We start from the raw sequence: 144,179 nt of genomic DNA on the forward strand, positions 1-144,179 counted from the left end.
TCACACAGCGCAGCCAGGTGGGCAGTCCCAGCAGGTAGATGACTGTACTAGGGAGGATCACACCACCACCCAGCAGTCAAAGGGGGCTGCTCCCCTACTACTGTTACTCTGGTTGCTAACAAGAAATGCTCCTTCCACATCCCCAAATCAAGGCAACCCCAAGTTGGACTATTTTACCCTTGTGGGCAGGGGCCCTGGGACGTGCCCCCCCCCCCCCCGTCCTTCCTTTCCAGATTCCCACCTGATCTAATGACCAAAAGCTCTATTCTGCCTTGCCTTCACCCACCATGTCCCTAGGGACCATTCAACACCCCAAAAGCCACAAAGGGAGGAGAGTGAGGACAGGAGACACAGGTTTTTCAGTATGCAAGTGTTTTTGACTCCACAGCCAGTTGCTTAAAACGAAACATAAAGGGCAGCCAGAGTACACACCAAAATGCAAAACAAAGTAAAGGCAAACAAAAAACAAAATAAACCACACAGTATCATAAATCTCAACAAAACAAAGAAAATTGAAATCCAAGCCCCCTCAACATATATATATATATATATATATATATATATATATATATATATATATATATATATATAGTTAAAAAGGGAAAACAATTGTTCAAAACCAATTGGGCAGGATGTGGCAGGGTTGTCCTACAGAAGGGGGCCCAGAAAATCCCCATGGGAACAAAAATCACACACAGTTAAAAGAAACAATGCTCCTAAATGGGTCAGGAGCCTCCAGAGAACAGATTGTCCCATCCCCAAACTGGCTTTTTTTTTTCCTTTTTTGTGTCTTTTTTTTTCATTTTCTTCTTTTGTTGTTGTTTAGCACCTGTACAATAAACTGTACCATCTCCATCCAGAGCCAACCAGAGCAAGGCCCTCCTGCCTTTTCATGGTACATACTCAAAATAACAATCTATAGAAAAATAAGAAGACTGGGAAAGACAATGCCATGGAGGGCGGGGCCATGGAAACAACCCAAGCACCCAAGCTCCTCCTTCCTCCCTCCCTCCCTCTGCCCTGTATCAGGTCTAACACTAGGCTTCTCAAGGCCCACAAGCCACAGCTACAAGTCCCCAAGTGGGCATAGAGCCAGACTAGAGACTTGTCCCTGCCCTTGCCTAGTCAGCCTCAGGGTCCTTTACAGATTCCAGAGGAGAATCAGAGACTGGTGGAGGAGACAGGGGAAAGGGTGCTGGAAGTCTGTGGTAGAAGTGGCAAGGCAAAGGCTGGGAGATGAAAGGCTCAGTATCTCAAGATGGGGAGCCCAGGGAGGTAGGGTGAGGCAAGGAGGGGTACAGGGCAAAAGATGCCAGAGTAACTTCATACTGTGCACTCTGAGCAGAGCAGTATGAGGGAGGCCCCCTCACCCCTCAGGCCCATTCTCAATCTGCCTTTATTAGAGGAACTCAGGAACCCCTCTCCCTAGTAAACACTAAGATGGCAGAGCTGCTACAAAGGGCAGGGGTGGGGCAAAACTGGCAGGGGGTGGGGGAGCACCAAAGGCCAGGGATTTGACCCCAGTTCCCCAGCTCTGGGCCAGCAGCAGCCAGGATGTTTAGTTGTGTGATGATGTCCCCTATCCTTCCTCACCTTGCTCCCTCCCCAGCTGGGGGAAGGACAACCTGGGAATCAGTTTCATAGAGGGAACGAGCATCCCCAAAGCTTATCCAGGAAGAAAAAGGAAAGGAGGTAAAGAAAGTCCCTCAAAACAACAAGTTGTCTCAAATTGTCACAGTGATACAGACTTATCAGAAATCAATGAAACAATACAAATTAAATACTAATAAAATAAATACTATGGAAGACAGAAGAGTACAGGGAAATGGGGAGGGGCACTCAGAGGTTTGGGCTTTTCTCATTTCTCCTTAGGACAGGCCACAGTTACCCAGGCCCATTTGGTCTTGGTCATAAGCATAGAAGCCAGTCCCAGGGACCCTGGTGCCACTTCCCAACATCTCCACACCTCTTGTCTTCAGAAGTGGAGTTCAACTTTCCACCTCATCACCAACCACAACGACATGGAGATGAGAACTAACTGTAACCCAAAGGAAAAGCTCCAGTCGCTAATGCTGGCATTGATAAGGTGGCTTCTTGTTGGTCCATATTATTGCCTCATTCTGCAGTCTGGTGCTCGGTGGGGGAGATATGGGCGGTGGGGAAAGGATGAACTCGGAGGAGAAAAGAACGCGGAGGGCTGTTTCGGTCAACTGCTCCAAGACTGGTATTCCACCTCAGACCCTAGGAGCCGCAGCAGCTCTGGCTCGTACTGCACCAACTCCACAGTCTCAGAAGAGCCTGGGGGAGATCTGTCCTCCAAGCTTCCAGGCCTCTCAGCTGGGGTCAGCAGCTGACTTGAGGCCACCTGCCGGTAGAACTCGGCCTTGGGCAGGGTGGTGACTTCAAGGTGTGGAAACCGGGCCTGAAAGATTCTTGAGGAAAGCTTCAGCCTCTTCAGGACATCGGAGAAGAGGAACCAGTTGCAGGGTCTGGAAAGATAAAGATGGAGTTAGGGAAGCAGGCTCAGGAGGAAGGGTGGGGGCCCCAGAAGCATTATAGATGGCTAGGAGACCAAGTGACCCCCCTAACAGTGAGCCCCCACTCCCATACTTCTGAGACTCTCGCCGCTACCTCCCAGGAAACCACAAGTTTCTGGGATGAGGCTGGGACAACATAATACCTGCTCCAGCTTCTAACTGAGGTCAGTGAGCACACCTATGGGCTAGCTCTCCCACATAGGGCAAGCCAGGGAAAATAGGCCTCTTAGGGCTTTCCCTGGTTCTTAGCCTGCTAGCCCATGGCCTGACAACTACTGTCTGCTGAGACCACTTGTTCCTGACCCCCACTCCAGCAACCCTGCCTGGCTTCTCTCCCCTGATCTCTCTCCTGCTCACTTGTCCTTCTAGATCTTCTCTAGTGGAGGTGGAGCTGTGGAGAAAGGCCTAAACTGTGGGTAATCCAAAAGGCATTTCTCTTTGGCTCCGAAATGCATTAGACAACTTTTTTTTTCTCCTCCAGCAGCGGCAGCACCAATGTTTCTGCAGGCCCAGGGCTCACATTACAGCCAGTCTGCCCTTGTGGAGCACTTCCGACTGGGCGGCAGCCTAAGGACAGCTGGGAGGGGTGCTGCAAAGGCCGGTCACCCACCAAGGGCTTCCATCGGCTCTCTCCAGAAAGAAATACTGCATTCTCCCCTCGTTAGTGATCCCATTTCTAGCCTTTGCAGGGTAGTGGAGACCAGAAGTGGCATAGGCCTTACACTTGCCATCTGTCTTTGTTGAATCCTTTCTCTTGATGGGGGAGGGGACTAAGAAAGCTATTTTAGCACAGGCTTAAGCACATAGGTTTTAAAAAAAAAAGAGGTGCTGAGCAGAAAGTAAGACATACCCAAGAACATAGGTATGGGTTTCTCAAAGAGTCCCTTGGATCCTCTTTTCTAAAATGAGAATATGATCCTCCATTCCCTCACTGAATAGCCTCCAATGGCTTCTAGCATAAATATATGCTAAGAGTACATGCTCATCTTCTAGAGGACTCAAATTCCATTTCCAGCACCCACACTGGGTGCCTCATAACTGCAACTCCAACTCCAGGAGACCTGACCCCTCTGGCCTCCTTTGTGCTCATGTGTACATATCCACACGCAAATGCACACATATACACACAATTAAAAATAACATAATAGCCAGATATGGTAGCACAGGCCTTTAATCTCTGCCCTTGCGAAGCAGGGACAGGAAAATCTGTGTGAACCTGAGTCCAGCCTGGTCTACATAGTAAGTTCTGGGTCATCAGCAAGTTCTAATTCTTTATCATGATAATAAGACAGACCGCCCAAAGATGACCCCAATTCAGCCTCTTCAATTCAGTCTCCAGCTCGCCCACATGCACTTACCACAGTGCACCCCTGTCCTACCAGAACAGATAATTTTTTTTTAAAGATTTATTCATTTATTATGTACACAACATTCTGCCTCGATGTACGCCCGCACACCAGAGGAGGACGCCAGATCTCAGTACAGATGGTTGTGAGCCACCATGTGGTTGCTGGGAATTGAACTCAGGACCTCTGGAAGAGCAGTCAGTGCTCTTATCCTCTGAGCCATCTCTCCAGCCCCAGAACAGATAATTTTTAAAGACTTTATGTGTATAGATGTTTTGCCTGATGGATGTCTGTGCTTTATGTACACCTGGTGCCTGCAGAAGAGACTTTTGGATCTCCTGTAACTAGAGTTACAGGCAGTTGTAAACTACCATGTAGGTGATAATGCCAGGAACTGAACACAGGTCCTAGAGGCCAGTGTGCTTAACCTCTGAGCCATCTCTCCAGCCCCCCCTCTTTTGAGAGATAGAGATAGATAGAGAGAGAGAGAGAGAGAGAGAGAGACAGACAGACAGACAGACAGACAGACAGACAGAGACTCTCGTTATACAACCTCAGCTAGCCTGTGACTCATTCTGTAGACCAGGCTGGCCTCAAACTCAGAGATCTGCCTGCCTCTGTCTCCTGAGTGCTGGGATTAAAGGCATACACTATCATGTCTGGCTTTTGTTTTCTGTTGCAATGCTTTTGCTCATGCCATCCCTATGCCTCTTCTTTTAGCCCAGCTCAGATGCCATTTCAAACCTACAAAACCTCAAAGAAACTAAGTGTTAAGTCCATCTTCTATGGGCTCATGACACTTGGTTCTCAGTCTTATTATGATATTTCCAACAGCTCATTTCCAAAAGGCTACAAAATCAAAATAAACTGTGCTCTTCTTTAGGGACTAGGAATAGAGCTCAAGACAGACTTAACTTTTTATTTTTCACTTGACATTCTTTTTACAATAATAAACCTGCTTAGAACATTTAGTCTTTTATTAAAGCTAATTGCACACTTATCTGTCTACTACTCTTGGCTGAGTTTTTTGAAGGCTAGAATTGTCTATGCTGTGGATCTTAAAAAGTTTGATCCAGTGCATAAAACATGGTTGTGAAATCAATCACTCTACACAGTAACTGAAACACCTAGCTAGCTGGACACGGTGGCTCAAGTCTTTAATTCAGCACTTGGGAGACAGAGACAGATAGACTGAGGTCAGCCTGGTCTACCTAGTGAATTCTAGGCCAGCAGGGCTACATAGAGACCCGGTATCAACAAAACACCCTCACATATTTAGACTCAATCCTTTTTCCTAAAATTCAACATTTCTTCCACATGATGGCAAAGTCTGTCACATTATAAAATTAGGGAATGGAATGTTCTAGGCTAAGAAAAAGTGACAATCAATGCCATATACTTGAACAATCTCTTTCAAAGAATGAGGATTAAAGGGCTGGAGAGATGGTTCGTTCAGTGGTTAAGAACACTATTTGCCCTTACAGAGGACATGGTACAATTCCCAGCACGCATGTACTCAACTCACAACTGTAACTCCAGTTCTGGGAAACCCAATGCCCTCTTTCTAGCCTCTGCAGGCAACAGGCTCACACATATCTGCAGGCAAATAACCCATATCCCTTGGCTTATAGGGTGGCATGTGGCCTTTGGTTGTCCATATTCTGTCTGTACCTAAAGCAAACTATTCTGGTCCTTTTACTGCCTATGGCCCAAGATCCTGTTTCAGAGAAGGAGATGGTGAATACTTTGGAGGAATTTGTACAACACTATGTCCCAGAGGCCTGGCCCATCCTCTGGGATCAGCTTCAGCCCAGAACAAGGAGACTAGGAACAAAAGGGGAACTGATCCTGCATTAAACAATACATTTATTTTATATTATGAGGGTTTTCCTGTATGAATATATATACACCGCATATATGATTGGTGTCTGCAGAGCCCAGAAGAGGGCATCGGGTCCCTTGGAAGTGGAGTCATTGATGGTTGTGTGTGTGGGTGCGGTATTTAAACCTGGGCCCTCCCTAAGTGCTCCAAACTGCTGAGCCATCTCTCTAGTGTCCTGACCCAGCATTTTTATCCACCCACCCAGCACCTCCATATTCTGATGCACTGGAAAACCCATCAAAATCCATGGTCCTGAAGGCTGACAAACTTCCTTCAAGTTAGAATTCTGTCAGTTCTGAATTAACCAAGAGTCAGTTGGGCTCAGTCTAATATAGGTGTACTCTGGTCTCCAAAGAGTGGGGCTCCCCTGTAGTAGGACAGTCACCTGAACCAACAGTGCTGATCACCTTGCTGGTTTTAAGGCTATGAGAGGCTGTGCTGTGGATTGCTTAAGGATCCTAGTAGATCCAAAGCTACGGCAACCAGAGGCCTTGGCTTTTCCAAGAATCCCAATTGCAAATATTCTGTCTAGATGTCCCCAGAAAAAAATTTCCAGAGATTCTAATAGCTCATCATCCCAAATACTTCCCTACAGATTACCACCTACACACAGTAAGAGTGCAAAAGTTCTTCAGATTTGGGGGCCTGGAAATATACCAAGTTGATAGCCAAGGTGTAGTCCTTGAGATCTGTGCACCTTGAGTTTGGATGTGAACTACATTCCTTCCAGAGTGGGGAGCAGAGCATCTTTCCTCTGTCCCAGCACTCATTCCCCAGGCTGCATCTGCCTCCTTCTGGAGAGCTCCTCCTTTTCTGGGAGGCAGGTCAGTGGTTGCCAGGACACTCTCACACAGTCCCTGTAGACTTCCCAGACACTTACCCACGGGACACTGACACTTGGAGGTTGTAACAAGGGAGAAGAGGCTTGTCTGAGAGTTCGAACATGAAGTCATCCTGTTCTGAATCGTCTCCTTGCTCGGCACTCCCAGGAGGGTTATGGAGGAGGTCGCAGGCAAACCCGTCTTTTTTCTCTGTAAATTGAGTACCCAGGAGATCAGCTACTAGCATAAAACGGAAGCAAGGAAAACCTTTCAGCCAGATAAAGGGATACAAAGGGGCGGCTCAGGAGATAAATACAAGGCTACAAGTCGCTGGCTGGATCCTTGAAAGGGCACATGAAAACTCTAGTCTTGGAAGGAAGTATGTTGTGGTCAGAAGTCCATTATCCTTCTCCACTCTCTGACTGGAAAAGGCAAAACACTCTGAGAGGATGGCAGCTCAGCTCTTCCAGACGGAAGGCAGAAGATAACTAGCAGCCGGCAAGGGTCCAGTGAGGTAAAACACCTGTCCTCTGCCTAGAGCGTCGCCAATCTACCTCACTGCCTGACCCTGACTGAAGTCTAGGGACTTAAAAGGTTTCCTTCCCCAACCAATCATGTGGCTGTGTCCCACTGCCTTTAAGACCAATCTGCTCTTCATTCTCAGCCCCTGGTTCACACAGGACAAATGATGAATGAGCACAGACAAAGGTGTGCTCATCTTCCTGCTGCCTGCTGTTTAGGCCAGAGGGTTAAGGGCTCAGGACAGCAGCAAACTCAACAATAAGGGCTGAGCCCCAGGTGGTGGACCACGCTTTTAATCCCTGCCCTTGCCTTACCGCTCTTGGGAGGCAGAGGCAAAAGGATCTCTGTGTCCCAGGCCAGCCTGAGTTACTTAGTAAAACCTCATCTCAAAAACAAAGCAAAAGGGGGCTGGAGAGATGGCTCAGTGGTTAAGAGCACTGACTGCTCTTTCAGAGGACCCTGGTTCGATTCCCAGCACCCACATGGCAGCTCACAACTGTCTGAAGATCCAGTTCCACGAGATCTGACACCTTCACACCAATTAACATAATAAAGTTAAATAAATCATAAAAAATTATAAAAAAAAACAAAGCAAAAGAAAACAAAATCAAACCCAGAGAAGAAAATAAAACAAAAACCAAGGACTGCCATCATAGGGGAAGAGTGACAGAGAATGAGAGTCGCCAGATGAGGGGTTGACACCCCTACAGTGTGAGCAGTACCAAAAAGAGGTTAACACTAGGATTTACAAAGCTCCCAAGGTGGTAGAGAGGCAGAAGGCAGGGGAGGAAGATTTTATGCAAATCCTTGTGGCATTTCAGACTTCATACTACTGACTGGAGCCTGAGGGGGGAAGGGCTGAAAGGGTTTATAAGCTACTACCAGGTAAGGAACGGATGCCTCCACAGAGGGGGCTCCTACCTCCAAGAAGTACTGGTGATATAGATACATACATATAGCCAGTCTCCCCATTCAGAACTTACCCAACACAGAACTGCTGTAAAAATCCCAGGATGCACGAGGATCACCCTCTGCTCTGCCCTGAAGATCCGAGAGGTGATCTGATGAGAGGGGAAGATGTGAGACAAGGAAGAAATCGTGAGGATTATCCCTGTGGGATTGGGGGGAGGGGAAGAGGGGCCAGGGTGACAGGAAAGAGGTTCACTTCCTGCTCACAACAGACTGCAAGCAAGGAGGCAGAAGTCCCATGCAGCTCACTGATATATGGCCTAGTTTTTAAAAGATTTTAAAAAAACAGCCTCTAGTATTTTAAAACAGGGAAATTTCACTTAAAAATTAGATTTCCAACTTTTTATTTAAAAAAAAAAACAGATAAAAATCCAAAGATCTGGCAGCATCACCTCTGCATTCCTGTATGTCAACAGTTGGCTGGAGGAAGCTGTGACATGTACAGTCTCCAGTCCTTACTGGGCCTCTTCTCTTTTTTACACATCAGCCAGGAGACTTGTAGCTTGGGGACCTCAGCTTCAAAGAGCACAGGCCATTCCTCTATAAGCAGAATCCTTTGCCTATCACAAGTATTAATGCACCCAGTTCACGATCTGATTCTTTAAAGGAAATAACTATGGGTGTAGCTCCGTGACAGAATGCATGCTTAGCGTGTGAAAGATTCTAGTTTAATTTACAGTGTCCTCTCTCTCTCTCTCTCTCTCTCTCTCTCTCTCTCTCTCTCTCTCTCTCTCTCACACACACACACACACACACACACACACACAAAGTAAAGCCAGAAATGGCAGCACACACATATAAATCTCTACTACTCAGAAGGCTCAGGCAAGAGAATCAAGTTCGAATTCAGCCTAGGACACAAAACAAAACAAAAACCTTTGCTTCTACCCAAAAGAGCTCAATACAAGGTGCTTAGAGAACAGCTCAGCATGTAACAATGCCTGCCATACAAGCTTGACGACGAGGTTGATCACTGGAAGGCACGGAAAAATGGGTGTGGTGGTAAGCATTTATCGTCTCAGAATTCCAGTGACAAGGCTCCCAGTGGAGACAGGAGAATCAACTGAAAGCTCACAGACCAGCTAGGCTGGAGTACACAGCAACAAAACCAGACTCTGCTTTACAAGGTGCAATGAGAGGACCAACAGCCCATAATTTGTCCACTGGCTTCTATACATATGATGCGGCCTGCATGGGGTGACACATATGCACATAGACACTAAATTAATTTTTGAAAAGAACTGAGGACCAAGTGTTCAAAGTTTTGTCCTCATGAATGAACTATATTCATGAGGGTCAAAAGCTGGCAACAGCCCAAATGTCCAATGAGTGGATACATAAAACCAGGTAAAGTTCATACAGAAAAATATTACTAAACCATAAAAAGGAACATGGAAGGTAACTAAAAGAAGCCAGATACAAAAGGCCATATAAAAGAACAGAGTACCACTATATCACATAGATGAACCTTGAAAAAATGATGCTAAGTGTAAGAATTAGATACGAGAACCACATATTATATAATTCCGTCTCAAGGCCAGTAAGACAGAAAGCAGAAAAAAAAATTTTTAAATAAATTAAAACAAACAAAAAACCATGGTAAACCTTCCCCTTTTTTGGTTTTTCGAAACAGGGTTTCTCTGTAGCTTTGGAGCCTATCCTGGAACTAGGTCTTGTAGATCAGACTGGCCTCAAACTCACAGAGATCCGCCTGCCTCTTCCTCCTGAGTGCTGGGATTATAGGTACGTGCCACCACCGCCCAGCTTAAACCTTCCCATTTTAAGGCCAGGCAGTGGTGGTTCAGACCTCTCTGAGTTCAAGGCTAGTCTGGTCGGAAGAGTGAATTCCAGGACAGCCAAGGCTACACTGAAAAACACAAAGCAAAAGGACAGTAAGCAAATTGATTATGTTAGTGTTGGAGGAGTGGGAGGGGTAGGGCAGTGACTGAGAGTGGAGCTGGGTTTTCCCTAAGTTCTGGAAGCACACGGTGACAGCAGTACACACTGTGAGAGCCAACAACACTCCATGACTCAACTGTCTAAAGTCAAAGATCTTCCATGTGTGCACCACCACAATCCAAACACCTGCCTTTTGTTTCCTCACTCTCAAGATGGAGGCCAGGTTACCCCCAGCCTCCTTGTTTCCTAGCTAGGCATCCGTTTACGGGTTCACCTCTTATTCCCACACAGATACAAAGTAGTCTTACTGGCTCTCCTGAAAGATTAAGTATGCAGTCTGTGAGTGCCGTTTGGAAGTTGCCAGTGTGCCAAACAGTACAATTAGCAGGCTGACTGAGCTGTGGGTGATTGCCACCAGCTCTCAGGTAGCACCTAGGCAACAGGAAAGAAGAGAGTCCAAAGAACACAAGGAGGTGAGGGTGACTACCTGCAAAGCCAATCCCAGGAGGAAGTTGGCAATTGTTCCCCAAGGGGCGCAGCTTGCTTCCTTCACGGCAAAGTATCAGTGCTGCAGAAGGCCTCCCTTCTGGGCCAATCCCGCAGCAAGGACTGCCTGTTAATGCAAGTTACCAAAGCCACTCCTTTCTTAGCCATCTTCTGGGACACAAAGAGCTTTTCCATTGGAAAGGCACCAGGGAACAGCTTTCAATGTAATAGCAGAAGCGGGGGGCGGGGGACCTTAAGTTGTGTAGATCAGACCTCTGCACACCACACAGATGGCCCGAGGCCCTCTTCTATACACCGTACCACCCCAGACAGGACTTCCTTCTAGAAGCACCTGCTGGGCAAGAGTCAATCTACTCCTAGTCCTGTGCTGGGTCATAGGAAATAGAGGAAAGGGGACCTTTATTTAGAAAAATGGAGGAGCCAGGTCTATCTTCTTTACCATTGTCTCTCCTGTGCTGGAAGTCCAGGACCTGGGACCTAAGAGAGCTTAACAGACAGACTAGAGAAGGAGGGACAGTAGGAAAAAGGGGAAAGGAGAGAATGACATCATGCCAAAGCACAGGCACCACCCCCCAAGGATTCCATGGGTCACCACATTCCTGGGCTCCTCACTAGGGAGTGCCTTCAGATCCCATGGCACATTCCTCTAATTCTCTCCACAGCCTGCAAAGCTTTGTCTCGGACAGGTGAACTTGCTTTTTTGAGACAGCCCAGTTAACTGGCATGAGCAAAGACGCTAAAGTTGGAACAGGCCTGTCAGTGACAGACACATGGGAGGGAGGAGTCACTTGATCGTGTAGCTTTAATGCACTCTTTTCAGATGTGACTACCAGCAAAATGAGTGGCCTTCCTTTATTTTTAAAATTCTCCTTCCACCCACACCAAACTTTCAAGATTTTATCCTCTGTGTGAGAAAGTGCCCTGGGCCTACCTATTCCCTTTCTAGGTATACACGCAACTGAGCTGACAACGAGTAATCAAAACAGGTTATGTGGGCAATGTATGATCAAAGCTGCGCTACTGACAAGCTAAAAGATGGACATGGTGCAAATGACTATGAATGAATGAACAGATAATATAAATGGCATATATACACACACAATGACATGTTATTAGTCAGGCAAAAAAGAATGTAGGGGGGGTTAGATGGCTCAGTGGGTAAAGGTGCCTCAAGTCGATGATCTGTATTCAATCCCAGGGCCCCGCATAGTGGAAGGACAGATTCAATTCCCACAACTTCTTCTCTGACCCCCCCACACACACACACACAGAGGGGGAATTAATTTTAGATACTAGTATATGAATACTGAAATATGCCAGTGTATGGATGGAGCACGAAACCATTATACTACATGATTATGCCTACACAGAAGCCCCAAGTTGTAGGCTCCATTTATATGAAGTCTGGAAGAGGTAGATCCACAAAGACAAGATTACAGGGTGGCAACTGTTTGGAACAGAGTTAATGGGAAGCAAATACTTCACTGGTTCAAAGCTCTATGCAGGATGATGATGATGATATTGTTTCAGACCGAGACAGAAGTTGTGGCTGGCTGGAGAAATAGACAGAAGTCGTGGCTGGCTGGAGAATGCTATAAATGAACTAGAAGGCATGAACTGATCACTTTGTGATTATGAATTTTATGTTACACCACCTTTTGATTGAAAGCACCCTCAGAGCCGGGCGATGGTGGTGCACGCCTTTAATCCCAGCACTCGGGAGGCAGAGGCAGGTGGATCTCTGTGAGTTCGAGACCAGCCTGGTCTACAGAGCTAGTTCCAGGACAGGCTCCAAAGCCACAGAGAAACCCTGTCTCGAAAAACCAAAAAAAAAAAAAAAAAAAAGAAAGCACCCTCAGAATCTCATGGTTAAGTACAGAATTCCTTGTTGCCATGGAGTGGGGGCCAGTAGTTTCTCAAGATCCTAGCATCCCATCACACCCTCCCAACCACTAAGTCACCAGCTGAGGGACATGAAAGGAGAAAACCTAAGAAATAAGATGTCTTTGACACGGGGTCATACCATAGAGGTCTCTGGCAGGAGAAACAAAAATCTGTGCTTCCATGACCTTGAATGGTCAAAGGCTCACCCCTTTATCAGTAAAAGGAAAAGAAGTCCACACAGCTGTTCCAATGCCTCAATCCAAACTGCACAGTTCCCTTCAACCCGTGTTCTTCCCCACAGAGGAGGGGAAATGGGGTCTCTTTTCCTTCTCTGCTAGATTGTCTGTTGCTCTTTTTTTTCTAAGGGGTCAAAGGTAAATGAGTAACAGGCCTGTAATTTGGCCTTTCAAAGATCTCCTGGGGTTTGGACAGCTCCATGCTCCAATCTCCACAAGAAGGTAGAAAGGGTTTACTATCTGGCCTTTAGCATCCAGAACCTAACAGAAGCTCAGTAATTGGATAGGCAGAAGAACAAACGAGCTCAGGAGAAATGGGCCTTGGCTGGAGTCAACCCATTTTAAGGAAGTCCACATTTGTAACAAGTCAGTCATCCTCTGCTTTACATTAACTCACTACAGGAACACTACAAAATAGTGATGTTTCTTTGGGGACTTAGAAGAGTTCAGTCCCAGGCAACCATTGCAGAACAGAAGTCTTGCATAGTGAGAAAAGCTATGACGAGCACAAGCCGAACAACCACAGAAAATGGAGCCCTTAGCAACCTGCATGGGTTTGCTTCATTTTCTGCTGCGACACTCTGCTAGGGGAGGATGAAGACAATTCATCTCTGGAGCCCCCGCCGAGCAAGTGCTTCAAGATGAAAGGCAGAACACTTTCAAATGGCGCAGCCAGAATGGTGAGCTGAAACTGAAAACAAAAAACAAAAAAAAAAAACAAAAAAAACCCAAAACAACCTCCATCTCAAAAGGCCCAAATAAATAAATCAATCCATCCGAATTCCATGTATATGTATACTTAGATATATATGGCCTGGCATTGGAAGAGTACTTCCCTACCCTCCACCCTTAAGAACACCCCTCTACCTTCCAGCTCCTGGGGACCAGGGAGGTGTCATCCAGGGATGAAAGAGAAGAGAGGGAATGCTCAGTGTGATGCATCGAGTGCGGCCAATGGTGACTACTTATCGTGAATGCTCTCGATGTCACTGAATTAGTCACTTGAACTTTGTTATATTGCATAGATCCCATTTCTTTTTCAAAACAGGGTCTTTCTGTTCACCTTAGTGCAGGCTGGCCTGGAACTCACTATGTAACCCAGGACAGCTTTACGATACCAGCCATCTTCCTACCTTACTCTCCTGCCTCTGGCCAGGGCTAAACTTCAGGTGTGTGCCACCACATACAGCTAGCTCACCTTCATTTTTAAAGAAGTTCTCTTTATCACCTTCTCAGTCACCCCTCATCAAAAGACTTTTCGAGTCTAAGTCTTCCCTGCATGGGGGACCTGCTGACGCCTACAAATGCCTGCCTCCACTGGAGGATCATGCCAAGGTCTGGGCAAGGATTGCTAGAACTTTCCCTAGTAACAAGAGCCCTGCCCTTACATGGAGAAGTGTTGCCCTAGTCTATGAACATTCCCTTGGAGCACGACCTCTCTATCCATGAATTGAGAAACACACGCCAAGACCCGAATGAAGATGCTCTGCCCAGATCGGCAAGAGCACTAGAGTTTAGAAAAGTCTCCTTTGGGATCTGCAACACCAAGAAGCACTTTAGTTAGGAAAGGGGGTGTCCAAAGGCTAGCTATATGTCAGTGAGATGTCTCGGTGGAGACACATGCATGCTGCACAAGCGTGATGACCTAAGTCTGAACTCCTGAAAGTTGTCTGTCCACTGACCTGCACATGCAGGCTATGATATTCATTCACGCACACACACGCACACATGCACGTCTTAAAAATCTTTTTAACTGAGTGTGGCGGCACCTTTAATCCCAGCATTCAGGAGGCAAAGGCAGATGGATGTTATTTAAGAGAAAGCTTCAGACCTCAGTTTGAGGCCTGCCTGTTGTACATAGCAAGTTCCAGGTCAGTCGGAGCCAAATAGTGAGAACTTGTCTCAGAAAGCCTTTTAAAACTACCTAGGAGATTGGGATGAGTTTATAAAAATAAAATGGAAGAAGTGCTTATCTCTCATTTTTTAGCCAATAAAAATAGTGTCAATCAGGTGTGGAGGTGCATGCCTTTAATCCTAGCACTCAGGAGGCGGAGGCAGGCAGATCTCTACCAGTCTAGTCTACATAGCCACAATTAAGACACAGCCACAACTGCATAGACACTGTCTCAAAACAAAAAGTCAACGTTTAAACTCCTTTGGAGTTTTAGAGAAGGGAGCTCGTTGCCCCACTAAAGTAACCAGAGGGATTACTTTACTTGCCCTTGACTTTGGAGAGGGCAGTTTCTAGCCAGAGTTTCTCTCCCATTAGACAAGTTATGAAAGACAAGTTTCATGAAATGTCTTCGTTATACAGGCATATTCTAGGTGTTAGTCCATACATGGTCCTGGGAACCCAGAGTGCAAAAGGGCCATGCCAATATCTAAGACAGAGTGTACATGTGAGAGGATGCCACAGATGCTGTACCCTTGGGGTGGCTCTGCTAAAGTGAGTACCAGTCACCACTGGTCCAAGTCAAGTGAAAAAGAAAAGAAATTCCTAAGTGGCTGGCTGTGTCTCATGATGATCAGATGCCCAAGGACCTAGAGCCAGGGGGAAAGAAATGGAAAAGGAAGCCTCTAGTCCCCCAGCCTGAGGTAAGTCAGGCTGGAGGGCCGGAGGCCTACACATCAAGGGTTAGTTAAACTCACTGGGACCTGTCTGGAGGTTGGCTGAGCTCAAGTAAAAACCTCAGTAGGTGACCTGTCATCTGCTTGCCCCCTGCAGCCTCTTCCATGGGAACCTTTAGTACAGGTTCTCCCACTTCCTCCATTAACAGCTACTCAGTGAACCTTTGTTTAGTAACCGCAACTCCCTACCTGGGAACCAAATAGTGTATCCTTAGCAGGGATGGTTGGTGACTAATGGGACCAAAGCTTAGGTGAGAGCAGGGAACAGACTACTCTACTGCAGTTGAAGCCTGTGAGAAGGGTCATGGCTCCAACTCAGAACTGCAACATCCATCACTCAGGCAACCCGAAGAACTAAGGCATGCTGCCACAAGAAGCTGAAGGTTCCGATGCCCTGAGATAAAGTCCGAAGGGACTGACACTGAGCTTACTCAAACTAGATTCCCCTCTTTCATTCCTCCATCCCACCTGCCCAGCTCAGTCAGAGCAACCTGCCCACCTGCAGACATACAGTGCTACCTACTAGAAAGGAAAATCAATGCAGTGGCTTCCAGCCCTGGCCATGGGCCTGACCATGACACTGCACTAGGAGATGGCGGGTGGGGAAGAGAGGAATGGAGAGAAGTGGAATATTGGAATGCACAGGGAATAGCAAAGCTACCACGGGACAAGGGCCATGAAGAATAAAGCTTCAGAAATGGTCTCAGCGGCACTTTAATTACAATCAAGGGGAGATTGCAGAAACAGCAAAATGGAGGACTATCTGTTCTCTAACACTGACATTCCATTCATAGCACAGGTCGACATATCTTGCTCCCAGCTAAGAGTATAGCCAATCTCCCACCAGGAGGCCTGCTCCGGACACCTAGTGATGAAATGAGTCCCTCTAGGAGGTTAGGTTAGGGCCTAACAGAGGTAGTGGTGTGGACACTCACAGCAAGGGGCTTTATAAAGTAGCTAGAGAGTCCCAAGACACTGAAGGAATATGTGAAGAGGGTGGACCCTCCTTGTGGGGGCTGTCTAGGACAGTTACTGAAGAGCCCCACCATCACCAGCAGCAACACAGGCCAGCCCTGAGGATTCTGGCTGCAATTCTGGTCCATGCTTACCACTGAGGAAGCGCTTCATGTTATCACTGCTGGCCAGCTTCATGGCTGTCTGACCCGAGTAGGTAGCCAGTGTGGGATCAGCTCCATAGGATAGCAGAAGCCAGATGGTCTCTAGGTTGTCATTGACCACAGCATCATGAACTGGCCTGTGGAGGTCATATAGGGTCAGTGAGACAGGACTTAAGGGGCAAGTTTTTAGGCTTCAGGCTACCATACTAGGGGGAGGGGGTGAGATGCTACGGTGATGACCTCAGGGTATCCCCAATGCAACATGGGTAAGATTTAGAGCAGAGAAGCCACTTCTGGCCTGAAACTCTTATCCTATGCGGCCATATCTTTGTCTTCTCTGCACTCCTTTTCTTTTCTCTCATATCCATCTCTCCTTTACATTCCCCTCCATCTGTGGACAGTATCTGGAGCACAATGTAGATCTACTACTAGCTCAGCAGAGAACAGGTCCCTTGGTGGAAGTCAAATTAAAGCAGCTACAGGTGGTTGTTGAAGAGGAAGGACCCAGGCAACTGCTCAAGGGCAAGGATGTGTAGGGAGGCTCCATACCAAGCGGCAGCCAAGCACAGCCTGCATATCTTGATCTGGGTCCTTCTACTTGGTATATGGCATCCCCTAGAACTTCCTGAAGTAGGTCCTCTGAGAAGAGTGGGCGTGACTTCTCCAAAACACAGCGAGTGTTTATGTTTGTGTATGTGTGTGCATTAATATGCTATTGCATTTACTTATTCGTTCATTGTGTGTGTGCGTATGCATGAATATTTGTGTGTGGAAGTCAGAAGACAACTTGCAGGAATCAGCTATCTCCTTACATCATAGGGAACCCAAGGTTTTCATGTTTGATGGCAAGTACCTTTATATAGCAAGCTAATCTTACAGACTCAGGCAGCTCATTTTTTAAATGCACAGCGACCGAATTACAAAAAAAACAAATCTGGAATGTTAGCCCAAGATTAGCTTCCAGCTTTGATCCGAAGGCATCAATTCCACACGAGACAAGTTGCCCATCAGGAAGAGTGAGTGGACCTGACAAGGGACAGAATGAACCCTGGACAAGTTCAGCCTTTCCTTAGTTCAGTACGGACTGAACACTGAGGAACTCATCAGCTCCTGCCCTAAGCTGGCTCCCTTCAGCCCACAGAAATCCTTTCAAAGGCTTCCTGGGAAGGCTTTTTTAACGCCAGCAGCTGGATGTGCTGCAAGTCTCTAGGCTGGAGTGAGACCTCCGCAGCCAAAGACTGAACCACGGTTTGAGACTTGGCAGAGGAGCAGCTTTCTTGCCTTGTGCCATCCTGCGAGCTGCAGTTCACATTAGCCCCATGTTGCAACAGGATGTTCAGGATATCAGTCCAGCCCCGGGAACAGGCCTCGTGCAGGGCTGTGTAGCCCGCATTGTCACGGTGATTCACGTCCTCACTGTGCTTCTGGAGGCAGTAGAGAACAACGTCCTGTGGGGATGGGGACAGCTCTGTGAGCAGAGAAAAGTCTCATTTTTGGAATCATTCCTGTTAGACTCACCACTCCACAAGTGTCTGACAAATCTCAAAGCCTGTCCTTTATATGTGGGAACAAAAGACACATTTCAAAATCTTGTGTGGACAAAGTCAGTGCTCAGCCTCCACTGCCAGAGCCCCAGCTCTGAGCTGTTCCCTTGGCAGGAGAAAGACATTTCTTATGACTAACAGTACTCATCTAGGTGATGATCTCTGGGATGAAGACTTGGAGCTGGCCCCCTGCTGCCCAGAGCTCACCTCTTTGAGCTTTACAGGACACAGATGGGGAGGTCTGTTCTTGACAGGGTCATGGCACCAAGTACAACTCTTTTTGTTTCCTTGTTTTGAGACAGGGTCTCACTGTATCCCAGGCCAGCCTTAAACTCCCTATGTCGCCAAAGATGACCTTGAATTTCAGATCTTCCTGTCTCTGCCTCGTGAATACTTGGGTTACAGGCATGGATCACTCCACCCAATGTGTGCAGTGCTGTGAATTGAGCCCAGGATTTGTGCTTGCTAGGCAAAGCATCTGAGCTACACCTCTAGCCCTACAACATACTTCTGTCACTCAGCCTCAGGTCATGCCTACCTTCCTGGGGCTAAGGTGACAAGGTGACAGGACCCAGAGGTGGAACTCAAATGACTTGAAGCACTTCTGCTAGCCTAGGACAAGACTATGAATAAGCTGGGATGGGGGTTGGCAGTGCCATAGGGTGACTGGCTTCCAGAACATGGTACCTACTATTATTCTGAGGTCAACGCTTTCAGGCAGAGAAAGCTACTGTGAGCCTGCACTATGGCTGCTGTTTCCTGCACATGGAAAGCACCATGCTACCTTTACGTGTGCCTCCTACACTGTCACTGATACAGATGCCCACTGTTTCCCAGACCAAGTTCCAGCGCTGGTCTCTGCTTCCCCAATGTTTGCCTGTTTGTTGGTTCTGCAGAGATTGGCTTTCAGGACATATTCAGGTCTCCCTGATAGCCATGCAGACACTTACACTAAATCTTCCAGAAAGGTAAACTGGCTGCTTGATGTGGACACAAATGAAGTTTCACAGAACAGTCTGTACGCTTATATGTACAGAAAGTCTAATAAAGAAGGCACACTCTGAACTGCAGTTAAGCCCACATCCACAAGTAAATCCTGAGGAAATCATTATGGAGAGTGAAGATACATAGTCAGGGGCGTTTGTGTCAACAGAAAGTGGAAAAAGATGAAAATGTACGCCAACGTTCAGCCTCAGGTAAATGTCATCAAGATAAATGAGGGAGTTCTGCCATTCCTCAGCACTTGGGAATCAAAAGACCTGTTTGAACTAGGACAAAAATACTGTCATAAATGATATTGGATGCAACTTATCTTGTTTTATTTTTGAGACAGTCAGAGGTAGCCCAGGCTAGATCTGAATTCACTAAGTAGCTGAGATTTGCCTTCAACTGCTGATTTGCCTACTTCTACCTCCTAAGGGTTGGGATTTCCATCTGGGTAATCCACCACACACATCTTGTCATATCATTTAATACTGCTAACTCCCTAGAGTTGTTTGCAATAATATCTACCTCGATAGGCTTACATCAGAGTCCTTAATATGACAAAATAAGTGCTCCAGGAATACTGCTTTGCTTGCCTTCCTTCCCAGTATAAGGAAGTGAGGTTAGCTCTGGCTTGGTTTATTGAACATGCTCTTGCCCCTTCTACATGAAAGCCAAAATGAGGAGAAACTACAGGAGTTAAAGTGTAAACAATAATCACCCTGTGTTCCTCTTGGTTGGAAGAGCCACTACTCAGGAAATTAAGACAACATAAAAATGCCAAATCTCCTTTTTAGCCTAGGGATGTAGCAGATGATATTGCACTACTATTTTAATTACATTTATCCTGAGTTGACTTTTCATTGAGCTTACCTTCCCATATACTGAGATAAGATAAGGGGCAGAGCAGCCTCAGAGGCATGTGGACAGTAGAGGGGGATCAGGCAGATTTAGGCCCCAGAGGAGCCAATGGCATAGCTGTTCCCTGAGGTTCAGGCTAACGGCATCCTGTCACTGCCTGCCTGCTCAGGGAGACCTTACTCACCTTATAGCCCAGGCGAGCTGCTCGCTGTAGGAGGGTCTCACCAGCATTTTTGTTTACTATGAGTCTCCGAGCCTCTGGGGGAATCTGTCGGCCAGTGGGTGACTCTGAGGCCTCTTCTGGGCCAGCACTTCGGTACTTGGAGGGTGTACATGGTTCTGTGGGCTTCACTGGAGTGGGAGATTTAGAAGATCGCATCTTCTGCTGGCTCCAACGACCTTTGCTCTGGAAAGAAGAAATGAAGCTCTAGGTCAGGCCAGGCAGCATACCCAGTTCATCATGGCCGCGCCATTTGGCTGCCAAAGCCACCTCACGACATCTGTTTTCATGCTGTGCTTTACTGACAGCAAGCCAAGCGGCCCAGTGTCGAGATGGAGACTGGGGCTAGGCTAGTCACTAGCTATGTGAGGTTATTTTCAAAGTGAGGAAAGCTTCTACATTTCCATGAGTGGATATTAAAGATATAAGATCCTTGGCCCCATAAACCATGGCATGACAGGAGGACTGAAAATTGGGCAGAGACGTGATGGAGGAAGGTCATTGGCTAATAAAGGCACTGCCCTGGCCCATTTTATTGGTTAGAGGATAGGTGGGAGGAGAAAACAGGACAGAACACTGGGAGGAAGAGGAAGTGAGGTCAGAGTCTCGACAGCTTTCCTCTCAGGAGCAGACGCCTGAGAGAGACGCCATGCCCCGCTCCCGGCATGAAGCTCCGACCCAGGATGGACTAGGCTAGAATCTTCCCAGTAAGACCGGTTCTCACAGATTATTAGAGATGGGTTGATCGGGATGTGAGAATTAGCCTGTAAGTGCTAGAGCTAAAGGGCCAAGCAGTGCTTAAAAGAATACAGTGTCTGTGTAATTATTTTGGGGCATAAGCTAGCCGGGCAGGCGGCTGGGGTGTTGGGGACGCAGCCTCGCCGCCGCTCCTATTACTTCAGAGACGGGCCATCTTCTCTAAAGCACTTGACAAGCCTCTTCTACCTGCTGTTGAGGTTTTGGATAAGCAATGTCCGTAAGTAATGAGAAGAACAAAGAAACACAAGAGACTGAAGTATGACTAGTCACAATTTTCAATACCTTCACTCTTATCATATAAACCTGCCCCATATCCAGTCTCGCAGGCTTCTCCCATCTTTCATCATACCACAGCCTAAGATTATATTCAGGCCCACCCAGGGCAGTGGACTGTGGGCTCTGGAACCAGACAGGGCTGGGTTTGAAGTCTGCTCCTGCCATCCACTAGTTATAACACCTGAAGCACAGCCTAACTCCTCTGAGCCTTACTTTCTCCCGTGGAAGGCCTTTGAGATGACCATTACAAAGGCTATGTATGGGCTACAAATGTTCTAAGAGTTCTGTCCTCTGAAGTGACCCATGGGTGCTTCCATTTGCCCCCACCATTGAAGGTACACAGAAGGTTCCTATTGCTTGTTATCCTGTGCTTTCCTTGGTCACTTGCACCTCAAACTCAGGTTCTAGATGAGGAATAACTGTGTTGAAGTAACTGTATTCAAAGAACCATTGTATTCAAAAGTGGGAGCATCCTCAGCTCCACGCAGCTGCAAGCCTAAGATATGAACAACCCCTGAGGGCTGTTAGCAGGGCTTAAGTATACCCCACATACAAGAGAGACATAATCCATTAGAAGCCAGAAAGAAGACAAAGGGGTGGCCACCATGACGGACTGAGAACCCTACCCCAACAGTCAAGCTCCTTTCCCACATGGGATAAGGCTCACCTAGGTAATAGGAGACTGCAAAGGGTGGGACGTGACTTTCATATTCTGTGGGGAAAGTGAGCAGCCCTTTGAGGAGATCCATGAGGAAAGGAAAAGAGGCCTCCTGTCAACAGCCAGCATCATCACCCCTGCCGCATGTATGCACTACAGTGGGAGCACATCTACCCAGTCTAGAGGTAGCTCTAACACCTGACCGCAACCTTATGTAAAACTCCACACTGGTGTCAGCTAAGCTGCGCCTCAATTTCTGGGCTCCAGAAACTATGAGACAATATATGCTTATTGCTGTGCAGAATCACTAGATTTTTGAGTGATCTGTTACACCATAATGGAGCTAACACGTGTGTTTACTCAAAACCCTCAGAGCATTGAGATTTCACTTAACCAATGTCTGCTACATTATTCTACAATGCTCTAGCCCCCTGCCCTCTTTCTGTATATCCAGAGCCTACTTAGAATCACATAGTCTGACACCTTACTTCCTTATTTTCTTGCTGTTTTCTATGGGTAAGTTGTGAATCCCCTAATAAGGTTATTTTTTTTTCCTTTTTAAATGTCCTTTAGGACTGTGTCTCACTACATTGCTTAAGCTGACCTCCAACTCAGGGATCAAGCAACTTTTCTTTACCCTCTACACCTGGCTCTCTATCTAGTTCTTAAGCTCCTTAGGGGGACAGTTCACACCGTCACCTTCTCTTTTGTTGCTTCCAGCACTGACATCTGAGCTGGGTACCTTATCAATCACAATTATGTGTTACTTGATTCAAGCTTTCCATGTAGAAAGCCCTGAGCAGTCAGAAGAATTACCTAGGAAGTTACATAAAGTGTAGAAAGGAACACTAACAGACAAAACATGCAGGTCCAGGGAATCTGTGCCATCTGGTGAATCTGAAGATCATGAGAAGTCATAACCAGTTTCCATAGCAAAAGGGTACAATCCCTAGCAAGAAAGCACCAACCATGAGGATATGATACTGTTTTACCACCAGGAAGATGGAGAATACAATGGCAGGATTGGAAGATACAGGGCAATGTACATAGGTTTTTGCTAAGCTAAGCCAGGCTCTAAAGGGTAAGTTTCTTTCTGGAGGCCAGGCTGCTAGAGCAGGCAAGAAAGCTGCCTGGGAAGGGGAGGAATGAGAACAAGTAGGGGGACCTGTTCCCCCTCCTCTTCCCCCTGGCTCTGAGCCTCTGTGGGAAGAAGCCCTTGGCCAATGCCCTGCTTTAGTGATGCAGGAGCGTCCCCCAACCCTCCCCCTGCCTTGCTTCCTACTACAAAGCCCCATGCCATGGGGGCAACTGGAGCAGGTGGTGATGACTGGGAGAGAAAGAAAAGCAGGAGGGAGGAAGGGAGGCCCTGGGGAGAGACAAAACCCTCTCCAGGAGAACGTTTTAGCAGACACTCGCCAGACAGAACAACCAGACAGAGGTATAAGAGTGCGCTGCTGAGCGTCAAGCGGCTGGCTACCTTTGTGTGGGATGGGGCCATCTGAGTGTCCAGAAAAGAAGGGGAGGAGAGGGCAGGATCCTGGGACCTCTTCCTCTCTCAGAACTGCTTAAAGGTGGCAGTGTTTTCTGCCTACTTACCCACTTGCCAGGGATGTCCCAGAAATAGGCAGAAAGCACCTATTGAAGATGGCAAGGCACACTGACAACCAGGGCTCCTCCTGAGGCAGACAAATTTGTTTCACATCCTGATACTGGCAAGCAAGACCATTGAGTCACCTCACACAAGTCCTTTACATGACTACAATCCACGTGCCTACCTCTAAGAAGCACTCAGGGATTGAGAATGACAACAGGGAGCCTGGGGAGATGGCTCAGTGGGTAAAAGCAATTGCCATATAAGCATGAGGACCCGAGTTTGAATCCCCAGAACCCATACAAAGCTGGAGTTGTGGTACAAGTGCCTATAAACCCAGAACTCTGGGGTAAGGTGGGAGGTGGATACAGAGGAATCGACAGAAAATTTTATGCTACTTCATCCTGTATATGTAGCAGGAAAACAACAAAGAGAATTTCTCAAATAAGGTAGAAGGTAAAGACCTACAATCAAGGTTGCCCTCTGACCTGCACACTTGTGCTGTGGCATGAACCTGCATTTATACACCTGAATGTGTGTACATACATGATACAAGAACATACATGAAATAAAGACTGACAACAGGAAAGAAGCTCTTCATGCAGAGCAGGTTTCTGTACTCTTCAGTGGGCTCCTATCTTTCTCATAATCTACGGGTTACAGGGAATGGACATCCTGCCACACCAGGCCAGCTAATCATGCTGTACTTCTTGTTCTCTCATTTCTGTCTCTGCCTGAAGTGCAAGGAGGCATACCAACCCTGAGAGAACACTTTACCGCTATGAAAGCCTGTCAGAGCCATTGCCTCCTTTGTTCCCCACAAGCACCCTTGTGAGACAGAAAGGACTAGGAGCATCAGCTCCATTTGTAAAGATGAGCAAATAGACTTGAGTGCCTTGTGTAAGCTGCAACAAGGATTAATGAGGGAGGAAGGAGGAAGGGGTGGGGGAAGACAAGCATCCACCCTTTCTTTGCTAGTACCATTCAGGAATTCCTACTTGAAAGCTAGACAGAAGGGTAGGAATTGCAACTAACCAACACAGCCTTTTGATTTTGGGTTGTCAGTGACAGATGCCTACCTATCATAGGTACACACTGGACATTCACCTCCTTCAAATGTAAAAGGCACCCATCATGAGGACTGTCTTATTTTTTCTTTACTGGTACCCTGAAGAATCTGATACCAACACCAGTTGTCATGAACATCAGAACCAAATGAACTGGTGATTTTGAAAAAAGATTCAAAGAATGCTTGCCTGCCTAACTGGTGAGTACCCAATCTAGGCTTCCTCATGAGGCAAAGGAACAGGGTTCGGGGTAGGGAAAACAGCTAACCTGGACCCTCAAGAAACCTTGGTCTAGGGGCTGGAGAGATGGCTCAGTGGTTAAGAGCACTGGCTGCTCTTCCAGAGGTCCCGAGTTGAATTCCCAGTAACCACATGGTGGCTCACAACCATCTGTAGTGAGATCTGTTGCCCTCTTCTGGCGTGCAGTCATACATGGAGGCAGAGTGTTATATACATAATAAATGAATAAATCCTTTTAAAAAAAGGAAAAAAAGAAAAAAAAAAGAAACCTTGGTCTGTTCAACAATATCCTGGTTTCTACAAGGTGTAGTCTACCTTGATTGTCTCAGAAAGCTCCATGACTGGTGTCTGGGGAGTTAAGCTCAGACAAAAGCTTCTCGATTAGATGCTAACAATCTATGCAGGCTAGCACCCTGCCATATGCTTTAACCACACCTTAACTCAAACGAGACACAAAGGTGGCTGGGGAAAAGACATCAGGGGTGAAACCATATAGTTACCTATAACTTTAGTCTCCACTTCTCGAATCTGTCCCAAGCCTTCTAGAACTAGTTTAGAATACTTTCTTTTTTTTGGCGGCGGGGGGGGGGGGGGGGGGGGTCGAGACAGGGTCTCTCTGTGGCTTTGGAGCCTGTCCTGGAACTAGCTCTGTAGACCAGGCTGGTCTCGAACTCACAGAGATCCGCCTGCCTCTGCCTTCGTCTGTGTTGGGATTAAGGCGTGCGCCACCATCGCCTGGCTAGAATACTTTCATACACAGTAGCTGACCTTCCTTATCTACGTGTTCCCTTCACCCTCACTGAGGAAATTACTGCCAGAGGGACCTGGTAGAAAGTCTGCCTTTCTAGCCCATATCCCCCCATGTTGATCTCTTTGGTGGCCACGCACCCTTGCCTCTTCTGAGACGTTTGCCATGTGCTTGGTCTTGCACTTTCGTTTTCCTGATGGCTTTTCTGAATTTTCAAGGCAGGCTGGTTCCTCCAGGTTATTTGGGAGGAAACCGTTTGGTGAGTCCGAGATCCCCTGGGCTTTGCTGGACAAGAGAAGGTTCCTGTTCCTGAGGCAGTGCTCTGAACTTTGGGAGGAAGTCTTCTGCTTACGGGCCTTTGAATCTGAACAAGAAACAGGAAAGAATGACTGTAAGAGAAATGGAACACCATCCTTTAGTGCTTCACCATACAAATCCCTCCTCTACCCGTAGGAGAGTTTCCAGCACTGCCAGCAGGGGGCAGCCCATCTGGCTAGCCCTCAAAATGTGGGTCATTTAAAAAAACGCTCTCCCCATAGCCCAGAGCAAACCAGAATCTCTTTTCAGCCTTTTCTCGATCCTCTTTCTTTCTCCAAAATGAAAATCAATTTAGCAGCTTTGCTGAATAGTCAAGTACAGTGGGGATGTAAAATCAAAGTAGAAGCTGACTTTATGGTCTCGGTTCTCCTCATCCAACTGTTTGTCACTCTCTGAAGACACCAACATCAACGCAACAGAAACTCCCCAGCCCAGAAGGTGCTATGGGCCTACTTAACTTATATGTAATGGCAGAAAGCTACTACCTTCCTTGATTGGAAATCAAGTCATTGGTATCACTGGTACAAGGCAACATGTGTCTAGAATTGTAATTTCAAAAAGGCCTGCTACAAACTCCACTACCAAGAGCCTCACACCATAGGACCTGCCCTAAACCTCTTGTGTAGGTGACATAAAACATTCGCTTGTACTCACAATAGAGTTGTGTGGCTTGTATGTATGAATATATATGTATGCAGTTGTGTGAGTATGGACACTTGTGTGCTACAGTGAGCACATGGAGGTCAGAGGCCAACATCAGGTTTCAGTTCTCTGCTTCCACCTTGTATTTTGGCAAGGAGGTCTCTCTTGTTTGTTGCTGCACTTTGTAACGGGTCAACCTTGAACTCAACATGTAGCCAATGGCTCTGCCTTTCTCATTCTCCTGCCTCCACCTCCTTCCTGGAATTACAGGCATATTCCACCCCAGCCAGATTATGTAGTACTGGCAATTAAACTCAATCCTTTGTGCTTTATAAGCAAGCATCCTAACCAATTAAAAACTAGTACATTCGTATCCCTGGCTTATCATTAACTATGCAACGGAATAGAGGCAATTCATAATCTCTTTGAACCTCATTTTTCGTATCTATAAATGGGGAGAATATATTTCAAGTCCCAGAAATGGTAGCAGAATTGAGGTGATACAAGCAAAATTTTCCATAAAGCGTTATAAAGATTAAGGCATTAATATTATGACTTTGGTGCAAGATTGAACACTGAGCCTAGCACACAAAAGATCAACAAGGCTATGAACTAACTGTAACCTCAGTTTGTACCACCTGTGAAATGAAGGGATTGAAACCCCAGAGTTCTCAACTTACCCCCACCCCAAACTTGACATGGACTCTCATATGTGAAATTGTCAAGGGCAGATGCAGATGTAGGAGTCCTTATTCAAAACTGGAAAACTGGGTGGTATGGTGGCGTACGCCTTTAATCCCAGCACACGGGAGGCAGAGGTAGATGGAGCTCTGTGAGTTTGAGGCCAGCCTGGTCTACAAAGCGAGTTTCAAAACAGCAAGGGCTATATGTAGAGAGAGACCCTGTCTCAAAAACAACAATAACGACAAAAAGGAATGAAGAATTGGCTATAGCTTATGCATATAAGAAAGAAGCCCTAGCTGTTCTTTTATCCCCTTTTCCACCTAGTATATTAGTGGGTCCTCATAGTATATCCAAAAAACACTGTGCTACATGTTCTCTAATGACACTTCCAGCAAGAGCACTCAAACTCAGGACTTTTTTCTTGATTTTTTTTACTTAAAAATTTTCCAGACAATATATTTTGAAAATGTTTCCCCTTCCCCAGATCTTCCCCACCTACCCAACTTCATCATGTTATTTTTCTATTTCTCTTCCTTTCAAAAAATAAAAATAAAAAAAAATCCCAGAGAGACAAAAAAAAAACCATGAAATTCATTTGTGTTGCCCAACTATTCATGGGTGCCCTGGAGTGTAGATGATATATCCAGTGTTTCTCCATTGAAGAAACTGATTTTCACTTTCCCAGCAGGTATCTTTTAGGTTGTGTCTTTGTTTTGCTTTCTGAGACAGTGTTTCTCTGTGTAGCTCTGGATGACCTAGAACTCACTCTGTAGACCAGGATGGCCTTAAACTCAGAGATCCACCTGCCCCTGCCTCCTGAGTGCTGGGATTAAAGGCATGCACCACCACCATCCGGCTTCTTGTTTTTAAGACAGGGTCTCAGTATATAGTCCTGGATGGCCTGAAGTTCACTATGTAGACCAGGTTAGTCTAGAACTCATGAAGATTCACCTACCTCTGCTTCTTGAGTGCTGCAAATAAAGGCATATACCACCATACCCAGCCTTAATCCTGGGCTTCTGACCCAACAAGTTTGGGTTAAAGCAAGAGGAAGGAACAGAACTATGCCTTGTGAAAACTGCAGGAAACATGGGGAAACCACATTACAGAGTTCAATAAAGAAGAAAATAGCCATCTATTCCATGTACCAAGGCCAGGGCAAACTGTAGTATATTCAGTTGCAGAAGAAACAGAGCTTTATGCTAGCCTACAAAAGCACAGAGTGAAGGTAATGGGTAGGTGCATGGAAATGGGTCTTTCTACCTCTTTCACAGAATAAAAAGACAGAGAGCCATGCACAGGATGAAAGGAGGTTACAAGAGTTAGATAGGAGTAGGGTGGTCTGTCTAGTTTGTCCATTTCTTACTTCTCTGACACTGACCTCAAAGCCAGATTGAAAATAGGTAAGGGAAACTGGAGCTTTCTGAGGAGAAATGTTGTTAAGAAATTCTCACATGAGCTGAAGAGATGGCTCAGCGGTTAAGAGCACTAGATGATATTCCCAGAGGACACAGGTTTGATTACCAGCACCCACATGGGTCCACAACTATCTGTAACTCCAGTTAAAGAGGATCCAGAAGATCTAATGCCTTATTCTCATAAACAAAAAGAAATCTCAAACAATTAATAAAAATATAGTTTAAAAAGAAATTTCTGAGCTGGGCGGTGGTGGCGCACGCCTTTAATCCCAGCACTCGGGAGGCAGAGGCAGGCGGATCTCTGTGAGTTGAGGCCGGCCTGGACTACAAGAGCTAGTTCCAGGACAGGCTCCAAAGTTACAGAGAAACCCTGTCTCAAAAACAAAAAAAAAAAAAAAAAAAAAGAAAGAAAAAAAATTCTGCATGAAGAGATGTGCCAACACAAAGTTCCCAGGCATACCCAAGAAGAAGAATGATATATTTTTCAACAATCTGGGCTGCCTCCAAAGATACCTTAATCACTGGTGTCCTCTATGTTTACTGGTAGATGTTTTAGCAAAGGCTAGTAAATCCCTATCATGATGCTATGGAAACTTATCTCTCTGTGTATGTATTGAGTAGCAAATAAGACTAGGCAACTCCAAAGAGGTTCTTCTGATTGAAACTGCTGAGAACTCAAGCTGGGAGTGGTGGCACATGCTGTTAATCCCAGCAGAGGCAGAGGCAGATAGATCTCTGTGAGTTCAAGGCTAGCCTGGTCTAGAGATTTTCAGGATTGCCAGGGCTACATAACAGAGACACCCCCTAAAAAATAAAAAAATAAAAAATAAAAAAGAGCTGATAACTCTATGATAAGTTCCCAAGCTAGGGAAGCAGCCTTCATTAGAGAGGATTGAGTGATACAAAAGCTTCTCGTCATCCCAACAAGAGGTGGAGGCCAATGGTTTGACAGCTCGTTCATGACTAATCCATTTGGGTTCTGGCAGAAGAAGGGGAAAATTGCCCTTGTTCAGATAGTTGATGAAAATGAGCTCAATTACCCTCGAGTCTTAGGGATAGGTATCCTATACATATCTCCACTTAAACAGAGTCAGAAATGAGGTTAAGCCTTCTTTGCATTATAGTATACCCAGGATCTACTGACTACTCAATGTGAGCTGCTTTTACTTTAGATAATAAGGGAACTATACATATTTATCAGCAGCTCAGAGTGAATACACCATAAGAAACAACTGATTGCTGCTTCAAGGGAAATGGTCAGTGAATAAGGAAAGATGAACATGTTCCTATGGAATCCAGAGATGGGCTTTTTGTTCAGTTAGAAACCTACTATGGGAACAAACCTGAACTGTATTAACGAAGGATACTGGTATAAGCCTCTTGTCTATCCCTCCATGATCCTATTTAAAGCATTTGACATGGTCACAGAAAGTTTTCTTTCTGAACTGCCTGCTTTCACAGCTCAGGACCAGCAAATACTCTGTCACCTATGTCACTTCAGAACTTTACTCTGACTCTGAGAAACTACTTGTGGCTTTAACTGAGAAACTAGATTTTACATATTTCAAGTTTTTCTGTTGCCTTTAGAAAACTATTACTTTTCATTTTAGTTTATGAGCAAAGGCATCCCAGGTATGGCAGCCAATGTCCTCCTTATTTGTTTTAAGACAAGATCTCACTATGTAACCCAGGGTGGCTTCAAACTCACTGTCCTCTTACCCCAACCTCCTGAGTGCTTGATAATGGGCTTATACCACCACACCTGGTTGTTCTTTCTTTTTTTTTAATTTATTTATTATGTATACAGTGCATGGATACATAATATACATATATGTATACCTGCAGGTCAGTAGAGGGCACCAGATCTCATTATATATGGTTGTGAGCCACCACGTGGTTGCTGGGAATTGAACTCAGGACCTCTGGAAGAGCAGCCAGTGTGCTTAACCTCTGAACCATCCCTCCAGCCCCACCCCCTTTTAAAACCCAAGATTACAAAAGAAAGAACCTATATTCTCCAAAGACTTGACTCTTTCAAGCCAACCAAAACTCCCTAGTACAACAGTGACCCATGCCAAGAAAGTTACCATGGCATAAACCACAGTTTCAGATGTCTATAAGAAGGTGGAAGGCAGGGGTTTCCAAGTCCTCAGTTTACTGGTAGGCTAGTCTGAATTCATTCCTTCTAGATTTGAAGCCACATACTGGTGAAGAGGTGGTATGAATGCCACTGTGCCTGCAGCTTCCCAGCTGAATTCACAACAGGGATAGCAGGGCCATGGCCAACCTTACCTGCTCTCCCTTTCCGACGTTGCTCTTCTTCTTGTTCTGTCAAGTACTCTCCAGTCTGGTATTTTCGGCTCTTCTGTCGTCTCCGTTTCCTTCTCTTCACCAGGCCCTCTTCCTCATCTTCGTCCTCCTCTTCATTGGTGTCCCACATTTGCCGGGCAGCCTCTGTCCTCCAGGGCATCTCTCGGGCTCGCCACAGATGTCTGCGGCCTTGGCTCAGCAGGGTCTTGTCCTGGGCATGATGGCTGCGGTACTGGGTATCCCTTTGGGTCTTTCTCACCTTTCTTCTCTTAGCTGGGGTAGGAGCCACCTCCTCCTCTTCCTCTGTAGGGAAGACCTCCTGGTTTCCCATGTCACCGTCTGCCATACCAGCAAAGGAGCTACAGATGCTTCCTATGAATGAAATATACAGAAGGCTTTCAGGTGTTTCTTCAAGGGATTAAGTACGGTATTGATACAACTGTCCTGGAGTAGGATTTCACAGAGTTCAAGTTCAGGCTTTGTCAGTTTTTAGTGGTATATTTACAGGACAGTCTTTTATGCTTAAGTACTTACTTTATAGAGTACAAAATACCATACAATTCTGAAGTAGTAAAAACCATCCTTACTCATCCATGGCACAGTGTTTCCTGAATTCATTTCACAAACTCTTGCCTAGTGTTTACCAGGAGCTAAACATAGCATAAAGGGCAGGAGAGAACTACAGTTCTCTGTTGTTTGGTAAAGACCATCTGAGCTGAAGGCAAGGGTTAGGTAAGGAAGCCTGGTGTAACAACTTAGGAACCAACAACTCTGTGATTCACCATTATGGCCAATAGAGCTACCCTGGCCAAGCAGAATCATCACAAAAGAAGAGTATCTCTAAGAGGGAAGCAAGGAGTCCCGTTCCTAGGGACATAGCCTGACTCAGGCATGTCCCAGTAGAACACAGCAGGCCAGCTTCCATTAAACTGATCCCACCCCCTACAGCATAGCCAGAAGTTCAAGGGTGGAGTTTTCTTTCTCGTCCATCTGCCCATCCACTGCAGCTGTTCCTTGCAGCTGGGAGAGCACACCCCCTCCACTCCTGATCACCCGGGGACAAACAGCATCTTTCCTACTCTGCTGGGCCACCTTGCCAAGAGGCTATTTTCTCTCTTCTCACTTACCCTTAACTCTGCTAACAATAAAAGCACAATTCTAAAAATTGGTCTAGTTTTACACTACAGGAGATCTAGCAGCTTCCTTAGAAACAACACCACCATGTTTCTCCCAAAGCCCAGCTGTTAACGCAACAATCCCAAGAGCCCAGTGAGGTCAGCGGAAGACAGCAACGGTTGGAGGGAAAAAGGCATCCTTGACCAAAGCTTCAAGTTGGTCAGAGTGTTTAAAGATAGCAAGTATCCCACTAAACTTTGCATTATATGGACCAGGCAGGGAACAGTGTGTTCCAGTTAATCTAATATTATGGTTAATACAGAATCACCATAGAGATCACACAGAAATCACCAATTTCCAAAGAATCAAATACAGCTCAATGTGTTTAACACAAAAATGGGACTGGCCATAATGTAATCACTCTTTGATGATTCAGAGGACACTTCAGGACTTTGTGAGGCCTCTGGGTCATCATTATAAGCCCCAATTACTACAGAGCTCGCCATGTGCTGGGGTGCCAGTTAAGGAGATGTCAGATCATTGACTATATTGGGTCATGTTTCTCCATTCCTTCCAATTTGCATGGAAATCTGGGTGAATGCAGGCAACCATCTCTGTCCTATGTGCCAACAGAGAGCCAGCAGAGAGTCAGCAGAAAAGAGCACAAACTGGAAATGACTATCTTCTTTAGACCCTAGACAAGTTCAGTGGATCAAAAGTGATAGTGGCTGCCCAGAACACTCAATGCCTTTCTACCTTTCTCCTCTTAGTTGCAGTGGGAAGCACCTCCTCCTCTTGCTCAAGGGAAGACCTCCTGGCTTCCCACATCACAGTCTGCCATACCAGCAAAGGAGCTACAGATCTATCTCATGATCACTGAGAATCTCATCACCCTATGTGATAGATATTATCAAAACTTTCTGAGTGGCAGGGGCCTTTCTTCTTTCCATCACTGGCTTTTTTTTTTTTTTTGGTTTTTCGAGACAGGGTTTCCCTGTAGCTTTTGGAGTCTGCCCTGGACTAGCTCTAGCTCTTGTAGACCAGGCTGGCCTCAAACTCACAGAGATCTGCCTGCCTCTGCCTCCCGAGTGCTGGGATTAAAGGCGTGTGCCACCACTGCCCAGCTCCCATCACTGGCTCTTAACAAGAGATAATGCCAAATCTCTAATCTAACAAAGCTAAGAAAACCACCTAAAATTGTTGGTGATCCCTCTGCCCACATCCAGGACTCTCTTGTCCCTGCAAGGAGCCTGTCATTTTAGCACAGAGAAGCAAAATTCCAACCGTCTACTTGCACCAATGGCAAAACCATCCAACCCACCTTTCCAAGGACGCCAAGGCAAGATTTTACTCTTAGTCTTACTCACCAGACTGACTACGTGTCCGAGTGCTCAGAACCACAGGGATGAAGTCACGGAAACTGTTCTTTGCTTTCTTTTCCAAGGAACCTAGAGTGATGTGTGGTTTAGGGACAGAAGGCAGAAATATCATAATTAGAAATCTATAAACCAGAAAGCCCACATGGGATGTTCAAATGAGAAAACCAAAAGGTTAGTATTGGCCCTGCAGTTACACTGGCTTAACCCAACTAACTCTCCTTATGCCACCATCACTACCCATTTCTTTGGGAATGGTAGTTTTAAAAATTGGGAGCTAGGTCATTTTTACTGGCACCAATAAAGGCAATGTATCCAATCAACTCAACAGCATACCCCAAAGTAGCATATCTGTTTACATAACTCAAAGGTTAACTTAACTTTGTTCGTTACATTCTAACTGAGCTGTAGCAAGTTAAGGCAGGAAGAGGTAGACAAATGGAAACAAGTATACAAGAACAAAGTAAAAGAGGTAGGTCATGTCCAATGAGAAAGATCCTGAACGTGGACTATTGTAGCCAGGATTGCCTGGGTCATCTCCCATGAAAGCACTGAGGGACCATTTACAACAGAGTATACAGGTCAAGCATATCCCACACCCAACCCAAACATTCTGGGTATCCTTAAATGATTAAAAAAGGGCTTGAGACATCTGTAAACCTTTCTAGTAAGCGAGCTAGTCAGCTATTGGTTTTTAACCTTTTTAGAATGGGAGTTTTCCAACATAACAAAAGGTAGAGAAAACAGTGTTATGAATCCCAATTCTGCTGTTTTTGTCTAAGTATTCTTACAGCTGCTTTTTCTTTGAGTCTTAATCCCACCTCATGGAAATGGGTTAGTGACTCTATTGTAGAACTCCTATCTGTTTACAAGTCACCTTATTCAATGTTAAGACTTCAGAATGTGTGGTACTCTAATGCATTAGGCCAGAATACATCCATCCTCCTTGGCTGTTGAACTTCAGAGGTTCCAATTCTATCTCTACTCCACAGCAGAGAAGGATTCATTTTCTACTCAATCTTTCAACTATTCTCTCCCCACCAAAATTCCACTGGCTCCCTGGGGAGCTTAGGCTACAAGGTCATGCATAGCCTTTGGGGTACCTTCCTCATGACCGTCAGCTCGTTTTCCTGGAGGCTGGGACTCTGGTTTTGTTGGCTTCAGGTGCTTGTGCTTTCCCCTGACTCCATTGTGCTCTTTTCCTGAATCTGAAGCCCCTCTGGGACTTTGCTTGGTGGGTTCCTGGGGGTCTCCAGGCAGCTTCCGGCACTATGAAAAAGTAGAAAGAGTCAGATCTGGGGTCAGGTTTGCTTCTTAAGAATGTTCTCCCACAGTTATGTGCCTGCTGCTCATGCATGGATATGAACTTCCTAGAGTTAAGACTGGGGGTGTTTGTGTCACAGCAATATAGGACACAGTGGGCTATAAGGGTTCCCTTGGACTGAGTCAAATGACCTTGCTGTTCCCTTCAGGCATCCATATAATTTTAAAGATGTCTACAAAATCTGTATTTATGGCCCCTGAACACACATCCAAAGTTGTTTTAAAAGGTCCAAAGTCAGGACCCATACTGTGTATACCTGTAGACAAGAGATAGGGATTAAAGAAAAATGCCTCTTCCGCAAGTTGGATAGCTACATAGTTTAAGCAACATCACTGTGAATAGTATTACTATCAATTGAAAATAATTCTGAGAACTGTCAAGAAAAATTTTTCTCATGTACCAGTTAAGGCCAGAAAATGGATTTAACTACAGCAAGAAGAGGAACATTACATAGGAGATGTGATTCCCATCTCCCTGTGAAGATAATGGACAGGGCCTAGTTTGGTATACCATTCATAGTGAAGCTGAGTATACATTAAAGGCTGCTTTACACTCTGTATCACCTTGAACTCTAGCATTTGCTTTATCATAACAACTATCTCAATGAACAGATGAAGAAACTGAGCCTCTAAGATAATAGGTCAACTGACTTTTTCTGGGCCACACACAGTCTAGCGTCCATACTAACACAAGGGATGCCACTACCAGGCCACCCTGCAAAATAGCTTATTTATACCTGCAGTAAGAAAGATAGAGCTGGGACTGCTGGCCTTCAGATCTGGGCCTTTTCTCATCAGTCTTCAAAAATCTCCTCCCCTATTTGCTGTCTCTTCATCAACTATTGCTGCTCAGTCCCATTCCCATCTACTGCTGGTTTATCAGATTACACACTACAAGAACTTTACCCCAAAGCCACAGATTTTCACAAGCTTTCAGGTCCCTCTATGACACTAAACAAAAACGGGATAAGTCGGGTGGTGGTGGCACACACCTTTAATCCCAGCACTTGGGAGGCAGAGGAAGGTAGATCTCTGTGAGTTCAAAGCCAGCCTGGTCTACAGAGTGAGTTCCAGTATAGCCAGGGCTACCGAAAAAAAAAAAATCATCTCAAAAAACAGAAACAAACAAAAAAAGAATGGGATAAGATAGTTGATGTAGGGAATGTGAGAAGCATTAAACACACTCAAAGTCAGCTGGGTATGGTGGGGCACGCCTTTAATCCCAGCACTCAAGAAGCAGAGGCAGGTGGATCTCTGAGTTCGAGGCCAGCCTGGTCTACAGAGCGTGTTCCAGGACAGCCAGGACTACGCAGAGAAATCCTGTCTCAAAAACTAAAAAAAAAAACAAAGAGCAACAACAAAACCAAAAATAACCAAAACAAAACAACAAAAAACTTTGAAGTTATGTGGTGGTCAATCTTGATTTGCCAACTTGGCTAAATTGACAAACTGCTATGTAACTCTGGGTGTATCTGTGTTTTTTTCCCCAGAGAGAATTAACTAAGAAAGGAAGAGACCTGCCATAAAGGTAGGGAACATCATACCAACCACAAGCCAAGGACTCAGATGGAAAATGAAAAGGTGATGGGCTGAGAAGGTAGTTCAGTAGGTCAAGTACTTGCCACAAGAGCATGAGGACCTGAGTTTCATCACCAGAAAAATACTAAGTGAGGTAGTTCATGCTTTTAACCCCAGCACTAGGGAAGCAGAGCTAGGTGCATCCCTCAACAACTGTATTATAATTGGTGAGCTTCTGGTTCCAGAGAAAGACCCTGTCTCAGAGCACAAAATAGACAGCTAACGAAGAATCACATCCAAGACTGACCTTGGGCCTACACAGGTACCTGGGGACATGTACACCCACACACAAGAGCACACCTAAACACAAAATAGGAAAATGGGAGCCCAGTACTGCAGACATTCAATTGTATTTGCAGTCTCTCTTTCTCTCCCTCTCTCCTTCCTGCCTTCCCTTTTGGCTGCCACGGGCTGCTGTTCTATTCCACTACACTCTTCCCACTATGAGGGACTGAAATCTCCAAATCCGTGAGCCAAAACAAACTATTCTTCTCTCATTGTTTTCTCAGCTACTTAGTCACTAGGATGAAGACTGACACTTTTCCCCCTAATCACATCTGTATCACCTTCCAGTACAGTTATCAAACCTCAGTTCCAGCAAAGAGGATGACAGCTCTCTCACTAATATTTGAGGTGAAAGAAACCTCAATTCTCCAGGTACAGGCATTACCCATTACTCAGCGGAGGACTAAGCTGAATGAAACTCAAGTTACTGCTAGTTCCTATGAACCAAAGTGTCAAGAAACAAAGACCTAGAGAGAAAGGAGGAAAATGAAGATGACTGCTTAAAATCTGGCCTTCAGGTCCATCCAAAGAACAACTATTTTAAGTCAGGAGAAATAAAATTCAATACACTACAACTTGAACATGTCCTATTTATTTCTAAATATTGTTTTTTAGTTGCCCCTTTTGAGTATAGAGCATTAACTTTTTTTTTAATTTATTTATTATGTATACAATATTCTGTCTGCGTGTTTTGCCTGAAGAAGAGAGCACCAGGCCTCATTACAGATGGTTGTGAGCCACCATGTGGTTGCTGGGAATTGAACTCAGGACCTTTGGAAGAGCAGGCAATGCTCTTAACCACTGAGCCATCTCTCCAGCCCTAGATCATTAACTTTTACATCCTAAAATAGACATAACAGAACATCTAGAAGAGATTTCTGTTTGTACCTTCTGCCAGGGAAGCAGTGAAAGTAAAAATATATGATGCATTCCAACTACACAAGAAGTTGGGAGGATGTAGAATCAAGATCAGTGTTCAGGTTAACAGTTAACAAGAATAAAGGATAAGCAGCATCAAATGAAACATAATTCTTTGGCAGGCAAGATGCATTAGCAGGTAAAGCTGCTTGCTGCTACACGTAATGATCTGAGTTCAATCCTTGGTGCCCACTCAGTAGAAAGAGAACTGCTGAAATTGTTCACTGACCTCCATAGAGATGCTGCAGCACGCATGTACCACACATATACACACACACAAATAAATATAAATGCAATAATAATTTTGAAAGAAACACAATTCAAGAAAGCAACAGAAACCTAGTCTGCCTCTTGGCCACTCCTAGCAATGGGCTGTTTTGAATTAATGCCTCATCTTAGCTTAGTTATCAGTCACGTGTTTCTCAACAAAATGTGACCTAACAAAACACCTGGATTATTTGGTTTCCAAAGGGGGGGGGGGACTGGAAGTGCTGGTTGCCTTCTCCTTATCCTGTAACTTTATTCTCTGCTCCACTCATTTTTCAATTGGCCTACTGAACTAATCATCTCCTACAGTTATCTATGCCTACCTATCATTAAGTCAACATGGCAAGACATAAGCTCCACGAGGGCAGGAGTCCTTCTATTTGTGATACTAAAAACAAAAGGAGCCACTGACACCAACTGAGTGCTTAATTATGTGCCAAGTACTATTTTAAGCACTTGTACACCATCTCATCAATTTTAACAACTTTACTGAGCTATGCTGTACAATTTGCTTACTTACATGTACAATGTAATTGTTTTTAGTGTAAACACAGAATTGTGTAACTATCACCACTGGTATCCTATAGGAACTATCTCATCACCCTGAACAGAAACCCATTAATTGGTTATTCAACAAATCTCCTAGCCCTAGACAATTATCAGGCTACTTTTTCTCTTATCAATTTGCCCATTCTAGATATTTCATATCAACATCTCATTTAACCTTTCCACCAACCCTCAGAATAAATGCAATTTGTCTCATTGCAGAGATGAAGGAACTGAGGGTAAGAGGGATTAACTAGCAAGCTTTATCTTAATCAATGTCACAGAGCTAGGAAGAAATAGAGCCAAAAAGACTCTATCAAAAAGTTCCTTCCTTCCCTGGGCCCCAAACTGCCAAGGCCAGTGGTCCATCATCTTTAAAGGACCAGGAAGAACTGGTCCTTGGAGAAAAGCCTGTGATTAAGTGATTTCCTTCGCCAGTATGTTCTTCTGCTTTCCAGCTTTATCTAGGACAATGGCTTCCCTGGCCCCAAGGATGAAATCATTTCCTACATCCTATGGAATGAGCTTTGCCCTTTCCAGGTAAAAAATATAGAGACCACGAATTAAAAGCTCTGTCCATTCATCAGCTCTGTTCACACAGTTAAGCTATTCAAGAACACTATCTAGGAATTGGGAGGGAGGGCACCAAATTCAGCAGAGACCCACAAGCGAAGCAGACCATCAGAAGTTCTCAGCCATATACTGGTACCTACCTTGGATCCCAGGAAACTCTGGACCACGGGCTTATCCTGTGGCTGAGGTGGCGGTGGTGGCTGCTGCTGCTGCTGCTGCTGTGGCTCTTCCTCGGTTTCCTTTTCTTTGTTACACTTCACCTTTTTGGGTGGCAGAGATTCTGTCTCTTCATCTGGTTGCCAACTGTTCTTGCAAGTAAAGACCCCAACGCTTTCCCGCTTGACTCGAGTTTGCCCAGCTTTAGCCCGAGCTTCAGCCAGGCCCCTCTGGGGAACTGCTGGGAGACCATCAGCCCGGAAGCAGTTGGCTAAATTGAAGACCACATCACCATCCACTTTCTCCATTTTCACCCGCCCCAGATCCACCTGACTTCCAAGCTGTGAAAGGTCTGTGCTGGGGCCCCTCTTGCTGCTTGGAACCACATCTAAAATGAGTTCCTTAGAGTGGCTGTCATGAGGTAGCAAAGGCAGCTCAGGCATCTTGCACAAGTTCTGGGGTGTGGCCAGGACCAGCTCATGGGACATATAGGTAGCAAGCACTTGGTTTTTAGGCTTTGTGTCTCCTGCCAGCTTCAGGCCACAGGCTGCCTGGGGGCCTTCCATCTTAGGAGTACTATCAGGGCAGAGGTGGCTCTCAGATTCTTCAGGTCCCTGATTCACTCCAATGTCCCCACTGCTAGGCTGAACAGACAGTGCCAGGGTCCCTGTCTGAGGGCTGAGAGTCAAGAGGACAGGATTGACTTGTTCTTCATAAGGCTTGGCAGCAATTCGGCAAGTTTTGTTCTTTGTGACAGCATCCTGTTCTGAAGCAAAGGGGCCCCCAGGCCGTGGCTGCCCCTCAGGAAGTCCATGAACAGCTTCATTGGAGCCAAGAGATGACACACCAGAAAACTCAGAAACAATGCTGGTGGGCCTGATAGGCACCCCCTGATTGGGGGTTAGTTGCCCGGCACTGGAAATGCCAATAGAAAGCAGAGATGCTTGGTGGTATGGTGACCAGCCAACAGGCAGGACCTGGGTGCTAGTGGGTTTCCCATTGACAGAACATCGTGGGTACATATTTGCCAGCCCTGTAGGTTTCCATAAAGATAGCTCCTTGGTTTGGCACCCTGGCAGCCCAGGGGCAATGCGGGCTGGGGTATAACGGGATTTGACTGTGCTTTGCTGTCCCTCAGCACCAGCCTGGCTGCCTTTCTTGCCACAAGTGGCACCAGTGCTCTTAGGCTCTCCTTGATCAATGATGGAGATAGGCTCCTGCTTGGGGAGATGGCGAGGATCTCGATTAAGGCCCAGGTTAGGGTCCTTGTTCAACAGCAGGGATGCAGGCACTGGGTTGGCCACTCCCACATATGTGCCAGGAATGGTGCTGATCAGAGCAGTTGAGTTTTTTACCCAGGTGCTTGGGTCTCCATTCCTCACCATCTCAGGAAAGATAACAAAAGGTGAAGAAGTGGAGCCCAGGCAGGAAGTGACATTGCTGCCAGCAGCTTGAGTTGTGCGCTGAGACCTAGACAGGACTGTGGAAAGGAGGGCCTTGCTGCTGGTGTGCACAGGGGTCAAAACAGGCATGGGAGGTGTTTTACGCTGGTTCGGCAATGGAAGCTTCTGACGGTTGGACTTGGAAGAGAGGTCAAGAGGCATCTCACTGCACTCGGGTGGAGAGGCCATCTCTCTCTCCAGTTGTGGAGGTGACTTAAGAGGAGAGAAGGTAACAGAAGTTCCTTCTGTTTGTTGCTCGGTGACCCCTGGCATCTTGGAGGGGTGTGGTGGGACTGAGTTCCCGCTGGGGGCTGGCAGCAAAGGTTGTGAAGTTGGAAGCACCTTGGCAGAAGCAGTGGTGAGGGAGGTATCTGCCAAAGGTCCAGGGACCCCATCAGGAGCAGGCTGGGTGTTAGTGCTGCTGGATGGGGACGTACAGGAGAGCCTGTTCACCTCTAAAGAGACCAACTTCGAATCTGAAGCCAAAGGCCGGGCCACAGAAAATGCATAAGGATAAGAGCGGAGCTCTGGGGAGGCCAACACACCCGGAAGACACCTATCCTGTAGGTAAGATGGCAGAACTGGGAGCGTGAGTGTGGAAGAGACTCCCAGAGTAGTTGGCAGTGTAGCCACACTGAGTGGCTGCCCACAACTCGGAGGTGGGATGTATACCAGCGGCTGGTTAGGGGTCAACACTGTCCCTGGCTGAAAAGACAGGGGAACTTTTTGCATAGCTGGTGCCTGAGCTGCAGGAAAACACACTCGACTCAAACTGAAGGAGGCTGGAATGGGTGCTGAGGTGGGGATGGCAGCTGGTGTGGCAGCCGGCATGGGCGTGGGGGCTGGAGTAAAGATTGGGGCCGGGGTGGGTGCAGGCACCGGTGTAGGAGCAAAAGCAGGGATAAGCGTGGGGGTAGAAGGCGGGCCAGAAGATGGGGTTGGAGTGGGCATTGGCACAGATGGAGGGGCAGGAGCTGCTGGAGGCGTGGATGCTGGCATGGGAGCTAGAACCGGAGTTGGGACAGAAGCAAGGACCAAAGTGGGAGCTGAAGGAGGCACAGGAGCCTGGATCAGGGCCAAGGGAGGTGCAGAAACAGAGACAGTGAGAGGAGTAGGAGCAGGAGCCGACAGTGGCACTGGGACTGAGTGGGGAGCAGAGGCTGGCACAGGCACCAAGACAGAGGCTGACACGGAAAGAGGGTTTGAATCAGAGATGAGAGTAGGCACCGAGGGCGGTGCTGGAGCTAGAGTGGGCACTGGTGCTAGGGGAGGAGAAGAAGCTGAAGCCGATGTGGCAACTTGGACTGGAACTAGTCCTGAGTGGGGCACCGGGGCTGGGACAGAAAGGGGAACTTGGAATGGATCGGGAACTGATGGGGACACAGAGGCCGACCCAGGGGCAGGAGGGCAGATAGGTGCCGGAAGCTGACTGAAGTTAGTGGTAACTAGAGGCAGGGTTCCCTCCACAGGGACTCCAGTTCCCAGAGTTGCCAAAATGAAAGTGTTCTTCTCCCCAACACTGTGCCGAGAGTCCAAAGCCTTTACCCCGGCTGGCGAGCAGTCAACCTGTTTGCTCATTTGGGTGCTTAGGGGAGTCCAGGAGCAATTGGCCCTGCTATGGCTGGCCTCAGTGCTATCAGGAGTGGGCAGCTTAAGCCCGTCTCCTGGGCTGCTCAGTGGCATCAGGAGGCCCTCGGCCTCTCCTGCATTCCCAACATAGTCCATTTTTGGCTGGGAATCATCAGGCTGATCTTCTGACCTGTGCCCAAGTTTTTCTGTTGTACTGCCATCTGGGTTTGCCCCCCGGGCATTGCTGCCACTTCCAACTGCTGTGAGCTCCACCTGCAATGAAAGAACAGCATGCCCATCTTAGCAAGCTCCCAGCAGCTGATCCAAGTATCCTGAGGCCTAAGAGGTAACTGCTGGTCCTTTCTGCAACTCAACCAACTGCAAAGTACCAATGTACCAATTTCTATCTCATCTAGAGCAACATCTGTCTTCTTGCTACCATTCTCAGCCATATACCCCCGGAAAGCTCACTCTTTGATGGGCAGCATATAACAAAACATAGATCCTTACCTTGGAAAAACTGCTGCTGACACAAAACTCCTGAGATCCAAAGTGCTGGCAGTCACCTGTCGTGGATTCCTCATCAGAAAGAGGTGCTCTTCTGGCAGGGAAGACACAACCAGAAAAGGGACATATGGCTCAGACTTAGGCCACTGACACTTTCTCTAGACGGCCCTGCTTCTCTGCCTTCCCACAAAACCCTCCTATCTCACTTTTCACGGCGGCTTCAGGGATAGCAGAGTACTAAGGGGATCAAGGAGGCAAAGCAGTCTCTGCATACGGCTTTGCAGGTTCTTCAATAGGAGCCTCGTCTGACCAGAATTTGGGGCTACTTATCCTGCTTTCTAGTGTTCTCACAAAAAGTGTGGGAGAACTCCATCTTAGCACCTTCTCCTTTGCCCTGGAGCTTACCCATCAAGGTGACCATTTCAATCTAGGAATTCAGGGCATCATCAAAACAGAGATAGATGTGAACTCAACAGCCTCAACAGCATGCAAATTCATTTCATTTTAAATCTCAGCTTGTTTCAAGTCTATATGGAAAGTGCCATATTAGGGTAAATCTCTTCCAAAACAAATCACCATTCCCATTGTGTTTAAGTCTAATCCAAATCTGAATCCCCTATTCATCCAGTGGTCCGGGCATGCCTGGAGACTGTACACATTCACATTTACCAGCACATACAACGACGCTGATTTGAGGCTATCTGGTCACTGACACTAAGAGGCTCTTTAAAAGTACTACATTTTAGCCAAGCATGTGTCATGTGTTTGTAATTTGAACACTTAGGAAGTGGAGACCGGAAGGTAAGGAACTCAAAATTAATTGGGCTACAGGAGACCCTGTCTCAAACAACAGCTAAATGGAGTAAATGTGGCAGTGATTCACATCTTTTTAAATCCTGGCACTCAGGAGGCAGAGGCAGAGTTCAAGGCCAGCCTAGACCCTGGTCTAGGTAAGGAATTTCAAGTCCTTAGCAAGACTACATCATAAGACCCTATCTTAATTTAAACCCTGCAAAACGATACAACAAACAAACGAACAAATATTTCTTTTTCTACAAAGGAATGGTTCTAGAACTCTATCTGGCTCCAGCCAGCATCTTCCCATCTCATACATAATACACAAGGAGCACCTTCCCTTCAGCCTCTCTGTACCACCACATTTCCTCCCTTCCCAAAGGGAGCCCCTCAAAGCCACGGACTTCACGTTCACATTGGTATGTGCCATAAGTAAAGGCTTAAGGCCAGAAAGCTGCGGCTCAACGGAGAAAAACCCAACTGTATCCCCCACCTTTTCGTAAAGAACTCTCTAAATTAAGGTAAGAATCTTCAAAAATGTTACATTTGACAAAACAAATAAACAAAAGGATAAAACTGCTAAAGTTGAAGGACAAACACCCAGTCAAAGTTTGGTACTCTAAGTGCAGCAGGAACACACTGCCCCTGCACTAGGGAGCATATCAATAGGGCAGCCGCCAGGGTGGGAGTGGCTGCAGAGGAGGTGGGGGTCAAAGAACAAAGCTGCAGCAAGTTTTCTTGGTGGGCAAAGCATAAGACTGTTCTGCCTGCTCTTTGTTTGATTTTGCCTGCCATCTTTGGAGCCCTGCCAGAGATCCAATACAGCCTGTGAAGAAAAGTCAGCCCCTGCCTTACCAACCACTCTAGTCTAAAGGTATTTGGGGTGCCTGCAGCCAACTCCAACAAGGAGGAGTACCCTGCAAATAACTCTCTCCCTCTGACTAAACAGGGACTCCCAAATAGTACCTGGGGCAAAAGAACCAAAAATGGCAATGGGGATCAGAACAGTCCTCTCCCCATCTTTTCAGTGCTCCAGAAGGGGCTAACCAAGGGGGAAAGGCTTGTCCCCTTTAAAAAACAGCTAGGGTGGCAGAAGTGGGAGAGTTCCAAGGCTGGAACAAACAGAATGACTGTGAGGCAAGGGCTTTGGAGGCAGTTGGGGGTCTTGAGGAAGGGGAGGGCCCCAAGGAAAGGGAAAACACACTTTTCACATCAACTCCAGAGAGACCAGAAAAGCAGGACCTATATGCACCAAGCCTTGGGCTGAAGAAGCATGTTCCAACTAGAATCACCAGGGATGGTTTAGCGGGAGGGCTGCGGGGGTGAGGGGGAAACAGCAGTCCCTGCCTCCAAAACTCCACATGGGAAGGCACTATTTGTTTACATTCTTTCCCCTCCTGACCATGCACCCTCCCCACTTGGTCGGCTGCTCCTTGGGCAGAAATCCTGCTTCGAAGCAGAAGCTATGTTCTTGCAAGCCAGCAGTTACCAGGGAAGCCTAGAGTCAGGCAGAGAAGCGGGTGGTGGCAGCAGAAGCAGCACTTCTGGCTACTCCAGCCATGCCTAAGCCTCACCACCAGCCCCCAAGCTCTGGGAAAATGCGTGCGATGATGTTTCAAATCCTCTGAGGGGGATGCAAAGCTGAGCAAATATTTAAAAAACACTCCACTGAGAGAGAAGCCTGGGATCAGAAAGGCAGAGGTGGGGAGGGGGCTGGGTCAACTGAGCAAGGTTATGGGGATAAAGGTGAGGAGAAAATATAAGGAGCTTCCCATCAGGACTAGAAATAAATTCTGTTTCTTCCCAGTAGAAGCCAGCTGGTATGCTCAAGGATTTGTTGAACTCAACCAAAATGAGCCACCACCTCTCAGCTGTTTTCCTAATTATTAAAGGCTAACACACCTGGACCTGTCATGCAGGCCCTTTTCAGTTCCTGTTGGTCTAAGAGAAATAGTCAGCCTAGAACGCATGAGACCAGCCTCTTACCAGTCCCTGAGACTTTTCCTATTTGAAGTCTTACTGCTCCTCCAGGACCCCCTTTACTCCAGCCAAGGCCTTCCCCAAACACTCAAGGAAATATGGATATTGGCCTTCACCCCAAACTCCTAATTCGTCTCTCCAGCCTGGGCTCAGGATGGCACTGTCCTCTGTCCTCTGATAGTCCCATGAAAATGCATCATTCTTGCATCGAGACTCCATAGGACCTGTTCACACCACACCTCAGCACTTACCAGCAATGTACTAAGATGTACTACCAGTTTGCTTTTTTTTTTTTACCAGTTTGCTTTTGTACTGACTAAATACTTAATTAAATGCCAGAAGCAAGCAAGCTGATTTAGCTGGAGGTTTGACTATAAAGCTGACCAACTGCCTGAAACAGTCAAAAAGGCAATGCCTTCTGTTCTCAACCATATTTGATGAAGCTGGGCAGACTTCTACAATATCATCTTAAGTTTATCCCCAAATACAACTTTATACCTCAAAACTGTAAGGTCTACAGTAAGTTGGAAAGGATGAGGAAAGATGGTTTTTCACAGTACTTTGGAGGCTAAGACAGAAAGACTTTCTTCCCATGCTACATAGCAAGACTCTTGTTTCCAAAATGGGGGCGAGGGTGGGGACTGGAGAGATGGCTCAGCAGTTAAAAGAACTTGCTACTCTTCAAGGGACCTGAGTTTGATTCCCAACACTCACATGACAGCTCACAACCATTTGCAAGTCCATTTCTAGGCATCTGATGCCCTTTATTTGATCTTTATGGGTACCAGGCATACACATGGTGCACAGACATACATGCAGGCAAAACACCCATACGCATAGAAAAAAATATATATAGAGAGAGAAAAGACATATTATATAGTATATGTGTAATATTAATTACCAGGCATGGTTGCTCACACATGACATCCTAGCAGTTGGGCTGAAGCAGTAGGATTACTACAAGTCAGAGGTCTACCTAGGTTATAATAGTAAGATCCAGGTCAGCCTGGGCAGCAGGAAAGAGACACTGACTCAAAAAAAAGAACACATAGGGTGAGATTACATTTTGGAAATCAGCTGTAACATAGCTTAGACTGTGGTAAGAAGGCGACAAAGGGAAGATGGGATCAGAAATGACAATGTTTAAAAGGTCACCTTAACCACTGGGCATATTTGCTAATTTAGCATCTAAAGAAAGGTCTGTAAAAATAGAATTTCACATCTACTTCCAACTCCCTTCTTGGAAGGAATATAGCACAGACAGTGAACCAAAGTAATTTGTCCACTGTTTTTTTAATTTCTCAGGTTAGCACACAACTGCCTGCTTTACTGAGACAGTCTCACTTATATAGCCAAGGCTAGCCTAAAACTTAATATGTAGCCCAGGCGCGGTCTCAAATCCACAGTATTCCTGCCTTAGCCTCCTGAGAACTGGGATTACAGACATGAGTAACCATGCCTAGCTTGTGCACTAGCGTCTTGAAGGTTCAGGCTCACAGCTCTAAGTCAGCCTCAACTACTTATAACTAGAACAACATGGTCGAGCAGTGCATACTCACAAATCACAACCAGCACCTTGCCTTGCCAAAGATCATCTCTCAGAATGATCTGAGAACAGACCTCACAGACAAAGATCATCTCTCAGAATGATCTGAGAACAGACCTCATAGACAAAGGAAAATCTTTTTCTTTCTGCTGTCTCCCAGAAGAATTTCACTTTATTTTCATTGGTTTTGATTTTTGTATTCTAAAATTAAATTTCTTTTTTAAATCCATCTCTAAATGCATTTCTCAGTACAAAACCCAAAAAGCTATCAGGTGCTAATAGAGTAAAAAAATAAAAGGGCTTATTCTCCTAAACTTAGTCTCAGACAAGTAAGTACTTCTCTAATTAGGAACTAAAGAAAAAAAATCATTTTTTTTAAAAAAAAAACAAGCACACCTTTAATCCCAGCATTCAGGAGGCAGAGGCAGGTGGATCTCTGTGAGTTCCAAACCAACCTGGTCTACAGAACTAGCTCCAGGACAGGCAGGGCTACACAAAGAAACCTTGTCTCGAAAAACAAAAACCAACCAACCACACAAACAACCCACAAACATGAAGCTGAGCATTCCTGAGTCCCAGTATTTCATCCCTAGAGCCACAAAATCCTAGTATATAAAAGCAAAAGTTGTCATTCTTTTTTCTCTTCAAAATTATCAACATTACCTCTCCCAACACACGGACGGCTTTTAGGTTTACCAGGGAAACTCCAGCTGTATTTCTTTTTTACATTCATTGAGTTATTTGAGGTGTAGGGTAGCACTGGTGTGTCCACGTGAACATCAGAGGACAACCTGTGGGACTTATTTTCTCCTTACAACTAATGGGTTCTGAGGATCAAACTCAGGTTGTCAGACTTAGCAGCAAGCATCTTTACCCAGTGAACCATCTCAACTGACCTAAACCAGGCTCTTTATTTCTTTTTCTTTTTGAAGACACCAGATCTTAAACTGGAGGGAAAGTCCTATTGTAATTCCTATGGCGTATTTGAATTTAAATAGTCAATAGATTAAAATACCAGAACAATGCCTTGAAGTTGGAAAAGGTCTCATAACCACCACACAGAGCAATTTGGCCAGGGGTTATAAAAGGAAAATATAAACTCTGAAGGACAATTGGGTACCCTCGATATGAGGTATAATTTTTAAGAGGCCTCTCTTGATCAACCAAAAATCAGAAAACTGAAACACACACACAAACCAGGCAGGCCTTAGCAACTCAATTTTATATTAAAACCTCATCTTCCTTGGATACTTCATAAGGTCTTCTTGACAAATTTTTGCTAGTTTCCTGATGCAGGAAGTACTGGCCCCCAAAACTCTGACGACCGGTTCCTACCTTAAAGCTGTATGATGAGGGGCTGGAGAGATGGGTCAGCAATTAAGAGTACACTGTCTTTTCCTCCAGAGGACCCAGGTTCAACTTCTAGCACCCACATGACAGTTTATAACTGCCTGTAACCCCAGTTTCAGAGAATCTGATATCTTCACACAGATGTACATGCAGGCAAAACACAACTACACATGAAATAAAAATAAATAAATTATATTTATTTAAAAAGCTACATGAGCCGGGCGGTGGTGGCGCACGCCTTTAATCCCAGCACTCGGGAGGCAGAGGCAGGCGGATCTCTGTGAGTTCGAGACCAGCCTGGTCTACAGAGCTAGTTCCAGGACAGGCTCCAAAACCACAGAGAAACCCTGTCTCGAAAAACCAAAATAAATAAATAAATAAATAAATAATAAAAAGCTACATGATCGACTTTCTTCCAAGCCCTGAACAAGAGACGAAAATATCTTACATGGAGTTTTTTTTTTTTTTTTTGAAGTTGTTGGTTCATTTATTTTCTATCTAAATCTTATTTTCTTACATGGAGTTTTAAGCAGCCAACTTTGACATAAAAAACAGAAACAGTGAGCACCTGAGCTTTTCTTTACTCTACAATCTTACAATTCTTAATAACGACACAGATAATACTAGGTGGCAAAGGTCATCTGATGGCTTCCTCATTTTCACTGGAACAAGGACAGTGTGGCAAAGCAGGCGATCCCCATGACTGAGGAAAATTAGAAACAAACAGGAATCTTGTCCCCAAGTCCTACCCCCAAAAGTGACTAGGTACAGCTTTACCTCTCCTCGTTGAGGCCGCACATGCGAATCCGGTCAGAACTGGTCCAGTTGTGCACGCCACTGTAGAGCGGTGCTGTAGAGATCATGACAGCCACTCACTGCCAGATAGGATCTGCTGCGGCCAATCCCCCTGGGGAAAATGCCAAAAAAATTAAAATGAGAATAAGCACAGCCACTTTTGCCACCTTTTACACTGAAACACTTCAATTAAGGTAATCATAGCATCAAAACGCTGAAGTGATCACTCTCACAAGCCAGCCTGCTATGGAAATGAAGGTCCAAAGAAGGAAAAGATCACACCAGTTTTCCAGTAATCCACATTTCAAGATGCAGACAAAGACACTGCAATCACCCTGAGTGATTTTTAAATTATCTTCAAAGGCACATATGCTTGAATGTTTTGAGGAAATTCAATCTACTGCATCCAGTTGAGGGACAGTATATTCTCGAATACATTTGGCCCAAGCAACCCAGTCAGAGTGCTGCGTCCATACCTGAGCAGCAAGTGCAGTGAAAGACAACTGGGGGTCTTTTTCACAGCTGCTGTCTAATCCATGGATAGGGAAGGATCTGAGTGACACAGCCAATTTAAGCTCTCCAGAGGAAGCACACACTTTCTTTATAAACCTTTCAAAAGTATCCTACTCTGCGTCCAAGTTGGTCACAATGCAACTATGGAAGGTGTGGAGAACTCCCTCTAAATTAGATGCAATACTCCCCTTGTACTCTGGCCACAAACAAATGAACAAAAAAACAAGCCTCCATCAAACAGGCATTTCTGTCCTCGTCCTTTTCTATTAGTCTGTCTGCCCTGCCATGGCTTACTAACCCTTTCACGAGCCAAAGTCTATTTGTTATTGACAACCACTGCACAGCCATTTCATCTCTGACAGAAAAGGGGGTATCAAGGAAAATAGCCTCATTCAGTACGCCTGCTTTGTTAACCTATTAGCTAAAATTATCATTCACCAAAGTTCAACTGAACGGAGCCCTATGGTGATTAGAATTTTCTGCTGTTGTCTGTGTTCCAAAGAAGTCACAGTAATGTACAATCACATCAGAGATTTGTTCCATTTATCCTCTTTTCAATTTTCACAAATTGTTCATATTCAACATAATTCACTTACTCATTCAACAAACATTTGTCCTGTGTACTAGGGATTCAACAACTAAAAAAACTGGCAAAATTCATACCTGTAGAGTGCTTACATTCTAGAGAGGTGGTGACAGGAAGGACACTAAGCATATTAAATTTTTCTGTCATAGTGCATCCCAAGCTACACACCATAGACTAAGGAGCATGGGTACAATGTCAGGGGGAGTAAGTGGCGGGGGCTGCTTCACAATAGGGTGATCAACATAGGCCTCACCAAGAGGAAAACATTTCAACAACCTAAGGGATATGAAGGAGTGAGCAATATAGATACCTACAGGGAAGAACATTCCAGACAGAGGGAAGCAAAGTTCTCAAAGCAGGAGGAGGCTGCCTGCTCAGAGCAACAAAGAGCCAGGAAATCATCACAGTTGGATTCAAGGAAGGTGGTAAGGAAAGAAGAGTGAGATATATCTCCCCACTGTTATCTTTGACTTCATCTTATCCTATTTCTGCGCCAGTCAAGGGGCTCTGTTGTCTTCGCCCCTTTTCTTTATACTTCTCCTGTTCTGTTTTTCCTGGCTCAGTGCTAGCTGGCTTCTGAGCATGTGCTCCTTCTGTTATCCACCCCAGAAACCTGGGTGTTCACAGAAGATGAGCTTTTCCCCTTACTCCCTCCTTTCCTTCCTATCTCTTCCTCCTTTCTTTTTTCTCCTTCTTGTTCTCTCTCTTGCTCTCCTTGCTCTCGCCTCACTCTCATTCAGTCTATTGGTCTCTCAGATGTCTTGTGGCCCCTCCTCTTTTCTGCCAACTCTCTGAACACAGCCTCTTCCAATTTTTCATCCTGCCTGTCTTCTCAGACTCTCCCTTACTTTGTCTCATCCTCAGCATTCCCGTTTCCTCTTCACTGTGATTGTTCCCTTCCTCTCTCCCTTGTTTCCCCTTCCATTCTTTCCCATCCCCACTTCTCCACCAACCCTCTGCTTCTTTCCCCGTCTCATCTTTCAGCCTATCTCCCCTTCATTCTGGGTCTCTTTCTGTGTTTCTCCTTGCTGGGTACGCCAGCCTTGCCCTCCATCTCTCTCAGCAGTCACAATTCCAATTCACCTCTAGATGTACATCTATTTCTCTAATCCTGTCCTCTCTCCATAGGTCTAGACCAGAATTCCAGATGCCAGCAACTTGCTGTTAACTGGATGCTCACTAAGCCTCTCAAATCCACCATATCTCAAACTGGACTCGTTATCTGTCCCTATAAATGCACTCCCCAACCCATTCACCATGTCACAGCAAGCTTCCTTAGTTATTAGCACCACCGTCCTCTCACTTGAAATATCTTCAACTCATCTCCCCATCACCCCGATGACCTCAAGTGTCAAGTCTAGATAAAGCCATCTCCCTTTCTCTTTCTACACCTCTTGCCTCTGCCCTGGTACAGGCCTTCATCATCTCACCCCAGGAATATTATTCTGGCCTCCTACTGCTCTCTCAGCAACCCATCGCTTGATTCCACAATCAATTCATCTTCTGAAATGCTGCTTCGATCAGACCTCCCTACTCTAGTCAAAAGCCATCCGAATCAAGCTAGCACTAAAGCAAGCTTAGGACAGCCTTCAGGGCCCTTAGGAGCTGGCTTCAAACCTCCTCTAACATTCTTCTGCTTTGTCCTACCGTTTGCCTGTCATCCTTGCCATCCCCAGCTCCTCATCATCCAGTTTCAGGACTCTGCTGCTTCTTCACTTAAATGTCATTGTGTCATTCCCCTAGCCTCAGCTCAAGAACCGTTGACCCCTCCCATTCTGGTTCTCCTCAAACATTTCCTTCTTTCCTCTATTCTACCATGGGTTCGTCTCTGCTATGAGTTAGCAGGGGAAATGGCATATCCATCTCTCCACCACACAATCACTTATTAGACTTAAGGAGTAACATCCTTTTTCTGTCTTTAGTTTCTCTGCAATGTTTTACCCACAGTAAGGACTCCTCAGTAAATGCATGCTACATGGGACTGAATTCTAGATTATAACTGAGGTAATGACCCTGAGAAATCACAAGAAGCAAAATAAAACTGAAAGTGACTACTATATTCCTGCTTGCTCCCCAAAAAATTCCATATATTATCTATAATACATCTTTCAAGACTACATCAGGGGGGCTGGAGAGATGGCTCAGCGGTTAAGAGCATTGCCTGCTCTTCCAACTTCAAAGGTCCTGAGTTCAATTACCGGCAACCACATGGTGGCTCATAACCATCTGTAATGAGGTCTGGTGCCCTCTTCTGGCCTGCAGGCATACATGTAGAAAGAATATTGTATACATAATAAATAAATAAATATTTCAAACAAAAAAATTAAAAAAAAATAAGACTACATCAGTTCACTATCTTTGCCCTGTTTTGTACCTTGAAATTGCAAGCAGCTGATGGGTATATAAACTCTGTCACGACCCCATAAAGTTGGGATTGACCTCCTGCCTCCACCTCCCCGACTGTGGAAAATCAGTCTTACCTCCATTTGCACTCCTATTCCCTTACTCCATATAAACTTGTAGTTTTTGACTTTTTCTTTACACCAGCTATAGCATATATAGCTTTCTCATTAAAAAGAAAAATACAATCTTTAATATGTGCTCATTTTTCAATCTGTTTAGAGAGTCACAATGCTTTATGCTTCTCTGATAGCTATCTATTTGGGGGGAACTTGGGACAGGGTTTCTCTACAATCCTGACTGTCCCGGAGTTTGTTCTGTAGACCAGACTGGCCTCAAACTCTCAGAGATCCACCTGCCTTTGTCTCCCAAGTGCTGGTATTAAAGGCATGTGCCACCACCACCCAGTTTGAAGGTTATCTTTTAGCATTACTAACGTTAAGGTAACTTTAGAAACCCTTTTAACAAAGACCCCATCTGCTAAACTTAGCGGTGCATGTAATCCAAAGAAGACTGAGAGTTGAAGGCCAGCTTGGGCTACCTAGGAAGAACTTGTCTCAAAAAATGAGTCCATGCCCTGAGTATTCTTGATAATGAAGTCATTTGTTACAATATATTAGAATATCCCTAGATTAAAAATCAATGGTTTAGCCAGGTAGTGGTGGAGCACACCTTTAATCCCAGCACCAAGGAAGCAGAAGCAGGTGGATCTGAGTTCAAGGCCAGCCTGGTCTATAGAGTGAGTTCCAGGAGAGCCAGAGATACACAGAGAAACTGTCTCTAAAGAAAAGAAAGAAAAAAAGAAATAATGATTCTGCCTGCTGGCTAATTCACCAGGTATTTCATCTTCTTCTCAAGGAACTATGAGAGGAATCAGACAATGGAAGGACTTACTCTTGCTAGAAGATGAATTCAACACCATGTATAAGCTTTAATAGCTACCTAAGTATCTGAAGGCAGCAGGTATGTCAGTGACCGCAGGATTTTCACTCAGAATTATTTGTTTTTTCAAAAATTATTTGCAGGTCTAGGACAGAAGTCAAAGTGGGATTCCCAGTGCTTGGAAACAGAGCAACATACCAAATATCACTGAGATAAAGAGTTTTTAGACTCAACAAAAACATAAAAGGAAAGATAGAAGCAAAAACAAAACAAAAGCTAAAAACAAACATGTTCGTTCATGATGTAGCGTAAGACAACCTAGAGGGCAAAACTGACACCCGAAGCCTCCACTTGGAGGATATCTTTCTGTTTTTTTTTTTGGTTTTTCGAGACAGGGTTTCTCTGTGGTTTTGGAGCCTGTCCTGGAACTATCTCTTGTAGACCAGGCTGGTCTCGAACTCACAGAGATCCGCCTGCCTCTGCCTCCCGAGTGCTGGGATTAAAGGCGTGCGCCACCACCGCCCGGCAGAGGATATCTTTCTTAAAATTTAAAGGTGTTGGATCATTGGAGCTGGAGTCAGACCACCTGATTTGGGTGCTGGCAATCAAATTTGGTTTTCTGTAAGAGTAGTACACATTCATGACCACTGAATCACCCAGCCCTCTAGCCGTCATGAAATCTTGAAGACTGAACACCCTCTTAAATCTTGGCCCCGTAACTTTCCTCATGATCTTATCAGAGCAGCACTCCTGACCATCTGAAGTCCACTGCTGCTAATTAACAGTAGTTGTTCTGCTCAAGGGGTAGAAAACAACAGACACACAGGCAGGATACTGAACTAAGTGGCCTACATAAGAAGGCAAGATTCATGTGGCAAGAGAGAAAGCCAATGGTAGCATCAAATGCTGCACTAAAAGAACAGGGTTCTGCCAGAAAGGAGGATCAGGACCAAACAGTCAATGCAAACCAGTGTTTCCCAAGCCAAGATCACTGAGAAGATGGTTCCAAACAGTATCTTAGGTCTGAGCTCCAAACATTCTGATTCAGTAAGCCTAGGATTTTGACTTGTTATAGCCCTGTCTAATCAAGTTAGTGATCATTCACTATAAAGCACACAGGAAGTGAAAAGGAAAAACTTACCCACATTGCTATTCTCATTCTCTCCTCCTACTTCTCTCTCTCTCTCTTTGCCCCCCCCCCCCCCCGCAAATAAGAACCTTATATAGAAAGTGAGGTTCCAAAAAGGAACTTGGAATAAACCTGGAAGTCCCAAATAAATGACCCAGGAATCACAGAAACAAGGATATAAAATACCTCAAAGGACTGATTTTCCTAGGTGTCACAACCATGTAATTGGTAAGAACAGCTGCATGACCCACAACTCAAATGCTGGTCACTGCCCAGAAAGCAATGAGTGCGACCAATGTAAACTAGCCTCACTTTGGGCAAAGCAACTCAAAAGTCTTATCTAACTCGTGATAAGGACAAAGAACACGTTCCACATGCCTACATAAGAAGGCAAGTGTGTCTGAAAAAAAAATAGAAACTTTGCCACCTAGAAGGCCTATGTAGATAGAAGCAAATAGACTGACTAAAATCCTACGAAATGTATCTAGGGTATCATAGGGTGCATAAAGTGTGTAGTCAGTCATAAGGACCACACTAGAATAGGGAAACCAAGATGAGAACGGACTAATGGGAGAGAAATAACTTTAAAATGGTGAAAATAGCAGCTAAGCTGAAAATGAATAGGTAGTAGAAGGGATGCCATGATGTAAAGTTCTGAAGGGGAAAAATAAGCAGTCCCAAAAGAAAATGCGCTAGAAGGTAAGAGCAGGTGTAGAAGGCATAAAAGAGAAGCCCATGACATATAGCAATCAAACGGGAAAAGTGAAATAGCGGAACCTGAACTATTTCACCATCATGGGCCAAACTGAAATACTGTGGGGAAGCACTGTAGCTTTTCAGAAGAGGTTAGAGAGAATGCATTATCAAAACAGGGAAGAAAAGGTATATATAGCAAGTTCTAGACCAAGCCATGGTTGGGAGCACCATGGGCAGCTCTAATATGCAAAGAGTTTACAAAAGGGCACAATTTTGTTTCGAAATGAAACAAGTAAATTTTACAACAATTAAAAGCAAAAGCACGGTCGTCGCTGCATTTGAGGAAGAGAAGGACACGGAGGGAGGTAACAGAGCAAGAATATGACAAATATTTTACACTAGAGTAGATGATTTGTGTTGGGTTTGTGTTTGTTTATCGATTTGGAGCAGTCATCTCAGTAACTAGACGACCAAGGGCTTACAATTTTCTACAGCGCTCCTAAGAGTACTAACATGGAATTCTAAGAGCATTCTATACACCCTTTCCATACCTTCACTAGTATAGGTGCTAAATCCCATGCTTTTAGGGGTGACTGGATATTTAGGAACATCCAAATCCATTCAGGACCATAAGTGTGGAGGTATAAACCTAGAAGTTAGGAAGGTTAGGCAGGAAAATCTCTAGTTTCAAGCTAGCCTGGGCTACATAGCTACTTCAGAGACAGCCTGTTACACATAGTAAGATTCAGTCTCAAAAAAATGGAAAAAGAAAAAGAATGCAATCATATAGCAACATTATTAAATGGATGCAGTACAGGACTCACAGCCTAAACAGTGGCAGAAACCTTAGAGAACAGTTCCCTCCCCCATTTCTCAGCCATCACATGACCATCCTACTATGGCCACTTCTAACTACATCTGCCAAATAACGAAGAACTGAGCATAACACAGAAGCACTTATAAGGACAAGAGGATGAGTGAGCCGAAACAAAAGTTTTCATGGTTTCCTTACATTTTCATACCATGAGATTGTTTTAGCTTGTCTACACTCGGCCTTGATTTTCTCCCCTATTATTCACAGCATTCATTTTCATTTTCTGCTATAAAGAAACTGGTTTATTCTACCTAAGGAAAATATATCAATGTATTCAAAGCTATATACTACACTCAGGCTCTAGCTATAAGATTTTGTACAACTGGGGCTAGAAGATGGCTTAGCAGTCAAGAATACTTCCTGCTCTTCCAGCGGACTGGAGTCCCTTTCTGAGTACCCATGTCAAGCAGTTCGCAACTGCCTGATACCTGCATCTCAAGGGAGTCCAATGCCCTCTTCTGTCCTCTGTAGGCACTGCATTCATGTACTTGCACGCACGTACGCGCATGCGCACACACACAGAGAAAATAAACCTTAAAAAGATTTTGTACAACTTTTACATGTCACAGACAGCTAGAAAACTTAAGTGAACATTGTGAAATTAGTCATTTTAAAACACAAAGCCACTTCACCAAAACATCTACGCAAATAGGGACATTTTGAGAGACTTCTAATTTTTGTTAATCCAAAACTAAGAGCTGGTTTTCCTCCATCTTGATCTTCAACAGGACCCTGAGAACATTTACTGTACCTTTCACACTCCCAATATGAAGATCTGAATCACATTTGCGATGCTTCTATGTCCTTCCTTTCACAGACTATGACAGTAGCCCTCTGATGTCTCCATTTTAGTATATTGTATTTATGATATAGACTTTTTCATGGAAAAAGTTTTGCTTTTGTAAAACTCTCCTAGATCATGCACATACACACATATTTGGAGAGACCATTATCAAGTTTTTTTTTTCAGTTCTCTTACCAGAGATGAGAATCTGCTGTGACTACATATAGATCATGTATATAACTCATCTGAATCTATGTTTCATTTTTACCCCTTTTATCATACAGTATTTACTCAAAGAATTCCAAATTTCATAATGACTCACTCTACTACCCATCCATAGGTTTACTGGCCCTATCCCATTAGGGTCTAGCATGATATAAGGCACATGACGTGGGCTCAATAAATAGCTTGCTAAACTACTGGAGAAAACTGAACCTTTTCTGTATTTTTTATTATTATTATGTATATGACATTCTGCCTCCATGTATGCCCGTACACCAGAAGAGGGCGCCAGATATTACAGATAGTTGTGAGCCACCATGTGGTTGCTGGAAATTGAACTCAGGACCTCTGGAAGAGCAGCCAGTGCTCTTAACCTCTGAGCCATCTCTCCAGCCCCACCTTTTCTGTATCTTATAGAGATCAGGCACTCCAGAGAGAAAATATTAGTTAAGTTTGGCATAATGGTACATGCCTATAGTCAACGATAGTCAGGAGACTGAGGCAGGAAGATCACTTGAACCCACAAGTGCAAGACTAGCCTAGACAATACAATGAAACCTCGTTTCAAAAATAAGACAAAACAGGGCCACTGAGATGGCTCAATGGATTAAAGCACTTGCCACCAAGCCTTATGACCCGAATTTAATCTCTGGGACCCACATGGTAGGAGAGAGCCATCTACTACAAGCTGTCCATATACACACACAATAAACAAAACAAAACAGCACTAGATGGAAGTATTCCTTTTACTGCCTTGCTTTCACATCAACTTTCTTCCTGCTATATCTCTATAATAAAGACAATCACAGAACTAAAATAAAATTGTACCAAGCAAAATAATAAAATCAACTTCCAACTATCCCAGTGTGATAGATCCACAGCTAGTTTTTAAACCCAGGTGACTTACAGAATACCAGTAGCTGTGTGTTCAGGGAACAACCATAATATTTGCCTAAACAGAATGAAAATAGGCAGGTAAATTTCAGGGGGTAGGAGAATAGGTAGAGAATAACAATGTGTTTTCTAAGCCAAACAGAAATTGCTAATTTGTCAGCCAATCTGCTGTTTTCAATTGGCCTGTCATCGGCCTCTCCCTATATTGGCATAGCTAACAGAGACCCAATTGTTGACACCAAAGTCAATTCCAGCTGCAGAGAGGAGATCTACTTTGAAGGTAACTGTTTTTCCTTTGCCCAGAAGTTTGTTTTGGGGAACTCAGTGCTTTCTTCAGCATTATTCTCTCCCATTCGATCATTGATGAGCATCTTTATCATAGAAGCACATTAGCTTCAGATTCTATCAGCTTTCATAGAATTGCCAGAGACAGCTAGAAAGTCTAACCAGCCATAATTTAACACAATAACCATTTGCCGAAGGCAGTATTTTGGGCTAGAGACACGGCTAAGTAGTTAAGAGTATGCATTGTTCTCGCAGAGGATCGTAGCTAAGTTCCCAGTACCATCATCTCGTAGCTTCATGGAATTTGATACCTCTGGCCTCCATGGGCAGCTGAATTTATATACACATACCCAAACACAACACACACACACAAAACACTTGCACATACAATTAAAAATAAAATAAAGAGGACTAGAGAGATGATTCATTTCCTAAGAGCACTAGATGCTCTTCTAAAGGACCCAGGTTTGATACCCAGCACCTACATGGCAGCTCACAACAGTCTTTACCTCCAATTCCAGGACATCAGGCATGCAGGCAGTGCACAGACATATATGCAGGCAAAACACACATATACACAAAATAAAATTTCAAAATAAATAAAAGGTGAGAAGAGATGATTCAGCTGTTAAGAAGATTTTCTGCTCTTGCAGAGGACCTGGGTTCAGTTTCAAGCACCCACATGATCCCTCACAACCATCTATACGTCCAATTCCAAAAATTCTGATGTTCTCTTCTGATACCATAAGCACCTGGCATGCATATGGTGCATACACATACATTTAGGCAAGTACTCATACACATAAAATAAAAACAAATAAATCTCTAAAAAATAAATACTTAAAGTGGTTATTTGATAATATATATATATATATATGAATAAATAAAAAGTGACATCATATACACATACATTCACCACACATGCATATGTGTTTAAGGTCCAAAGGTCAATGCCAAGTGTCATCTTCAATTGCTCTCTACCCTATTTTTTTTGAGAAATTCTTTCACTGAACCTAGAAGTCAGTGGTAGACCCAGAGATCTGATTGTTTCTCCGTCTCCAGCCTCAGGGTTACAGGCACATCACAATTCCCAGATTTTACATGGTCCCTAAAAATTGAATTCAGGATCTCATACTTGAGCAGCAAGCACTTTACCAATTGGACCATCTCCCAAGGCCTTTTTTTTTTTTAAAAAAAAGGTTACCTGCAACCTTAAAGTTTCAACTGGATATACAGTCTTCAGTTCCTCTCCTGAAATAGTAAGTAGTGTCATGGCACAGCTGTTAAAGAAACTACCACATCCACCTCAGAGGTAGATGCAGCAATGAGTTAAGGTATTACTTCCTACCATGTAGTAAATGCTGAATGAATACTAATTGAAAGGGATTGCAGAGAAAAAGGACAAAGGGCTAAGAAAAGAGGATGGGAGGTAGTAGAATGAATTTTTGTTCTCAATCTGCCACTGTATATGTAAGTAATCATAAGACACAGTAAGAAATTTAGGTACAAAAATAGATCCCATGTGTTAAGTACATTAACAGTTACTACATACATTTTATCTTACATAATTCTAACCATCCTATGATATTAGTATCATCTCCATTGTCTAGATGAGAACTCCGAGGCTCAAAAAAGTTAGTGACTTGCTTCCTGCCATAAAGCAGTAAATTAATTAGGATGCAAGCTCACCTGGGCATGGTAGACCCAAGTTCCACTGAGCAAAGACTCTTCATGATAAAATATATTCAACCATCCCATAGATCCGAGTATTCAGTACATCTTCTCCCTGGGATCATATTTATATATTACACATTTCACAGAACTCGAAAAAATAAAAATCTTATTATCCTCATACCCCTTCACTGAGAAAATTCTACTGTACCCTTAAATGAAACCAACACTATGAAGTAGGCAGGTTTTGTTTCTTAGCAGTAAAGAAGCCTCAAACACAAAGCTACAGCTCCATAGAATTCAGTCCTTCCCAAGTCAAATTCTTTAACTGCAAATGAAGTTACACTTTGCCTTACTTAACTCTTAAAATTACTGCATTTTAGACAGAGACAGAGACCCAAATTGGAACACCAGACTGAAATCCCAAGGTCCAAATCAGGAGCAGAAGGAGAGAGAGCACGAGCAAGGAACTCAGGACCGCGAGGGGTGCACCCACACACTGAGACAATGGGGATGTTCTATCGGGAACTCACCAAGGCCAGCTGGACTGAGTCTGAAAAAGCATGGGATAAAACCGGACTCGCTGAACATAGCGGACAATGAGGATTGCTGAGAAGTCAAGATCAATGACACTGGGTTTTGATCCTACTGCACGTATGGGCTTTGTAGGAGCCTAGGCAGTTTGGATGCTCACCTTACTAGACCTGGAAGGAGGTGGTAGGTCCTTGGACTTCCCACAAGGCAAGGAACCCGGGCTGCTCTTTGAGCTGACAAGGGAGGGGGACTTGATTGGGGGAGGGGGAGGGATATGGGAGGCGGTAGAGGGGAGGAAGCAGAAATCTTTAATAAATAAATAAATTTTAAAAAATTATTGCATTTTACAAACAACAAGCTGCACCTTTAAATTCATCACAATTGGGGCTGGAGACATGGCTCAGAGGTTAAGAACACTGACTGCTCTTCCGGAGGTCCTGAGTTGAATTCCCAGGAACCACATGGTGGCTCACAACCATCTGTAATGAGATCTGGTGCCCTCTTCTGGCCTGCAGGCATACATAGAGGCTGAATACTGTGTACGTAATAAATAAATCTTTTTTAAAAAATCATCACAATTTATCTATCCAGGAAAAATACAACCTTACTTCTGGCCTATAGTTTACTTTAAAAAAAAAAAAAAAAAGAAGGCTGGGCATAATAGTGTTCACCTTTAATCCTAGCACTTGGGAGGTAGGGGCACAGGCAGGCAGATCTCTGTGAGTTCAAGGACAGACTGGTCTACATAAACCCTGTCACACACACACACACACACACACACACACACACACACACACACACACACACACACACAAAATATCAACAAACAAAAAGCCCCAAAAAACAAGAAAAGTCTAAAGTATTCTTCCCTTAAAGTCCTTTCCTCCCCTCCACCCCCCACACACACACAACACAGTTTTTTCTTCACTGTTCCTTAAATGATCTGTTTTTACATGTTTTATGAGGAAAGAGTTGCTACCACTTTACAAAAAAAAGAAAGAAAGAAAGAAAGAAAGAAAGAAAGAAAGAAAGAAAGAAAGAAAGAAAGAAAAACTGCAAGAGCTTATTGGGATTAAGTTTTCATCTTGACCAGAACACAACTTTCGTTCACTAAAAAACATTTTCAACATAAAAGACCGTTTTAAAGTTATGAATAGCAGAAAAGGATATGATTTAGAAAGAGGATGATTTCCTACATTTTACAGACTGGCATGAATAATGCCTAGCTCATGTAAGAGATCATATAAAATACTGCCCTGGAATCCCCTAGTGACAGAAAGGTAGATTACTTATTTCCTCCCTCCTTAACTGTTATGACACTAAACACTGAAGCAGACACAGACTCCAACTGATTTCCAATGCTGACATTAAGAAATTTCCTTTCTTAGCAGGGCGGTGGTGGCGCACGCCTTTAATTCCAGCATTTGGGAGGCAGAGGCAGGCGGATCTCTGTGAGTTCAAGACCAGCCTGGTCTACAAGAGCTAGTTCCAGGACAGGCTCCAAAACCACAGAGAAACCCTGTCTCGAAAAACCAAAAAAGAAAAAAAAAAGAAAAAAAAAGAAATTTCCTTTCTTTAAAAACAAAACCCTCAGGTCTAAGTGCTCCCCTTTCCTCCACATACTCTGTCAGTGTTTTCTCCCCCTTTTCAGTTTACTTAAGCAACAATGTTCACTTTGCATAGTCTCTCAGTTCCCCTCTAGTGCTCATTTTCTCACCCAAACTCAATGTGGAATTCCTGCCATGGTTTCTCAGAGGCTAGCTGGCCTGGGAAAAAGCTCTATGCACCTAATAGCCAAACCAATCAGTCCCAGACAGCTCCACCTAGAATTCATAAACCAGTGTAAGTGTGGTCCAGTCAAACCCTGATTAGAGTCTCTTCTTGGTGCCCTGAACTCCACCCTCCAATTCTGACCCAAGACTCACAGGTCCCTCTTCTTTATCCTGTTTCACTCTGGAATTTCTATCACTCACCTCCTTCTATCTAGGATTTCCCCCACTTACAGACTGGGAAAATTGGTGTATTCCCACTTTCTCCTATTCTCCATTCTACTTGACACCAAAACTCCCTTTCCCCATACAGAATCCTTATATTTATCAGGATCTCCGAAAAAAATGTTTCAGCGTAATCTCAACCCCATTTCCTGGATTCTTCCACAGCAGTGGCTATGACAAGTGAGTTTTTACACTCCTCAACATGAGTTCCATACAGCATCTAAATGCTTCTCTCCTACAGCTCTTTATTACTCTCCTTTTCTTTCACAGTGTGGATTTTTTTCTATTTCAACACTGAGGCTTGCACGCAGGCCATCACACATGCTAGGCAGGCACTCTATATGCCCAGCCCGTATTGTACATTTTACAGTTTTAGCATGTATACTACCTTTATTTCTTTTTGGGAAAATCTATTTCTCTCTAAATGCCAGTTTCTCCCTAGCCCTATTTTTATCTTCTTTCTTGCTCCAGCAATTCTAGCACTAAAGTGTAAAGAGCCTTAAGGGTTCTTCAAACTTTCTTTGGAAAATATTACCCTAGAGATTTCAAGGTACTGCTTTCTCCTTAGTTAGACCTGACATGGGAACAGTAACGGGCACCTTCCTTTCCCCTTTCACTGCCCTACCGACCCTCTTTCTGACTTCTTTGGTCTTCCTTCTTTCTAGTGGGAAAACTTTTTCTCCTATGATTCTGTTTCTCTCAGCAAAACTCTTCCCTAAAGCTTACAGTGCAGATTAATCATGTCATAAGATCCCCTGCCACCTTTACCAAGCATTTACTTGCCTGTGTAGACTGCATCATGAATAAGGCACACATACACACCCCCTGAGACATCTCCTTTGCTTACCTCAAAGAATCTCTAAGCCAGTGAGAAAGAAAAGGATCTCCTCTCCCTGGACCTCCTCCACCTACCCTGGCAAATCAAAGAAATAGCCAGATCCTTAAGAGTGCCCTTGGTTGCCGGGCGGTGGTGGCGCACGCCTTTAATCCCAGCACTTGGGAGGCAGAGGCAGGCGGATCTCTGCGAGTTCGAGGCCGGCCTGGTCTACAAGAGCTAGTTCCAGGACAGGAACCAAAAGCTATGGAGAAACTGTCTCGAAAATCCAAAAAAAAAGTGCCCTTGGTGCCGCCCCCATTTCTTCTAGAACTTCCCTCTACTTTGAACAGTACAGACTTCAACAGCAAAGCTGGCTAGGACTCACTTAACTTTCGTCTGCCCTAGCCCAACAATTAACCATACCTTCCTTATTGCTCTCTTTCAGAGAACTAGTTTATTTAATCCGGACTTCTGCATCCTTTCCCTTTCCTCTATCAAGTGGGTATCTAGTTCTCTTCATCTCAGAGTCAGAACAAAAAGAAACTTACATACACTTCCTGCAAATCTGGTAAGAGAATCAGACCTTCCCCCGCTCCCAGATAGGGTTTCTCTGTAGCCTTGGCCATCCTGGAACTTGCTTTATAGACCAGGCTGGCCTTGAACTCAGATATTTGCCTGCCTCTGTCTCCTGAGTGCTGGGGGTAAAGGTGTTCGCCACCACCACCACTCAGCAAGAGCCAGACTTTTAAAAGTCAGTTTTAGAGTGGCTTTCCCCTGATTAGCCCAACCCCCATGTGGTTACATCATAACTCCTCCCCCTGCCCCCCCACCCCTCTCTCTTTTCATCAATGCCTGTGCTTAAGTGTATGTGAAAATCCCTTTTAAACAAAGTCAGTGTCAGCAAGCCTCTGTGCTAAGACCTGTGGCTCTCATCTCCCAGATAAACCTCAAGACAGTTTCCTCAGGTGCAAAAATTACCTGCTATCAATATCCTCATAAACTACTCAACATGGCCATGTCAGTCCTCAAGTATATCATGGAACTTCAGACTCTTTTAAATTGACTCACTAAGTCCTTATTGCTCCCTCAATCTTTCTTGCTACCTTCGCTACCCTCTCAAAATCTTACAGGTTCCTCCTCAACCATTCACTTCCTTTTGGAGCCTCTGGGTGACTCTTGGAATGGGATTATCTCATTTAATCCCCAGTGGAATCTTGTAAATTTCTTTCCTGCAGACTGTCATCTTCAATACCACATGGTGACATCAAGTTCAATTTGAATACCCTAAAACTCTGCCCAAACATCCTTGGCTATGCCACCTACAGTGACCCAGTAAGAAAGGGCCCTCAATTCCAACACTCAAGGGCAGGACAAACTAAAGAGAATAGCACAAGATGGCCACTAAAAAAGATAACTCCCATCCTTGGAATTTTATTATGAACCTAATCAACTCCCAACTCCAAACTCATGCCCCATTCCTTTTCCCACGAAGTGTTTCTGCAGTGTGATTCTGAGAAATAGCCTTCTAAGTTGAAAGAAGCATGGGACTAACCCTTGAAGCCTTCAAGTGTACCCCCAGAAGTCTGATCATATTTGCAACTGTACTTTACCCCTGTGTCATGGGGACGACCTCCAAATCGCCTTGAAAGTATTCATCTGTGGCTTGCTTTACAGGCCCCCTTCCCACACTCATGCAAAAAACCCCAAAACGCTGGGCTAGAAGAATGCTCGCCAAGTGAAGGCTGTCCTTACTGCCTACTCTAGAAAAACGGCAAGAATGAGAAAGTATCACCACGTCGACAGTTTGATCAGGCAACCTTGAAAATTTCAAAACAATGCAACAAAAACAGTGCTTCTAATACAGCGAGGAAGAGGGGAGGCTCAGTGGAACAGAAGGGCACCCCCACCGGCCTGTGGTGTTGGGCCTCCTGGGTTTGCAGCGTGCTTGCCTCCCGCCTTTCCCCGCGACCGCATCTTTCGGTACAACAATCTCCTGCACCTCCATAACACGAAAACCCCAGCCTTGGTGCGGCCGGCTCCTCCCAGCCTTGCCCGGACGTCCCTCTGGCCCAGCCTTCCTCTCCGCGGGACCCCGGCGAGAAGGGCCCCCTCCACCGTCCAGTTCACCTCTCTATCCCTTTCCTGGCCTCCGGGCGCCCCTGCAGGGCTCCGTCCCGAAACCGAACCTCTGGGAGCCAAGCCCACGAGGCCCGTCGCGGGACCCACCCCCCCCTTCCTTCTCCCAGCACCTCGTCCTCCACGCACCGGGCCCCCGGGGCTCCTCGTCGTCTCCGTCCTGGCTCGTACCGCCCCCCGTCGGGGACTCCACCCCCAGCCTGCCCCCGCCCGCGGAAAGGCCCCCTCCCCACCGCGCGCCGCCTGCGCCCTCTGCCCCGGCACGGGACTCTCTTTGGCCTCGGTTCCCCGCCCAGAAGCGGCGGCGGCGGCAACGGCGGTGGCGGCCCCAGCAGGGGCAGGAGCAGCGGCGGCGGCAGCGGCAGCAGCGCCGCCCCGGCCCCGCCCCGCCGCCCGCCGGAGCCCCACGCCCCGCCCGCCCGCCCCGCCGCCGGACTACTCCCCCCGCCCCGAAGACCACCACTAAGCCCCCCCATTCCCCGGCCACGGTCTGCACGAATCCAGCTCTGCTGGGCCTGCTGTCCGTTCCTCACGCCCCTTAGGAACCAGGGTGGGGGAACCTTGGGGTTCGTGGCCATCCCTCTCCCTCCTTCTCCAAGGGCCAGGGGATTGCCCCTGATCCCGAAATCCGGCCCCGTAACCGGAGCCTCCCTCCTTTCCAGCCCAGGGCTTTCCTCTCAGACCCCTTGCCTCCAGGCCTGGCGCGAAGCGGGTTGAGGGCTTGCAAGCCGGGTCTCCCACCAGGCTTGCCGGGGCCAGTATGAATTGCCCCCATCTCATCCTCCTTCAATTTGAGCACCCTCTCTGCCTCGCCTGGCCCGGTAGCCCCCGCCCCTAGAGCAAGGGCAGCGGAGCCTGGGCGCTCCGAAGTCATCCCCCGCCTTTTTTCCAGGGACTCGGATAATTGCCCCTGCCCCCATCACAGCACTCCCACTCCCGAACCCAGGCCCCGCCACCACCTAGGGGTACCCCCCTACCCTATGGTTCCTGCACCCCAGAACAGGGGAGAAAGCAACCCTGAGAGAGCACCCGTCGCACCTCCACCTCTAAGGTTGGAGGGCATTTTCTGCCGGTCTCTTCAAGACTTCATCACGGACACCCCCCCCCCCAAAAAAAAAATAACAAGCCCTTTCTCGCCCTGCCCTGTTGGCCAGGTTCCCTTCGGATCGTCGGATCCTTGGATCAGGGTTTGGGGCCAGGTAGTACCAAGACCGTAGCCTCCACCTCTCTTTCGGTGGAGTGGGGTAATTCCTATGGTTCCCCCCTCCAGTATCTACCGACCCCCGTTTCCATGGAGACCCCCGCCCAGCCGAGAGGAAGACTCTCTTGGATCGTGGTGAACAAGTCTTACCTGGCTAAAAGAGAAGGAAATCGAGAAGGGGATAGGGCAGGGCAGGGATGGGGTAAGAAGGTGTTAAGTGGAGGGGAGCTGTCCCGAAGGGAGGGGCGAGGACAGAGAGAGCTCTAGGGAGCTCTACGTCCAGGGACACGGAGAGGACGGCGCCCCCGGGGGGCAAGCAGAGAGGTAGTGGAGAGAGGAACGGACAGGGTTGGGGAATGGCTTAGGATAGAAAGAAGCGGGTGGGGGAAATACGAAAAAGCCGGGGAGTCAAAAGGGGTGGAGGGGTTGGGGGAGAGAGAAAAAAGACGCACCTGTTCCCGGGTCGGCACCGCAGGGAGGCTCAGGCCGCCACCCGAGCTCCCTCTTACCCTCTTTGAACCACCACCCGCCTAACACTGCTGGGATCCGATGCCCCCCTCCACCCCTTATTGCCACCGACCTCCTTCTCCTCTCACGGCGGCGGCGGTCGGACTCTAGGAACTGAGAGGAAGAAGGGAGGGCTCAGCAAAGCCGAGGAGAGACAGAGCCACACACTGGCAGCGCCGCGGCCAGCGAAAGAGTGAGGGGGAGAGTGGTGTGTGTGTGTGTCTGTGTGTGTGTGTGTGTGTGTGTGTGTGTGTGTCTGTGTGTGTGTGTGAGCGAAGCCTGGTGGAGTGGGTGCCGGTCGCAGGGCTCGACGGGAAGTGGAGTCCGGCCTTGTTCGCGGGCGGCGCCAGCCAGCTCTGCAAGATACTACAACTCCCAAAATGCTGCCTACACGGGGGGGGGGATGGGGAGGAGGAGGAGAAGGGAGGGAGCAAGCATGAGAGGGAGGGACTAAAGCTGGGAGCGAGCGGCGGCGAAGGGGGCAGAGCCAAGCAGCCCCGGTGACACTGGGAGGGGAGGGGAGAGGAGGAGGAGGAGGGGATCGCTGAGAGAACCGAGCGGATTCCGGAGAGGGAGGCAGTGGTAGCTGTAGCAAGCTGGGCAAAAAGATAGACTCCCAAGAAAGGCGGAGGCACGCAATCCGCGGAGCTCCAAGAGCTCCACGCCCCCCACCCCGACGACCCTCAAGAGGGAGGTTGAGGAAGAGAGATGATCAGGGGGCTGAGGCCAGAGGGGTTGGCTGTCTGCCTTCCTTCCAACGTTCTCCACCTTATGCCCCGACCTGACTTTCTCGGGCCACTAGTGGCAGAACCAGTGTACAAATCACTCTTTGGACCATCCCCAGACCTCCCCTGCCCCGATACCACAGAGCACACGTATTCAGTCCCCTTTTCCCAGGAGCCTGAGGGAGGCTCCCCTTGCAAGCAGGGTGTGACTCTTCCATTCTTCCCGCACCACCCCCCCCCTCGTCGTCGCCACCCTCCATCTCCTTCCCCGGAACCCTCCCTGAAGCTGGGGCTCGCCTTTCTCTCCCCCACCAGGAAAGAATCCCTCTGGGGACGACAACGCACCCCTACTCTTATACTGGGCCCCAACCCACCAGCATCCCCCTTAGCGTTGCCCCCCTCACCGAAGTAATAGTGGGGGCGACCGGAGTTGAACTGGTGTCTACTTTTCCTCTGACACTAGCTGTCCTTCGCCACGCCGACCCTGCAGGAAGACAGAGAAGCACGTTAAAGCTCCCGTATCCCACCCTCCACGTTCCAGTCCCCACAGAAATGGTTCACAGCAAAGAGGTTGGCAGTGGAAGTGAGCTGAGAGTAAATTCCAGTCCTCAAACCCCTTTCTAGCCATGAAAACCCAGGGATCCGTCCTTTCCCTTAAAAGCCATCAAAGATCTTGGAAGGGAGGGTTAAATTATCTAAACCCCAATGTCCACACGACGCCAAGCGACGTTACCTCACACGAATACGATACAAACTACACTGTCCCCAAGGGAGGGAAAGTGCAACCCCCGACGCCTTCCACCCCTCAAACGCATACCCCTAGGAGCTTCAGATGGCCAAGGATGAGGAGGAGACGGAAGGGGTGCTCAAGGAGTGAAAGGATTGTGGTGGGGAGGGTCCGCGTCCCCCGAAGAGCAGAATCCAGATGCTAAGAGGTGGGTGGGGGGTGCGGCAGATTGCAGACGGCGTCTTGCCTCAGTTTTCCGGGAATCGCCAAGGACCACCGTCTAACACTGGGAGTTGCTTACCAGTCAGTCCCCTAACCCCATTTGTGCGCATAAGGCGGCCGGAGCTCAGCCGGGAAGCCCGGGCACAAACTCCGCGGAAGCTGGCCTTCGCCGCCGCTGCCGCGCTGCCTCGGGCCTCCCTCCCTCGGCTCTCGGCCCCGCAGATCTACCTTCGCCCCCGGCCGAGGCCAGACCCCGCTCGCAACTCCACGCCCCTACTCCACCCCCTGCTCTCCCTCCCCTCGCCCTCTCCTCGCCGGTCGGGCCCAGCCCCTAGCGCCGCCCCGCCCTAGCGCTCGGTCCAGAGCCCAGCAAGTGCCCCGAACTCGCCCCCCGCCCCCACGGCCAGGCCAGTCAGGCCAGGCCTGCTTTCCCCCCTCCCGCTGCGCCCCGCCCCCCGAATCCACGTCCTACTTCGCCACCCAATTCGGCCCGGTCCGGGTTCGGCCCGCGCCCACGCCACCGGAGTCCGTGGTTCGGTCCGGTGTCCGGTCACCCACCCCGCCCTTGCTTGGGTGCCGGCCTGCCTGCCCTCGCTAGCCCGCCCAAGCGCGCGGTCCCTATCTCAGTCCGGGTCGGGGTGCCGGCCTCGGTCCTAGCGGCGTTGCAGCGTCTCCACGAGGGCTCGGTTCACGCAAGATCCGAACCCGCTCAGGGTGGGGGCTGCGGAAAGCAAGTTTCTTTATCCTCCCCCCAACCCCCGCCGCAGGGCCACGCCGTTCCCGCCCCCGTCACAGCGCCCCCTTCACCTGGGCAGAGCCCCTTGGCTGCTGTCCTAACTTTGCTCTTCTGCACACCGCCCGGGAAGCGGGCAAAGCGGGAGTAGGAGGGAGGTGGCGGGGAGGGGGGTGCTGGGATCAGGCCGCTGGGCTCCGGGAGGACACGTGGGGGAGGAGGGGGAAGGAGGAGGAAGAAGGGGGCGGGCCTGCAGTTCTCGGGGCTCCCCCCTACCAGCCCCGGGGAAGCCGGAACCTCGCCGGGCAGCCGCAGACCCCGCACTGGCCACAGGGGAAGAACTGAGCCACCTTCCCCAGCCAGCCCTCCGCTCCAGGAAGGGGGGGCGGTGCCGCAACGCCGTTCAGGGTTGGAGAGCGATAGTTTTTCGCTCAGGTTTTATATGTAACACGCTCTCCCCGTTTGTTGACTCGGTCTATGTAGGAGGGCGGGGGTCTTGCCTGAGGGGAACGCCCCCGCCAGACACCCTGCCCTTCCTCCGGCCCCCCACCCTTGGCGACCTCCGTGCGGGGTTCTGGCGCTCCAGAACTCAGGCCGCGCTCAGGCGAAACCCCAGCCAGGGCGCCGAAGTGGGACAGGACAGGTGCTAGGCAAAGGAAAATGCCTGGTCTCATCGCCTCGTCTCGCGACTCCCGCTCGGCCCACTCTTCGTGGCAACCTTTTAGGCTGCAAAAACCTTGGGTCACCCTCAGTGGACATCCCTGCCTTGGGTGTGGAAGCATCTGGGTTGGCGGGGAGACCCGAGGGAGGAAGGAGGGGGACGAAAGGTCTATAAGAAAGCTTTGCAAGACTTGCAGAGAAAAGCCTGGCTAGAAGAGTACCAAGGACTTGTGTGCTTTGCTTTTCCCCTGGGCCGATCTGAGCCCCCTGACCCTTCCCCTTTACCCTCAGGACTGCCTGCCTAGCCGAGGGAATAAATCCTTCCTGTGTTTATATCACAGGGCATCCCTGGGACTTGAAGGGCTTGGAAGCTTGTGGTCCACGTTCGAACTCTGATGACTACATTAACTCCAGGGAGAGAGGCTTAGCGACGGAGATGAAGCTGCTGCTGGCCGGCTTGCTTTCATTCTTAAGTTGTTTCTTAGTAGCTCCAACCCTGAGCTGACGGTGAGGACTTTGAAAGTTTGTCTCAACACAGAGGGAATCAGGAGAGATGCCCAGCAGTTCCTAGAGGATTCTAAACAGAATGTGAAACAAAATAACAAGAATCTGGAAAGATAATCTTTATGTCCCGATACATTGATATTATTTACTATATATTTAGGCATGCAAAGGAAACGGGGGATCATTTGAACTAAAAGGAAACCCTGCAAGATTGATAATTTTCTCATCTCCCTACCCCTCCCACATCCACCCCCCCACACACACTTCCACCCCTCTAGGCCTAGGTAGAGGTTGGTTCCAACTCTAAACTAAGGGGTGGGTGTTTTTTCTTTGCCTTGTAAAGATTTCACAGATGGCAGTTGAGACTTGCCTGCTATGTTTCCCTCACCTGGTCTAAGGGAGGTGCATGAGTATAAAAGCACCAACTAAGGCTGTGGTGGCTTTGCTCTTGGCTAAGATCTGGTGTTCTGTTACCCCTATCGCCTGACCTCACCAACCTAACACTAACTGCCAGCAATGTGCACATAGTAGGGCGGATCATATTTTTCTTTGGGAGTATTTTGCTCTTCGGTAGCTGTTTTACTTGGCCACACCTGTCCTCCAATATTCATGCACATACCTATTTAAAAAGTGTTTGGCACCAAGAGAAAAAAGAAGATTCAGAAGTATGTTTAAGTTAATCAACATATGAACTCAATATGCATTACTTAACAGGGAAATCACCTCCATGTGGCTTGCTATTGCAGACCCTGCTTTAAGTCAACTGTTTTCATTGATTTTAATTATTCTGGTAATTACTAAGTCGCCACTAATCTTAAGGACCTAGGACCTTAGGGTTACTCTGCTCCCCATTTTGAGGCTGAAATGGATTTTGGACACGTCAATGTGCACTGGGCTGGTTACCATTTGGCTGCATCATTTATCTGGCAAAACGAAGGTTGGGGCAAGATGGTTGTTTCCTGGGTGAAACTGTAGCTTTTTCTGAGCCCTTTCCTGTTGGGGGCCAGACTTCCTGCCCTAGAGGCGATGATGGGAAACCAAGGATCAGTGTGGGGAGAGCTGTGGGAAACCTTTAAAGCATGTAGATAGCAATGATTATTTTATTTGAGGCCAGCGCTGTAGCATAGCCACAATAAGAATACCTTACCTTTGTACAGCATCAAAATGTTTATAATGTCCTTCCATTTTTGTCATTCCATTTGTTTCTCCCTACAACTCTTGGCTTTGTTATTGAGGAAACTGAGACTCTTAAGCACCTCTGAGTGGCTTGTTCAAGGTCACACAGCTAGTGAGTTTCTGAGCCAGGAATCCCAGTAGCCTTGCCCCCACATCCATAGTTCTTTTCAATATAACACTTTTGTTAAATGCCAGAACAACCTGTTTCAGGAAGATTGGCTTTCTCAATTCTCCTGCTCCTAACACCTACTGACCCAGAACAGGACACTCAGAAAGGTACCTTGGTGTGCTAGAAAGGAGATTGTTTAGGAGAAATGTAACAGCCAGAGCCTAGTCCTGTCTTGTTGATAACTAGCCGCAGGGACTCAAGCAAACCCTGATATTTGACCAAGAAGTAGTGCCTGCCTGATGCCATGTATTTCATTGTATGTCCCTTCCCCCAACTCTAAAATACAGAATCAGTGTGCATGCTGTATTACCCTCACAGGGGCACCCTATGGGCACCACAAACCATTGCACTCATGCAAGAGTTATCATCCACAATGACCCACCACAGGCTATCTAGGTGTAGCATAGAGACCTAGGAACAACACTGAACTGGGTCCTGCCCTCTTGAGGCTTAGCAGACAAAGCAGGGCATTTGAGGGTCCCAGGGTAATTTGGGCTCCAAACCAACCTTGGACTAAATCCACAAGGATAATTATGTTAATTCTCTGCTTTGTTCTGCAATCAAAAGCCTTGTCTCTCTAGTAAAACATCATAGCCCTATGACAAAAAAAAGAATCCTACTGATTGAGATCTTTAGAATTACCAGAATGAAGCAAATTGGGAGCTTCTGGTTGTCCCTTCCTTTTCAGCACCTCAGTCAGTTGAAGGTTAAGTCAGGTGTGGAAAGCAGCATCTCAAGATAGCAGAGCAGTTGAGTTTAAGTCACCCTGGGTGAAAGGGGACCTAGAAAGGGGGAGAGGTACACAAGAAGCCTTGGCAGGTATTGATGTATCACTATTTGTGTTCTCCAGTGTTTCATTTTGTATTCTGCCCATCCTCCTTTCTCTCCAAACTCTATGTTCCATACCTTGTTTCACTTTCTCATCCTACATTGTATCGGGTTACTCTTTATGTTCCTGGGGCAGGTAGGCTTGGGGAGGGTTTCTTGCCCCATTTGTCATTTGCAAATCTTAACAAATAACAAATAACAAACCCAGGTGCAAGCAAGCAGGAGGCTGAATGCTCCCTGAGAGCAAACAGGCTTGAGGAAGGCCAGGTCTCTGCCCTCTAGACACCCCTAGTCTAAACAGAGACATCACATCTGGTTAAACTTAACTCTGTAAACAGCCAACAAACTTTCTAGATTTTGTTGCCAAAGTGGGGAAAATGAGGTAGAAGGCTAAAATCACCTCAGAGGCCTCACCAGGGCAAGCCGCTCAACCCACTAACCACTCCCTGTTTCCCCTAAAACTAGATCAAGACATTGTTTTGTTGTTGTCTTGCTTGTTTTAGACACAGGCTCTAGCTGTATAGTGCTGGTTGACCTGGAGGTCACTGTGTAGACCAGGCTGGCCTCAAACTCACAGAGAACTGTCTGCCTCTGCCTCCCCCAAGTGCTCAGATTAAAGGCATGTGCCACCCAACTGGTTTAACATGGTTCTTAATCAAGCTAAACCTTGTAGCACAGGCTTGTAATCCCAACATTTGGAAGCTAAAGCGAGAATGCATTCAAGGCCCCAGTCTGGGCTCCTTGAGACCTTGTCAGGAAAAAGAAAACACTGCTGGGCAGTGGTGGCGCACGCTTTTAATCCCAGCACTCAGGAGGAAGCAGGCAGATCTCTGAGTTCAAGGCCAACCTGTTCAACAGAGTGAGTTGGAGGACAGCATGGGCTACTCAGAGAAACCCTGTCTCCAAAACAACAAACAAACCACACAAAAACAAAACAAAAAAATCCCCAAAACAGAACACCTAAAACCAGGTAGTGCTAAAGGTAAAAAGGATTTAAAAAAAAAAAATGGGGCCTGCCCATATAAACAGCTGTCCTGAGCTAGTGGAAGTTCACTGACTCTGGACTGACAGTGGGAGGACCTGCATAGGACCAAACTAGGCCCTCTAAATGTGGGTGACAGCTGGGTGGTTGGAGCAGTTTTTGCTGCCACTGGCAGTGGAACAAGAATTTATCCCTACTGCTTGAACTGGCATTTTGGAGCCCATTCTTTTTGGAGGGATACCTTGCCCAGCCTAGATATAGTGGGGAAGAACTTGATCTTGCCTTGAAGAGAAGTATCAGACTTTGTTGACTCCCTAAGTCAGAGCCTTACCCTCTCTGAGGAATAGATAGGGGTGGGGCAGGGGAAAGGGCAGCGGGAGGAGGGGAGGGAGTAGGAGTGGGATAGGTATGTAAAATAAGAAATAATCATTTTGAGAGACATACATGGATCTAATCTACATGGGAAGTAGAAAAAGACAAGATCTCTTGAGTAAATTGGAAGCATGGGAACCTTGGGAGAGGGTTGAAGGGGAGGGGAGAGGCAGGGAGGGGAACAGAGAAAAATGTTGAGCTCAAAAAAAATCAATAAAAAAAGAAAAGAACGTTTTTTTTTCAAGAACAAGCTATATTTTAATAATTGAAAGGGGGGGGGCTTACGTTACAAGAGAGGGTGGTCCGAAATCCAAAGTGGTCCGGCGAGCACCACGTGGAGAGGGCGAGCCAGAAAAGAACGTTTTTAAAAATTAATTAATTATAGTATATGTGAGCATCCCCATCCCCCTCAGCCCACGTACCAACTCTTGTTGAACTTCTTACCATTCACCTTGCATTTTCATTTTCATGTTACTGGTTTTGAACATGAATTTATTTTTAGGAAAAAAATTAATTAATTAATAATAAATAAGATGGGGACTGAAGAGATGGCTTAGCAGTTAAGAGTGCATGCCTACTTTTGCAGAGGACCCAAGTCCGGCTTCCAACAACTACATCAGGCATTCACAACCATCTATAAGTCCAGTTCCAGGGGATCAGCAGCTCCTTCTGGCCTCCTCTGGCACCAGCATTCACTTGCATTCAGAGACAAGTGCATATACACAGAATTAAAACTTAAATAAATCGAGAAAAAAAATTATGAACATTCCTCAAAAATACTAGTCGTGGCCAGGCGGTGGTGGCGCACGCCTTTAATTCCAGCACTTGGGCGGCAGAGGCAGGCGGATCTTTGTGAGTTCAAGGCCAGCCTGCCTGGTCTACAAGAGCTAGTTCCAGGACAGGAACCAAAACCTACGGAGAAACCCTGTCTTGAAAAATTAAAACAAACAAACAAACAAACAAAAAAAAAAACCTAGTCGTGGCTACTTACTGAAGACAAAATAAAGTCTATGAGCCTTCACTTGACTTTCAAGGGTCTCTTGATTAGGTACTGGTCTCCTTTTTTTCTATAGTCCTCCCAAGCCCTCTATTGGGATCAAATCTAGCCTTCTTGCCATTTTTTAGGCGGCATGTACACTTTTTTTAGCTTGTCGCAATTTCTCTCAAGCTCTTTTTCATATTGCTCTTTCGTGAACTGCGACAGGCCACAGCTACCATACTTAGCTTGCCCTCTGAGATAGCACTTCTCTCTGCTTGTTGTTCCAAATACATCTTAAAAGCCTTTGGATGAAGAAGCACCAGTATTTCTCATCTGGGTATCAGTTCTGTTCCTCTCCCTTAACCAGCTCTCATTTTGGCATTCAAGGAATGCTTATTAAGTCAATGAGTGCGTAAGACCCAATCCATTCCCTTACATCATCGGGAGAGAGGTGGCTTCTATAGCTGACCTTCCCTGTTAGGCAAAAAGCCATTTTTAAGTTTTGGTCTCGGTTTGTTTTGTTTTAATTTGTTTTGAGACAGGGTTTCACAATACCCAGGCTGACTTAAAAACCACTGTGGAGCTGAGGATGATCCCTGAACTCTTGATCTTACTTCCACATCTCAAGTGCTTGAATCGAATCATAGGAATGCACCACCTTGCCTCGCAAGCTTAATATCTTGCTTAAAAGGGTTTTTATTTATTTATTTATTTATTTATTTATTTTTTGGTTTTTTTTTTTTTTTTTTTTGAGACAGGGTTTCTCTGTGGTTTTGGAGCCTGTCCTGGAACTAGCTCTTGTAGACCAGGCTGATCTCGAACTCACAGAGATCCGCCTGCCTCTGCCTCCCGAGTGCTGGGATTAAAGGCGTGCGCCACCACCGCCCGGCCTACAATATTCTGTCTGTGTGCACACCTGCAGGCCAGAAGAGAGCACCAGATCTCATTACAGATGGTTGTGAGCCACCATGTGGTTGCTGGGAATTGAACTCAGGACCTTAGGAAGAGCAGGCAATGCTCTTAACCTCTGAGCCATCTCTCCAGCCCCCGGCCAAGGGTTTTTAAAAATTATGTGTAGCCGGGCAGTGGTGGCACACGCCTTTAATCCCAGCACTTGGGAGGCAGAGGCAGGCGGATCTCTGTGAGTTCGAGACCAGCCTGGTCTACAAGAGCTGGTTCCAGGACAGGCTCCAAAGCTACAGAGTTCCTTTTGGCCGGGCGGTAATGACGCACGCCTTTAATCCCAGCACTCGGGAGGCAGAGGCAGGCGGATTTCTGTGAGTTTGAGGCCAGCCTGGTGTACAAGAGCTAGTTCCAGGACAGGAACCAAAAAGCTACTGAGAAACCCTGTCTCGAAAATTTAAAAAAATAAAAATAAATAAATAAATAAAAATTATGTGTAACCGGGCGGTGGTGGCGCACGCCTTTAATCCCAGCACTTGGGAGGCAGAGGCAGGCGGATCTCTGTGAATTCAAGACCAGCCTGGTCTACAAGAACTAGTTCCAGGACAGGCTCCAAAACCACAGAGAAACCCTGTCTCAAAAAAAAAATTATGTGTATATGTGTGATGTGTGCATGTTTGGATATGCGCACATAAGTACAGGAACCCTTGGAATTCAGAAAATGGCATTGGATCCCCTAGAGCTGGAGTTACTGGTGATTGTAAACACCTTCTGTGGCTGCTGGGAACCAAACTCAGGTCCTCTGAAAAGAAAAGGAAGTGCACTTACCGAGTCTTTGCACCTTTCTCTTTCCGTTTAGTGGTTATATACACAATCTCTGAAGTTCAGCAAGTATCCAGATATTTGAATTTTAACTCCGTCATTTACTGATGATAACATCTTGAATATTGAATTTTTTCTTCTTGACAACGTGAACAAATAAGTGCCTCTTGAATGCTGTAAGAATCAAATGGGTTATTTAATCTGTAAGTGCTTAAAGCATAGCATGGCAGCTACTGGATGCCCCATGATCGTTTCGGGACAGCGTCTTACTGTGTAGCCCTGGCTAACCTGGAACTCTTCTTGTAGATCAGACTGGTCTCCAACACACAGACCTATGCCTGCCTTTGCCTCGTGACTGGTGGGACTGAAGTCATGTGCCACCAGCACACCTGGTCCATGATGTTGTAAAAAAAAATGAGCCAGGTGATGGTGGTGTGTGCTTTTAATCCTAGCATTCGGGAGGCAAGGTAAGCCTGGTCAACAGAGCAAGTTCCAAGTCAGCAAGGGCTACACAGAGAGACCCGTCTCAAAAAGAATAGATTTTTAAAATTTTATTTTCAATGCGTGTGTGAGTCATTTGCTTGCATGCATGTCTGGGAACCACATGCTTTCCTGATGCATAGGATGTCTGAAGAGGGTGTCAGAGCACCTGGAACTGGAGGTAAGGATGGTTGTGATCTGCTATGTTTGTTTAGGACTCAAAGCCAGGGATTCTGCAAGAAGAAGTTCTCTTAACCACTGAGCCATCTCTCCAGGCTCCCATTATATATATATATATATATATATATATATATATGTTTTTTTTCGAGACAGGGTTTCTCTGTAGCTTTGGAGCCTCCCGAGTTCCCGAGTGCTGGGATTAAAGGTGTGCACCAACCCCAACCGGCGGTAATTTTTTTTTAACAAGAGCAGTTATGGAGGCCTGGAAAATTGGCTCAGTTGTAAAGAACAGTTTGTAGAGGACCAAGGTTCAATTCTCAGCACCCATATGGTGATTCTTTTTTTTTTTTTTTTTGGTTTTTCGAGACAGGGTTTCTCTGTGGTTTTGGAGCCTGTCCTGGAATTAGCTCTTGTAGACCAGGCTGGTCTCGAACTCACAGAGATCCGCCTGCCTCTGCCTCCTGAGTGCTGGGCATATGGTGATTCATAACTGTGCAACTCCAGCTCCAGTCTCAGGGATTCCAACATCCTCTTCTGACCTCTTGGGGCAGTGAACGTGCACATAGCACACACTTAACACATTCAGGCAAATACTCATGCATATAAAATAACAAAATAAGGCACTCAAAATGTGAAGATATCTGTTTCATTTGAGCACAGGTATAAACACACAGCCTGAACGTAAAGAAGAAGATGTGCTGGTTGTGGTGGTGCACACCTTTTATCCCATCACTCAGGAGGCAGAAGTTGTCTGCTCTCTGTGGATTCTAAGTCAGCCTGGTCTACATAGTGAGTTCTAAGCCAGCTAGGGCTACACAGTGAAACCCTATTCCCCCTCAAAAAAAAAAAGAAAGAAAGAAAGATAAAGAAAAGAAAAGGAAAGAAAAAAAGGAAGAAAAGAAAAAGGCAAAAAGAAAGGATCTGGAGAAAAGCCTCAGTGATTAACAGTGTTGTTCTGTCCTGCAAAGGATTCAAGTTTGGTTCCCAGCACCGGTACCCACACTGAGTTGCTCACAACTACCTCCAATTCCAGCTCCAGGAGATCCAACACTGTCTTCTGGACTGTACTGGCACCCACACTCACGTGTACACATAATTAAAAATAAAAGTAACTTTTTCTTAGAAAGAAAGAACAGCAAGGTTGTCAAGAGACACTTGTCAAGAGAGAGAGAAAGAAAGAGAGAAAGAGAGGGGGGATAATATCTTTAGTGAGTTATCCAACACAGCAAAACTATGTGTTTATCCAATGCTATTAATTTTGGAAGTTGTAGGCTGGGGTATGTGGAAGACATAGAAAAACATGGTCTTTACTGTCCAGATACTTAGAAATCCTGTGCTGAGCATGGTGATTGATGCCTGTAACTCCAACAATCAGGAGAATTATTGCAAATTTGAGGCCAGCCTTGGCTACAGACTGAGACCCTGTCTCACAAAACTAACAACAAAGAACAACAAAAGCAATAAATGTCTAAGAGAGAAGATGGCCACTGAAAAGCCTTAGCATCATCATGTTGGTAGTTAGCTGGTTTGACAAGTGAAGAGAGAGGAGGGTTGGGCTGGAGAAATGGCTCAGTGGTTAAGAGCACTGGCTGCTCTTCCGAAGGTCCTGAGTTCAATTCCCAGCAACCACATGGTGGCTCACAACCATCTGTAATGAGATCTGGCGCCCTCTTCATGCAGGCAGAATGTTGTATGCATAATAAATAAATAAAATCTTTAAAAAAAAAAGAGAGAGGAGGGTTAGAAGGAGGCATGGTGGGCAAGATTTGAGGGTACTCATGCCCATATTGCCCCTCACAGAAAAGGGCGTATCAGTCAATCCCCAAACATTCATAGAGTGCTCACGTTTCAAACACTTCCAGAAGACGGTCTTCTACAAGGTTCCTGATTCTAGGTTATGGGGTGACACATAAGAGACAAGGCACAGGAAAGCCTGTATAGTATTTAGTTGTGGGCCAAGAGATCAAGAATGGGTGAGCTTCTTGGCGACAATGACAGTAGGAGAGAACTTCATGGGAGTATGTTTTAAATTTGTACATGTCGACAAGGGGTTGAGTGTAAGCTCATGATGATCAAGAATGTTATATATGGGGATATCAGAAGCTATAAGCTTTTAAAAATGGCATATGCTTGTTCACCAGGGCACCTGAGTTCTAAGCTTATAAAGGAGATTCCTTAGGCACTGTGGTCCATGCTTGTATTCCTAATACTCGGGAAGGAGAGGCAGAGGATCAAGAGTTTAAAGCCAGCCTGTGCTACAATAGCAAGCTCCAGCAGGTGAGCCTGGGATACTTGGAGGGGCTAAGACTGCCTTAAACAACAACAATAACCACCACAAACCACAATATCACCCACCTAAACTTAAATAGAACCATTGCCGCAAAAAGAAAAATGGAACCACTTAAATTCTGTGAAATTTTGTGAGCACTTCTCAGCCTCCTCAGCACTGGGATTAAAGGTGTGTGCTACCAAATTTGACTTGGGAGTATCTTTGTTTGTTTGTTTGTTATGTTTTTGTTTTTTTGAGGCAGGGTTTCTCTGTAGTTTTGAAGCCTGTCCTAGAACTAGCTCTTGTAGACCAGGCTGGCCTCAAACTCACAGAGATCCGCCTGCCTCTGCCTCCCAAGTGCTAGGATTAAAGGCGTGTGCCACTATCACCCAGCTGACTTGGTAATATCTTTATGGTGAGTCTTGGTCGGTTTTTTATCACATTCCTATTGCCAAAAATATACCTTTCTTCTTAAAAAAAATATGGACCAGCGAGATGGCTCAGTGGTTAAGACTGTTTCCTGACCTTCTAGAGTACCAGAGTTCAAGTCCCAGCATCTGAGTCAGGTGGCTCATAATTGCCTGTAACTCCAGCTTCAGGGGATCAAATGACCTCTTCTGGGTGCTTGCATATACATGGTGCACACATACTCTCTCTCTCTCTCTCTCTCTCTCTCTCTCTCTCTCTCTCTCTCTCTCTCTCACACACACACACACACACACACACCACACAAGTAAATATAAAGATAAATCCGAATAAGACATTATTATTAGTAGTATGTGTGTGTATATTCTTTTGCATGTTCTCTCCCACTGAATTGCAAGAGATACCAAAAAATGCCCATTTTGTGAGGAAAGTGGGTAGATAATTCAAAAACAAATAAAAACCTGGAATTTGCATTATTTTCAAAATCCAGACAATGAATATTCTGACTTCAGTACATATCTGGTCTATATCTTTACACCAAACTTTCTCAAAACTTAATATACATCATAGTCCACCAAGGGTGAGGACAGGGAACCTGATAAAATTTCAAATTATTGGTATGAAGTGTACCTCAGTGGTAGAACATGTGCTTAGCATGTGCCAGGCTCTGGTTCAGAAAACTCAGCACCAAAGCAATTCAGACTCCAAGGGCCTCTTCCCATTCAGTTTTGCATTGAAGCCGTCCGAGGTGATGCCTCCTCCTCTACATTTTTAAAAATCTCTATGATCAATTGTGATGCTCCTGCTTCTACTACACAAGAGCTGGGACTGCAAGCATGAGCCACCATACACGGTTTATGGGGTACTGGGGATTGAACCTAAGACTTCCCGAATGCCAGGCAAACAACTCAGCTACATCTTCAGCTGTGTGTGGGTGTGTAAGAAGAGCCTTGGGCATTCTTTTGTAGAGGCTGTCTACTTTGTTTATTGAGACAGGATCTTGATCTATAAGTTGATTACAGGTATAATGACATCATGCTTGGCTTTCATGGTAGTTTACTAATTTTTACTTTGTTTGAGTTTTATTTGTGTGTTCATGCTTGTGCATGCATGTTTGTGTATTTGGGTAACCATGGAAATGTGTCCAGTTGTTTAGTCTTTTTGAGACAGAGCTTCTTAGAGCCCAGGCTGGTCTTGAACTCACTAAGTAGGGATAGCTGGCCTTGAACTTCTGATCCTACTGCCTCTACCTCAGGAATGAGATGTCACGTCCAGTTTCTTGTTTTGAGGCAATGTCTCACCATCTCGTCATCCTAGACAGCCTGGAACGCATTGAACTTGAATTTGCAATGATTCTTCTGCTCTTGCCTTTTGCGTACTAGAATTATAGAAGTGTGCCATCACACGCAGTTTACTTTTGAGACAGGAGCTCTCCTGAGTGCTTCACTTATTTTTTTCTTTCTTTTTTGTTTTGGGTTCTCCTCCTCCTTTCCCTCCTCCATCTCTTCTTATTTCTTTTTCCAAGACAGGGTTTCTCTGTGTAGCTCTGACTGTCCTGGAACTCAATTGTAGACCAGGCTGACCTTAAATTTACAATGATTCACCTGCTTCTGCCTTGAGAGTGCTGGAATCAAAGGAGTGTACCACCACTGCCCTGCTTATTTTTTTTTCATTTTAAAGTTACGTTTCTCCGTGTGCATGTGTATATGTGTGTATACATGCATGCGTCACTGAGCACATGTAGTGGTCAGAAGTCAACCTGCAACAGCCAGCTTTCGCCTTCCAGACTGTGGGTGCTGGAGACCAACTCCGACTCCTGTTGTCAGTCAGGCTTGGTGACTAACACCTCTATTCCTTGAGCCATCCTTCTTGCCTGCTCCTCTTTTTTTGTTTGTTTGTTTGTTTGTTTGTTCTTAAGAAGGGGAGAGTTCTCGCGTCTCCCAACCTGGCTTCAACAGCGCTAGAAATCAAGGATGACCTTGAACTTCCGTCCTGTTTCCACTTATCATATTCTGGAAATACGGACACGCACCACCTTGTGAGGTTTTGTGCAGTGCTGGGAATAGATCCCAGGGCTTCATTTATGCTAGGCAAGAACCCTTCCAACAGAATTGCATTCCCAGTCAGGCAGTGGCACACGCCTTTAATCCCAGCACTTGGGAGGCAGAGGCAGGCAGATCTCAGCGAGTTTGAGGCCAGCCTGGTCTACAAAGTGAGTTGCAGGACAGTCAATGCCACAAAGAAGCCCTGTCTTGAAAAAAAAAACAAACCTCACAGAAAGCAAATAGCTATAAATAAAATACAAATAAAACTTCTTCAGACTAAGCTTGTACACTCAAGTCACTTAATTCCAGCAAGTCTGTGTATAAGTTCCCTAGATTTTATTTAACTTGAGACATAATTATCAAATACTCATACATACAAGCATTTATGGATTGGGCATACTCAGTTTGAGACCCATAGGCGTCAAATCCCTGAAAGACACCCAATCATCAAAGAAACACTCTAAAATTGCTCTGTAGGCTGCTCCAGCAATCTAAATATGGGTTCATGCATGTTTAAAAGATGTTCAAGCAGCTAAACAAAATGAAGAATTGAAGGCTATTGCCGGGTGGTGGTGACACACGCCTTTAATCCTAGCACTCAGAAGGCAGAGGCAAGTATATCTCTGAGTTTGAAACCAGTCTTGCCTACAGAGGGAGTTTTTTTGTTGTTGTTGTTTTGTTTTTCGAGACAGGGTTTCTCTGTGGCTTTGGAGCCTGTCCTGTAACTAGCTCTGTAGACCAAGCTGGTCTCGAACTCACAGAGATCCACCTGCCTCTGCCTCCCGAGTGCTGGGATTAAAGGTGTGCGCCACCATTGCCCAGCTCAGAGGGAGTTTTAGAATAGTCAGGACTACACAGACTGTGTACACTGTCTCAAAACAAAAACAAAAACAAACACAAAAAAAAAAACAGGAAAAAAATAAGGAAAAGAATTGGAGACTACTTTTCAGTAAATAAGAAAATTCTAGCCGGGCGATGGTGGCGCACGCCTTTAATCCCAGCACTCGGGAGGCAGAGGCAGGCGGATCTCTGTGAGTTCGAGACCAGCCTGGTCTACAGAGCTAGTTCCAGGACAGGCTCCAAAGCCACAGAGAAACCCTGTCTCGAAAAACCAAAAAAAAAAAAAAAAAGAAAATTCCGCTGGGCTGGAGAGATGGCTCATCAGTTAAGAGCACTGGCTGCTCTTCCAGAGGACCCGGGTTCAGTTCCCAGCACCCACGTGGCACCTCAACTGTCTGTAGCTCCAGTTCCAGGGGATCTGACACTCTCACACAGACATACATGCAGGTAAAACAACAATGCACATGAAATAGATAAACATTTTTCAAATTCCAAAATCACTAATATAGAATCTTTAAAAATCTGATACTGGAGAGATGGCTCAGCAGTTAAAAGCACTTGCTATTTTTACAGAGGACCCAAGTTTGTTTTCCAGCACAAATATGGCTGTAACCCAAGTTGCAGAGAATCTGAAGCCCTCTTCCGATCTCAGAGGATTCCTGTAGGCACACTGAACACTTACATACATTCAGACACATATCAAGTCAAATAAAAATAAACACATTTAGAAAAAAGAAACAATTTAAATCAGGGCTGTGGAATGGCACAGTAGGTAAAGATGATTTGCTGGAGGAGCTGGAGAGATGCCTCAGAGGTTAAGAGCTATATGCTCTTCCAGAGGACCTGAGTTCAGTTCCCAACACCCACATGATTCCTAACAGTCTCCAGTTCCAGGAGATCCAATGTCTCTGCCTTCACAGACACCTGCACTCTCATGCATATACCCACATGTAGAAACACGTCTATGCATAGTTTAAAATCATAAAAAAATGATTTGCCACCAAGCCTGGTGACATGAGTTCAACCCCCAGGACCCATATAGTAGAAGGAATGAACCCATTCCCACAAGTGTCCTTTGCCCTACACATGTGTGCATGCACGTGCTTGCTCACAAGCTCTCTTTCTCTCTCTCTTTCTCTCTCTTATTCATCCACTCATTAAATTCAATAAAAAGTATATAAAAGAAAATTCTAAATTCTAAAATCTGCTAAGTGCCCAAATGTTCTAGTTAACTAGAACTTTACTAATAACCTGACACCAATAATAGTTCTCAACTGCCCCTTGGAAGGTCACGTTCCAATCTTGATGACTTGCAGAGACCTTTTAGACCTGAAGTGTTCTCTCTGACAGAGCCTTAGGTGAGAATGCTATTCCAACACAGCATCAATCACATGTTTTTTTCTCCTGACTTCTCAAGGGTGTGGACCCAAGGGGGAAAAAAATCAAGGCTTACATATTATCTGGAGGTTAATGATACACAGGAATGGTGTTCTGAGCATCATCCTCTCCAGAAACATCGCTTGTTAACCAGATAGAAACAAGACAAACACACTGGATTCAAACCAGTAGCCCTGACTTAGTTCAGTAAGATAAAACGAACATTAAAGGAGACCTTGAAGGGAGAAAAATTCTACCAAAAAAAATGCTTAAGAGGTGAAAGGTAACGGTGAGCAGTGAAGACTTCTTCACCAAGGCCAGCTGGACTGGGACTGAACGAGCATCTGATCAAACCGGACTCTCTGAATGTGGCTGACAATGGGGGCTGACTGAGAAGCCAATGATAATAGCACTGGGATTTGATTCTACTGCTTGTACTGGCTTTTTGGGAACCTAGTCTGTTTGGATGCTCACCTTCCTATACCTGGATGGAGGGGGGAGGACCTTGGACTTCCCACAGGGCAGGGTACCCTGACTTCTCTTAGGACTGGAGAGGGAAGGGGAGGGGGAGGGAATTGGGAGGAGGGGAAGAGGTGGAAATTTTTAATAAAGAAAGAAAGAAAAGGAAAAATTTTTTAAAAAAAGACTTCTTCAGTATGACAGCCCTGGGGTCTAAGACAGGCCTGGCACAAATGGGAAAGAGCCAGATACATGTTTGTTGATTGAATTACTGAAAGAGGCCTTCTTGGTTTGCAGGTGGTTGTGGGGCTGTTGTGGAAATGGAGAGTGGAAGAGGAAGGACCTGTCAGGAGGTACATGAACCATGTTTGTCTGTGTCTAAAATTTTCTCCCAGGCAAAGTTCTTAAAGGCTTCAAGCTTGAAATGCAAAGCCTGCTGAGCTTCCTACACACTTTATTCTGTTCTCCCGAACTCAGTCAGAGGGACTTAGGAGTGCTATAGCGCTGTGGGGGGCATGTAGATAAAAGCATATTTAAAAAGATTGATGTGCCAGGTGGTGGTGGAACACACCTTTAACCCCAGCACTCAGGAGGCAGAGGCAGGCAGATCTCTGTCAGGTTGTGACCAGCCTGGTCTACAAAGCGAGTTCCAGGATATCTAGGACTGTTACACCGAGAAATCCTGTCTCGAAAAACCTTAAGAACAAAACAAAACAAACAAAAAGAAGCGGGCGGGGAGCTCGTTTACTCACAAATATTGCATCTATGAGGTCTAAATGGTTCCTTCTATGTGTACTTGGCCAGGGAGATGTCTATCTATAGGTTAAGACAGTAAACTTACACATGGGGTAGACACAAACACATTTTACCATGCAGTACATTTTAGTCAAAATCCAAACAACCCATCATGTGCAAAAATATTCTCTTCTCTCAAAAAAATAAAAAGAGGCCGGGCGGTGGTGGCGCACGCCTTTAATCCCAGCACTCGGGAGGCAGAGGCAGGCGGATCTCTGTGAGTTCGAGACCAACCTGGTCTACAAGAGCTAGTTCCAGGACAGGCTCCAAAACCACAGAGAAACCCTGTCTCGAAAAACAAAACAAAACAAAAAAACAAACAAACAAACAAACAAACAAAAAAAAAAGAGGTCCAGTTGAACAAATCTCTAAAAAAAAATATTCTACTTGTGTGGAGCTCTGGGGGTGACAAAAGGTTTCCTTACCCACAACCCCATTAGTAGATTGTTTGGAACGGTCCTGAGAATTCTAGGGAACCTTTTAAAGAATCTAACAGTCATGGTGTATGTAATGTGAGTGATCTCTGAACACCAGGCCTCTTGACATGGCAAAGACATCAGAGGATGCAATAACTTGCTGTTTCAGACTTCCAGGGACAAACCAATCTTGAGGGACTGGGCTGGTAGGATGCCACTCCTTCAGCTGAAAAGAGCTGAGACTCATTTGTACAAAATTATTACTTGTGGCAGTGCCAGAAGAGGCCAGAGGATTGGGCTGCTCTTCCCTGATTTCCTTCAGTCATTCAGTGAGCAGACACCGAGTGCTTGAGTCCATTGCCTCAGCTTGTTCTGAGTGTTGAACAGGACAGGCTCCTAGTTCTCTCTTGCTATATGGTTTATGATGGCTTCTTGCCATTGAAGTTCCTCCCTTTAATTCACAGAACCACACTTTACCAGGGTTCAAGTGTTGAGGGAAGGGATTCTATGCAAATCTAATCTCTCTCTTCTTCCTTCTCTCCTGTCCTATCCCCTCCACTCCCTCCCTCCCTCCCCCCCCTCTCTCTCTCTCTCTCACACACACACACACACACACACACACACACACACACACGCACACACGCACACACGCACACACACACACATACGCACACTATGCCCCAAAGCCTCAGGGCTCAAACGGACTCTTTCAATGTTCCCGTTTTAAGGACAGTACCGAATAAGCCAGATCCATGGGAGAAAGGCTGAAGTTCGTAATGCATAGTAACAATAACAGTAATCCTTCACATCTCGGCAGAACTTGATAGTTTACAAAACACTTCCACCCTGATTCCCTTATTTGATCCTGTGTCCTGTCATCATCCTTTATATTCAAAGACAGCCTTCTGATCACTATCTCCAGCTGAGAGTGAAGCCAGACTGAGGTGGAACCAAGAGGCCCTTCTGCCCTCTGGTAAAAGACATCATGTTGGGTTTTTCTTCTTTCCACCTTTTATTTTTCTCTTCTCTCTTTTGCTGTGCTGTCTGTAGAACCTGCAATTGCCGGTGACTCAGCTTCCTAGTCAGATGGGAGGGGGCGTTGGAACTCTAGAGGAAGGGCTGCCGGCCAGCTAGCCCCCCTGAAGTGGAAAGCAAAGCTTTTGCTGTTGCTCCAGTCAGAACGAGGAGGCCCTCTTCTTCAGGCAGCCCCAAAGTAAGCCCAGGCTTACCTCAGGAAATTAGGCAAGCCCGGCTGGGGAGGAAGAGCAGTTTCAATAGGGCAAGGAAAAGAGCATGTCCTGAAGCTTTAAAGAGAATGTGGAATGGGGTTCAGGAACTGCAGCGGTATGGCTAGCGTAGGCACTTTGTTTTTGCTGCTGTGACAGTCTTGCTATGTAACCCCGTTTGGCTTCATACTCACTTTGTAGACCAAGGTGGCCTCAAACTTAAAGATCTGCTTGCCACTGCCTTCCCCCAAGTGCTAGAATTAAAGGTGTATGTTTGTAGTGTGCTGCTGTACCAAGTGAACTCAGGCTTGCAGAAGATGCTACTGAAAAGCAGAGGAGTCTCCCTCCCAGTCACTGGGTTTTTGGACCTTGGGGTTTTTTGTTTCTTTGTTTTGTGTGTCTACATGTGTATGCATGCGCCTAAAGGCCAGAGGTTCACAAGGGGTGTCTTTCACTTCCTCAGTTAATTCTCCATCACATTTTTTTTTGTTATTGTTGATTTTTCGAGACAGGGTCTCACTGTGCAGCTCTGGCTGTCCGGGCACTCACTTTGTAGACCAGGTTGACCTTGAACTCACAGAGATCCACCTTCTTCTGCCTTCCGAGTGCTGGGATTAAAGGTGTGAGCATTACACCCAGCACCAGGGAAACCTTCTGTCTCCACCTCCTCAGAACTGGGATTACAGATTACAGACAAAGGTGCCTGGCTTTGTACATGGGTACTGAGGATCTGAACTTAAATCCTCATGTACTTTGCTAACTGTCTCTATGTAGATCAGGCTGGTTTCGAACTCACTGTACTCTCACTATCTTAGCCTCCAAAGTGGTTCCAAATCACCATGCTCTACTTTCAGGTCTTACTTAAAAGCTACTTCAACTACTCCCATCTATCTCTTCACAAACTCCAATGCCTTTCTCACCATCCAGTTCCTTTTCATATTGAAACAGGGTCTCATATAATCTAGGCAGCCTTCAAACTTGCTATGAAGCTGAGGATGGCAGTGAACTCCTGATCCTGGAGTTGCTTCCAACTCCTAGATGGCTGAGATTACAACATGTGCCCCCTGTCTGGCTCGCTGTCTAGTTTCTTCCCCGAGCAGCGTTTTTTATCTCCATGCCTCTCATGTAGACCATTTTCTGAGCTAAAGATGTTTTCAGTGAAAGCTCAGACCCAGAGTTTTCCAAAGGTATCTCAGGTAAAGTGTCTCAAACCCCACCAAGCAACCTTCTCTTACATTTTGTTTTCAGCCCCTGGCTATAAGCACACCAGCTCCACCCCTTCCTTCACCTGTCCCAGCCCTGGCTGCAGAGGAGAGTGTCTAAGAAACGGGAATGGGTGGGTGGGGGGTGATAGGGAGAAGTAAACCGCTGGGCCATGGTTTGCAGTAGCAGAGGATCAAAACTTGTCCTCTCTGGCTAGAATCAGAGCTCCTGGCAGTTTGGAGCAGGGAGTCCGAGCAGCAGGAGAATGTTGCTTTTACGTAGAAGCCAGGTTTAAAATAGTGCAAAGCTAAATAGTGAGGAGTGGCTGCTATGCAAAGTTAGGAGGGATCGAGACTCGCAATGCCCTTCCTATATCCCTGGGTTGGACGATCAGTCAGTTGAGGCTTCAAGCCTGTTCAGCCTTGGAAACTCTCTTCCCTCGAGAAAGATTAATCTAGCCTAGGAGCCCCCACCCCGACGCCACCCCACCCCCGCCAAGCCCTCTTCCAGCCCTGGCCTGGACATTTGGGGCTTTTGGGGCTAGTCCAGTTAGCAAAGTCGCTCACGGTAGGGGCAGGAGTGTGTAATTGCAACCACTTCCTGCCCTAGCTTGCCCTAGGGCTGGCTCCGCCCCTGAGGACAGTCGGGGCGGGGCTCAGGTACAGTGAGGGAGTTTGGTGGGGGCAGAAAGAGCAGCCTACAGCCCCCGCCATTAAGGGAAATCAGATGAGATTCCTAAAAGGACAAAAGAGGGTGCCCTCCGTTTGAGCCCACCAGAACTAAAGGGGCACGAGGCATTCTATTGGCATAACTTGTCCCTGCAAGGAAAGATCTAGATCACAGTGTCTTTGATCAGTATATAATGAGAACCAATATTAACGTTAGTCTTCAGCTCTAATCATGCTAACTTGGCAGAATGGAGAGCCAGGGTCTGCAGGGATTGGTCTAGGCCAGGACCGTTGTCCTGAGCAATTTAGAGTGCAGAAGAGAGGCAAAAGATGAGTGTTCCTGAAGCCCCCCAGTGGTGCACAACATCAGTATGCAAATACACCTCCCCCTTACCTGGAATTTCCAGGATCCACTATTCGTTTTGTATGCAACTATCAAGCCTTGCAATGTCATCTGAGTGCAGCGGATGTTCTCCTAACGTATCCTGAGATTGTCCAAGAAGAAAGGAAGATACTCCCTTCAACTCCTCTTAGGGAGTCAGACATCTGAGTAGCTGAGATATATACTTTGTAGCAAAGATGAAGACATTGTTCTGGCCCACCCTTGCTGTTGGCTCTGTGACCTTGGGCAGCTTGTTTATCTTCTTCCAGGTTAATGCTCCTGCTGAGTAAAATGAAACTACTAACATTTGCCTGAGAACTTGTGACAAAAGTAAAATCTGACGTGTATGGGAAAGAGCTTTGAAAGCTGTATAAACGCCATGCAAAAGCAAGGACCAGAGAATGGCATTCCATGGGTTGGAGATGATAGGACCCTAATGGGGAAATAGAACAGGCCCCAGCGATGAGGGTGCAGACTCTCCGATGGTGGACAGGCTGTAAGAGGCTATCTTCCCAGTTGGAGTTGCTTCTGAAAGACAAAAAAAAAAAAAATTCTGGGGAGGAGGAGGGGGAAAAGCCTCACCTGTTGAGCCCTGATCATCGTGCAAAGAAACGCCAGTGGCGGCAGGTAATGAGTTTTATCTGTGGGGAGGAGTTGGCTTGTCAGGACCTCCAAGTGTAAGACAGCAGCTGGACTTTAACTACTCTCTCACCCCATAGGCAGGCAGTATGCAGATGCCACTGGAAAGAGCCTCTGAGAAGGCTTTTTTTTCCCACCCTCTGCAAATCAGCAGAGGGGGTGGGGTGGGCAAGCCAAGCACACTGGATGACAGCTGCAAACCTGACCTGTAGGCTTCTTTATCCCCTCTGCACTCTGGCAAGGGCTGCGTGGTCCAGGTGACCCCTGCCCTCCCTTCTTTGATCTGTAAGAGCCCTGTCCTCCTACACTCAGATGAGACCATTCTCACTAACTCTGCTCCGTCGATCCTGTGTAACCATGACACAGGTTTCAGATGTATCTATGGCTATAAATGTCAGCAGCCCTGTATGCAGATTCTGGTTGGTGTCTACATACAAACATGTGTCATACATGTGCATACTCCAGGTATTGAGAACATAGGAATGATCTTTCGGTTCCAATCTAACTTTGGACTGAGAAACTTCTCATCTGTAAAACAGATTTTCCTAGAGCTTCTCAGAAAGTTTTTCTGGCTCAGAAAGTTCAGTGTTTTGACACTTGGAGTTGTGGCTACTTTAAAAGCCAGGCCAATAGAAAAATATCAGCCAAAGCAGTGTGACTGCTGTCTGTTGACTTGTCAGATGGTTAGGTTTGAAGACTCTACTTTTAAAAGGCCAGTTACTCGATGGGAGGCAGCATCTGCTTACTTTGCAAGGAGTGCTCTATTAGTGACACCAGACTGTACCAGCTAGGTTTGTGCATTTACATCCTTGAGTGTACCCATGGATGCATGCTTAAGTTGCATCAAATAATAGGAGAGATAAACAAGAGTCTGCCATCTAATGGAGTTCCTTCCACTTCTAGTTCAACAGCGCTTCAGCGATCTAGGAATTCTCTAGCAGGGAACTACAGAGATATAGATAAATAAGAAATATGGTTTCTGCCCTCCAGGAGCTCACCTTCTATGGGGCAGACAAACACATAAACAAATAATTACACTGCAATGTGATAATAGAGGTATAAAGACTGCATTATGGAAACACAGAGAAAGAACCAATTAATTCTGCCCAGAGGTGTCTGGGGCAGAAACTGTGCCTGTGACAGTCTCATTTTACAACTGTTCTACAACCCCTGAGTTGCTACCTTCACATTCCTACATTCAAACTATGAAAACTAGGGCCTTTGCCACACCCTGGCCCCCTCCTCTCAACAAAGTTAGGAAGATTCAGACTGGAAATCATCCAGGAGAACTTGGAAACTTCTAGTGAGCAAGGAAGACGTCCCCGGATGGAAGGATGAGGCTGTGGGAAGAGAACCCGTGTGTCTGCACAAATGGCCTGTCTGCACAACCAGAAAGGGATTGGCCAAATGGCATGCTGGTATCAAAACAGCTCACTGGGAGCCACTGCCACCCATACCTCTCCCAGCTCTATGCCAGAGAGAAGCTCAACTTGGGGCGGGGTGGGAGGGTGGGGGATTGACAATTGAGATTGCTAGTGTTTAGCCAATAGGGAGGTAGGGGTGGGGACTGAGAGGGAGGCCCAGGGACTGAGAGAATCCAGTCCTTCCTGCCGGTCCAAATAGTGTGTGGACCGGGATCACCTTCGATGGGCTTGTCTTTTGTGTTCTGTGCACTAAGAGTAGGGCTGCTTTAGGTGCCCCTCTATCTTGGCAGGCGCTCCTAGTGAATGGCAGTGCTGAATTGTGAGATAGTCCCCGATGGGCTGGGGAGGCTCTAGTTAGTATGGAGGACAGGTAAGGAGAAACTAACTCTAATTGGAAGGAGGGCAGGAGGAACGATCTCTGGATTCTGTTGCAAGTTCTAACCACTGCCCTATTCACCCAAGAGATGGAGCGTGGAAAACCAATCTCCAGTTCCTATCTTCACCCAAATCTATTGCCTTTCCCCTTCCCCACCCTCGGGACTACCACTTTATCAGGACCAGAGCATTCTCTCCTCCAGTACATCCCTGGATCTGTAAAGCCTAAGGATGCTACCGTCAAGAGAACCCTGGGATTGTGCCTTGAATGACCCCCCCTAACACATCTGGATTTTTGGAGTTCAGGCCAGCCCCCGAAACGGACCCCAGGGAAGCGCGCCAGAGGGAGAGGGCGGGGAGGGGTGGTGGTGTGGGGTAGGGGAGACAGGCGGCAATGGAGTAAAAGGCCTGCCATTTCGGACTCCGGGCCCCAGGACTAAGACCGTCCCAAACTTCCTGTTTCTTCAGGCCGCTCTGACCCCAAGGGCTGTGGCTCCGAGATAGCTCAGGGCCTGGAAGTGCATGCTGGGTAAGCGCAGACGACTGGAGTAGGCGAGCTGCTAGCAGCAGCCGGCGCCCGGCCGGTGTGGGCGCGAGCTCCGCTTCCTTCTCCCGCGGCCACGATTTGCTCCTGGGACGGGCATCGGGCAGGTGGCTGGGAGGCCCCCAACACCGAGGACTGTGGGAGGAGCCCGAGGGGCGTGGGCGTGGACTGGGAGTTTCTGCTTTTTAAAGGGAAGCAGAGATGCTTTTTTCGCAGGCCGAAGTTCGAGCCGACCTCGCCTTGCCAAGTGCAGGAAATCCTTAAGGGGCAGCGCAGCCTGCTTGGCCCTATCCAGGACCGGAGCTCTCTAACCCCGCTGAAGCTCCAAAGGGAATAGTTTAGGGCCAGTAAGAGGAAGTCTACCCTCACTCAGCGAAGACGAAACTTAGTGCAGCTGGCAATCTTCTCCCCCAAAGTGGGTTTGGAATGTAATAACAGAAAAAGTGCAGGCAAATGCTCCACTGGACGCCTTAGAGTAATGAAGGCGATGCCAATCAATGAGGGAAGAGGTCGGAAAGGACAGCTCAGTTCTCTGGTCCTCAAGATAGATTGTTGAGGTTTGTTGCTTCAGCGATGGGGGAGAGGAAAGGTTTTGGAAGGATGATTTGATACATAAAGATGGTTAAGCCAGAAGTGAAGTTTAACTCCAGACTCTACCTCTCATTTCCTTTGGGGCCACCCTGCGCACAACCAAACCTCCCTTGTAACTCCTGTCGTCCTCGCAATCTCGATTTTCCTTACTCTTTAACTCTGCACCATGTTTACTTGGAATCTTGAGGAAATCGGTGTTAAGCTCTCCCTCAACTCACTTCAGGGCTCTATGTTAAACATGGGGCCAGACAAATTGAGAGACAGGGTACACAAAACACACAAGGGCCTGCTTCACAGATTACTGACTCCGTTTATTTATTTATCTATTTATTTATTATTTACAGAGGCAGAGTCTTGCTTTGTAAGGAGGGCTGGTCCGGGATCCACCCTGGAACCCACAATGGCCTTGAACTTGAGCTCCCCCAGCTCGAGGTTTTCACTGGAAGCAATCTTACTCAGCAAACTTGCTCCCATTTTGAAAGTTAAGAAACTGAGGCCACCCAGAGGACTTAATCACTTGCTGAGCTCACACGGGGAGATAGTAAATAGAGATTAAAACGTGGTTTAGAAATAGAAGTGGGGTTGATGTTTAGGATCAGATTAAGCAGCCATATTCCACACCAAGTCCCTTTAGGTCCCTTCAAATGGCTCTGTTACTTTAGTTTTAGTGGCATATTTTTTATTGTTTCTGTCATCTGTGTTAGGTCATAAGTATTCAAATGATGGAAATGGTCTTGACATCTCAGCTTAGTAACCACAAGCTGTCCTATAGAAGGCACTCTGTGCATATTTCTTTTTCTAATGTTAGAAATTAGGAGTTTAAACCTTCAAGCTTTTCCTGGTCAGAATGTGCCTTATCTACCTAGCCATCTACACACCTGGCTTGGAAGGGACTCTTTTAGGGGTAAGATCTTTCTACTGCCACAAAGCCTTGATGCTGGGCTTTGTACTTTGAGGGACTTTTAAATGTAAACACAGCGGGTGAGTGGCCACCATGGCTTGGTTGGTTAGAGTACCCATTCAGAGGCAGGACTAAGCTGCTTAGTTACAAATCTGTTATGTATGTTCTGGGCCTTGGTACCCTTCTTCCAACCCAATATATGGCAGACAGTGCAAACATTTATGCAAATAAGCACAGAGCCCTGCTGCTTTCAAAAATAAATGATGGAGCCCATATCAGCAGGGTGTCTTGGCAGGATTTGGAAGGGCCCTGCCTTCCCTTTGCTAGTTCTCTTGAACATTCAGCACAGCGAGAAGCAGTGTCCCCTAGCCCCCTTGTTTCCCCAACCCCTCCAAAACTACAAGTAGCCACAAACCACATGGCCCACAAGCAACTGAGATTTGTGGCCTTTGGAACTTCCCAGGGCAGGGGTCAGTCAGAAGGTCAAAAGGGGGTGTGGGCATCACACAGTCCAGAGTCATTACTCTAATGCCCTTTGGGAGAGTTTCCAATCAATGGGCCTATTTGTCCTCCCTTTGGGGAAGACTGGGGGTAGGGCAGTGGGGGTGTATTATCAAGCCCACCCCCACAACACTGCCTCACAGAAGCTCATCCAGGGGCCTGGCATCCTGAAAACCTCACTACTACCCAGAAGACAGAAACCAGAAGTGGGATGATTTCTCTGAACCTTGGCAGGTAGAATGTCTTCTTTCCTTTCGAGGTTAGGTATGTAAGAGTTTGGATTTTCATTAGAGGATCTGTGACATTTAAAGAGCCAGCCAGATCACTTTGTTCCCTGTGCCCTCCTCCATGGAACACATTTTAAATGGCCAGTTCCCAGAAAATGCCCCAACTCACAATGTTCCATCTAGGAGAGTCTTAGAATCATTTCATGTAAGAAATAGATTGGATACTATAATGGTTAAACACCTGGAGCAGGGCATTGGCTGGACCTGGATTCCAAACTCAGCTTTGCCATTAGCCACCATGCAACCTCTTTAAATTGCCTTCTCTGAGCCATGGTTTCTTTATTTGCCAAAGAGGGATAATAGTAGTACCTACCATATGAAACTGTTGTTTGATTTAATATAATATGTGCTATACACTTGGCACTTTGGAAGAGCTAAAAGAATAGTAGCCGTGGTGACCATTTTTATTAGTTTTTGTTGCAAACAAGTACTATTCTATTTGGTACACATCTGGCCCGGGGCACTTCACAAGTCAAGTCATTTCCCCCAAGATCCTGGAGAGATGGAATTCCTTCTGACACTCCTCCCACACAGCATTTGGGTTATTTGATATGGGATTGGCCAGCGCTATGCCCCAATGCAGAGTAAGTGTGGCTGTGGCTACAGGCAATATCCCCTGAGGGGACTTAGCTTTATTGACTAAAATAGCATTAAGTGGCCAGCTGTGTGTGTCTCAGATAAATAGTCCCCACCATAGAATCTAAGATGCTCACTACTGGTATGTAGTACCTGGTAAGCACCCTGGTAGTAGCCTCTAAGCTAAGAGCTTACATTTGCAGATAAGCAGCTGTGGAAATGTTATTGCCTGAATCACTTGATCTTCAATAGCCTTTCTTTGAAATTACCCATCTTCATAATGGGGACTCACTTTTGATTCCAAATTGCAGTAGTGGGTTCAAGTGATGTTGCTAGTGGTAGCATGAAGAAGGCTACCTCAGAAAGTGCTGGGCATAATGTCAGGGTGGCAGAACAATATATGGTTCTGCCAAGACGTCACCAATACATAGGTCCAGCTCTGTTTTTACAGGGCATTTTCATCTCAGTTGTTGTTGTTGTTGTTATTATTATTATTATTATTATTATTATTATTATACACAGGGTCTTGTTATGTAGCTCAGCATGGCCCGGAACTCTCTATCTGCCTGTCTTAGCCTCCAGAGATCTGGGATTACAGGAATGGGGTATTCAGTCATCTCACTTTTAAGTTCATCCTTATTCGGTTAGGACTGCCAAGTGGAGACAGTATCCCATCAGACTCAGGGCTCCTGAGGCTGGAGATATTGTCGCATACCCCTCCCCAAGACTCCCCACCCAGGACTGAGAGCTTTCTGAAACTGGAGCCCGAGTCTCCTCCCTTAAACTGGATATTTTTCCAGCCTGAGGAACCAAGTGAGCTGCTTCGGCTCTCAGGAGCATCTCCCGGACCAGTGCCCTATGCATTCTTTAGTATTCGAAGCACCCGGAGACTTGGCACCCAAGGCAGAGCAATTGGTGCGAACCGGGCCACAAAGGTTGCCAGAGGGGCTGAATTTCTGTCCTCTGACTGGAAAGGAGAATGAGAAGGCTGCCCGTTGTGAGGAGGGAGGGCCCACGTGGTGGGTTGCTGTAAAGGGGTGCTCCGGAGTCGGTGCAGGCCCTTTTATCTGTCCCCTGCTCAGAAGCCCTCTCCCCAAAGGGGGCTGGCTGCCTATGAAGGGCCCGCGGGGGAGGGGAAAGGAGAGGGCGAGAGCACTATGGGGGCTGGGGGAGGCTGGAGAGGTGGAGGGCTGGAGATCAAGCAGCTAGGAGCCTCCGGGAGAACGCACGGAGGAAAAAAGCGGAGGAAGGAAACCCATCCTGCCTCCGACACCCGACTATCTCCTGCTACCAGCCGAAAGGTGCTGCCTCAGGAAGAGGTGATAGGAACCTTGAGAGCAGGCGGTCACGTGAAGAGAGAGAGAGAGAGAGAGAGAGAGAGAGAGAGAGAGAGAGAGAGAGAGAGAGAGAGAGAGAGAGAGAAAGGAGGAGGAGGAGGAAAAAAAGCGGACAGACAGACCAACAAAGAGCCCAAGAGCCCAGAAGGAGGCCGGCATGGAGGCATGGACCAGAGGTGAAAGGAGGGGCTCCATGCCGCGGGCCTTCTCCCTCTTTTCCCTTCTTCCTCACCTCGACTCTCTGGTCTCACACTTAGGGGGCCCAGTGACCAAATGGGGACTGCAGGGTCTATTCGCCCGCCTAAGAAGCCCTTTCTTCTTCTAGATCACACTGTCTACTGGACTAGGTTTGACATGTCCCACTCCCAGAACAACAAAATGGTCTGTAATTGGGGCCGGTAAATACCACTCCTTTTTAGCTTGCAAAATTCGAGCAATTCTCTGTTATCTGTGCGGCGCGCGCCCGGGAAGGGGGCGGTCCTCCGGGTCCTTGGAGTCTGGAATCCCCCTGACCTTATAGTACCCCTCAAGTCCACTGAGACGAGATCCAGGGTTCATTGAGCAACAACAAGCAAAGGTTTGGATAGGAGTCTAACAGTGCTAGGCAGAGTGCTAAGTGTAAGGGACTTGATGAAATGGACAAAACATGCAGCCTGTTTTTATTGTGACAGGTAGAAAAAGCTGACTGTGAAAGAGGCTATACCAAGTGCCAGAGAGGATATGGAGAACAGAGAAGTAACAGAGAATGGGAAGGTTTTTAGTGGGCGGTAGCATGTGAGCATTTGGGCTTAAGTAGAGTTCTGGAATCCAGAGGCTAGAGGGAAAAGAGGAATTGTTCTGAGCAGAAGGACCGGAGCAAAGACCCACCACTTCTAGCTGAACCTTCGTTGGACCACAGTTATAAAGGGAAATCTGTCATTTCAAAACAAATTGAACTGTAAACATTGCTAGTTTTCTTTATCTAATTGCAGACCCCACTGCTGGCCCCTCATTGGTGCTGATTACTGGGAATTGGCTATAATTTTCCAAAGTGCTACCAATTCAATGAAAACATTGCTCAGTCTGCTTTTTCCATTGAGGAAGTGAGGGCCAGGAGGAAATGAAGTCAATATCCTGTCTGTCCCCAGTACCCCTGCCCCACAAGGATAGGAGGTGACCACCCACTCAGTGAGTATGGCCCAAAGGCACTAAAATCTCTGCCCTGGCATTGCCCTCCTCTCACATCACACACATGGCCTTAACATTCCTTGCTGGGATTGAACAACCAGACAAAGTCTCTAAATTTAGACTCTAGGTCCTTATGAACAGGCCAAGATATTCCTTGGGTGTCTTACTCCTCTCTTGTTGACATCCTAATCATATGAATTACTTTATCTGATGGCTTGCTTAGTTTGCAAAACTATGTTCTACTCTCTATCCACAGGAGTTTTACTAAGGTCCCCGAGAATCCTTACAGCCTTTCTTCTGGCCAACTCCCAACTGCCCTAGAAGTTGGGGTCTTATAAACATGTGTATATTTCATTGCAGGGGAGGGCACGACAGCTATCAGCTTTAGGTCTTGACTTATAAAATATCATCCTCAAGGCTAGAGATGTCGGGCTTTTTTTTTTTTTTTTTTTGAGAAGTGGCTGGCTGGATTTCTCAGGGCAATGGAACCAAATTCCAGACTAAGCTGCAGTCCCAATGGCATCGTTTCCCACGTTCTATTGGAGAGGCAATCCCCTCACCACAATCAAACGTTTGTGGTTGTTACTCACTTGTCCTATCTGTTTTTTATTCTTCACACTGTTCATCAGTGAGCATCCCTTTGTACTCAGGACTGGGCATAGATTCCTTTCCCACCAAGAATTTCTGCTCCACTAAGAAAGACATTGAGGCAGGCAATGGTGGGGCATTCCTTTAATCCCAGCACTTGGTGGGGAAGGGGGTGGGGCAGGATGAACTTTGAGTTTGAGGCCATCCTGGTCTACAGAGCAAGATCCTGGACAGCCAGGGCTACACAGAGAAACCCCATCTTGGAAAAAAAAAGCCCCCCCCCAAAAAAAATAGAGAAAGAGAGAGAGAGAAAGAGAAAAAAGAAAAAAAAGACAGACATTGAAACCTGGTATATGGTAGCACAGGCCTTTAAATCTCAAGAGGCAGAGGCAGGCAGATATCTGTGAGTCAAGGTCAGCCTAGTCTACAGAGCAAGTTATAGGCCAGCAGGACTACTCAGTGAGACCCAGTCTCAAAAGTAGTTTGTTGTTGTTGTTGTTTGAGGCAGGATTTCTCTGTATAGCTTTGGAGCTTGTTGTGGAACTAGAACTACCAGGCTGGCCTCAAACTCATAGAGATCCACCTGCCTCCCAAGTGCTGGGATTAAAGACATACACCACCATGTTGACCTGGAACTCATACAGTCTAGGCTGGCCTCGAATTAATGGCAATAACCCTGCCTCAGCCTCCAAAATGCTGAAATAGAGGCATAAGCCATCACACTCAGCTAGCTGTGTGGATTTTAGTTAGGGAGCCTCAGTTTTCTTATTTGTAAAGTAGAAATACTAATGACACATGTAGGGTCCTTATGCGCAGATGCATTGATAATTTATACCAAAAAAAGCCAAACACAGAACCTAGTTCTCCTGCTTTTCTGTGGGTATGTTATTACATAGCCACTGTTCAGAGACAATCAACTGCTATTAACGTTTTAGTGCACTTTCTTCCAGTTTTTGTTTTGTTTCGTTTTATTTTTGAGTCCTAATATGTAGCCCAGGCTACCCCCAAACTCTCCATTCCTCTTGTGCTAGCCTCCCTAGTTCTGAGATTATTGGCGTGCACCACTACGTACGGTCTTTTTCCTTTTTAGAGAGGTGGGGGAGGCAGAGACTCATATAGGACAGTGTGGTCTGGAATTCACTATGTAGCCAAGGATGACCTTTAGCTTCTGATCCTCCTGCCTCTATCTTCTCACTACTAGAATCATAGCTATCATTACATCACTCTCTTTTACAATGCAGTGCTGGGGATTGAACCCAGGGCTTCATGCATGCTGGGCAAACACTTTATCAACTGAGCTACATCCCTGGCCCCCAGTGATTTTTTTTTTAAAAATTGCCTATTTTCCTCAGTTACATAGTTTGTGATTAAACTTAATACATAATTTCATGCCGGCCAGTGGTGGAGTATGCCTTTGATCCCAGCACTAGGGAGGCAGAGGCACGTGGATCTCTGTGAGTTCGAGGCCAGCCTGGTCTACAAGAGCTAGTTCCAGGACAGGCTCCAAAGCTACAGAGAAACCTTGTCTTGAACCCCCCCCCCAAAAAAAAACTTAATACATAATTTTATACCTTACTTTTTAACCTAAAATTGCAATAGTAACTTCCTTGGTATTTGAAAACATTATCTTGGTGAGCACATAATTATTCATTGTGTAGATTCCTGTTGCTTTTTCAAAGTTCCCAGGCCTACCGTTTCCTTTGTTCTTTACCCATGACCACCTCAGCAATGCCCTTGCCAAAGACAATTACAGAACCACCTGTTTCCCATCCTTCACATTCAAACCCAATTATTTCCCAAGACATTGATTGGGATCTCTCCTTTTACTTAGGCATTTCCACAGATGTCTGTCCTTACACTTTGAAAAGTTAATTTTTAACCTAGCATACAAAGTAATAAAAATACCAAATGCCTCACAAATTTGCTTGTTATTCTTGCACAGGGGTCATGCTAATTTCCATATTCCAATTTTTGGGACATGTGCTGCTGAACGTTGTCCTTACACTTAATGAAAACTCAGGCACACTCAGATCTTTGGGTGCCTGATAACTTTAGCCTCAGAGGATCGTCCCCTCTTTCAGTTCATGCTTCCTGTTCCCAGGCTCTAACCTGCCTTTGGAGCCTATGCTCAACTGGAAGCTTCTTTAAGAAGTCCTTGAGGGCTAGTTATGTTTCTCCTCTACCAGTCAGAGATAACACCTCCATTGCTGGGGCAACACTTACGTGTTTGTTCTTGAGATAGCTCTCATGAATCTCACATTGGCCAGATCTCTCTTTATGTAATCAGAGATCTCGCTGACAGTCTGATCCTCCTGCCTCTTCCTTTCTTCCAAGTTCTAGGGCTACAGGTGTGCACCACCGTGCCTTCTTTCAGACGATGCTAGAGATGGAACCCGCGGCTCCATTCATGCCCAGGCAAGTACCCTACCAGCTGGCCTGCAACTCCAGCCTGTAAACTTAGTTTTTGGTGTGTAGGTGAGGGAAGGGTCAGCATCTTTCCATTTACTCCAAGATGTACTGGAACTCGAGATCCTCCTGTCTCTATCTTCAGAATGACAGAGAGGTAACTGTGTGCCACGCGGTTTTTCTCTTGCCGAAACAGTAGGCCAGGAGGTAAGTAAGCGCTGTAGTTGCTGTTAGGGTTTCGGGGGCCAGGTCAGGAGGAAGGATACCGAATGGTGACAAGTGTAAGAAATAGGAGCCAGTGAGGGGATGGAGAAGAAAGCAAGGGCTTTCCTTGGGCCGTTTCTTTCTTCTTTAGGTAAACAAAAGTGTCTCCAATCTGAGACAAAAACCACCAAGTAGATGGTTTTCTCTGGGGGGCATGAAGCTCAGCAGGCCTGTTCTGGATGGCAGCCCTCTCGCTTCAGGAAGAAGGAGACTGTAGCTAGTCCTTAGCCAGAAACTTTGGTCTGGAGCAGGCAGGTCTGGGCTCCAGTACAGGAGAGAAGAAGAATGACCCACTGGAGTTCTTGGAGGAACTGGGTCAAAGGGACAATCCTAGGAGCGAGAGTTAATTTTAAGGGGAAATTTCACCCATTCGAAATCAGTGGAGAAGAATGTATTATTTAATGAATGGTTTGGGGATATGTGAATATTTGAGAAAAACAAGTTAGCACCTCATGCCATCACCAAATAAAAGCAGAAAGTGGCATAATGATAGCCAGTTAGTGATTTGTTCCAGAGACTGAGCCTAAGGCGAAACATAGACTAATCGTGCCTCTACCGCTGAGTTCGTCAAGCTCTTGGTTGCTACAGCAGCTAAGCCTCATGGAAGTATACAAGGTTTCTGCTGAAAGCTATCTGGGATCTCATTGGGACTGAAACTGTAAAGAATCAGGGCCGAGAAATACTCAGTTAATAGAGTACTCCCCTAATATGTATGAGGTCCTGTGTTCTATCACCATCTCCAGAGAAAACTGGGCGTGGTGGCGCACCCCTCTAATTCCAGCAAGAACTGGAGGCAGGACAATAGGAAGTTCAAGATTGTCTTCCTCTACAGAGCAAGTTTGAGGTCATTCTAAGTTGCCTGAGATCCTGTCTCAGAAACAAAACCAACTAACCAACCACCCAAACAAACAAAAGCCATATAGATTCACCCTCAGCAAAAGGGATTAGGGAACAGTCAGGTCCATGTCACATGCCTACCTTGCTTAGGATGCCATGACATTAGTGTTCCCGCCAGAGACTTGCTGCTATTCTGTACACCTGGATGCAGATACCTCCAGGATTCATTGCTCTTCTCCCCTGAAGCACGGTAGTGCTAAAGTTCCAAAGTCCATAGGGAGCTCTCTCATCGAGCTAGGCAAGGTCTGGGTGAGATGTTCCTAATCTAGCTGTCAGTGGGTTTACTTTTGTTGTTGTTGTTTTTGTTTTTGTTTTTCGAGACATGGTTTCTCTGTAGTTTTAGAGGCTGTCCTGGAACTAGCTCTTGTAGACCAGGCTGGCCTCAAACTCACAGACATCCATCCACCTACCTCTGCCTCCCAAGTGCTGGGATTAAAGGCGTGCGCCACCACCTCCCGGCGTCAGTGGGTTTACTTTACCAGGCTGTTGGGATACTGAACAATCAAAACCAGGAATGTCAGTGCTGGAGATATGGCTCAGTGGTTAAGGGCACAAGCAGCTCTTGCACATGACCTGAGTTTGGTTCCCAGCATCCACATTAGGTGGCTCACAGCTCCATGTAACTCCTGTTCCAGTGAAATCTAAGGCCACTTATGAGGGCACCTCATGAACACATATCACCCCAATATACTTTCTTTTTTCTTGTTTCCTTTTTTAAATTGATATTTACTGAGCTCTACATTTTTCTCTGCTCCCCTCCTTGCCACTCCCCTCCCTCCTCAATCCTCCCCCATGGTTCCCATGCTCCCAATTTACTCAGGAGATCTTGTCCTTTTCTACTTTCTACTTCCCATGTAGATTAGATCTATGTAAGTCTCTCTTAGGGTCCTCATTGTTGTCTAAGTTCTCTGGGATTATGATTTGTAGGCTGGCTTTCTTTGCTTTTTTTTTTTTTTTTAAAAAAAAAACCACCTATGAGTGAGTACATGTGATAACTGTCTTTCTGTGTCTGGGTTACCTCACTCAAAATAGTTTTCTAGCTCCATCCATTTTCCTGCAAAATTCAAGATGTCATTATTTTTTTCTGTTGTGTAGTACTCCATTGTGTAAATGTACCACATTTTCCTTATCCATTCTTTGGTCGAGGGGCATTTAGGTTGTTTGCAGGTTCTGGCTATGACACACAATGCTGCTATGAAAATAGTTGAGCACATATCCTTGTGGCACAATTGATCATCCTTTGGATATATACCCAAAAGTAGTATTACTGAGGAAGGTTGTTTCCTAATTTTCTGAGAAATCGCCACACTGACATCCAAAGGAGTTGAACCAGCTTGCATTCCCACCAGCAATGCAAGGGTGTTCCCTTTACCCCACAACCTCTCCAGCATAAGTTGTCATCAGTGTTTTTGATCTTGGCCATTCTTACAAGTGTAATATGGAATCTCAGAGTTGTTTTGATTTGTGTTTCTCTGATGACTAAGGATGTTGAACATTTCCTTAAGTGTCTTTCAGCCATTTTAGATTCCTCTGTTGAGAGTTCTCTGTTTAGGTCTGTACTCCATTATTTTAATTGGATTATGTGATCTTTTGATGACCAATTTCTTGAGTTCTTTGTATATTTTGGAGATCAGACCTCTGTCTGATTTGGGGTTAGTGAATATCTTTTCCCATTCTGTAGGCTGTCATTTTGTCTTGTTGACCATGTCTTGCTTTACAGAAGCTTTTCAGTTTCAGGAGGTCCCATTTATTAATTGTTTCTCTCAGTGTCTGTGCTGCTGGGGTTATATTTAGGAAGTGGTTCCCTGTGTCAATGCATTCAAATGTACTTCCCACTTTCTCTCCTATAAGGTTTAGTGTGGCTGGCTTTATGTTGAGGTCTTTGATCCATTTGGACTTGAGTTTTGTGCATGGTGATAGATATGGGTCTATTTTCATTCTTCTACACGTTGCTATCCAGCTATACCAGGACCACTTGTTAAATATGCTTTCATTTTTCCATTTGATATTTTTTTGCTTCTTTATCAAAGATCAGGTGTTCGAAGATGTGTGGATTGATATCCGGGTCTTCTATTGGGTTCCATTGGTCCTCCTGTCTGTTCTTATGCCAATATTTTTTTTTTGAGACAGGGTTTCTCTGTGTAATCCTGGTTGTCCTGGAACTCGATTTGTAGTCCAGGCCAGCCTCCAACTCAGAGAGATCCACTTGCCTCGCCTCTAGGCTGGGATTAAAGGCATGAATTACCAAACCTAGTTTACACACACACACACACACACACACACACACACACACACACACACACTTAATTAATTAATCAAAAATAATACAAATAATATTTTAAAATCCCTCAAACTGTTAAATATAGCTGCTGACATTTTTGTTTTATTTTTTTGAAACAAAGTTTCACTATGTAGCCCTGACTGTCCTGGAACTTACTATGTAGACCAGGCTGGCCTCAAACTTAAACTCACAGAGATCTGCCTGCCTCTCAAATGCTGAGATTAAAGGTGTGTGCCACTGTGCCAGAGACACTTGCTTCCTTTTTATTTTTATTTTTATTTTTAAAGACAAAGGAGCTGGCCTTGAACTAACTCTAGATTGTCTTGCCTCAGTCTTCTCAGTGGTCAGATCACAGACACAGCAACCCAGCCAGGTCCAGCTTGTTGACGTTTCCTGAACGGTAAGTATGTCTGAGGGATCTGGCTGGCTACTCTACTTCATTATTTAAATTTAGTAATTAAAACATTGCTGTAAACTGGGTGGTGGTGGCGCACACCTTTAATTCCAGCACTTGGGAGGCAGAGGCAGGTGGATTTCTGTGAGCTTGAGGCCAACTTGGGCTACAAGAGCTAGTTCCAAGACAGGCTCCAAAGCTACAGAGAAACCCTGTCTCAGAAAGCTAATAAACAAAACAAAACAAAACAAAACAAAAAAGCCCAAATCTATAGGTTAGAAACTATTAGTATCTTTTTTTGTTTGTTTGTTATTTTTTCGAGACAAGGTTTCTTAATTGGGGGGGTGTGAGTTTGAGACAGGGTCTTACGTATAGCCCAGGCTGCTGTGAAAACACTATGGAGCTGAGAATGTCTTGAGAAACTGATCCTTACTGGGCAGCAGGGGTGCGTGTCTTTAATTGTAGCATTAGAGGGGAAAGGCTGGTAAATTTCTGAGTTCAAGGCCAGCCTGGTCTACAGAGTAAGTTCCAGGATGGCCAGGGCTGTTTGCATGTAAAAATCCTGTCTTGAAAAATAAAAGAAAATAAAATAACAAAAAAAAAAGAAGAAAGGAGAAATAAAAAGTTATCTTCTTGACTTTGCCTCCTCAGTGTTGGAGTCAGGTCTGTACCACTATGCTCAGCTCATATCTCCCCTTTAAAATGACATTTATTTATTTATTTGCATATGGAGGTGAACCAGGGCACACATGTGGAGACCAAAGGACACCTTTTGTGAGTCAGTTTTCTCTTGCCACATGAGTCCCCAGAATTGAACTCAGATCAGGCTTGGTAGCAGTACCTTTATACCTGCAGAGCTATCTCACAGGCCTTGGTATCTCCATTTTCTAGACAAAGCTGAGGATGCCTTTGATCACACAGCTAGTAAATAAGTAAAGAATGAAGCTGAGACTTGGTTCCAGCTTCTTCTGACTTTTTTTTTTTTTTTTTTTGGTTTTTCGAGACAGGGTTTCTCTGTGGTTTTGGAGCCTGTCCTGGAACTAGCTCTGTAGACCAGGCTGGTCTCGAACTCACAGAGATCCGCCTGCCTCTGCCTCCCGAGTGCTGGGATTAAAGGCGTGCGCCACCACCGCCCGGCTTCTTCTGACTTTAAAGGCTGTTCTTGGACTGGAGATGTAACTCAGTCTGGAGTGTTTGCTTATCATTGCCAAGTCTTAAGTTTGATCCTTAACACCCCATAAACCAGATACGGTGGGGGCATGCCTGTAATCCCCTCACTTAGGAGGTGGAGACGGGAAGATCAGATGTTCAAGGTCATCCTTACCTGCCTGCTGAATTCAAACACCACCTGAGCTATTTGTGACCCTGTCTCAAAAAAAAAAAAAAGCTTATGCTTGTTGTTGTCAACTATGTCCTAAAGTGATCAAGAATGGCCTCACGAGGTGGATCTCTGAGATCAAGGCCAACCTGGTCTATAGATTGAGTTCTAGGACAGCCAAAGTTACCCAGAGAAACCCTGTATTGAAAAACCAAAAAAAGGGGGGGGCCTCAAATAAAACCATAGACAAACTAGAACATAGATGAATAAGCTTCTTATCTGATCTCAGAAGTAGGGAAAGTTGTTTCAGGCATAAAGGTAAATGAAAGAACAATTAAGAACATGGATTTGGCTATGTAAAAACATAAAACTTTCTTAATTTTTAAATCATGTGTATGATGCATGTGTGGGCATGTACACATGAATATGAGTCTGTGAAGGTCAGAGGCATCATATCTGCCTGGAGCTGGAGTTCATACAGGTGGATGGTTGTGCACCACCTGATGTGGGTGGTGGGAACCAGACTCAGGACCTCTTCAAACACTGTATGTACTCTCACTCCCTGAACATCTTTCTTGCTCTAAAGCATCTTTTCTTAAAACATATTTGTGTATGTTTGTATGTCCCCACAGGAGTCAAAACGAGGGTATTGGATACTGGATAGAGCTGGAGTCATGTACAGTTATGAGTCACTTGACATGGGTGCTAGGAACTGAACTCAGATTCTCTTAGAAGAGCTCTTTATCCTTTGAACCATCTCTCTGGCCCAGAATGTCTTAATTAAAAAAAAAATAGAAAGTCTTACAAGTTCACAAGGAAAAGAAAACCAGTCAAAGAACACCAATTGGCCATTTATAATAAGATTTTTTTAAAGTTTTTGGTTTTTCGAGATGGTTCAGTCCTGGCTGTCCTGGGACTCACTTGGTAGACTATGCTGGCTTCAGACTCACAGAGATCCATCTGCCTCTGCCTCCCGAGTGCTGAAAGTGAAGTTGCGTTGCACGCCACCATGCCTGACGCATAATAAATTGTAATAGCCAATGGACTGGGAGTGGCAGCACGTGTCTGTAATCCCGACATTAGAAATGCTGAAGCAGGAGGATTATCTTGAATTCAAGGCCAATCAATCAATCAATCAATCAATCAATCAATCAATCAAGAGTTGTTGGAAGTGGAGAGATAGTTCAGCAGTTAAGGTTAAGGCTGCTCTTCCAGAGGACCTGAGTTCAATTCTAAGCACCCATATGGCAGCTCACAACTCCAGTTACAGGGCCTCCAACAGCCGGGCGATGGTGGCACACGCCTTTAATCCCAGCACTCGGGAGGCAGAGGCAGGCGGATCTCTGTGAGTTCGAGACCAGCCTGGTCTACAGAGCTAGTTCCAGGACAGGCTCCAAAACCACAGAGAAACCCTGCTTAGAAAAACCAAAAAAAAAAAAAAACAAAAACAAAAAAAACAGGGCCTCCAACACCCTCACACAGACATACACATAGGCAAGACACCAATGTACATAAAATGAATAAATAAATTTAAAAAAAAATAGTAAGAGCTGTCAATATGGCTCAGTGAATGAAGTCACTTGCCACCAAGGCTGTTGACCTAAGTTCAATACCCACAGTAGAATAAGGGAACCCACAAATTGTCCTCTGATCTACACATACACACACCACACACAGACCATGTATACATGCATATACACGTGCTCACACTTACATTTAATAAATGTAATAAAAACGTTTAAAATTAAGAAAAATGGCCGGGTGGTGGTGGCGCATGCCTTTAATCCCAGCACTCGGGAGGCAGAGGCAGGCGGATCTCTCTGAGTTCGAAAAAGCTAGTTCCAGGACAGGAACCAAAAGCTACGGAGAAACCCTGTCTCGAAAATCCAAAAAAAAAAAAAAAAAAAAAAAGAAAAAAGAAAAATGTTGAAAGCAGTGTGCTATCCTTAACATTCTATCAGTAATTTTTCATGTAGTCAATAAATGCCAAATTAAAAATAAGAAAAATAAATATGTAATGATACGAATAAAATACTAAAATGTTAATAGTAGTTAGCTTTATGTTGGTAGGATTACAAAAGAGTTTTATGATTGTTATAGTTCCCTGCATTTTAAAAACTTATACAATGAGCATGTGATGGTCATACCTATGTGTACATACACACACACACACACACACACATATATACATAAATATGTTCATTTTTGAAAGAGGAACTCATGTAGCCCACGTTGGCCTTAAATTTACTATATAGTTGAGGATGACTTTGAGTTTCTGTTCCTCCTGCCTTCACCTCCATGCTGGCATTACAAGCATGCTTTACTAAACCTGGATTATTCCGTGTTGGGGATTGAACTCAGGACTTCAGCATTCTACCAGCAGAGCCAGATCCCCAATCCTTTCTAGACCGTCTTTTAACGGAGGAAACTACTATCTTATTTCATTTTGCTACTTTAGACTTTCCCAATTCTTTTCTTACATTTTATTATGGGCCCTAGAGATTAAGGCTTCTTTTTAGCATTGTTTACATGAGACCTCTGGATCGGAGAGGGGAAATGAGTTACTTAGTGCCCCAGGAGAAAAGTAGTACCAGAGTCTGGAATCTAAGTTGGCCCCTGAGGCTGATTTCATGAACTTTTCACTGCCTCACAGAACAACAGATTCCAAGTGAACATAAGTCCTGATATTTTGTCGCTTTAGGGATGGAACCCAGGGCCTCTTCTGTGCTAAGCTGCACTCTACTGAGTCATATTCCTAGCCCTATAACTGCTACCTTGAGTAGTATATGTCCCCAGGGACTTGACAGCCACCCTGACTTCTAATCCTGGTCTTAATAACACACTGAACTTTTAATTTACTCTAGGCCTCAAGTACATAGATAGACCCATCTCTTGAACCTGGCCCTGAGTAACCCCTCATCTGTGATGTGTAGTAAGTCTTTTTTTTTTCATCTCCTTACTCCCATATAAATATTGATGGTTGGAAGGAAACAGGGAGCTTGGTATGATGGTACTCACCTGTAATCCCAGGGGGTATCTCAATCTGTAGCCCAAACTGGCTTTGACCTATGAAGGTCTCAAAATTGAATCAATTGTCATGCTGCAGGCTTTAGAGTTCTGCAATTACAGGTACAAACTCCCACTCCTAGAAAAGGTATATTTTTCTTTTCTTTTCTTTTCTTTTCTTTTCTTTTCTTTTCTTTTCTTTTCTTTTCTTTTCTTTTCTTTTCTTTTCTTTTCTTTTCTTTCCTTCCTTCCTTCCTTTCTTTCTTTCTTTCTTTCTTTCTTTCTTTCTTTCTTTCTTTCTTTTTTGGTTTGGTTTTTTTGAGACAGAGTTTATCTGTGTAACAGCCCCTGGCTGACCTGGAACTTCCTCCATTGACCAGGCTGGCCTCGAACTCACAGAGCCCTGACTGTGCATCCAGAGTGCTGGGATTAAAGGCATGTGCCACCACCACCAAGATCCTCTGTCTGACATTCTTTCAGTTCCTTTTTCCGCAGTGGGCTCTGAGCCTTCAGGAGTGTATTTAGGTGTCCCATTTTTTTTCAAAGGGAGTATTTTCTTACAGGCAAGTGGAAGGGCATCTTTTAACTAGAGTGGCCAGATCAAGGCCAGAGCTCTAACCTACCGATTAACCGCTTTCCAATGCCTGGGCAAAGGAATAAAACTCCCTTACTGCTCCCTAACTTCCTAGCTAGGGCTGAAACCAGAAACATTTCAACCATTTTCTGCTGTATGCATTCTCACTTTGCCTGTACTACAAGACACTAGAGCAAGGAGGCTACCACGGGGCCAGTGAAATGGTTCAGCACACAAGGTCTTAACATCTGGCTTTAATCCCCTGAACCTACATGGTAACATTTGAAGGTGGGTAATTGGTCTAGGCCTTTTTTGTTTGTTTGCTTGTTTGTTTGTTTGAGACATGATCTCCCTGTGTATCTCTGGCTGTCCTGGGAATCAGTCTGTAGACTAGGCTAGTCTCAAACTTATAGAGATCCTTCTGCCTCTGCCTCTGCCTCTGCCTCTGCCTCTGCCTCCTGAGGAATTAAAGGCATGCACCACCACTGCTCAGCTTGGTCTACACCTTTTATTTTTTTAAAGAACCACATTTATTTACTTATCTGTGCTCATTTGTATAGGCACTCATGCCACCGCTTATGTGTGGAGGTTAGAGGTAGCAAGAAGTTCATAGACAAGAGAAAGGGACTTGATGAAGTCTTTCCTTTATTTTTCTCTACCTAGAACTTTAAACTCAAGGGACTAGGCGTGGTCAAGGATACAGCTCCCAAGAAGCAACTAGAGAAGAGGTTGGGGGAGCGAGTGCAAGCAGAGAATCAAGATTTGGATTAAAAGAAACACCAGAGCTGGGTGTAGTCGTGACATACCTATAAGCTCAGCACTCTGGCGGTCCAGGCACAAAGGTCTATGGGGACACATAGCAAAATCAGACCGGATCAAAAAGTTGGCAGGTGATCAGAGTATGGGAAGGCTTCTGGAAGGAAGAGAAACTGGAACATTGACTTGGAGAATTTAGGTATGGAGAGTGCTGGGGGAGGGCACAGCAGGCTATTAGAACATCAGGAATCCACATGTGTGTATGTGTGTGTGTGGGGGGGGGGGATTTGGAGATTTGGAGATATTGGCACCAAAACAAACAGATACCCAGATAAGACAATGAGAGTTGCAAAGAACAAGACGACCAGCCAGAAGCCAGTTAGCCTCAAAGGGAGAAAACAAGTTCCAACGTCACTGTAGAGTTATAAAACAGGCTCTACTGATAGGAGCATGGGAAAAGAAATTCTGTATCTCTTTTGAGAAGTACATGGCTGTGCCTAACCATCTTCTATTCCTCACCAGGATGAGTTGATTTGGGAGTATTTTCATAGAGAAAAAAATCAGGGGATGGGGAGATGACTCAGTGGTTAAGAGTACTGATTGCTCTCAATTCTCAGTAGCCACATGACAGCTCACAACTGTCTGTAATTCCAGTTCCAGGGGACCTAATACCCTCATATAGACATACACACAAAGCAAAACACCAGTGAACATAAAATAAAAATAAATAATTTTAAAAAAAATCAGTGGCCGGGCGGTGGTGGCGCACGCCTTTAATCCCAGCACTCGGGAGGCAGAGGCAGGAGGATCTCTGTGAGTTCGAGACCAGCCTGGTCTACAAGAGCTAGTTCCAGGACAGGCTCCAAAACCACAGAGAAACCCTGTCTCAAAAAACCAAAAAAAAAAATCAGTGTAAGTATTTGACAATCACGTTGTGAACATGTAGATCACTCTGTGTGTGTGTGTGTGTGTGTGTGTGTGTGTGTATGCATACCAAACTTCCAAGGGTATGCACAAAATATATCTTATGCTGCAAAATGGAAGAAGAGAAGGTGGTAGGCTCATTTGCATACCTTTGGAAGCTTCAGGATATAGAGAGAAGGTCATTGGACTTGGATTTGAATTCCAACTCTTCTATTGCCTTATCTGGACAACCCAAGGCAAATCCCTTCACTTCTCTGGACCCCCTTTCTCAAATGACCCACCTCCATCATTTCCCCTTTTTCTGTTTAAACAAAAAAAGAAGACTTTAAGTTTAACACCTCTGAAAATGGGCACAATAACAGTACCTATTTGCCAGGCAGCAGTGGCTCACATCTTTGATCCCAGTGATCAGGAGGCAGAGGCAGGCAAAGCTCTGAGTTTGAGGCCAGCATGGTCTACAGAGCAAGTTCCAGGACAGCCAGGGCTAAATGAAGAAATCCTGTTGAGAAAAAAACAAAACAAAGACTAACCACCTATTCTACATAGTTGTCGGGACTGTGACGTAAGGTGACTTGTGACGCACCTGAAGTATGGAAGCATGGAGAACTTCTTCTTTGTTTCTAGGTGATGAACTTGGAACTTGCTATGTAGATCAGGTTTACCCTGAACTCACAGAGATCTGCCTGCCACTGCCTCTTGAGTGCTGGGATTAAAGGTGTGTGCCACCATGCCTGGCACCACATGACCAACTTTCTGGTGCCATCATCCCATGTCACCCCTAGGAGCCTGTCTTGTGAACCTTGACACCCTCTGATTTCCATCAAGTTGTGACTTCCTCTTTCTTTTGTTTTTGTTTTTTGAGACAGGGTTTCTCTGTGTAACAGCCCTGGCTGTCCCAACTCTCACTACATAGAACAAGCTGGCCCAGAACTCACAGAGATCCATCTACCTCTGCCTCTTGAGTGCTGGGATTAAAGGCCTGTGATGCCATATCCTCTGAAATGCTTCTTGTCCTCAAGAAGGTTACATGAAAAAAGTTATGCCAGATAGTTGGCAAGGAGATCCTCGGTGTGTGTGTGTGTGGGGGGGGTACCATGTTTTAAATGACTAGGGAGTGAAAAGCTGAACTCACCTGGGGGCCTGTGGGCAGCTGTCTGCAGCGTAGGCAGCTTAGGTGGCCCTTTAAGGCAGGCAGAGAACAAGGTGGAGGGGCTAATTTGGGTGGTCCAAATAGGCAACGCAGTTGCCAACAGCTGAGGTTCTGGAACAGAACTTGGGCTTTGGAGAAGTGCAACTGAAGTGTTGAAGGAAGAGGGAGAACACATAAACCCCTTAATCCCCCGTGGAGAGCTTACTCGGGTGAATTCATGGTCTTTGCTTGTTATTCGCGGAGCCAGGGAAAACTGAGGTGGGAGGATCTCGGAGACTGAGAACAGCCCCGGACTACACAGGGAGACAATCTGAGAAAAAGCAAAAACGAAAAGTGTGGAGCCAGGAGGGAGCCTGACTCAAGGCTTAGGTGGGAGGGTTGCTGGAGAATGGAGCTTGAGAGCTAATCCCACTGCCAGTGTGGAGGCACTCCAGTTGTGGAGCCACGGAGAAGAGGGCTGTGAGTGTCAACGAGAGTCTGTCTATTCGGGACTCCGAATTCAAGGCGCAATTTACAAAGAAGCAACTGAAGATTCTGAAGCTGAGGATGTTTACTCAGTGGACAGGGTGCTTCCCTAACCTGTACCCAGCCCTGGGTTCTTAGCTCTGGCACCTCCTAAACCAGGTATGGTAGCATACAAACTTGTAGTTCCAGCACTGGGGAGGTGGAGGCAGAAGGACCAAATGACAAGGATTTCCTCAGCTACATATTGAATTTAGAATGCAGGGCCATCCTGGGCTACTTGAGACCTTGTCACAAAACTGGGGGCTAGAGATAGCTTAGTGATTATGAGCACTTGCTGCCCTTTCAGAGGACCTGGGTTTCATTCCCTAGGTACCCACATGTAGGCTCACAACCATCTGGTCCACACACATGCGGTACACATATGAATATACAGTGACACATTTATACACATGAAATAAAAGAAACAAATCTGCTGGGCGGTGGTGGCGCAAGCCTTTAATCCCAGCACTTGGGAGGCAGAGGCAGGCGGATCTCTGTGAGTTCGAGGCCAACCTGGTTTACAAGAGCTAGCTCCAAAGCTACAGAGAAACCCTGTTTTGAAAAACCTAAAAAAGAAAGAAAGAAAAAAATAAAGAAACAAATCTTTAAAAAAAGAAAAAAGTTAAAACCAAAAAACAGAACTGGGCTGGCAAGAAGACTCGGCAAATAAAGGTGCTTGCTACCAAGCCTGACAACCTGAGTTTGATCCTCAGAACATATATGGTGGAAGGAGAGAACCTACTCCTGCAAGTTGGTCTCTGCTCTCCAGGGCATGCTCCTCCAATAAATAAATAAAAACTACCAAACTCCCCAAACTGATAAAATTTTAACAATGACAAAAAACAAACAACCACCAGATAAACTATTAAAAATTATGGGTCTCTTCCACAAATCCTCTCAAATTTATTGTAATTTCTTTCTGGTACTTCCAGAGACGTTCATTGCTATTGTTTTTTTTTTTAAATAATTCATTTACTTTTATTTCACTTGCATTCATTTGTGTTTTGCCTATATGAATGTTTGTGTGAAAGTGTTGGATTCCCTGAAACTGGAGTTACAGGCAGTTACGAGCTGCCATATGGGTACTGGGAATTGAATCCTGGGCCCCACGAAGAATAGCCAGTGCTTTTATCTGCTGAGCCAGCTCTCCAGTCCTCCTCCCTCAGCCTCCCAAGTGCTGGGATTCTAGGCTTGAACCACTAGACAGGATGTTTTTTCAAGCAAAAAATAGTTGCTAACATAGAACTACAAGACCCAGCAAGGGAAAAGGGAAAGGCAGGGCCCAACCAACTTAACTTCCTTCCTTCTTTCTTTCTTCTTTTTTTGTTTTGTTTTTTTTTGTTTTTGTTTTTCAAGACGGAGTTTCTGTTTCTCTGTGTAATAGCTCTGGCTATCCTGGAACTCGCTCTGTAGACCAGGCAGGCATCAAACTCACAAAGATCTGCCTGCCTCTGCTCCCTGAGTGCTGGGATTAAAGGTGTGCACCACGATGGCCCAGCCAATTTAACTTCTTAATCACACAGAAGAAATCCCCAGATCTCATAGAATAGAAAAAGAAGGGAAAAAGCAATGTGAATGTCCATGCAAGAAGAACACGGGGCTGATAAGATAGATGGCTCAGTGGACAAAGGTGACCCAAGTTTAATCCTCAGAACACTCAAGGTGGAAGGGAAGAATTGACTCAAATTGTCTTCTGACCTCCACACAATATGCTGAGACATGTGCACTCACACACATACATGCCGGGGGTTGTGGGTCACAACCTTAATCCCGGCTCTCAGGAGGCAAAGGCAGGTGGATCTCTGTGAGTTTGAGGCCAGCCTGGTCTACAAACCGGGTTCCAGGACAACCAAAGCTACACAGAGAAACCTTGTCTTGAAAACAAACAAAAAAAAAACTCCAACAGGGTTGGCTAATTATGAAAGCAACTCTATGTGGCTGAGAACAAGTCTTTTTTGGCAGGTGAGCAGGAAGAGAGTGAACTTCAAAGGAAAGGGGTACTGGTGAAACAGCTCTTTGGGTAAAAGTCCTTGCTTCCAAACCCTCTGACCTGACTTTAATCCCTAAGACCCACATAGTGGAAAGAGAGAACCGACTGCTGCAAGTTGTCTTCTTCATGATACTTGTGCACCCTGCACACCTAAATAAATAAGTGCAGGGCCAGGCTTGGTGGCATTTGCCTTTTATTCCAGAACTTTGGAGGCAGAGGCGGAGGAGTCTTTTGTTTGTTGGTTGGTTTGTTTTTCGAGAAAGGGTTTCTCTGTAGCTTTGGAGCTTGTCCTGGCACTTGCTGTGTAGACCAGGCTGGCCTTGAACTCACAGAGATCCACCTGCCTCTGCCTCCCAAATGCTGGAATTAAAGGCATGTGCCACCACCACCCGGTGGCTGAAGAGTCTTTTGAGACTAGTCTGGTCAACACAGTGAGTCCCGGACCAGCCAGGGCTACATGGTGAGATGTTGTCTTTTTTTTAAAGTAGTATTTTTATAACGGAAAACAGGTGGGACAGGACAGCAAAGATCGGTAACTTCTTTGCTATATGTTCTGGGAGGTCTTGCGCACCTATCTCTGTCCTTTCCTTCTATACTCTGGACCCTGTCAATACAGTGAGCACCATGTGTCTCCACATACCATAGAATAAGGTAACTAAGAACAGTCTATAATACTATGAGGATGGGCCTGCCTGCCTACAGAAGGAGCCCAAGGATGCCTCTAAGATGATCTTCATCCAGAGGGTCAGTTTACCCCAAGTTTCTTTGGCAGGTGCTGGAGAGAGGACCCCAGAATTCAACAACCTTTGGGTCCTCAAGAGCTAGAGTGAATTCCAGGTTAGAGGAATGATCTTCCTAAGAAGTTACAACCAGGGTGTGATGGCAAATACCTTTAAATTGTAGCACTCGGGAGGCAGAGGCAGGTGGATCTCTGTGAGTTTGAGGCCAGCCTGCTCAACATAGCAAGTTCCAGGCCAATTAGGGCTGTGTAATGAGACTCTGAAACAAAGAAAGGAAGTTAAAACCAGGTAGGCTGGGTGATACAGACCTAAAATATTAGCATTTGTTAGGTGGAAGAAGGAAGATCAGGAGTTCAAGGCCATCCTCAGCTATATAGTGAGCTTGAGGATACTCTGACTATACAAGATACTACTCAAAACTAAAAGCAAAACTCCCAAGCCAACAATGCAAACATGTTAGAATCAACCAAAAGCATGCCTGCCCTTGCCTGATATATGGTGAGGTCTGGAGACCTGGAGATGAGAGATGCATCCCTACAGACAAAAGAAAAAAAAATCAATTAATTCTTTCTCATTTTTACAACATGCTCACCATCTGCAAGTTACCTCACATTATCAGGTGGAGCCAACAAGGCATGGAATGCTGATGATATGGCAGGCCCAGTATCAACAGCCTTATTGGTGTCATCTCAGTTCAGCCTCTAACAATCCTGTAAGATGGGTACCATTTTTTTTTTTTTTTTGGTTTTTCGAGGCAGGGTTTCTATGTGGTTTTGGAGTCTGTCCTGGAACTAGCTCTTGTAGACCAGGCTGGTCGAACTCACAGAGATCCGCCTGCCTCTGCCTCCCAAGTGCTGGGATTAAAGGCGTGCCCCACCACCGCCCGGCGGATGGGTACCATTTTTATGCCCATTTTACAGATAGGGAACAGAGGCTCAGGAAATGAAGCAACTCACGGAAGACAGTGCTATGAACTGTTTGAGGTTGGGATTTAAACTCAGGTCTTCTTGGCTCTAAGCCCCACATGCTAAGTGCTTGAGCTGTCCACTACACAGCCTCCAGTATCCTTTGCTGCCTTGTTCCTCACTACTCTATGGCTTCCCCCAATTAGTAGATTAGTCATGTGTTGACACTTCTAGTCTCAGTCTAATGGCTTGTTTATTTAACTGATGGATGCTGCTCCCCATTTGAGGCCATTAGCATTTAAACAAAACAAAACAAAACTGCTGAGCCTGGCAAAGTGACACCGTGTTTACTGTTTTTTCCCTAGTGTTAATTGTGAACATTTTCCAAATATGTATTTTGATGTGCTAACTGTCCCTAAAGAGAACTTCAGAGCTGCTCAGTAATCTCACGTGGCTCCAGTCCCACTCCCCTTAATCTCTGGTGAGGGGGAGAAAAATCTTGACTAGCCTGGAGGAAAGGGGATGGTGACAGTCTCAAGCTGATGAATAATCAGGGGGCAGAGGAACTGGACTGGGCCTTGGGGATAAGCCTTGCAATATCCCCTCTCCAGCTTGAAGAGGGAATTTGGTATTTCTTGCCTGGACAATGAGAACATCTGTGCCAAGGCAGAAGAGGAGGCCGGGCGATCCGAGGCATCTCTGCCGGAGTCTCTTGACACTGTCTGATTGTTACTGTTTCAGTTTCTGCTTGGATCACTGACCGTGTCCCTTTAGAGCAGGCTGGTTTGGGTGAAGACAGTGTAGGGCTGAGGACACACAGAGAACACAAACCCACTGCGGGGGGTGGGGTTATGAGGTGGGCAGAGAGTTTCACTAACCCAGAGTGACCAGGTTACAAATGAGCTGCTGCAAAGCACAGAGTGAATACATCCAGAAATGGGAGGGAGCAGTCTTTTCATTGCCCCCCAACCCCCCTCCGCAGTAATTGGTGTTGAAAGCGTCCAGTCTGTTTGCAGCCACCTTCTTCTCCTGACAGGTTGGGGTTAAGCACGACCTTGGGACAAGCAGATGGAGAGCTACAGGTTTGTCCCTTGTATGGGACAGTTTGTTTCGCAGTGAGAAAACCCTGACTACCTACTTTTTTCCGTTTCAGTTGTAAACTTGGAACTGATGATTTTATGTCTTCTTGCAAACCACTCCCAGTAGTGGATGGTTCTAACACCCATTGTGTTCAGTCAGTGACTGGAGCTATACCTGGCCCCACCGACTCTGCTTTGGATTGCAGATGAGCTAAAGCAGCTTCCTTAGTTGGCCATGACTCAGGTGCATTCACAGTTCTGGGGACTCAGAGGTAGGCATTTGCCTCCTGCATAATTACGTTCATCAGTTTCAAAAACCACTGGCTGCCCTTTCAAAAACCGTTCAGGCACCATGCTGTGCCTGGCACAAGCTAGTAATCCCGATCTGGTCCTGGCCCTGGCCAGTGTACAACCTTAAGTCACAAAAGGCGGGCAGTTAACAAACACATCCAGTTATCTGCCAATCACAAGAGATCTATTGAGCAAGCTAGGGTAAGGAACAGGGACCTCCTTCAAAGAGCTTCTAGTCTGGTGAGTAAATAAGGTCTTGGCTGCAGAGGATCGGGCGAGAGATACCGTCAACGTGGGCATTATGGAACAGACATGTTTTTAAGTAGTTATTGGCCTGTGGCTGGGTTTTCTCCTTAGGACACATCCCTCACCTGAGATGAAAGAGTTTAGTTCCAAGCCCTCCACCTGCTGACAGTTGATACAAAGCCCAGAGGCTTGGTCCCTCTGAAGGGCCAGAACCCGAGCCAGGGAGCTACCCACTTCCTCAAGCACTAGGCTGGGATGTGAATTCTCCGTCTCCCTGGGTGGTCAGGGCTCTCACTGACGGGGCCAAATTGTCCATAACTAATAACTAAGGCTCCTAATGCTGGAGGGGGGTGTTGGGGAACGTCGTCCCAACCTCAGCCGGCTGAGCGCGAGTACTCAGGTGGTAGCTGCATACTGAAGGCACAGGTTTGGGGCGGAAGGCGGGAGGAGGCTCTGGGTAAAGACATCACTGGCATTCTGGTCGCAGTGTCACCCCTGGGCGCTCCGGGCAGGTCAGAGGAACAGCGCTCAGCCGATCCCTAAACACTTCCGACGGGCACCAGGTCCTGGGCGGGTTCCGAGGGCCGGGCTAAGTAGAGGCGGCCGGGCCCGCCCAGTTTGGGTTCCCGCTCTTGGGTTGTGGGTCCGCTCATGAGGTGCCCGCGCAGGGCCGGGCTTCCCCGAGGGCGGGTTGCATGGTGCCCGGGGCAGAACGGCTTTGGGGCCTGGGCGAGGTAGCGAGGCAGGGCGGAGGGAGTAGTGCATGCGTGGGGAGAGCACGCGGGAGCTCGAGTTGCCGGCCCGGGAAGGGTGGGTCTGGGTTCCGTGGCGACTGTGGCGGGAGGAGCGAACCAGGGAACTAGGGAGGTGGGCCCGGCTGGAGGGCCGGAGCCACGGGGGGGGGGGGGGGGGGCGGCGGGGGAGGCGGAGCGCTGAGGGCGGAGATGGGGCCGCGGGAGGGAGGGGGCCGGCGGGGCGCGGCCAAGGGGCGGGGCGCCGGGACCTGGGGAAGATAAGAGCGTGCTCGTGGGGAGCGAAGGCGGGGGACTTAGAGACCAAAGAGGAGACAAAAGGACCGGGTGTGTGGGAGGGGCATAGACAAGCGGGGCTAGGGGAGGGGTGTCGGGGGACGCCTAACAGGGAGGGGTGTGTGTGGGGGGGGTGGCGTGGGAGGAGCTTAGAGTGGGACGTGAAGGGACAACATAAGAGAGTGCAGGGGTACAGGGAAGGGGGGCAGGAGTTCTCCACCACGCTGGCCACGAAGGGGAGGGGACGCCGCGAAGTGGAGGCCGCTGGGAGGAATGGCCACACACAGGGAGGGAGGTCCTGGGGATGGATGGACAGTCCGCTAGAAAGAGAGACCGGGAGGCGAAGGGTGCACAGACTCTGGGAGAAAAGAACCTTTAGAGAACCCAAGGGTGGAGGCGGATGGGCGTGTATGGAGCGCAGAGGGCTGGGATTGAATGCTGCCCTTTGGGATGACCAAAAGACCAGTGGGGGCTGCAACAGACGGGACGGGGCTATCAAGGCAGTGCGAAAACTGCTCAGGGGAAAGTGGAACCTAGGAGGATTGCTATACGGTGGCAGGGGTGGCTTCGGGCTCGGCAGGAAGGCGCCACCACCGTCTTCTGCCCGTCCCCAGTGTGCCCCGCCCCGTCCGGGGGCCCTAAGGGCAGCGGCCTGGCCGTGGGGGAGCCGAGCCAGGGCGGTACCATTCGAAACGGAGAGGGAGGGTTGGGGGGAAGGGAGGAGCCAGGGGTCAGAACCCTGTTGGGGGCGGGAGGGGGGCCGCCACACCCTGGGAAAAAGGCTTGGGCACATCCAGAACCGACCAATCAGCAAGCAAAGCTGGGGTGGCGTCAAGGGGCAGCTTCGACCAATGAAAAGGAAGAACACTTCGGAGGTTCGGAGGAAGAAAAGGAAAAAAAAGCCCCACGAAACAACAATCGAATCCGTTTGGGGGCTTGGAAGAAGGGGAGTGGGCGTCGTTTATGTCATGTTCCCGTTTCTGCCCGCTCCTTTAAAGGATGGGTGGCTTACATCACTCTACTGCTTTGCAGCGCAAACAGCGCTCAGGAGGGTCCCGAGAAAGTAGACCAGGAATTGGCCACTTTTTGGTGGCGCTTCGATTTGGGGAGTGGGTTGCACAGAGGTGGCAGCTTTGTGCGTAAGAGTGAAAGAATGTTGAGGTATCTTAAATGGAGGCAGGAGAAGGTGGAAGTTCCCCATTCTCCTGCACTGGCTACTAATTTAAGTGTCAACTAGCGGAGCCGATTATGGACAATCTCAAGCCAGTGCATAACTTTGAAAAATGCCCTTTGGGCAGAGAACACTAATCATTATATTAATTTCCCGTGAGAGCTAGTCCCAGGTACTTCCTGAGGACTGCTGGTAAGAACCATCCCACACAGTTACCACTCAGAATTTCAGAAAAACAAAGCTGATTTTTATTAATTTACTGTGTAACACAGGACTTACCGCTCTACACTGAGATCTTTTGCCTGTAAAAACCAAGGTATTGGGGGTCTAAACCGCCCAATGTTTGCGGTCTAAACATTTCAGAACTGCTTTGGAGTAGCACACTTGTCAAAGAGGTCCAGATGGAGAGGAGGGGTTGTAAAAACCAAAAAAAAAAAAAAAACAAAAAAAAAACAAAAAAAAACCACGGTAGCAATAGGTCCAGTGATTATAAATGTTCAAAGCTGAAACTATGTAAAATTGTGTACTTCTGTGTTTTTCTCAGAAAGGTTCCTAACTATCAGCACATTCTTAGCGTTTATGTCCTGTGCTACAAACTTATTATAAGGTTATGAGGGATGAGCCTCCGTGGGAGTGTGGTCCAGAACCTTTGTCATGCTAAGCACTTGCTCTACCACTACACTTCCAGCTTTCCAAGTACTGTGATACAAAATGAGGCAAAAGTCAATCAATGTTAACTACCATATGGCTAAATACTGCTTGAATCAATGGTGAAGGACTGGCTGGGTGAGTTAGAAAGGAAACATGTTTATTCTGAAATTGCGTGTGTGCCTCTAACGTGAGGCTAAAACTTCACTGTCTTGGTATGCAGGCATGCAAAAATGATTCTGATCTTCCACCTCTGGAGTGTCAGGGATTGCACTACAGCTCTAGAACACCTCCGTGACCCCACTTTCAGGGATTACTGGGAGAATCAAACCTGGGCCTTCTAGATATGTAGGCTGGCACACTCGTGTTGTCTGACAAACTTTTCCTGGGGAGACTCAACACATGTCTACTCACCCCAGATAGGGAGCCCATGACAGACCAAAGGGGATACCACTAAAGTTCAACTTGGTGAGAATCAGTAAGTTTTACTGGGGGTACTTACAGGATTATGGGTCGGGGGTCACTTGTAGGAGGGAAATGACCCAGCTGCATTGTCGGAGTCCACCCTGGCATGGGAACCTGAAACACACTGCACAGCCTGCAGGCTGGAGAGTGTCCTTTCTGGGTGCCTCAGTTGCTCTAGACCTCTTCCAGATCTATTTAAGAGTCTGGAAATGGCAGCTTGGCTCTTTCCATCTGAGAGGGACTCCTAACTTTTATTACTTAGGCTGGCAGGAAGGGGGCTGAGTGAAATCTGGTCAGCTGCAGGGAGTTCCAGAAGCTATTCTGAGTTGTTACCTTAATGCTTAAAGAGTTTCCTGCAGGATAGAATGTTTATTTCTTGGAAGAATCAAAACTCCCTGCCACATCTCCCAAAACTGATACTCTACACAGCAACCTGAATGAGCAGGGAAGCTCGCAGATGCAAAAAGATTAAGTTTCAACTCCTGGGGTTAGGCCCCACTTCAGCTTGGTTCCATGACCAGCCAAGGGCAGGATTCAGCTGTGGCTTGTACATGCCACACCTCTAGATCCAGAGGTTAAACCACACAGTGCTTTATCAATCCCTCGTTATAAATTGGTATTCACAGTGGATCATGATTAATGGGTGATATGCATGAAACCAGCGATGTGGATAAGTTTCCTTCATTTTCATGACCAGCTACAAGTCTTGGTAAGGAAAGAAGGTGAAATTCCCCTTACAAAGTGCTAAGTAGAGAAGTACAATGGCAGGGCATCCAAAGTGTCTAATTCAACAGGGAGATAATACAGACGGAGTCGAGTTATAAATGCCTTTATTTCTAAGATATGGCTTAACTACACACAGTGTATTAATTAAGCCAGTTTTGGAATTTATTTTGCAGCATAGGACAAATAGAGGAATTGTCAGGACAGTCCTCTGACAATTCAATCTATTGAGCTCTTCTTCAGCTGTTTCTGATGTTTGGAGCGTCGTTTTGGATTGCTCTGCATGACAGACAGGTCAGACCTTGGGGAAGATTGGTAACCCACATCCTCTGCTTTTATGGGCTTGATAATATGGCCTGCTTTGGTGACAACCTTGGGAGCAGTCAGCTTTTGGAAAGCTCTCTGCGTGTTCCACGTGGATCCTATAGGATTCTGGATGGCCCTTTCAAATTGCTGATGGTGGGTGAATGGATACGGGAGCACTCGCACCTGGAAGGGAAAGAAGAGGGATTTGGCGTGAGGCCTAAGGTGCAGTTGTTTAAAGGGAGCCTAGAGAAGGCATAATGGCTCATGCTTGTAATCTCAGCATTTGCAAGGCTGAGACAGGAGGATCACAGGTTCAAGGTCAGCCCAGTCCATAGTTGAGTTCTATGTGGCAATCACAAGGGAGGTAAGCTTGAGAGGCCAAAGCACCCCAGTAGTCCCATATAATCTTAGGACTGATAATCTGTTTGAAGTTATTTGGTACCCACACTCTCAGGCTTGGCCAATGGTTTTAGGACTGAAAACCCAGAAAACCACTCCTGCCTGGCTACAGTAATTCCAAGGCTGCTAACCAGTGCGTACTTATACAACACTGTCACTTCAAGGAGCCCAGGAGTATTTGTACATCCTCATGGATTCTGACCCTTCTATTCTCCTCCTGCTCTCTATTCTCTCCCCACCCCCTTGTTTTTTCATAACAGAGTCTCACTAATGTAGCCCTGACTGGCCTGAAACTTGCTATGTAGACCAGGCTGTCCTGAACTTCACAGAGATCTACCTTCCTTTCCTCTTTATGATTGATTTTCTTAAAATATTTATTTATTTATTTATTTATTTATTTATTTATTTATTTATTTATTATGTATACAATATTCTGTCTGCAGGCCAGAAGAGGGCACAGATGGTTGTGAGCCACCATGTGGTTGCTGGGATTTGAACTCAGGACCTTTGGAAGAACAAGCAATGCTCTTAACCGCTGAGCCATCTCTCCAGCCCTATGATTGATGTTTTAAGGGAACCAAAGATACGCCTCTGAATCCTGAATGCCTCCAGGTTCTTGAGCTCAGCTTCATTTTCTTAAGGCAGAGGATGTAGAGCTGGTTGGCCCTACTTGATAGCACCAGCCATCTCCCTTGGCGTCATCATATGTCTAGACGGGAAAGTGATTTTCCCAAGTAAAATAAGCAAATGCAAGAACAGAACCCTTGGGTTCCTGGTCCTTGCCCTGTGCTCTTCTCCACTCCAGAGTGCTAGCATCAGGTTTGTAATCGCTTTCCCAATGTCAGTACTGAAAGAAAAGGCTTCCTTTGCCTTTCGGCTACGGAAATGTCTCATTTGGGTTAATGTTCTTCTATCTATGCATGCTACTAAGGGTATGAAAACATAAAGTCAGTTTCAGGAGTCCTCTCCTGTTTTGACACACTTCATTCTATTGCTCCTATGGTGTCTAGCTGATTCAGTGGTTTTCAACCTCTGGGTCGCAACCCCTTTCAGGGTCAAATGACCCTCTCGTAGGTTTTCTCATATCAGATATTTTCATAACAGTAGCAAATGATAGTTATGAACTTGCCACGAAAATTATGGTTGGGGGCACCACAACATGAGGAACTATATTAAAGGGTAATAGCAGTAGGAAGAGAGAGAACCCCTGAACTAGTTAAAAAGAAGAGACAGTTGGTTGTGTTCGTATAGCACACACAAAGTCCTAGATCCAATCCCCAGGGATCACATAAACTAGATGTGGTGGCATATATCTATAATTCAAGCACTTGGGAGGAGGTGGCAGGAAGAACAGATGTTCAAGGCCACGTTCAGGAACATAGTGAATTCAAAGTCAGACTAAGCTATACATGAGATCCTGTCTAAAAAAAAAAGGCAAAGCAAAAGTCAAGAAAGATTCCTGGAAAATCATTTCATAATTTGCTGTGACGATAGTAAATAAACACGGGAAGGAAAGGCCATCCTTTCTGAGAAGCACACTCTTAGCTGTCATCTGTAATTTTGGCCCACTGGAGCCTTCTCCTCTTACAATGTGGGCCCCTGTAAATTAGAATCAGGTTGTCAGGCTTGGCAACAAATGCTTTTACCCAGTGAACCACCTCACCGGTCCTATCAGGGTGTTTCTTCCCTCTCCTTCTATATCCAGTTGTTTAGTTATTATAGTTTCAGCTGGAATTATATTGGCAACTGTTTCTGCAGTGATTGGCTTAGAAACTGAGATCACACAGAATGACTAAACTGTTATTGCTCGAGTTTTTGAGAGAGGGCCTCGTATCCCAGGCTGCTCACCAATTCACTGGGTAGCTAAGGACGATCTTGAACTTTTGATCTTCCTGTCTCCACCTCCAGAGTGCTAAGATTAGAGATTAAAGGTATGCTTTCTGTCTAGCTCCAATGTTACAATGCTAGTAACAGAACCCACAGCCTTGTGCATGCTAGGCAAGCAGTCTAGCATCCGAGCCACATCCCCAGCTCTCCTCTCTGTGCTGTACACATTCCATAGTTCTTTTCTCTTTAGAAGGGCAAACACAACTCATTTCAAATGAGAGGCAGACCACAGGACTAAAGGGAACATGCAGATTATGCAGTTCAATGACAGTTTTTTTTTTTGGGGGGGGGGTCACATACTCACCTTGAGAGAAGCCCAATTTCTCTCTGGACCTTCTGTCCATTTTCTAACTTTTCTACTTCATGTGCAACAGCACTCAGTATTGCCTGTCATATTCTAGAGGACAATGGCTATGCTCTAGTTTCCTAAACTGTAAACACCCCTTGCTCATTATTATTATTATTAGTATTTTTTGAGACAGGGTCTCACTCTGTAGCTCTGACTACCCTAGAACTTGCTCTGTAGATCAGAGATACACCTGCCTTTGCTGGGGTTAAGGGCGGATGCCACCTCATACAGCTCATCCCTTGCTTATTAGCGTATGATTCAGCTGAAAATTTCTTCACTTTTGTGGACAGATAGTGAATGGTTCATCGCCACTTTTCTTGACACATGACTCAAACATTCTGGTCTCCAAGTGTTACCTTGACTACAAATCCAAGCGTAGAGCGGAATGGTAAATTTTTAGTTTAGCAAACCTCATTTAGAGCAGAATGATCCAGGGTACAAGTTTCACTGCGACTTGGTGGCTCAGTTACTGCTTGCAAGGAATCTCTTTTCAGCCTAAACCTTTCCAGTAGCCAGAACAGCACAGCCTGTCTGGCTTTACTGCTCTCCCAACCAGTCAGTGGAATAGACAAATTTGATCTGTTGGTCACCATCACACCAGGTATGGTGGCACAGGCTTTAACAGGTGCTGAGGTTAGGAATTAGAGGTGTGGGTCGTGTCCAGCATGGAGCAATTGGAGTTCAAGGCCAGTCTGGGGTAAGGTGTCTCAAAAAAATGCAAAAGTCTAGAAACCCCAAATGAAAACATCATGATCTCTCTCCCCACCAGTTACTAAAAGAGTTCTCTCAAGCAAGAGAAGCAGGTAGTGGAGATCAGTCACCTAGAGAGTGCTTGGAATCTCACCTGGTGAGCCGCAGCGTGGATGTTGCGTTTCTCATTGATAATCACATTGGGCAAATTCCTGTCTTTTCTCGGTGGACCTTCAGGAGCTTTAATAAGAAACCTGGAAAGCCATAGTCAAAGGAGTATTCAGGATTTAGTCAAAAGTGCGGGGAACACACTTCAGGGTGGGCTGGGGAAACCGTGCTCTTTTGACAGGCTTTTCCCTCCACTTACCGGCGTCTTTTTTTGGCGCTGGGCTTCAGGTCCATCCCGCCCCACTCTCCCCAGCCAGGCAAGGTCAGGTCCAAGTCCTTTGGCTTATTGGCCTGGATAGTTTCCCTCTTCTCTTTTAGGAACTCCTTGATGACATCATCTCCGGCAAAAGCTTCCTTTATCATTTGCTTTTGGTCTCTCTCCACTTCATCTTCCTGGGAAGAAATAAGAGCAAGAACTGAAACTTGTCTTGCAAGTGCTTCACGAGGAGACCGAATCCTGGGTTGTGACATCTTAGCGCCCCCTAGGGGGAAGTGCTGAAAGAATGATCGATTCGCAATGGAACCAATCAGGCAATCATGCTCCAATTTCTCTCTAGGGTGACACAATTTAAACCCTTTAATAAGGAAAGTTTTAGGGTGGGAGAAAAGATGGCCAGGGTCAAAACAGAATCTCCAAGTGTGGCCGGAATGTGAACTCCAGCAGCTTTATATCCCAGGAAAAGCAGATAGGTCTTGCTAGTTTTAATTACTTAAATTTGGGGTTGGGGCTGAGGGCAAACCACTGGTGGTCGGAAGTGTGGGGAACTTTGGCGGTAACTCAGAACTGAACTTTGAGTTCTCGTGCCTGAGATCTAGCCAGAGTTTTCAGTGACTACCTCCTCCATTGAGACCTGGTCGACAGTCACCACAGAGAGCTTTAGTGGCCCAGAATTTAGGCTGCTTGTGTGGCTCAGCTGTGTGCATATATCTGCATCTGTTAAACTGACACTTGGGGCCCACCTGGCACCGTGGTAATCTGGAATTCTTAACTCCTGAAACGTCTTCCCAGCAATACCAACTTACATAGACTGTGCTGTGTGTAAGAAGGACTAGTTCTGTTCCAGTTCTGGCCCCTAAAAGCCCAAGACCCTGGCTCTACTCACCTGCTCCTCTACTGTTGTGGGAACAGCCACTGATGTCACAGAAGGAGTTCTTGTAGTAAGGAGTTTCTGTAGACTGATCATTTGCTCCTTCTTCTTCCCCTTCAATTCTTCTTGTGGATTCCTCCTTACCTGCTCCCCTCCTACTGCAGCTCCAGGGAGCTCCTTATTAGGAAGACAGTCGTGTTTACCTAGCTCTTCTAGTTCCTCCAGAGTTTGTACTCTCTCTGGCCTCTGCAGCAACAGAGGCTCCTCTTCCTCTGGGGCAGGTTCCTCTTCCTGGACCAGGAGAACTGTCTTTGCTGGACTCTCTTTTGGCTTCTTGGACAGACGATTGTCCTTACTGAGTTTCTGAGACAGTGCCTTCAGTTCAGATAATACCTCCTTGGTTGCAGAATCTGGAGGGAAAAAAATAAAGCTGTCAGAAGTTTGGAAGTTTCCCAGTTAAGGAGTATTTGCCAAGCAACTACTGAGTGCCAAGAAGCATGAAATACACTTTAATAAGGACAAACAGGGTCCTATTTCCCAGGTGACTGCTAATGTCTGGGACTGGGGTTTAACTTCCCTGCACAGTCAACTCTACTTGGAAAGATCACTCAGAATTCTTGTTAGTTGTTTTTAAAGTGTGGTACTGGAGCTCAAACCCAAAGCCTGGCATTGCTTTTAAATACTGTCATAGGTTAGGGGTGTGGCTCAGTTGGTAGAAAAATTGCCTAATAAGCATGAGGCTCCAGGTTCAGTTTCTAGCACTGTATAAAACTAGTCACTGCGGCACACATTGGTAGTCCCAGCACTCCATAGGCAGAGGCAAGAGCGTCAGAAGTTCAAGGTCATCCTTGAGCCGTAGTAAGTTTAAGGCCAGCATGGGATATATGAAATTGTATTTAAGAAAAAAATTCAAGAAGCCTCTGGGGCAAGAATATTATTTATAGAAAATCTCATCATGGAACTGAGGAGAGCTGGGCAGTGGTGGCACATGCTTTTGATCCCAGCACTTAGGAGGCGAAGGCATGCAGATTTCTGAGTTCAAGGCCAGCCTGATCTACAAATTGAGTTCCAGGACAGCCAGGGCGTCACAGAGAAGCATCTTGAAAAAGAAACAGACAAAAAAATAAGAAACCCATTCCCAGCACTACAATAAATAAATTTACCATATAGCCTGCAGAACTATTCATTCTGGGGAAGTGTCACTCAAATACAGACACATAATATCTAGCATTATGAAGTGCTAAAAATGCCATTTTCTCACTTTATGTAAGCAAGACAAAAAACCCAAAAATAAAAAATTGGACTCCAGACATTAGGAGCAGTTTAACAATTTCTCCAAGTCTACCTCTTGTCTAAAAGTATGTATGGATTCTGACACTTACCATCTTACTTGATTGTAAGTCTGTAGGTACCAGCAATGCTAAACAACACCTTTTCAAGGCTAGCTTAGCACATAGCCTTTGAAAGTCCCTAGATGTTAATCACCACAGAGCGTGTGCAGGTGGACATTCCTTTCTTCTCTCAGTCCAGACACAGCAACACGAAATTGTCCCTTTCACCCCATCACAGCTCACCTTGGCCACCCACTGGCTTAGCATCCTGGTTGAGCTTAGATCTTTCCCGAAGGGATCTCCTTTCCTCAAATTCTTTCAACAAAACATCTTCCTCTGCCTCTGGTTTTTCATTTCCCTCGTTTTCAGAAAACTCATGGGCCACAGGCTCAGGCAGTTCATTCGAGCCGGCCTGGACCTCATCCTCTTGTGCATCACGATTGCAAGTCCTGAGCATCCATGGATTGGGTCCATCAGCATTCATCTGTGCTTCATTCACTGCATCAGGAACTAGGGCTTCTTCCTCTTCAGCGCCTCCCTCTTCTTCACTCTCTGAAACAACTTGGAGCTTCTGCGTCAGTTCCTTGTTCTTAGCCAACTGTTCTTGCATAGCTTGGCGGGCCTAGAGGAAGGAGTTCCCAGCACGGGAGCTTTGTAGTTAGTGACCATAGCAATGCCTTTCCCCTCATTTCTTAAAATGACCTCTACTCTTGCCTTGCTAGTGCTGGGTTTGTTATATGTGTAACAACAATAAACTCAAGCTGCTGCCTTTAGTTTTTTTCTTCAGAATGCTGGGCTGGAACCCAAGCTTTCACCATGCTGAGTAAGTACTCTACCATTAAAGCCACAAACTCAGTTTTCTCATTTCATTTGGCATTTCTTTTCTCCCCTTCCTTCCTTCCTTCCTTCCTTCCTTCCTTCCTTCCTTCCTTCCTTCCTTCCTTCCTTCCTTCCTTCCTTCCTTTATTTATTTCTTTCTTCCTCTCTGGCTTCTCGAGACAGGGTTTCGCTGTAGCTTTGGAGCCTGTCCTGGAACTAGCTCTTGTAGACCAGGCTGGCCTTGAACTCAGAGATCCACCTGCCTCGACCTACCTGTGAGTGCTAGGATTAAAGGTGTGGGCCACCACTGCCCTACCCACTTAGCATTTCTTACTAGCATTTACTGTTTAAACAGTACACATAAAATAAACAGTAGCCATAGAATAAAATAGAAAGACAAATTATTCTTAAGGAAGCAACAGGTGAAATACAATGATAAAAGTATAAAAAGTTTCTTCCTTTTGCTAGGTTTGCCTTGATGTTTTTTTTTCTTTCATCTTTTTCCACCTTTGTCCTGGTCATTTTCTCTCTGCCTTAACCTTTTTTCTGATGTCTTTCTATATTCCTGGTTTTTCATTAATCCTTGTGACTTTCCCCCCAATTCTATTTCTGAGGCCATTCTTGTGTACTGATTTCCTTTTTTCCTCCAATTCCATCTCCTTTTGTCTGGTCTGTCTCTTACCTCCAGGTCATACTTTGCCATAATTGCCTTTGACTTGGCCCATTTGCCACTGTTCTGATGCTTAAGGCTCATTCGCTCCTAGAAAGGAAGGACAAAATGAGATCTTTAATGCCTTTCACGGATAGTTGTTAGCAAAGGTGTCAAAAAGCAAGAGGCAATCTCACCATCATTCTGGCTTTCTCAATTTTTTCCAGTTCTTCCAGTGCAGCATTTGGATCGACTTTCCTCAGCTGCTCAAAGTCTTTTATGGCTTTTTTGGCCTTTCCTTTCTTCACAATTTTGTGGTATCTACAGGGTAAGAGAGGAGGTATGGGAGCTGAGACTTGGCTGAAACACAGAATGCCACATGCAAAAGTGCCCACGGGATCCAAGGGGTTTCCTAATGCAGGTGCTAGAACGACTACCACAGTCAATACGGAAAACTGAGACAATGGCCAGGACTCTCCAACCCTTCGAACTTCTGCAGAGCAGACTCTTCTGTTCCTATAGTTCAAAGTAGGAACAGAACACATTCCAGAGAGGCAGAAAAGCAAAAAAATTTCTACTGGATTCCACGCTCTGGAAATTCAGAGCTCACTCTGCAGAACCACTCCATGGTCTTTTGGAAGGAGAGAGAGTAACCAAACAGTCCTCTTCTTGTCAATGTCAAGTATAAATGCTAAAGGCAGAGGAGGGGGCATTCCTGAAGTGACACAACCACATGAGGTTCTAGGAAAAGGTGATGTCATTCCTACTTGGGAGTTCTTTTACATGACCTTAAACATCATGTTAAAAGTTTTCTCCAAAGGGTTCACGATTAACGACACCGCTTGCTGATAAGAGGTTCACAGCTTCCTTACTTTTTACTTTTGATTTTCTTCATCCTTCGAGCCCTGGCTTCATAGTAGGACTGCAGAGCTCGGGCCCTCTGAAGCTCTGCTCGGCGAATCTTAGCCTACAATGAATGACATTTACAGTAACTCCTGGACTTGAAGTCAAATGCTGGGAGAACCATGGCTTGCCTGGGTATGTGAAACAATCTACAACACTTACCTCTTCCAGGCTCATGGCTCTGAGGGAGGCTTTTTCCACAGGAGTCAGTAAAGGGTCTGTCACTGGCTGTTTGTTCTTATGCAGGAGGTTAAAAACTTCCTGTTCCAGAGGGGTTCTTGCCTTAAGGAGGTAACAAAACATGCCAAACCTTAGGTTCTAATCAAGCTGTTCAGAGGAATAGACAATGCTTTATTTTATTCTGAAGTTTAAAAATTTGTTTTCTTTTCCCTCCCTCCCTCCTTTAGACAAGATCTTACTATCTAGATCTGGCTAGCTTGAAACTCACTATAGCCCAGGCTGCCCCAGAAGTGATGGTGTCTTCCTCTTTTAGCTTCTCTAGTACTATGATTACAGGATGGTACTATTCCACTCAGCTAGATTTGTTTTTGAGACAGGGTCTCTCTGGGTAGCTCTGTCCTGGAACTTGTTCTGTAGACCAGGCTGGCCGTGAACCCACAGAGATTTGCCTACCTATGCCTCCTGAGTGCTGAGATTAAAGGTGTGTGCCACCACTGCCTGGCTTCAGCTTGAATTTTCTAAAAAATTATTATTAAGGCAACTTCCACAAGGGAACTCAGGGACTTGATAATATTACTTGGGGGATCATTTTCTGTTATCAATTTTCTTAAGGATCTAAGCATGATAGTCTTATGTTAAATGCTAGAAAGAGAGCATTACTAAATTGTCATGTTAATTTTAAAAGTCCAAAACTGTCAAAGTGATGGTGGTGCATGCATGCCTATAATCCTTACACTTGGGAGACAAAGGCAGGCTGACAGCTGCAAGTTCAAGGCCAGGCTGGGTGACATAGCAAGCTTCTGACTCAAATAAAACAAAACAAAAGTAAAAAAAAAATTATATATATATTTGAAGCAAACACCAATTAATTTACCTTATAGTTGGGAATCTCAGGGTCTTATCATAACTCTACAGGGAAGGAGAGGTTAGATCTTAAGCATTATTTGCCATTGATGATATTAACTGGAAAATCAACCCAGAACTTTTTTTTGAGGAAAAAAATCAATTTATTTAGCTTATGGTTATAGCACATCATTAGGGAAGTAGACAAGATTGCCGGGCAAAAATTGGGAACTTGGGGGTGGGGTGGGATGGGGGTAAGGGGAAATGGGGAGAGAAAAGTGAGAAGGGGAGGATGGGGGAAGCTTGGGGGAATGGGATGGTTGTATTTGACAGAACTTTTTTTAAAAAAAGATTTATGCCTGCATGCTAGAAGAGGGCACCAGATGTCATTACAGATGGTTGTGAGCCACCATTTAGTTGCTGGGAATAGAACACAGGACTTTTGGAAGGGTAGTCAGAGCTCTTAACCACTAAGCCACATGACCAGTCCCCTAGAACTTAACTTATTTATGTACTTATTTATTTGGGTAGTGCTGAGGATTGAATCTGGGGCCTGTGTATGTGAGCTATAATTCTCAAGCCCTCATTTTTGATTTTATGATATAGGATCTTGCTATACATCATGGTCTGGCTAGCCTCAAACTTCAATCTTTCTGCCTTAGCCTTCCAAGTGCTGCCAGGTATGTGCTACTATGCCTGGCTCTCATCTTTTTATTCATTACCAAATAGACAAGAACAGTCATTCTTAGGTAGATTTTGCCTAGTAATTTATCTTACGGCAGGGTATGTGTTCCCTATCAAATATTTAACTAGCCTTCTTGTAATTCAAATTTAACTCTGCTCGTTTTCTAACTTTGGCTCCAGCTCCTTAGTTTCCAGTGACTTTTCAATGACAGGTGGTAACTATGAAATAAACTGTGCACCAGTTATTTCACACGTCAATCAAATATCCCATTTGCTACTTGACTGACATTGTGAGGATGACTAAAATCATCAGGCCAATCAGACCATAGTCCATCCGGACACAGCCCAAAGACAGCCTTTGGCAACAGCCAGTTCCAAACCTCAGATATTATGCATGTTTTTCTTCAGTAGCCACATGCATCATGGTCAGTAGTAAACTTACAAATATCTGAGCAAACGCATAAATACACATCATCACATGTTACACGGTGCTATTGATTTAGCCATAAACCTATTCTACTGAATGGTAAAGGTGCATGTTCTTCCATTTTTAGTATCTGCAGAAGTGATCAATCACAGGCTACAAAGTGATTTATATTGCAATGTTGTAATCGCCCTTCAAATTCAATTCAATTTGCCAACATTTATTGATTTCAGCTACATTCCAGGCACTTGTGAGGGGTGCTAGGACTATGCAATTAATTAAGATAGATCCTGTCTTCATAGAGCTCAGAGCAAAGATATGATACACATGCTACTAACAATGTCCCATTAATGGGTTAAATGTTATAATGGTAAGCACACAGAAAGGGTTTGTTAATCCTGATTTAGGAGGTGGGTGGGTTAGAGAGGGAAGGAAATAACTCTTAGATTTAGGTATGGAGGCTTAAGCACAATCTTTCAAGAGTGGGAAAAGTTCAGACAGATGGGCATAAAAACACAGGTACCGGGAAGTAAGTGGTATGTAAGGGAACAATGCGCTGCTCAGCATAGCTAAAACACGAGGCATTTTTATTTTGCTTAAGTGGAGTGCCTTAGATTTGAATTCTTACAGTGACTGTGTGTGCGTGCATGTGTGTGTGTGCCATGGGGCACAGGGCAAATTTTGGGAGTCAGTTAATTTTTTCCACCACGTGGGCTCTGGAGCTAGGACTCAAGTTGTCAGGCGTGGCACTTAGCATTCGTAAGGCTGAGCCCTCTCCCTGGCCCATGATGGATTTTTAAGTAGGAGAGTGCCAAGTGATTTTGTGGTTCAGAATGGAAAGCATGGTGAGTGTGAGGATCCTGACCAGGGCAGCAAAATCTAAAAATAAGAGAGAACAAGCACCTGAAGCCATAACAGATTTGATAAGATCAGCCTACCACGCGTGCTAGGGAGGGGACAGCTAAGGGAATGGGTAGGGATCAGAGGAGCCAGGTTTTCAACCCAGGTGACTCAAATGGGGAGTTAGGCTGTGAACTGAATAAAGATGGCGGTTAAGGCTTGGGAATCTAGAAGTGTGATGTCTGGTGGCACAGTTCACATGGAGATGTGGGCATGCCCCACCTACAGGCTGTGAGACTAGACTTTGGGAGAGATTGAGAGTGACAGCCAACTCACAGAATTGACAGAGTAAGACCCAAAAGGCCCAGGAAAAGCTGGAGAAACCAAGCAGTCAAAGTACAGAGCGGAAGCCAAGGCTGGGAGAGCGTCTAAGAATGCGGTTGTCCATGCTGTTGCCAGACAGGCTGAAGCCGAGGAGGGCTTAGGACAAGGCAACTTGGAGGCTCGTTATTACTGCACTTTGAGACAGGCAGCAGTAGGACAGGAAGAGGAGACAGCAGCAACAGCAGCGGAGACCATATCTTCCCAAAGCACGTTCCTTGTAGGTTTGCTTCATTGTGTAAAAGCTTAAAACACAATTGAACTTTGCCATTTTTTTCTATTCCCAACTTTAAAAAGTTTTCAGCTGGAAACGGAATGTTGCTAAAGTGTCCTGGTTGACTGGACCTTTCAAACCTCTACCTCAGGCTCCCAAACAGCTAGGATTACAAGCCTGTGACATCATGCCCAGTCCTCCTTCCCTTGAATTTGCCTTGAACTGAAAATCCTTCAGTCTTAGGCTTCCAAGCGTGGGAAATGTAGGCGTGCACCACTTCACTTAGGCACATCCCTTTCCTGAGAGGGGTCTCAAGGTCTCAGTCCTCCGCCGGAGTCCCGAGTGCCAGGATTACAGGCAAAAGCTACGATACGCGACCTGCCACTTCACTTTTCAGAAAATCTGCTTATGGTTCAGATTAGGTACAACAGGTGAACTTGCTCTTTGTGCATAGCCTTTAAAATCCGAGTGTAGGAACTAGGCGCCATTCCAGGATTGAGAGGGTCGAGCAAGAGGAGTCAAGGCCAGCCTAAGCAAGACGTAACAGCTAGGATACATTGTGCCTCAAAGCAAAACGTAACAGCTAGGATACATTGTGAACACTTTGGAAAATGCCGGCGCTCACGAAAAGGAAAAAGAGATGGGGGTAAAGGTTACTTTATATCCTTTATAGAGAATGGTGCAGTTTACAACCCCCCCCCCCAACTCTTCAGCTAGAGTTAAGTGCAATTTTAGGAAGGTGAAACCCAAACTAGAGCGCAGGCATTTTTGATTGTCCACCTCCAGAGATGTAGTTCTGTTACTGTCTCTGGTACTTCGAACTCTTTAAGTTGCAAGGAAAGAACTGGAAGCTGCTAGCCAAACTCTTTCCTTTCACGTTCCGTGCCATACTAGCATAGTTTCTCAGGAATAAGCCTCAGAATAAATGGCATAGTATTCTCAAACTATACCGTCTGGGCCCCACTCACTGAGGAAGAGGCTGGGCCATTCTTAGTGTGGTCTCCTTCACTGACATGGTACTCTCCTGCTAACTCCCAAATTATACTATCATTTAGAAAAAGCAAGGCGCATAAATAGTGTGGAAACTACTTTCTCCACCAAAAAAAAAAAGGGTAAAATTCATGAATATAGAAATAAAACTCTAGCTGGGCGGTGGTGGCGCACGCCTTTAATCCCAGCATTCGGGAGGCAAAGGCAGGCGGATCTCGGTGAGTTTGAGGCCAGCCTAGTCTACAAGAGCTAGTTCCAGGACAGGAACCAAAGCTACAGAGAAACCCTGAAACCCTGTCTCGAAAAACAAAAACAAAACAACAACAACAAAAAAAAAAAAGGAAAAAAAAGAAAAAGAAAGAAAACTCTAAATCAACAATAAAAATAAAACTGGTTATTTGGGGGCAGGCATGGAAGGCAGGCGGGGCAGCGTGAGACATCGCTTTCATACTTTTTTTTGAAACCCTGTAAATTGTTATTACCTCTTCAATTTTTTTCTAAAGTCTCCCTTCATTCTGCAGCCACACTTTATACCTGATCTCTTTTTCATGTAGAAAAGAAAGAATCCTAGAAAGAGAATGGTAGTGACTTCAAAAATACTATCAGAAAACAGAGCTTTTTTTTGTTTAGTCATGGTGACAAGCAATGCAGTTTTAATTAGCTTAACTTCCTGACATAGACACTATCATTTCTGGTTTTTTAGAAAGCACAGAGAAATGTAACACCTTTGTAGTCAGATCTATCTATCTATCCATCCACATCTATCTATGGTGTAGGTACTGTTTTCTTTGACTATTTTTCTTTAAGACAGAACATTCTAGTAGAGACTCCATACCATTGGTATACTAGAAAAGTAGGCTGGCTGCTCTGAAGGGGTTGTTCATATAGTAAAAAAAGAGACTCCAGGGACCAATTCGGCCAAGAGTATAACTACCATTCTACCAAAACTGTATCATTTGCTACAGGCTAAAACCCCTAAAATGGGAAGAATACCCAATAACGAAGAAGAGTTGGTCCATTAAAACCCACCCAACTCAGCCCCCCATGATTATGCATAGTGGCAGGGGTCACTGTTTGGGAAACACGGCTTTAAAGTATTCCTCCCTCCCTTCATGAGTTACTCACTGAAGTTCTTGTCATTAAATGGTAATATAAGTTTTGGGTGGTAGCATTACAACAAAATAGAACTGGGGGATAAGAAAGAAAATATGAAAAAAAAAGAAAACATGGGTTGGAGAGATGGCTCAGTGTTTAAGAGCACTGGCTGCTCTTCCAGAGGACCTGGGTTCAAATCCCAGCACCCACATGGCAGCTCCCACCTATCCAGTTCCAGGAGCTCTGACACCATCACACAGACACACATGCAGGCACAACACCAATGAACATAAAACAGAAATAAATTATATAAAATAAAACATAGTATGTTCCTTTCATCTTGGCAGATACACACACACTTTTTAAAATTAATTGTTTTTGAGACAGGGTCTCATGTAGCTAGCTCAAGTTGGCCTCAAACTCCTGATTATTCTGCTCCCACCTCCCAAATGCTGGGATTACAAGTATGTATCACCAAGTCCCAATCTTTGTGATCAGATGTTTTAACAGAGCTACTGTGTGGCTTGGCTATTTCCTGACTGACAGCTAAGATACACTGTCTCCTCTCTTTTCTGACCACCGAAGGAAAATGACAAAAGCTGACATTCAGGGTTAAACTCTCCTTCAAACTGGTTGAAGGGTTTGTTTTTGTTTTGCTGCCCTCACCTTCCAGTCAAGAAACACGTGTTCAATGGGAGCAAAGGAAGCTGGCTCCTTCTCCAGGGGGAAAACCAGCTGCTCTGCTTCCCGGTTCTTCTGAACAACAGAATCCCATTTGGAGAGGATCTGTGAAGTCTTACTGAATGCCACTTCTCTGTGGATCTAAACCAGGCAAAGTACAGAAAAGGAAAGGCCATGAGATCCCACATCAAGCTCAAAGGAATACCAAGAAACCAGAAGGTAATGTTTCTTTCTTTGTCGTCCCCACCCCAACAACCAGAAGCCCTGAAATGACCTCTTGCTCACTTCTGAAGAGTTCAGCCACCCCTACTTTCCCTCCCCTTCTCAGTTCAAGTTCTTCCCTTTATAAGGGGATGCTTTCCATGTAACTTACCCGTTCAACCTCTCCTTTGTTAAGGGGCAAATCCAGAGTCTTCTTTGACTTGACTCTACTCAGTTGCTTTTTTACAGCAGTCAATGAGGAGGAAGGCTTAACAGGCTCAAGGAGATCTGAAAGGGCTAGTTTTTCTCCAGAGCCTGTGAAAAGGTCAACTTTCTCATCAGTTTTGGAGGTGAAACAAAAAAAAAAAAACCTCAATATAATGTAGGAAGTGGTCTGAATAGAATATGTTGAGTCTCAAAAATGTATAAATATAAATTATCTTTATTTCAATCCTTTATCCTTTAGGCATAGTGACACCACTAATCTTGTACATTTCCAAATATGTTAGGGGGTGGAAGGAGAAAAAGTTATTTAAAAAGTCAGTTATGCCCCCCCCACCCGACACACACACAGGGTTTCTCTATGTAACAGCCCTGGCTGCACTGGAACTTGCTCTGCAGACCAGGCTGGCCTCAAACTCACAGATCCTCCTGTCTCTGTCTCCTGGATTAAAGATGTGTGCCACCACTGCGCAGCTTCTCCTTGTCGTTTTTACTTCTACTCTTGTCTCACTGCAATTAATTCGTCCCACAGCAGCCAGTCAGTTTTTAAAATTATGTATCTCAATATGTCATAATCCTGCTGAAAGTGATTCAAGCCTGCTCAATTATACCTAGAATCTCATAAACCCAAAGGACAAGTCCTGATAGGATTCGGTCTTCATTTGGAGTTAACTCTAACTCACAACATTCTACTATACTCAACTGATATTAGTCCTTTTCCTGAGTTTTTCTTTAAGTGTTCCTAAGCTGTTCCTTTGACAAGAATGTTTTCTCCCACCTTTGTATGGTTGACTTTCCTTTCCCTTCAACCTTGCCTCTTCAAGGACCTTTCATGGCCAATCAATCTGAAGTATTCCCTTAAATCATTATACTACACCACTTAGATTTTGTCTTGTTTTTAAGATAGGATCTCTTGTAGGCCAGGGTGGCCTTGAACTGTGTAGCCAAGCTTGGCCTTGAATTCCTGCTCTTTGCTCTTCTTGCATCTTTCAAGTACTGAGATTAAAGACACGGGCCACTGCTGCATCAGCCTGTTTTAGTTCTTCCCATCATTCCTAGACTGTAGAGCCCATCTGATCACCCCTTATTCTTCATTGTTGACTTAGTATCTAGACTAGTCACCTGCTATTGATTTAGCTGCTTTGGTGGATACACTGCAGAAGCTCAATAGAAACCCGTTGAATCAATTCAGCTAGCTTACCGGTAGTACACTGCTAAGCGCTCTGAGGTTCCAATGGTGATTACTAAAAGCACAAACTCATTGAATCTGCCAAAGTTCAGAAAAGGTTAAAACAGATACACCTGCTTCTGCCTCCTGAGTGCTGAGAATAAAAGGTATATGCCACCATACCTGGTAGATCATGCATTTCTAACAGTCATGATATTGTCCTTTTCCTCTCTTCCCCCAACTCAGGGGATAAGAAGGGACTCTTGAGGGGGCGGGGTATAGTATATCTTAGATACTACTAAGCTTCCAAGACTCAACATTTAGTTATTGATTAGGAAATCAATAACGGAAAAGCAATGGGGTTGAAAAATGTCTGCCACCTCTACCTAGGTCAGTCAGGTAAGGGTCTGCCATTTCCTTTCTGCTAAGGAGGCCTAGGAGTCTGTCTTGATCCCTTTGCCCTGTGACATGCTGCTTTGTAGGGAACCACAGCAAAGATGCTGATGTTCAGGAAGTCAGAAATAAAAAAAAATAAAAATCAACTAATAGTAGACTAAAGACCACAACATGAAATCCAAAAGTCTGAAGTGCTAAGAGATCACGGCCACTGTCAGCCTTAACTGGTCATGGAAGGAAACTTCCTGTTGCAGTGGCTGACCAGAGACTCAATCACCCCAGCGACTTGCTGTGGCACAATGCTTAGTCCGAAATGGCTATCTGTACCCCACTTCAAGCCTAAGGGAACACCATGAAAGAGAGAGTAAGGGGTGGCTTGTTATACGGCAGTTGCTTCCAAATTGAAACCATCCCATGAGGGAGGGGGAAGGCTCATGAGGAAAACAAGTGTCACATGTCTGGGAACACTGAAACTTGCAGATTATCCAAGTCCACCCCCAAGACACAGCTTTATAGAAGTAGCTAACAGCTGTTGGGGAGAAGAGATATGAGCAGCCAGCTACAGAGATTTTCTTGGTCAATTCCTTAAAGAAGTTAAGGGGTGCAGCATTCTTGAGTTTTCATCAGTGTTGCAGTGGGCTTTCGGTAATACACCTGCTTTGGGGTCAAGCTAGCTCCTATAAATAACGCCTCACCCATATTCTGTTAGTCACGACAATAGAAACTCTTTGGTTTACCAACATCAAACAACTCTAATAAGGCTCCAATAAAGCTGAATATCTATCTGTCTGTCCTAACTCAAAGCATCATGTGAGAACTGAAATACAAAGGCAATTGTGAGCTGGGTGGTGATGGTGCATGCCTTTAATCCCAGTACTTGGGAGGCAGGGACAGATGGATCTCTGTGAGTTCGAGGCCGGCCTGGTCTACACAGAGAATTCTAGCACAGCCAAGGTTACACAAAGAAACCCTGTCTTGAGAAACCAAAAAGGAAAGACAGATAAGAAAGAAGGCAATTGTGAACATTAAAAAGCTATACAAACACTGCCCATCAAAATCCCAGCAAAATTCTTCAAAGACCTCGAAAGAACAGTACTCAACTCCATATGGGAAAGCAAAAAAACAATCCTGTACAACAAAAGAACTTCTGGAGGCATCACAATCCCTGACTTCAAACTCTACAACAGAGCTACAGTACTGAAAACAGCCTGGTATTGGCATAAGAACAGACAGGAGGACCAATAGAACTGAATAGAAGACCTGCATATCAATCCATACATCTTCGAACACCTGATCTTTGATAAAGAAGCAAAAAAATATCAAATGGAAAAAAGAAAGCATATTTAACAAGTGGTGCAGGCATAACTGGATAGCAACATGTAGAAGAGTAAAACTAGATCCATATCTATCACCATGCACAAACCTCAAGTCCAAATGGATCAAAGACCTCAACATAAAGCCAGCCACACTAAACCTTATAGGAGAGAAAGTGGGAAGTACATTTGAATGTACTGGCACAGGGACCCACTTCCTAAATATAACTTCAGCAGCACAGACACTGAGAGAAACAATTAATAAATGGGACCTCCTGAAACTGAAAAGCTTCTGTAAAGCAAGACATGGTCAACAAGACAAAATGACAGCCTACAGAATGGGAAAAGATATTCACTAACCCCAAATCAGACAGAGGTCTGATCTCCAAAATATACAGAGAACTCAAGAAATTGGACAGCAACAACCCACATAATCCAATAAAAAAAAATGGAGTACAGACCTAAACAGAGAACTCTAAACAGAGGAATCTAAAATGGCTGAAAGACACTTAAGGAAATGTTCAACATCCTTAGTCATCAGAGAAACACAATTCAAAATAACTCTGAGATTCCATCTTACACCTGAAAGAATGGCCAAGATCAAAAACACTTATGACAACTTATGCTGGAGAGGTTGTGGGGTAAAGGGAACACCCCTGCATTGCTGGTGGGAATGCAAGCTGGTACAACCCCTTTGGATGTCAGTTTGGCGATTTCTCAGAAAATTAGGAAACAATCTTCCTCAAGACCCAATAATACTACTTTTGGGTATATATCTAAAGGATGCTCAATTGTGCCACAAGGACATGTGCTCAACTATGTTCATAGCAGCTTTGTTTGTCATAGCCAGAACCTGGAAACAATCTAAATGCCCCTTGACCGAAGAATGGATAAGGAAAATGTGGTACATTTACACAATGGAGTACTATACAGCAGAAAAAATAACAACATCTTGAATTTTGCAGGAAAATGGATGGAGCTAGAAAACATTATTTTGAGTGAGGTAACCCAGACACAGAAAGACAGTTATCACATGTACTCACTCATAGATGGTTTTTAAACATAAAGCAAAGAAAGCCAGCCTACAAACCATAATCCCAGAGAATTTAGACAACAATGTGGAGCCTAAGAGAGACTTACATAGATCTAACCTACATGGAATGTAGAAAGTAGAAAAAGATAAGACCTCCTGAGTAAATTGGGAGAATGGGGACCTTGGGGGAGGATTGAGGGGGGAGGGGAGAGGCAGGGAGGGGAGCAGAGAAAAATGTAGAGCTTAATAAACATCAATAAAAATATATACATAAAAAAGCTATACAAACACGACAGCTAAGGTAGTAAGAGATACACGGAACCATCACTCAAGTCGCTTTAATGGATTAAGCATTCTATTGAGGTCCATAGGAGATATTCAGCATTCTTTATTTGACTATCCTTAATGTATCCTCACAGGTAAATATTTATGATTTCATGCATAAATACTTTTTAAAACTTATCTTCAGGAGCTGGGCAGTGGTGGCACACACCTTTAATTCTAGCACTCTGGAGGCAGAGGCAGATGGAGTTTGAGGTCAGCCTGGTCTACAGAGTGAGTTCCAGGACAGCCAAGGCTGTTACACAGAGAAACCTTGTCTCAAAAAAAGAAAAGAAAGAAGAAACAAAAAAATGAACAAAATAACAACCCCTTACCTTCAGAACTAACATTAAACTCAGACACTTTCAGACTAGCCTCAGATCTCTCAGCCGATTTCCACCTGAAATTAGGAAAAAAAGATACACTAGAAATGGAAACATTTGCATGGGGAGCGCAAAACACTTCCCTTTATTGTTTTGTTTCTAAGATGCTGAAGTCTAGGGTTTCATACCCGCTCTACCACTGGGTTACACCTTTAAGCACAATGTTTCTTTCTTCAAGGGCAGTTGTGGTTTTATGGTCCACACCCCATGGTCCACTTTTGTCAGTACAACCAAACTGTTTCTAACTTTTGACTTAGTCTAATCCGCATCTCATATTCTTTATATAGCCCCAGTCCTTAAAAAATACAATGTAGCTGGGCGGTGGTGGCACACGCCTTTAATCCCAGCACTCGGGAGGCAGAGGCAGGGTGATGATCTCTGTGAGTTTGAGACCAGCCTGGTCTACAAGAGCTAGTTCCAGGACAGGCTCCAAAACCACAGAGAAACCCTGTCTAGAAAAACAAAACAAACAAACAAAAACAACAACAAAAAATACAATGTAGTACAATGAAAAAGATTTAAGCACACATAAATTTGAATTCAGGTCCTGCCCTTATAAATGGTTCACCATGGAGTTAAAATTTTAATTTTAACTTTAATGTGGTTAATATGTATTCAATGCTTCAAAAGACTATTGGTGTGAATTAACTAAAACTGTACGAGTTCTAATACATTGACAGCAATAAAGAAAGTAGCTAATAATCATACAGTTTTTTACTATATGCTATACACAGGCACTAGGATCATTACATGAGATACTCAATAAATCTTAGTAGGGCGAGCAAGATGGCTCAAGAGATAAAGGCCATTGCTGCCAAACCAAACTGAGTTTGATCCCTGAATCCCCCATATGGAAGGAAAGAACCAACTTTTACAAGCTGTCCTATGACCTCCACTTGTGCTAAGTGGCATATGTATATCCCCACACAAAGGAAGGAAGGAAAGATGGAAGACAGGCAGACAGACGGACGTAATTATAAGCTGTCCAAACTGACAGAGATATTACCTATTTTTTCCACTAAGGGAACCGATCGCTTCCAGAAGTTTTTGATGTTTTCTTTCTCCATCACCGTCCCCCTAGACTCAGAGGAGGAAACTGCATTAGGACAACGCGAGGAGGGGAAAGACAACTTGGAAATAAGTGCACATGCAAATTTGGGTTCTGGTTGGCAGAGAACAGGGGATTCAGATGAGATATTATATGACCACTCTAATCCAAGCTGGATTTGGAATTAGGGAACTGTTTCAAAATTCAAACACTATATAAGGAATGTAGATCCTTCAACCCATCCCTGACCAAAAAAAAAAAAAAAAAAAAAAAAAGACTGTAGATCCTTAGTAACTTGGAATGTCCTAACTGATTTGAAGATAACATCTTAAACCAGGCAGTGGTGACTCATGCCTTTAAACCCAGCACTGGTGGATCCATGTGAGTTTGAGGCCAGTCTGGGTGGTTACAGAGAAACCTTGTCTGGAGACTACCTTCCCCCACCCTGTGTTTTTTTGGTCAGCTTAGTGACTGCAAATGAATCTACTGATAATTTAATTATTGTCTGCAGAGAAACCCTGTCTCGAACCCTCCTCCAAAAGAAAAGAAATCAGCTTAAAATACTGTTTCTGCATAAAAGTGGTTTTTTTTTCATACAGAAACACCGACCAACAGTTAAAGTCATAAACACAGTATTCAAAGTGGCTTTTTAATCAGGAGAAACTACCCCACCCCCTTCTGAGACAGGGTCTCATTACGTAGCCTTGTCCGGATTGGAACTTACTATGTACCCCAGGCTGGCTGCGAAATAATATAGATTCACTGCCTCTGACTCCCAAGTGCTGGGTTAAAGGTGTGTGCCACTGAGCTTCATAGAATCCCTTACAAACAAATGAAGACAAGCTCTCGGTTAGCAGCAGAGAAGGGTCTCAAATTTCAGATCCTCCTGCCTCAGGCTCCTGAGTTCTAGGATGACTACCATGACCCCTGACCTTTCCTTATCATTAATATCGGTACTGTTTTACACGGAAGGAGGGGAAACGACTTAAGGATTTTGTA

At 45.6% G+C, this 144,179-nt stretch overlaps 2 protein-coding genes across 2 annotated transcripts in view; both read right to left on the reverse strand.

Annotated features, from left to right (window-relative positions):
• Positions 1 to 609: 609 nt before the first annotated feature.
• Positions 610 to 67,095, reverse strand: LOC121441068 (BCL-6 corepressor-like protein 1). Its single transcript, XM_041642203.1, has 14 exons — positions 66,990 to 67,095; positions 48,774 to 48,903; positions 42,329 to 42,419; positions 38,792 to 42,091; positions 34,265 to 34,430; positions 33,153 to 33,233; positions 30,652 to 31,041; positions 25,438 to 25,661; positions 19,923 to 20,144; positions 17,631 to 17,797; positions 16,341 to 16,486; positions 8,092 to 8,169; positions 6,646 to 6,796; positions 610 to 2,489 (listed from the first exon to the last, which is right to left on the reverse strand). Exons 2-14 carry the CDS (start codon positions 48,857 to 48,859, stop codon positions 2,207 to 2,209), a joined length of 5,385 nt encoding a protein of 1,794 aa, XP_041498137.1. The 5' UTR covers positions 48,860 to 48,903; positions 66,990 to 67,095; the 3' UTR covers positions 610 to 2,206.
• A 55,169-nt stretch (positions 67,096 to 122,264) lies between these two features.
• LOC121441059 (U3 small nucleolar RNA-associated protein 14 homolog A-like) overlaps positions 122,265 to 144,179 on the reverse strand; it is a 23,597-nt gene continuing 1,682 nt past the window's right edge. The window contains exons 3-15 of the mRNA XM_041642191.1: positions 143,139 to 143,209; positions 142,085 to 142,149; positions 137,469 to 137,611; positions 137,081 to 137,236; positions 130,926 to 131,045; positions 130,733 to 130,827; positions 130,058 to 130,181; positions 129,894 to 129,971; positions 128,636 to 129,014; positions 127,077 to 127,471; positions 126,173 to 126,366; positions 125,960 to 126,059; positions 122,265 to 122,663 (exon numbers count right to left, since the gene is read on the reverse strand). Of these exons, the coding sequence (XP_041498125.1) occupies positions 122,394 to 122,663; positions 125,960 to 126,059; positions 126,173 to 126,366; positions 127,077 to 127,471; positions 128,636 to 129,014; positions 129,894 to 129,971; positions 130,058 to 130,181; positions 130,733 to 130,827; positions 130,926 to 131,045; positions 137,081 to 137,236; positions 137,469 to 137,611; positions 142,085 to 142,149; positions 143,139 to 143,209 (2,190 nt within the window). The 3' untranslated portion in view covers positions 122,265 to 122,393. The remainder of the gene's footprint in view (positions 122,664 to 125,959; positions 126,060 to 126,172; positions 126,367 to 127,076; positions 127,472 to 128,635; positions 129,015 to 129,893; positions 129,972 to 130,057; positions 130,182 to 130,732; positions 130,828 to 130,925; positions 131,046 to 137,080; positions 137,237 to 137,468; positions 137,612 to 142,084; positions 142,150 to 143,138; positions 143,210 to 144,179) is intronic.

The sequence above is a fragment of the Microtus oregoni genome, unplaced genomic scaffold (assembly GCF_018167655.1).
Source record: "Microtus oregoni isolate MIOR12 unplaced genomic scaffold, Mior012 000073F_001, whole genome shotgun sequence".
Classification (NCBI taxonomy): domain Eukaryota; kingdom Metazoa; phylum Chordata; class Mammalia; order Rodentia; family Cricetidae; genus Microtus; species Microtus oregoni.

Bases quoted from the DNA above. Each gene is read 5' to 3' on its own strand.
- LOC121441068 (XM_041642203.1), bottom strand. From the start codon at position 48,859: ATGATCTCTACAGCACCGCTCTACAGTGGCGTGCACAACTGGACCAGT. The intron at 31,042-33,152 runs GTGAGTAAGACT...TTTCATTCATAG, and splicing joins TCGGACACGTAGTCAGTCTG to GAAGCATCTGTAGCTCCTTT. The intron at 25,662-30,651 runs GTAAGGTTGGCC...TTTCTTGTTCAG, and splicing joins ACGTCGGAAAGGGAGAGCAG to ATTCAAAGGCCCGTAAGCAG.